Source organism: Diabrotica virgifera, chromosome 9 (assembly GCF_917563875.1).
Source record: "Diabrotica virgifera virgifera chromosome 9, PGI_DIABVI_V3a".
Classification (NCBI taxonomy): Eukaryota; Metazoa; Arthropoda; class Insecta; order Coleoptera; family Chrysomelidae; genus Diabrotica; species Diabrotica virgifera.
The window spans coordinates 157,582,878-157,727,056 of record NC_065451.1 but is presented as its reverse complement, the minus strand read 5'-3'; the positions used below and the strand labels follow the sequence as shown (position 1 = coordinate 157,727,056).

Genomic DNA, 144,179 nt, shown 5'->3' with positions numbered 1-144,179 from the left:
AATAGTTTGCGTACTGTCAGAAATAGTAACGTGTGGCCTTACTTTTACGCACTTACTTAGGTATGGCAAATGTATTTTTTTTTCAAAATTTTGGACTCCCTTTAAATCGTAGAACAATTTTAACTTTTGGTTTTAATACAGATTTTAATCCTCTACAAATAGTTTCTCATGACTTTTGATGTAAAATAATTAGGGAAGCAGGAATTCAACAATTTAGAATTTTACATTGAGTTTCCTATGGCCCGTTTTCCAATTCACCACCCGGTATAAGCTCTATAGACCAAAAGAGAGAGATTGGGATCTGCTCCCCATGTGGAATGTGAAACTGCTCGTAAGATATTTACTCCTTTTTCTGTTTTCCTAATTATATTTTCTATTTGTTCTTTCCATAGAAGTTTTTGATCCAAAATGACACCGAGGTGTTTTACAGATTTTTGTATCGGAAAATTTATATTATTTAATTTTATTTCTACTGGGACATTTTTCCTTTGTCTAGTAAATAGACAGGCTTGAGTTTAATCTTTAGATAATGTAAGTCCATTTTTAAATGTCCAGTTACTAATTGTTATGTAGTTATCATTGATATTTTTGATTCCTTGATTAATTTCAGTTTGATCTTGATAAATTACCACATCGTCTGCAAATTGTATAATTTTTGAAAATTTTGCTGTTTTTTCTAAATCATGTGTATATATAAGGTACAATACTGGACTTAATATGCCTCCTTGTGGTAATCCATCTCTAGCAATTTGAGGTCCTAACAGGTTATTGTTGATGTTTAGGAATATTTTTCTGTTGGAATACATCTTAATTATTTTTTTATTAAAACTTTCCGGAAGACCAATTAGTGACATTTTGTTATATAGAATACTAAGATTGACATTATCGTATGCTCCTTCTATGTCCATAAATAAAGCTGTAACAGACTTATTTTCAGTAAAACTAAGATTAATATCTGTTACTAGATGACCTATGTTTTCTGTGGTAGAATATCCTCTTCTAAATCCGAATTGTGAAGCCGGTATCTTTTCATTAGATTTTAACCATTTCTCCAATCTCCACTTTACCATTCTTTCAAATGTTTTACTAATACAAGATCCTAACGAGATTCCTCGATATGATTCTTGCAATTCTGGATTTTTGTATGGTTTTAGAAAGGGTAAAACTATAAACTCTCTCCAACTTGATGGATAACATTCGGTATTCCATATTTTATTGTAAATTGCCAGTAGCATATTCTTAGCCCCTTCTCCCAATTTACTTATCATGATATATTGAACATCATCAAGTCCTGGAGCTGTGTTTTTGTTTATTTTTATACTCGCTTCTAATTCATTCATAGTAAATGATTTTACTAAATAATATTCTTCTACATTAGTCGAGTATATGATATTTTGAGCAGGACCCGGTTGACAAATTTTATTAAAAAAATTTATTATCCAATCTCCTTCCATAACTGAACTTATGGGTGGTTTATAGGCATTATTTAACATTCGTATTTGACTCCAAATGGTTTTAATATTTGTGTTTCTATTTAAAGAGACACAAAATTCTCTCCACGCTTTTCTTTTACTTTGTTTTATTATTTTTTTAGTAATAGCTGTGCATTTGTTGTAGTTAATGTAATTTTCAATTGTTCCTTGTTTTTTATACTGTTTAAGTGCTAATTGTTGTTGCTTTATTACTCTACTACACTCTGGATTCCACCAATTCTTATTAAATTTTGCGTGAAACGATTTTTTCTTCTCTGGAACAGTAATTTTAATACATTTTTTAAATTCTTCAATAAAGGTATGGTAGTCATTATTATTTTTATTAATTTCAGCATATTGTTCCATAAGAGAAGAAAAAAGCGTCCAATCTGCATTCTCTATATTCCATTTTTTTTTCTAGTATAATTAATATTATTAACGTTATAATTCAAATTTATCTTCATTAAAATTACATAATGATTTGAACCTAATGTCGTATCATCCACGTCCCAGTCAAATAAATGAGCAACATCGGCTGTAGAAATAGTAATATCTATTGCCGACTTATTAATACTTCCCGGTCTAGACAAAATAGTTTCTTTACCATTATTTAAATATATTAAATTGCATTCATCAATGGCCTCTAATAAATTTTCCCCCAAACGATCCGTAGTACTACAACCCCAAGCAACGTTATGACAATTAAAATCACCACCTACCAAAAATGGTTTTTTCAAACTACCAAAAAATGTTTTCCAATCATTCTGTGAAATACTTAATCCAGGTTTAACATATATTGAGTATAAGTTTATTGTTTTTCCTGAAGGTAATCGGACAGATATGCTAATAGTCATTACATTATTTATTTTATGATATAATGGAGTTGGAGAAACAGCCAAACCGCTTTTAAGCAGCAAGGCCACTCCTCCATATCCATCATGTCTGTCTTCTCTATATATATTATATCCTGAAAAATGAATATTCATATTTCTTTTAAACCAAGTTTCCGATAAAAAACAAATAGAAATATTTTTATCAAAAAGATACCTTTCTAAAGTACCTTTGTTTGCTAAAACAGACCTACCGTTCCATTGCAACATATTAATATTAGCCATTAGTGTTATTTATTACTTTCTCTATATTATTTTTTAAAGCTGCTAATGTTTCTATGTCCATAGTATAACTTAATTGATATAATTTAGTTTTTATAAAATGTAATATATTTTCACAAAAATTTTTACTGTCCATTTGTAAATTATCACTATTATTGTGATAATCAGGTATATTATGGTAGTTTGAAAAAACCGGTTGTGACTGTACATTGGGATTACGTAATATTTGTTTATGTTGCTCCATTGTTGCCGTATCTTTCGTATTTGAACTAATACTTCCAGTCCTCTTCCGTTTTGCTATTGTATAATAACTCGAGGTAGTTGCTGGATTGCTTTTAACCACTGTAGAAAAGTTTTTTTTGTATTTGACGTTGGCTTCATAATAAGATAGTTTTTCTGAGTTCATTATATTTTTAATATCTTTTTGCTTTTCCCTTTCTGGACAACGTGCCGTCATATCTGTTGCCATATGATTACCGCTACAAAGTGCACATTTTATATCTTTTTTGTCGGTATAAAAATTACTTTCATGTTCTTCACTACAATATTTGCATCTATCTTTTCCTCTACACTGGGAACTTACGTGTCCAAATCTCAAACATTTCAAACACTGAACTAATCTGGGGTTATATGCTTCGACTTCATATATCATTTTTTCTATAATTACCTGCTGAGGTATCGTTTGACCCTTAAAAGATACTATTATGGTAGATGTAGGGATATACTCTATATTTCCATCTGAATTCTTAACTCTTCTGTTAATTCTTTTTACATTAACTACCTCAAATTTATATCCATATCTAGGTTGAATTATATTAATTAATTCTTTCTCATCCAGGTCTTTATCAACTAACTTAATTACTCCCCTTTTTTGTATAAGGAATGTTGGTAAGTAAACATTATACTCCTTTGCTGCTAACTTTTCGGAAATTATTAATTTATTTGCACTTTCAAAAGAATTAAGTTCGACTTTTACTTTATTCCTACCAATTACTGTTATTAATGTAATATTATTTTGTACCTCCGGCACTGTCTTTAATATTATTCTGGCTGTCCCGATTCGGTGCAATTTTCCAAAATTACCGTTTTTATTTTCGATATATACGTAAAAAGGTCCGCTATCATTATTTGTGTACAGATTTTTTATGACCTTATCATTTTCATTTGTTGACATCTTAGAATTTTTTCCCCTGTCAGGTGGTTCTGGCGGAATATTGACTTCCATTTTAGTTTTATCAGCTATTATTTTATTATTATACCGTAAGGAGTAACGCCCACCTCTACAGTTCCAAAATGCTTACTCCTATCTCTAGCCAAATATTTTTATTTGACAGTTGTTAAATATTATGTTGTCAGTTTTAAAATAATTTAATTTTCAAAATTTTTTACTTACAGCCTCTTCCGCTTGTAATTTTTGATTCTTATTTTCACTTGATACTATAATTTACACTAATATCACACTTTAAGTTCAAAAGGCAGTTTATACAAAACTAAAATTGAAATATAACACTGAGCTACTTTCAAACGTCTGTACTAATTGACAGTTGATCTTATAATGATGGGTTAACACTTATTCCAGCGCACTGTATAATCTAGCTGAACCTAACACAATGCACGCCAATAAAAACGACAGTTTTCAAGCCATACACTTTCGCTTAGCGTCATTTTTTGTAGGTTCCTTAAGGATTTTCCTCAATGTGTGTTTGCAAAATGTACTTTTAAATGCGATGTTGTATTAAATTGTTTTAAACAAATTTCACACTCCTAAAGTTTTACTCCAGTGTCCGTGTGCAATTTCAAATGATTTTTCAAACCACTTGCATGACCAAACTGTTTAAAACAAATTTCACATTTGAGTGGTTTTTCTCCAGTGTGCACTCTTAAGTGTACTTTCAAATTATTTTTTGCAGTAAATTGCTTTAAACAAATAGTGCACTGGTAAGGTTTATCTCCACTGTGCATTCTCAAATGTATTTTTAAACTACCTGATTCACTAAATTGTTTAAAACAAATTTCACACTTGTAAGGTTTTTCTCCAGTGTGCACTCTCAAGTGTTTTTTCAAAGCATCTGCTCGACCAAACTGTTTAAAGCAAGTTTCACACTTGTAGGGTGTTTGTCCAGTGTGCACTCTCAAATGTATTTTCAAAGCACCTGCTCGACCAAACTGTTTAAAACAAGTTTCACACTTGTACGGTTTTTCTCCAGTGTGCACTCTTAAGTGTTTCTTCTTATCACTTGTTGTAATAAATTGCTTTAAACAAATTTCACACTTGAACGGTTTTTCTCCAGTGTGCACTCGCAAATGTGTTTTTAAACTACCTGATTCACTAAACTGTTTAAAACAAGTTTCACACTTGTACGGTTTTTCTGCAGTGTGCACTCTCAAGTGTTTTTTCAAAGCACCTGCTTGACTAAACTGTTTTAAACAAATTTCACACCTGAACGGTTTTTCTCCAGTGTGCAGTCTGAAATGGTTTCTGAAATTACTTGCTTTACTAAACTGTCTTAAACAAGTTTCACACTTGTATGGTTTTTCTCCAGTGTGCACTCTCAAATGAGCTTTTAAACTACTTTTTGCAGTAAATCGCTTGAAACAAATTTCACATTTGTAAGATCTATGTCCAGCAGTCTCAACGTTCACATTTTTTTTTTTGGATTTTTCCTTTAATGTGATGACTTGTACATGTTCCTTTATGATATGAATGTGGCGTCTCCATAATTTTCATTTGGTTTTCCTCCTGGGAACAACCTAAAATACAAACCAACTATAAACATTTTATTGGAAACGAAAACCAAAGAATATAATTGTTAGGTTAGGAATATATTGTTACGATAGCCTTGCTACGCCCATGACAGAAAATGTTTGACTGTTCAAGTATGTAAAATATTTGCCCTACAATGGTTCGAGATAATTCCAAGTAGCAGCAAGTGAAATTAAATTTTAGAAGGCACTTTTATCTATCAAATCCTAATTCTACTGTACATATTTATGTATCTATATGTATTTATATGCAGTTTCCCATTACGGCACCCGCATATTGCAGACTTTTTATCGGCCGATAGTTTAATCGGGGTTTGTGATTGTAGTCTTACAAAACAGACCATGCACAATTGTGTTGATGTTTTCGCGCCAAACCATCAAGCTTAGAACCGATAAAGGGTAATCTTCCGAAATTTAGGTCCCGTCCTGCTCCCCCTTTTCATATTACCGGTGTAGATTACGCAGGTCCTATTAAAATGAAAGACAGGCTCGGTAATGATGCAAAAATCACTAAAGCTTATATATGCCTTTTCGTATGTTTTACCACTAAATGTATGCATATTGAAGTAGTTAATAATCTAACTACCGAAGCATTTATTGCGGCCTTCCGACGATTTGTGTTTAGGCGCGGAAACTGTACGAAATGTATTCCGACAAAGGTACCAATTTCGTAGGGGGCCGTTTCAGAATTAAACGAATTAGCGCAGTTTCTAATGACAAATGAAAAAATGTTAAAGGAAACAATTTGCAATAAAGGTGTTAGTTGGAAATTCATTCCAGCTTATAGTCCGCATATGGGTAGTTATTGGGAAGCTGGGATAAAGTCTGCAAAATTTCATTTCACACGAATTGCTGTTGATTTTAATTTAACGCTTGAGGACTTCTCGACAGTTTTAGCAGAGATTAAGTGCATTCTGAATTCTAGACCAATCTTCCCAATGTCAAGTGATCCTAATGAGCTGACTGCTCTCACTCTTTCTCATTTTCTCATCGGCCGATCTCTTACATCATTGCCAGACCCAGATGTAACAAATTTACCAGTTAACCGATTATCACGATTTCAATTGGTACAACAAATACAACATTTTTGGAAATGCTGGTCAAGAGAATATCTCTCAGAAATGTAACAAAGAAGCAAATGGAAAACTATCAAGTCCAAACTTATCGACATCGATTCCTTAGTTCTTATCCGAGATGACAATGCCTCACCTCTGAATGAATTGGTTACTTGGACGAGTTCAAAAATTATTTCCAGGACCTGATGGTGTTTCTAGAGAGGCTGAAGTAGAAACTAGGTGGTGTAACTCGTCGTGCTATTACGAGACTTTGCAGATTATCCATAGAAGACAAGGTGCTTACAGACATTACGAGTTTACAATGGTGAAAATGATCTTGTGTCTATTTTGAAAATGACAGTTCATTTAATATTTTGCCTTCCTCTTTTCAGCAATTTAACATAATCTTTCAATATTCTATGTTCAGACCAGGGGCGTTCGGTCCATGGAAGCAAGGGATGCTTCCCTTGGTTTCCGTAGGTAATACCGTACCAACAAACACATAAGCAGAAGCAGGATTTTAAGTTGCATACGAAATATTTAATTATGTAATACAAACAGTAAGTAATAAGAAAAGACAAACGTATTTTACTCTATTTTTGTCATACAGTAAATAACAAAGCAATATAATACTCTAACTAAAAGCAGCGCTGCATGCTGCATTTCTAGCTTTCGATCCGTACGCGGACCCATAGGCCATGATCGTATTTCTACGTTGGTATTCGGAGTCATGTCGGCAGATAATCTGATTTCAAATTTGCTTCTCCTCAGCCTATGTAAAAATCACCGGGGTTATACACGCAGAGTGGCGAGTTCAAATTTCGGGCATATCTTCGCTTATAAGCAATTTTGTCAACTGCATACAAGGAGCTGTTTTCGTGAATTTAAATGTGATTTACCAGCATTTGACAATGACGGGCTTCGTCGACTGATTTTGTGGAATTATGAAGATTGATTTTATTTAATTATTTATATAAATAAACATAATAGAATTATTTATATTATAAATACTAAAACATTTATATAAATATATGTATGTATTTTGGAGAATGGCGAAAATGTGAAAAGTGGGATATAGAAACCATAAATAGCTCAAGAGGATTTTTGGAGTTTTTTAACTTCGCTTTTTTCAGAAATATTTACATGCTCAGATAATTTATTTAATGTATTGCAATGCAAGATAAACGAGATTGGTTTCTGTGTAAAAAAATTAGCGAATTTAAAGATGTTATTAACAAAAAGAGAGAGATGACTTTGAAAAATGTTGGAATAACATGATGGCAAGAAGTTTTGAGCGTAAAAGGAAACGCATACGCACTGATAATGTTGGAGATGTCCAATAGTGCTACCGCCGACTATTATAGTCTATAATACTATCAGATATAACCGTCGGTCTTGACGGTCCAGTTAGCTGAGGCGCAGTCGACCGACAAGTTTAGTGGATTTGCGATCGCTGCTGGTTCGAGCCTCAGATAGGTGATGAAATTAATAAAAGGACAACGCTGTAGTATAAAACTCAATAGAGTCTACGACTTGGTCTGGAATAAACTGGCGTCTGATCGGCCTATGGAGGAGCGGTACGGCAAGGGATAAAGGCTTGGGGCTTGGTGATACTCCTTCATAGATCCCTACCGAAGGGCAATGACGCCTAAGAACGGTGTATATTATATCGATGGTTAAGAGCGCAGATATAGTATGTCCAAATATCTTAATTGTTGAGGAGAACGTTTTGAAGTTTTCGCGTTACTTTTTGTTTGATACTGCTGATATACCGATATATCATAATGTTTGGGTAATAAGTTCGGGTATCATTATTAGCTTAATGTAGATATTTTTTAAAATATAATGTATTATTGGGTTAAAAAATATTTTTTTTGAAAATGTGTATGGACATACAACATAAGGGTTGTTACCGCATGCTACTGCATGTCCGGTCAAATAATATTTACAGCCATGATAAGTTTGATCGCGTGAGCACTAATATTGTATGTCCCAAAACATACTATGTTTGTGCACTTCCAAACGGACATAAAATATCTGTGCAAGTCGGTTTTTAGTACAAATGGGAAATACTATATTTTGGCAAGGCCGTTTAACCCATTTACAATCATTCTGGACTTACAATAATTATGCAGAACATTCATATGACCCTACTGAATATTTTTATAATGTTATCTTAAAATCAGCAAAAAGTGGACATACTATATCTGTGCTCTTAACCATCGATATACTATCAGATTTTAGATCAAATATTCCAACGAATGGAAAATAGGTTTAAGAATTTTGATGACCGAGACTTTCGTTCAGGTAGAAGAATTGAATTACATTATAAATAGGTGTTTTTACAATTTTTGTATAAACTGCTTCCCCTGTTTCAAATTTCACCGCACGCCCCTGGTTCAAACCCTAGCTTAATTCTAGTGTCAAGTCTTAATTCAACTAGAAAACAGTGTCAAGTGTGAAGCGTGGCAACGAGAGTTTATTAAAAGTTTTAATAAGATACACACGTATTTTTTATTGCTCTTGGCGAAAGTATAATAAGTAATATTTTGCAAATAAAGGTACACATCAAAAAGTTCAATTATAAATGCTAATCACACACACACACACACACTTCAGATTTACTATAATAAAATTCAAGTGCGTATCGAACACGTTCAACAGATACAGTGCGCTGGAATAAGTGTTACAACCCCTTATTAACTTATTTATTTTTAGCACATAAGCAAAACGCTCGGACAGGTCGATTTCTAAAATAATCATAGTATATTATAGCATCAATGTTTAGAACTTTACGCGATCCCTCTTCAGGTGACAGGCATAACTTTGATTTTTTAAATGGGAAAGTACATTATGTGATACCTCATTAAAAAGCTTTTGAAATACTGATTACAAAAATGTATAATACTTTAATCCTATTTGAGACCGTATGCGTAAAATTTAGGTCAAATAATTTTTAAATGCATTCATTTTTTTCGACTCTTAAGAAAACTAATAAGTATTTTTGAAAAATTTAAACGTAGAATGAGATATTACAGTATTATCGAGGGTCAAGAGTCCCTAAAAACTTCTATAATGTTTATTTTAATAAGTCACAGGGTTGAAAAAAGAGAAAATTTAGTCTGATTTTTAATTTTAAATATATCATTTAAGGAAACCTTTCTGTTTAGTCTTAGGGACTTTTAGCCCTCCGTAATGTAATCTTTCATTCTGCGTTTAAATTTTTCAAAAATACTTATTAGTTTTCTCAGAATTCGAAAAAAATGAATGCGTTTAAAAAGAATTTGACCGCAATTTTGCGCCTGCGCTCTCAAATATGAGTAAAGTATTATACATTTTTGTAATTAGCATTTCAAAAGCTTTTAAATGAGGTGTCGGGTGATGTACTTTCCCATTTAAAAAAGTCAAAGTTATGCCTGTCACCTGAAGAGGGATCGCGTTAAGTTCGAAACATTGATGCTATAATATACTATGATTATTTTAAAAATCGACCTGTCCGAGCGTTTTGCTTATGTGCTACAAATAAATAAGTTAATAAGGGGGTTAACACTTATTCCAGCGCACTGTATAATCTAGCTGAACCTACCACAGTGCACGCCAACAAAAACGGCAGTTTTCAGGCCATACACTTTCGCTTTGCGTCATTTTTTGTAGGTGCAGTGTCAGTGTGCAATTTCAAATGATTTTTCAAACTACTTGCATGACCAAATTGTTTAAAACAAATTTCACATTTGAGTGGTTTTTCTCCAGTGTGCACTCTTAAGTGTACTTTCAAATTATTTTTTGCAGTAAATTGCTTTAAACAAATAGTGCACTGGTAAGGTTTATCTCCACTGTGCATTCTCAAATGTATTTTCAAACTACCTGATTCACTAAAATGTTTAAAACAAATTTCACACTTGAAAGGTTTTTCTCCAGTGTGCACTCTCAAGTGTTTTTTCAAAACATCTGCTTGACGAAACTGTTTAAAACAAGTTTCACACTTGTAGGGTGTTTCTCCAGTGTGCACACTCAAGTGTTTTTTCAAAGCATCTGCTTGACGAAACTGTTTAAAACAAGTTTCACACTTGTACGGTTTTTCTCCAGTGTGCACTCTCAAGTGTTTCTTCTTATCACTTGTTGTAATAAATTGCTTTAAACAAATTTCACACTTGAACGGTTTTTCTCCAGTGTGCACTCGCAAATGTGTTTTTAAACTACCTGATTCACGAAACTGTTTAAAACAAGTTTCACACTTGTACGGTTTTTCTGCAGTGTGCACTCTCAAGTGTTTTTTCAAAGCACCTGCTTGACTAAACTGTTTTAAACAAATTTCACACTTAAACGGTTTTTCTCCAGTGTGCACTCTCAAATGGATTCTGAAATAACTTGCTTTACTAAACTGTCTTAAACAAGTTTCACACTTGTATGGTTTTTCTCCAGTGTGCACTCTCAAATGGGCTTTCAAACTACTTTTTGCAGTAAATCGCTTGAAACAAATTTCACATTTGTAAGATCTATGTCCAGCAGTCTCAACGTTCACATTTTTTTTTAGTATTTTTCCTTTAATGTGATGACCTGTACATGTTTCTTTATGATATGAATGTGGCGTCTCCATAATTTTCATTTGGTTTTCCTCCTGGGAACAACCTAAAATACAAACCAACTATAAACATTTTATTGGAATAGAAAACCAAGGAATATAATTTTTAGCTTAGGAATTAGGAATATATTGTTAGGATAGCCTTGCTACGCCCTTGATAGAAAATATTTGACTGTTTAAGTATGTATTTGCCGTACAATGGTTCGAGATAATTCTAAAGTAGCAGCAAGTGAAATTAAATTTTAGAAGGCTTCCACTTCTATCTATCAAACCCTAATTCTACTGTATGTATCTCTGTGTAGTTTCCCATTACGGCCCCCGCATACTGCAGACTTCTTATGGGCCGATAGTTTAGTCAGGTTGGGCTGTTAGTACGCATATCGAGCCAACTAAACAGTCGGGTTGGTGAAGAGGGCGCACACTAGCAACAGCCGACCGACTATTCTCGAACAATTTAGTACTAAAGTAGTAAGGTTGGGCTGTTAGTACGCATATCGAGCCAACTAAACAGTCGGGATGAGAATGAGGAACAAGTTCCTGTTCCTTCAAATCAATCTTTTGTGTGGTCCAAAAACGACCCCAATCTTCTTTTCGAATCATTTGATTTTACTGTCTTCAAGCGTCAAGCTTGACATTAATTCGACTAAGCCAGTCGACAAAGAATCGAACCTCTATGCTACCCAGAAGAATTCAATACCACTGATGCAGAAACTACTGGAAAATAAAACTTTTGCTTATGGCACTGTAAGGCAAACAAGAAAATATTTTCCAAAACAAATATTAAGTGTTGATAAAGAGCTTTACCAAAATCAGTCAGATTCGGTTAGTTCTGGGGAAATATCTGTTTAAAAGTGGAAGGCGTAAAATGTGTTAGTGTTGTCAGCAATCTACATAATTTTCAACAAAAAACTCAGGTTTTGAGAACAAACAAAACCGGAAATAGAGATTACGTACCATGTCCTTAGGCAATAGCGGACTATAACAAATACATGGGTGGAGTAGATCTATTCGATCAATATAATGCTAACTACTCCATCGCATGGTAATCAAGACGTTCGTGGGTAAAAATATTTTACTACCTTTTAGACGCAGCAATAGTAAACAGCTATATTTTATATAAGGAGACTCTGAAAAAAAAAAACTCAAGTGCTAAGCCTATGACTGCATTACAGTTCCTAGTTTTACATTGAACTAGCTGATAATTTGATTAGCACTTTTACTTTCAGAAAAAGTCTGGACCTCTATCAGACTCAACTTTGAATGCTGGTTCACACTTACCCACCAAAGGAACTTATAGGCGCTGTGCCCTTTGTGCTTCATCTAAAAAGAAACAAACGCGCAGCAATTTGATTTGTCAAGTTTTTAACGTTGCTCTATACAAAGACTGCTTTGCACCCTACCATAGTAGATAGAAAGTTCTTAGATAATAAATTTAAAATATTCCTGTATTTAGTTTTTTTTTATATTTTCAAAATAAAGTATTTTTTTATAAATTTTTGTAATTGTTTTTACCGGTCATTATATATACCATTGCCCACTAAGTATTAGTTGTTTGTCAAAATGCACACTGGTAGCTATATATACCCCTCTTTCCAGAAAAAAATTTTTAAACATTTTTTGTCTTACTAATGATGCATAATGAACTACTTTTACTATTCAAAAGTATAGTTTTACAAAAACAATAGTTCTGCCCGTTAAAGGGTTAAAAAATGAACCATAGATATTTGTAGGTATACCTTTAGTAACAATCTGAATTTTATTATCTGAACATTGCAAGTTGATAAACTCTTTCTCATAAGAATCTTTCAGTACATCACAGCTTTTCGATTTCTTTCTAACGCATTAAGTTGTAAGTGACAGAAAAAAAGGCACGCCCGTGATTACAGACATTTATAACATTTATTCTAGTTGTCGAGAGATGGCGGTATAATTGAAAAACAATTATTTACGAATTATATAATATATCTAGAAATATAATCTGTACAATTTATAAGACCATACAAATCAAAGAAAATACCATTTTATCAATGCAATAAACACAGTTGATTTGTTTTTATGCCAAATTGCAAATAAAATGAGACATCTGTCAGATTTAACTAAAATGTCATGTTAGAGTAAATGTTATAAATGCAACGAACTGTCAATACTGATGGAATGGCCCCGTCCCATTCAAACAGTGCAGCGAGATTGTGGCCAACATACAAGAGAGAGGTCCTAGAGAGAGACAGAAAAGGATCAGGTAAAATACCACCAGAGTTGCCAGATGTGATTTTATAAAACCCCCACTTAGAAACTGAAATTTCCTCAAATCACCAAAATTGAAATTTTTGACACATTTTAATAAATTAGTAGTCAAATGTACAGAACAGTAAACCAAAATTATACTACTTATCAACAGAGAGCCCTGGAAATAATTCATAGGTCCCAGTGGCGTACTGAGCATGGTACCGCAGGTTCCGTGGAACCAGGGCCCGGGCCCCACAGGGGCCCGCTCTAGCGCCCTTTTTGCTACTTTTGTTTCTAACTTGACATGGACATTTTGAACCACACAAGTACACAGTACACACTAGGAAATCTAACTGCTTAATAAATTTTAATTCTTGTGTAGGTACTTACTTATAAATAAAAATGAAGAATACCTACCAATATCAAAATCAAAAAATTTAAAAACAATATTTATTAAGAAACATATGAACTGGATAAGTCCGCAATTGGATAAACTAACTAATTCTAAGCAACTTTTTTTCTATACCGTTTTTTCAGGAATTCAATACTTTTTGTGTTATTTGTGAGTGAAAATGTTTATTTTTCAACAAAAAACCACGTTGCAGGCGGTTTTTCGCAAGTAAGTATTTTATCAAAAAAATATTATTAGCAAAAATATAGCTTATAAAAAAGTGAAAAAAATATAACCAAAAAATCAAGCACTTTTCGGGGAAACTCAAATTTTTTAAAGTATTTGAAAAAACTTTTTGTTTTTTAAAAAAGTTTCTAACATCAAAAGTAAGTAAGTTACGATCAAAAGAATGTTGGTCCATTTTTTTTTGTTGGTAAAAAAAATCGGGAAATTGGCATCCAAAATTAAATTAATCGTTACCACTTCAGAAATTACTTTGCTTTATATTGTTTATAACATCTGATAGATTCGTTGGTTTAAAGTGCTTATTTTTAAAAAGGCTGAAGTTAAATGGGCTTAAACGGGTCACTAATCACGAGTGTATGCAAATTTGGAACAGCCATATCTTAACCAATGTTTGTCTTCAGGAAAATAAAAAGTCCAAAATACAATAGCAAAACCTATAATATAATTATTTAAAAAATATTATTTTTTTACTACTTGAGATTTTTGGTATCACCAATAACTTACAAGAGACCAAATTTATTTTGAGCGCTACATACTTAATTTTGATGCTAGAAACTTTCATAAAAAAAAACAAAAATAAAGCGTTTTTAAACACTGCGTTGAGTTTTTTCCTAAAAGTGCTTTATTTTTTGATTATTTCAAGTTGAAATATCCGATTTGGGATTTGACGAATAAGAACCTACTTTTTATTACCTACAACTCTGCTCCTACTGGGTCTACAGACTTCGTATATACACCATTTTTTCTTTTTTATAAGCTATATTTCTACCAAAAAAATTTTTTTCGATCAAATACTTACTTTTTGAGTTATTTGAGAAAAACGTGTTTTTTTTTGTTGAAAAATAACCATATTCACCCGCAAATAACTCAAAAAGAATTGACTTATAGTGAAAAAACACTACAGAACTCAAGTTGAAGAAGAATTATTAGTCAGTTTATTCAATTCTGGACATATCTTAAACGTATGTTTTTTAACCCCTGATAAGAGGTGAAACTCACCCCCAGGGCAAAAGTACCCATCGGCACAATATCACTTTTTTCTTTGACATGTTAGCCATGTTTACGCCAAATTTCATGTCAAGCTAAGCGGTTTTTTAAAAATTACAGCAAAAGTTCTGAGTAAATTAGCTTGAGTTTTTATAAATATGTATATGATATATATTTTATAATATATGCTGATTTATATGTTTATATTTAATGTTTATTAAAAACTTCGATATATTTTGTGTGTTTTTATTGGGCGAGCGGGCCCGTATCCCAACTGGAACCAGGGCCCGCTGATCTATCAGTACGCCACTGATAGGTCCTATCTTCTTGGATTATATGAGTATAATAATTATACAGTTCTATTCGCGGTGTGCAAGTACTTGGAAAAGGAAACGAGAAACGACCCTGCGCGAGTCGCGGAGAAATATTGCAATTATCTTAAATAATTCATATTGTCAATTGAAATTGTCAAATTGATGTATATTTCATACCTTCTGTCAATGAAGCAGAAAAATTATATATTGCTCCACAATATTGATATGATATGCAATTATTATATAAAGGTAAATTTAATTAATTGTATTTTGCTTGCAGTACTGCATTTTAATAACTAATTTTATTTACTACATACAATTGTTGATGTTTTCATAACATAACCTGAATCTTATTTTTTCTTCTTATTATTTTTTTTTGGACTATGGCCTTGACAATTATCCAGTAACCAGGACTAATATAATTGGCCAATATAATTAAAAGTGCGAATAATAGTACAGAGCGTAGAAATAGGGGTCGCTCTGCCGAACTTGCACGGTCCCAATACTAAATTTACATTCAAGATGCAGTAGAAATAAACAAACCAAGACACGTTAAATGCTACTAGGAGCACTCCCGAATCATAATTTACAATGTATAAACTTTGGAAATCATGATTTGGGACTTAAATGTTTATACATTGTAAATTATGATTCGGAAGTGCTCCTAGTAGCATTTAACGTGTTTTGGTTTGTTTACTTCCACTGCATCTTGATTGTAAATTTAGTATATGTGTACACACTCAAATTTAATTTCCCATTACCCCTTAAAATCCTCCATAATTTTCCCCCCAAAAAACTATCCCAACAATTTCTGCTTAGAGAAGTTCCCCTATACGCGTTCAAATTACCCCAAAATTGTGGGAAAATACCCCAATCTGGTAACACTGACATCCCTGACTAGCACTATCAATTTGTTTACGAAAGATGGCGAATTTCTTCTGTCCTTTACCTGATTATCTTCTATCTCTGTGGTACTAAGGCAAAACCGGATGTATAAAAAATTATCGATTTTTCGTTTTTAATGCCAATATGTACAATGAGTGATGAAGAATATGATGACAAAACCCTACATGGCCAAACGCGTCCATGTAGCCAGTAAATGATAAAATTATATTCCGATATGTCAACTATTACAACAACACTGCGAACTTTTAGATCACGTATTTTGACATATCGGGTTTTGCCTTAGCACCACAGATCTCATCCTGGCCGCATTACATTCGCTTCATGGCGATTCCATCAGTATTGACAGTTCGCTGTATAAATGTGTATTATCACCGACTTACCTTTTTTCTATCATTTGTGACGCACTGAAAAATGCCCCTGAGAAGGACCAAAGCACCTTCATCAATTCATGTCTTCAATTAATTTGTTTTCATGTTATTGTAATTAGTTATATTTACTTACTTTCTTCATCTGTTGTTTGCTTTTCTTCAAATGGTGTAAATTTATATTCATCTTGTTCTACTTCAGTTTTTACCGGAAATTCATTGGACTCTAAATAACCAAATGCCTTGTATGCCGGTTCTCTCTTGGGTTCTTCCGTAATTTCAATTTTGAAAGCATCCAAGGAACCAACACAGGTGTCTTCGTTTTCAACTTTTATTTTACAAGTTTTCTCACTAGCTTCCTGACTTATTTCCATATTTGATTTAAAAAAAAATAATGTACAAATATTTTTGTAGAGGTATTTCAGTTTTACGTTTACATCCAACAAGTCTGTCTACAGTAAACTACAGAGAGAAAAAAATAATTTAATTATGTATTTTAATTTCTCTGGCAAACTACTCCTTGTTTTTAGAAATTTTAAACAAACAAGTATAAAAAAAATAAAAAATATAAACAAGTAAATAGAAACCGTCACGCCATGCACGGCACGTCATACGTCAATTGCGTCATAAGTCATACCAAGTCGTCGGTCTGTTCCTTTTTAAAATCGTTAGCCAAGTCCACTGGAACAGTGCGACGCGCGACGGTAGAGACAAGTTAAATAGTTTTAAAAAAATACTTTACAAAAAATCTTATTCCAATTCATAATAGAGAGTTATTGCCACCGGCAAATAAAGGATCCTTTGTTACAGGATACTTTAATAAAGGACAAATACAGGACGGGTCTAATTGCAAACGCAGTTAAAGAATCTTTTATTTTGACAAATGACATGAAATATTTTTGTAAATATAAAAATAACCTATAAAATTCCATTTGTCGATATAAATTAAAATAAGATAATTGAAGAGTAAAACGTTAAATTTAATTATTTTGTCATTTAAAGATGTTTAGAGAACAACATAATATATCCCATAATACTCATCGTTCAATAATATGGAAGTGCAATAAATTGGAAATACTATTTTAGGAGTTTTTAAATACTTTTGCATTATGGGTATATGTAATGGGGAATTTCTGGAGAATATATTATTAGGGAATAGTGGATATCCATTCCTCAACTACAACTACCGAATGACACCATTCCAGAATTTTCAGACAGAAGTTGTGTTTTTATAATCCATCACAAATCCCTTCAAGAATTGTTATTGAAAGAACATTTGGTATTGTGAAGAGATTTCCCATTTTACCATATGTAATGAGATGCAAGTTACCTTTTATTCAAAGAATAATATCAGCTTGTTCAGTTTTACATATTGCAGTAGTACATAATAGAGAAAACGTTGAAATACTGGCAAATGAGTGTGCTGTTGATATTGATATAGAAGCTGTGGCAGTACATTTTTAACCAGGAGCTAATCTAATGTGACTAAATTGTGTGTGTTTGTTTAAAATTATTGTTCGACATTTAAAGCTAGCGCTTAAACTAATTTTATTTTTATTGGACTGCAGTTTGTTAATAAATTTATAAATAAATATAAATATTATATTGGTGACTGATTTTAAGTATTTTATGATCATTAGCAGGTTTTAAATAATAAATTTATAAATATATACATACATGCTATTGGCGTTTGATCTTTTATCCATTATGGCCCTCTCTTTCTTTCTTTTCACCTCTGGATAACTAGTTATCAGGAAGTTTATCTGACAGATTAGATACTAATAGATATCTGACAGAGAAAAACTTCCCGTTAACTAGTTATCCGGTGCTCAAAAGACAGATACTAAGGATACTGTTATATAAACTTCCCAATAATTAGTTATCTGAAAATGAAAAGACCTCTAATCTGTCAGATAAACTTCCCGATATGCAAAAAGATAATAGAAGAATTAAGCTTTATGCTGGTTTTTATTAATTTTTTTGGCAATGTTTAAATAAACAAATACTGATGGCATGAAATGGATCACGAACAAGGAGGAATGAAGAAGGAATTGGAGATTGTGTTTACCATTAAACGCATAAAACTGCAGTATCTGGGACACATATGATAAATCAGCACCGTTACTCCCTGCTGCAGTACATATTGCAAGGTACAGTCAAAGGTAAGCGAAGACCTGGTAGAGGGAGAATATCAATGGAACTGTTTCGAATCGCAGCTAGCAAGGTTACGATTGCTATATGATTTCCAACATTCGAAACGGATAAGAACCAAAAGAAGAAGATGGCATGAAAATGAAAGTGTATTAATACTTTTGATTAAAAACTTTATAGATACTAATCTATAAAAGATTAAATTTTCAAAAATAAATACTTGAACCTTTGTTTTATTTTGTTAACCTGTTGTTATATATCTGTTGAATAGAACTCCATTTTGAATCTAGAATTTTAACAAATCCTAATTGCATTAAAATTTATTGATCTTATATCTTCAATCTCTTATATCTTCAATAAATATTTATTTCTATAGAAAAATGTAAAATATATTGAGTTTAATAAATGAGTTACTGATATTTTAAGTCTGATCATTGTAATTAGTAACAATTTAAAATTATTTACCTAATATTCCTTTTTACAACTTCTTGTAATAACTCAAGCTTCAATAAAATGTTCTTTTCTATATTCGTTTGGGTCAAAACATCAATAATCTATATCTCAGAATATTACTTAGAGTTGTTTTTAATAAAAAAAACCCAACATACAACTTTAATGATGAAAGTTTAATCAAACATCAATCCCACAATACATAAATTATCAATCCAAAGAAGCGACAAGATAAATTCAAAATACAAGTGAAGTTAGACCTTTCTTCACATTTTTGACACGTGATGTCAAAATAAAGGAACTTTTATTAAAATAAAGGTGTCCTCTAATTTTCCTTAACCCTGCTGTCCCGTTCGAGTCAACTACACAAATGTACTGTTCGGGTCAATATGACCCAACTATGGTTTACGCTCCTTAATCGAAATAAAATAAGCTAATGGTGATAAATAAAACTTTACTAACAATAAATTATGGTTAATTAAACAAAAATTATGTTGTTAATGTAAATTAAACCTTCTTAACAAAAACAAAAGACATTTTTTCTTTCAAAAAAGCCTAGTAACAAATATCTACAAAAATTTAATTCAGTTTACAACTGGGACATTAATATAAAGAATGGATTTTACAAATATGTTTGTGATGTAATCCAATATAATAATTTGTCTTGTCATCGTTTTTACGGCAAGTTTACAGCATGTTCGTTTAGCAGGCGGAGTTAGATTTAATAGACGGTTCACTAGCATTTCCATCTTGTCTACTTGTTCCTGCTCGTGTCATTTTTGCCAGTTCGTAAGAGCCTTTAGTTATTGGTATATTTTTTCTGGAAATGATGACTAGATTCATTAGTTTTTTCCCAATTCCTCAAGAAAAATTCGCCGTTTTCCCAATTGATTGGTATTGCATTGGATATTTATTGATGCCCATAATACGAACGCGTTGTAGGCAGAAATGTCCAGTAGATTATAAAAAACAATCATTGGCCAGCGATTTATCTCTTCTCACATATATACGTGCCAACAAGCTAATCTAGAGTATCCATTGCTCCCTTATTGGAATTGTAATCTAAAATAATTTGGGGCTTTTTCATTTGATGAAAATGATGCATGATGCCTCGATTCATGATGCAAAGTACTCATAAGAACAACATTTTTATTATTTTTGGGAATATTGTCAAATCTTGCATGAAGCAAAAAAGACGAGCTATGAACTTCTCTATTCGCGATTTTTGCTGAAAGCTCCGGATTATTTTACTTATAATCCCAGGCATTGTATCTACTTTGTTTTAGAAGAAATTTTCCTAAATTTTACGATGCAAAAAAGTTATTATACACGTAATATTGTGGCATTTCAAATCACTACTCAAGTCACACATCACACGCATTTCTGTATAGATCTTCAATTTTAGAGCATAAGAAGTTTTACTGTTCATAATTACATAAACCCTAAAGTTTTGTGCCATATTTCGCTGGCTTGCTTGGAATGTACTATTTGAAGGGAGAGCGGCCTCTAAAGGCAACTAGTTGCTTATCAACGGTAACATTTTCATCAGGGTTAAAAGTTCTGTTTACATTTTCTACCCATGTTTCATAAATTTCACGTATTGCCGCAAGTTTATCAAAACGTCTTCTATCCTGTCTAGTAGTTTTGTTATCAAAACGTATTACTTGCAAACTTTCTGTAAATATATCAAGCGACATTGTTGATCTAAATATAGTACGACCCGTTTCTTCATTCCATAAACTTTTAGTTGATTCACCATGGGACTTATAAACTCGAGCTAAAAATAAAAAACCAATGTATGCTTGGAAACCAACTTTATTCATGTCTTTCCAGTTGGTTCCAAATACATGCTGTATCACAAATGTACATGCTGGTCTGTCCATGTTGGTCATATTTATAATTTGGTTTGCAACATCGTCCAGCTACACTACAGTTGATTTTACAAGTTTTAGCTTGCAGAAACCTGTTTTTGTTTACAGACGTATGCGGCTGACAAACACACAGGTACTGCTAATATAGAATACTGCCAACTAAACACACATACACAAGTAATTTTTAACGGTTTAAATACTCGGGTCACATTGACCCGAACGTACCCTAGGTAACAATTTCATTTTTATCAAAAAAATCAGGAAGTTGATTGTTTATCTCATATGCAATTGAAAGACCTCATATTAGGTAATAAAGTCACGAAACACCAAATCGTTACGCCGCGTAATAATTTGTAAAATAAGAAATAAATTATTTTTTGGGTCAAATAGACCCGAACAGGACAGCAGGGTTAAATACAGGCGGCCTGTATTTTATTAAAAGACAAAAATAAAAGACGCAATACTGCGCATGCTTATATGTCAAAATAAAGGATCTTTTATTACAGGCCGACTTAAAAGACGTTGGCAATAACCAAGGTTCATAAATAGACAGGTTGCATGGTAACTTTCCACCAATCAGCGCCGAGAATCTAATGGCGGGAGTGACGTCACCCAGAATGCTGCATTCAAATTCATTCACTTCACTCATTGAAATGAACTCGGAAAGTAGGAATGTATTGAAAATGTGTATATTTAAAAAAAATACGTTTGGATTTTTAATGACTATTTATTTCATATATTCTTTAAAAAATGTGGTAGATACCTGTAGAGTTACAAAAATCATAGAATATAATTGCAATTAAATATATGCAGTAGATATAGTAGAAATATATGCAGTAGATATTAGATGTATGCAGTAGTATAAAAATATTACTACTTAATTAAAGCAGAAGGAGATTCTTTCTTGTGTATATATGGGACTAAATCTTTCAAATATCCTAGGTATATTAATAATGGGTTGAATACAATTTACTTTTTTAAATGATTTTGAGTAGGTATATAATAATTTTGAATTGGGGATAATGCATGTAGTATATTATTATAAATTCCTCTTAACATGTAAACCATGGTAAAAAAGAGATTCAACTAAAGATTTATGTATCAAAATTAGTAGTTTTTCCCTTAAGTTTAACATAAGAGCATCTGATTACGTTAGGTACTGGATTATAATATCTAAAACTATTAAAACATTATGATTCCATTCAATAGGTACCTGTAAAGTTTTACATTAACAGTAAATTATAAAAAAAATACAATTTCAGTGCAATAAAGGGAATTTTCCCCATTTTATATATTCATTTAGTTTATAATTGTTTATTCAAACTATCTTCAGATGGCTGCAATATTGGTTATAATTTTATATGAAACAATTACATATAATAGATCTATTATCTATAGACTTAATTAGATATATCGTTCAATAAGTCTAAGCAGATTGTAACCTACACAGATGATGTAAACTTGATGTGAAGAACCACAAGAGACATTACAGAACTGTAATGTCTCTATACAAGAATGTCCTTTACTATACAATACAGCAGAAAGAAAATCCAGTAAGTAAGTAGGTACTTAATACAACCACATTAAAATGTATCTTAACACTTGTAAAAGAGTTTTGGGTTTAAGTTATTATACTAAAAACACTTAAGAGGAAACAGTAGCGATCAACAGGTAGCGAAAACGCGTTCCAAGATTGCGGCTGTATTTTGAATATTTTTCGAGATATTTGGCACACGTATTCGTAATATAATAAAGAATGGCGGTACAGAGCCCAATTTGAAAAATATATTCATATGTGGAAATTACTCTGTAATTAAATACATACAATATTAAAAAAACGAGCCTGTACCGCCATTAAGAAGAACAAAAAAATACACTTTTTTCAAATAAACTTTTTTATCCGATGCCTAGATTTTGTGTCATTTTGGAACTACTAAAATGTTTTATTTCATTAGTAGTTCCAAAATGACACAAAATCTAGGCATCTGATAAAAAAGTTTATTTGAAGAAAGTGTATTTTTTTGTTCTTCTTAATGGCGGTACAGGCTCGTTTTTTTAATATTGTATTTAATTACAGAGTAATTTCCACATATTAATATATTTTTCAAATTGGGCTCTGTACCGCCATTCTTTATTATATTACAAATACGTGTGCCAAATATCTCGAAAAAATATTCAAAATTGCAGCCGCAATCTTGGAACGCGTTTTGGCTACCTGTTGATCGCTACTGTATCACCTTAATGATATCTATAGATACATTATATCTCAAGATATAAACACAAATTAAAACACTAACGATATTTAATAACAAAATATAGCCTCCAGACCACGTATCCTATTATGTTTACAAACAATTCGTAAAATTGATCGTCTGGGTGACGTCACGATGACAATATTTCATTTGTCAATGTCAAAGTTACCATACAACCTATGGTATAGGGACCTTGGGCAATAACTCTCTATTATAATAAAAAAGAAAAAAGGAAGCCACACAACTCTTCCATAATATCACTGGATTGAATTTAATTTGGGTTTAAAAATACGCTGTGTCTAGGTACACGCTAACGTGTACGCAAATAAAAAAGTTAGGTACACGCGAAACGTCATTAAGTCAGTGATGTCACTATTTAGCGTGCACTGTTACTGATTTTTTGCATACACCCAACTTGAGCCGCGTGTATGATGCGGTAAGATACCGCGAGTACCAGAGAGTCAGAGTGTTAGACTTTGTTGAATTGTGTTTACACTTTAATATTGATTAGTAAAGAGATTTCTTATTTTTTATTTGTTTAGTGTTTGTTTTTAAATTAATTATGGAGGGTGGACAATTATTTAGATATTTTAATGAGTTTAACAACATTTTAAAACAGTATGAAAAAGATAAGAGACTATAAATTAATATATAGGTATTTTTTTAGTTGTAAGTAAAATAGTAGTACCGTCCAAAATTAAAATAAAAGAAAGACCTAAAACTTTCACATTAATAATTAACTTGTTCTCAAGCTATTTCCTTGTGGCATTTATTGTAATCAACCATTCTAAATGGGAAATAAGCCACAATTTAACTAACAAAATGGTTTTATTAACATTTTGACGGCCAAATCGGATGTCGTTTTCAAAATACAAAATATTAATAAATTAAACAAAAATGTTGTGGCTTAGTAAAAAATTTCTTCTAATAAGTTATTTAATCTAATTTTTTTATTTTGACAACGACATCCGATTTGGACGTCGAAACGTTAATAAAATAATTTTTTTAGTTAAATTGTGGCTTATTTTCCATTTAGAATAGTTGATTATAATAATTAACTTACGTATAAAAATTATATTAACAATATTTTGTACATAATGTGATGTCAACTAAATACATATTTATTTTGCTAACCTGAATATATACTTTTATACAGTCGGAAAAATGAAAGAGTACCCATGAACGAACATATAAAACAGGCTGTATTTTCCTGTCACCGTGTCACAAAGAAAATTGCCCAGCGCAAGTACATGTAATAATAATTATTACATGTACTTGCGCTGGCCAATTTTTTGTATGACACGGTGACAGGAAAATACAGCGTGTTTTATATGTTCGTTCATGGGTATTCTTTCATTTTTCCTACTGTATATACATTGATTTATTACAATTAAGTTTGAAACATCTGAATAGTTCTGCTTCCCTTCACTTAAAACAAATATTTTTCTATCAAACACTAAACATATCAAAATAGCGTGTACCAAAGTATACAGACACTGTGCACGCTAAATAATGACGTCATTGGCTTGATGAAGTTTAATTCGCGTGTACCTAACTTTTTTTATTTGCGTACACGTTAGCGTGTACCTAGACACAGCGTTAAAAATAATGTACAAATATTTTTGTAGAGGTATTTCAGTTTTACGTTTACATCCAACAAGTCTGTCTACAGTAAACTACAGAGAGAAAAAAATAATTTAATTATGTATTTTAATTTCTCTGGCAAACTACTCCTTGTTTTTAGAAATTTTAAACAAACAAGTATAAAAAAATAAAAAATATAAACAAGAAAATAGAAACCGTCACGCCATGCACGGCACGTCATACGTCAACTGCGTCATAAGTCATACCAAGTTGTCGGTCTGTTCCTTTTTAAAATCGTTAGCCAAGTCCACTGGAACAGTGCGACGCGCGACGGTAGAGACAAGTTAAATAGTTTAAAAAAAATACTTTACAAAAAATCTTATTCCAATTCATAATATAATAAAAAAGAAAAAAGGAAGCCACACAACTCTTCCATAATATCACTGGATTGAATTTAATTTTGGTTGACTAAACCAATTTATAACCACCTTTTGCTTTTGTAAAAGAAGAAAAGTAGGTTAAATTAGGTTATGTATAGATAAACATAAAATTAAAATAAAAATTAATATAAGTTTAAAATGGAACCTGATTGGTAAGTCCAATTATAACAAATAGAATACAAACCAACTATATTTTATTCTATTATTGCAGTGTCGGTTCTCCTCAATCATGTTCCCGAAAAGTACCAGAAAGTTGCAATATTACATCCAGATTTCAAGAAGCAGTTAAAGGCAAGTTTAAATTATATCATTTGTATTCTTTTTATTATGTTTATTTACCAACAACTCCTCAGGAATATAACACAGAATCTTCATTAATAATTTTATACTTTACAGAATCAATAAACAAGATAATCCCTTCTCCTTTATAAGCAGTTCTGCTTATTGCTTATTTATTGACAGGTTGATACCTCTATAGAAGGTTGTCACTCCATCTTTTGCGTGGTCAGCTGAAACTTCTTCTACCATTCAGTGACATATCTCTCGCGATTTTGACCACAACTGGCTCCTGCATTCTGCTTATGAGGTTATTCCATTCTTTTTTTCTATTTAGTGTCCATTCATTTATAAACTGTAAGTATGTTACATTGTCTTCTAATGTTTTCACTCCTCTTTCAATCTCTTAGTGTACATATTTCCTGTAATTCTTCTAAGTACTCTCATCCCTGCCGTTTCTAGTAGTCCCTGTGTTGTAGCTGTATCGGATCTTGTGTCTGATGCATATGATGTCATTATTGGTCTTACACTGGCTTTATAAATTCTTGACTTCATCTCAGTAGGTTCTGCCATATAGTGTTATTAAGAGTAGAGTCCTTTTCGTGAGCATTTTCAGTTTCACAGTTTTTCAATTTCTTTATAAAGCATTAAATTGTATGTGACAGATAAAAGGCACGTCTGTTATTACAGACATTTATAACATTTATTCTAGTTGTCGATAGATGGCGCTATAATCGAAAAAAAAATTATTTACGAATTATATAATATATCTACGAATATAATCTGTACAATTTATAAGACTATACAAATCAAAGAAAATACCATTTTATAAATGCAATAAACACAGTTCAGGAGCTTGGAAGAGTAAGGGCGAACCCGAAAAATGGTCATTTCAAAAACAGTATCATCTTGCTCACATACTTTTAAAGAATGCGTCTGTATATTATAACAGCATGTTTCGCCCTTCATACTCCTAAAATTTCGTAAGAAATAATATACCAATCCATTCACGTCAGAAACTGAACTGCATCATCATCTAGAAGAGTAAGGGCGAACCCACAGTCTTTCGTTGCGTTTCCATTCAAGGTTCGCCCCTTCTCCTCTGTTAACGTGCCAGTGTTTCTGTAAATCTGTAGCTTAGTAGCTTTAATTGGCGAGATACAGTGAAATACTGAAAACGAAGAAATCATAGACTATGAAAATCAAATTGAATTCAATTCAAGCTTTATTTGTGAATTTTATTAAAAACACTAGGGATATGTTTATTTCTATAGAATAAAAAGTATTAGACCTTTTTTTTATTTCATAAAAATCTTGCAAAATCCTCTTAGTTTTTAAGATCTACCTGAAGAATTTCCATACCGTAGGAAAAGATTAGGGTGTAATTTGCATAATAGTAGAGAAACTAAATTTACATAAAGTTTATTGTATATTGTAATTTTTATTAGTACTTGGCGATAAACTTTCCGCTTAAAAAGGTGCCTTTTATTATTCTGTTCAACGTTTCTGAGAAAAGATTGTAGTGGTGAGCCCATGTACTGATAGAACGGGACACCCACAAAATCCATATTTACAAAGTGAATATAAGGCATAAATAAGAAGCCATAAAATTAAAATAATAATTCCTAAGATTTACACGTTCGGGCCATTTTTTTTTCAGAAGACGATGATCAAAATACAGTAACGAAAAAACTAAATCGTTTTAGTTTTTGTAGAACTATAATACCACGGTATAAAATGCATGCGTTTTGGATGTGGTATTGGTATTAGTAGTACACTCTAGAAATTGTCGATTTTTTTCGTCCCACCAATTCAATTTGATGTGAATTCTTAGAAGAAGAACGTATTCAAAATTTAAAAATAGAATAGGCCCGGAAGCCTTGTCCGGGACGCCGGGACACGACTTCGTGATTCGGGCCATGTCCCGGATTTTTCGGACTAGTTGGTCACACTATACAGGGTGAGTCACCACTAACGCGACGGAAGATTACAGCGAAATGGTAAAAGATTTGAAAATAATTTAAATTGAATAGTTTGTAAGTTGATAAAAGCTACATTTTAAAATTATTTTGAAATATACAGGGTGTCCCAATAAATTACGGCGTATCAAAGTTATATTTTTTCTTATGGAACACCCTGTATTTTATTGAATTTTTTAATTGTCCGCAAAAAATAAGGTAAAGTTTCATAAGGCTTCCCTATACCTATGTACAGAGTGTTCTGAGTTAAGTTGACTTTTCTTAAAATGTAAAGTTTTAAAAGAAGGCTTATTCCCAAGTTATTTACGAAATTATAAAAACATATTAACTTACAAACTATTCAATTTAAATTTTTTTCAAATCTTTTACCATTTCGCTGTAATCTTCCGTCGCGTTAGTGGTGACTCACCCTGTATATAAATAATAAACGATCAAATTACCCAATCTGCACATCTGCGGATGCATCCACAGATGCCGTCCTCGGACGCGTCTGCCGATGTGTAGAGGAGCCATATAAGAGGTTAAAGTATCATTTTCTTTATATTTGGTTTGTTTCGCAGATTTAAAACTGGGAGAACTGCTTCATGATGATCTGTTTGGCCTTTTTGAAGCTATGTCTGCCATTGAAATGATGGATCCAAAAATGGATGCTGGCATGCTATGTAATAGAGGATCAAGAAAAATTATAACATTTGACCAAGCTGTACAAGTAAGTGGTATAAGCGTATAATTAGTTGCGAAATAAAATTTTGGAATTTTTGAAGTTATACTTCTTTAGGCGCGATTGAGGGTGATTATTTATTATTAATCTGCGCGCATGCGCACACCGACAGTATGGTAATAGTCGTTATACGGGCTCTGATTGGGTGTTGAAATGATCTATCAATAATAATTGTTCAATATGGAGGTAAACAAATGTATAATATATTTTATTGTTGTGAGGACAGAAACAAAAAAGTTTATAATTGTAGTGACTTTTTAAATAGTTTTTAAATGCAACAGGTACGTAGTAATTGTAAATGTTTCAGTATCGCAATAAAAAATTACATAACCTATTTGGAAAATGTAAAATAAACCTACCTAGTATGTATGTTAAATAAACCTACCTACCTAACCAACAAAATTTCTAAAAATATTCATCTAATATTGTTTTATTGCTTTGTTTTGTTGTAATATTTGAATTCCGTAGACATCAAACTAATGTGGTTAAATTCGGAAGTGTCAAGTTGTTCAGTTGCTCTATCTTCCAGTATAATGCATATGTCCCCGCAGCCGATATCCAAAGGTGCTGGAACTTGAACACAATGCACGTGGGTTCAATCCCCAATACAAACTTTTATTTTTTTTATACGTTTTATATGATTGTAAGTATATTATTATATAATTTTTTTTAAGAAAATACGCATTTAATTAAAATTTTTCCAACAATTATTGTTCAGAAATCATTTGTGGCATTATTCAATGTGTTTGTGTGTGTTTTATTCTGTTATAAGTGTAACTTCTTACGTGCGTACAAAGTACACACACATTCTTTTTTTGGAAGCGGATACAACATGCTTTAAACAAAAGGGGTTATTGCAAATACATATAGGCTATTGATTATATTCAAAATAAGATAGGTAAAAGGAACTACAACGTTAACGGGGTTTTATTATTTCATATGGTCAATGGACATCTATGTATGAAAAAACCGCAGAGTGCTACCATTTAAAGGGGTGCGTTTTTGAGAAATGGGTGAATTAGTCCCTGGGCACAGGTTACATTAGGGTGAGTTCTATGCACTTTTGGTACAGACATATCTACATAAAAATTGTTCCTGGTTAAATTTCCTATCTAAATATGACTTTTTAAGTCTACCGGACTTCATAGAAAAACCTGGCGAATTTGAGCGTCCCCGTAAGATTTGGACAGCCCTTAATCGAATTCGAACAAACTGTGGAAGATGCTCCGACTCCCTCTACAGATGGGGTAAACTTCCCTCGCCTTCTTGTGACTGTGGCGCTGCAAGACAGACGATCAGACACATTGTTCAGGACTGCCCACGCAGAGCATACACAGGCGACCCTATAGACTTTGTAATGGCAACCGAAGGGTCAATCGAATATATAAAATAACTGGACATCTGTTTGTGATGCATTGTATAATGCATAAATCTAAATAATATTCTGTGATGTACTTAAGCCATACGCTAAATAAAATAATGCGGATGATGTTGCCATAATAAGCCGCAACAAAACGATATTAAGCGAAAAAGCTATAGAGCTGAAACAGGAAGCTGCTACGTTTGGTCTATATGTTATAGTCAAAGCCCGAATTGCAGGCACTCCTAGGTTTGACTAGGCAATCCTCAGGTCTGACTGACGGTCTTAGTCAAAGCCCGAAATAAATTACAGTTTCGGCCTTTGACTAGTCAAATCTAGGAGAGACAACGTTGGTCAGGCAAAGGTCGAAATTTAATTTTATGAAATCGGGGTTTGACTAGTCAAACACCGATCAGCTATTAAAATGTAATTTGTTAGATTAGGTTTAATAAAACGTAATTTTTTAATTTGAATATTGTAACAAAAGAGAAATCTTGGCCGACCGCCGTATAACAGTAAACACCTCGAGAATGACGTCATCGAATAATCTAGGCCTCGGCGGAAAGGAGGAGGAACTTCTCGAACGTACGACTCGTAGGCGGAACACGCTGATAGCTAGAGATGGGCGTCGATTGTTCCAGAATAACAACTGCGTATAAATACGGGCCTATTTGTAAATAGTTTTTAGTCTTAAGCTAAAGTTTGTAAAGTAAACTTGTATAAATAAATAATAAAGTCGTAAATAAATACCCGAACGCTCGTTTTTGTTACAGTTGGTGTCGGTGTTCGGTAAAGTTAGTGCGATATAAATAAGTGAATTACAGAGAGACTTTAAAAGACTTTTGAACTTTATTCGTCGGGAATAACCGGAGTGCGTTAATTGTTCGGTATTCGGAAAGACTTTAAAAGACTTTTGGACTCTATTCGTCGGGAATAGTTAAAGTGAGTTGATTGTTCGGTATTCGGAAAGACTTTTAAAAGACATTTTGGAAAGTACGTGTGTGTCCACCAAAGATGTTGCTACAAGAACTTACAGTAAAACAGCTCCGTGAACAGCTAGAGGAACGGGATCTGGACAGCAGTGGGCTGAAGATAGTCCTACAAGCACGACTCGAGGATGTCCTCACGAAGAACGGAGAAGACCCAAAGACGTTCCACTTCCAGTCAGCAGAACAAGCAATCTTATCGAAATTAAAAACTGTTTCTGAAACGATCGATGATACTTCTAAGATAAATATTGAGAAATTCGAAACCATTTCTCAAAAGATCGACGAGACTTCTCAAGTAATTAAAGAAGTTTGTAGACAGAACGACGAGAAATTTGAAGAGGTTTCTAGAACATTCGATAAGATACAAAAAAGCGTAGACGACAGTAAAGAAATGTTAGAAGAGAAGATCAAACAACTAGAGACTATGGTAACCAATACGAAAGTCCTACCTTCAGTTAATGCAGTAGTTTTGGCCGTAGAAGAGAAGATCAAAGAATTAGAGAGCATGATAACCGATACAAAAGTGCAACCGTCAGTTCATGCAGTATGTTTAGATCCTGTAGTGAAAGATGAACTACCGAGAGACGAAATGTCGCATAATATGAGATTCAAATTACCACCATTTGATGGAAAGTCCTCTTGGTCCATATACCTTAGACAATTCGAAGCTATTGCGACCGCCAATCATTGGACCGAACAAGAAAAGGCTGTTTCATTGACTGCTGCTTTACGAGGTGATGCTGCAGATATCTTAAGGTCAATTCCGAAGGGTCAAGAAAAATGTTACCAGACCTTGTTCACTCATCTAGAAAAACGCTATGGAGATGCTCATCTACAACAAGTATACAAAGCACAACTGCGAAGTAGAAGTCAACGAACAAGTGAGAATCTGCAAGAATTTGAAGCAGATGTTGCTCGTGTGGTGCGGTTGGCTTATCCGGAGGCGCCAGACAGTATTTTAGAAGAAATTGCCGTAGATACCTTCATCAATGGGTTGAAAGAGAGTGAACTACAGAAAGCCTTACGACTAGCAAGACCGAAAGTTTTAGATGAAGCACTTGCTATTGCATTGGAGCACGAAACGGCTAGTCAAACTTCACGAAGCCATAGAGTAAGAACCATTGAAGAAAGTGACGAACACAACGATGAACCTCTGGAGGAAATGATACGGAGAGTAGTTCGTACCGAGATGCCAAAGAGACGCGAGCCTAGATGTTGGAATTGCGGCGACGTAGGCCACATTCGTCGTAATTGCAAGAACATCGTACGGCCGTCGGAAAACTAGAGCGGGTCGACACCAAGGGGCAACTGCCGACCTCGAGAACTAAAGCCCCCATAGTAACTGTCAACCTTACGTCCTCCGGTGCAATCCACAACCTATACATCGAAGGTCGTATCAATAATAGATGTAGATCGTTTTTGGTGGATACAGGTGCAACGAGAACTATCGCACGTCCAGACGTAGTACGAGGCCACCATAAGTTATCACCTGCAACAGTAAAGCTTAGAACGGCGACTGGTGAGCTAATTAATACATATGGCGAGGCTAATATGTCAATATCCATTGGCCAGACCACAGCTGAACATCAAGTATTAATTGCCGAGATCTCCGACGAGTTCATATTGGGGATGGACGTACTAAGAAAAGTGGGGGCAATATTGGATGTTCAAAATGGAGTTCTCAGGATCAATGGTGAAGAGTTGCCCTTTCACGACGACAAAGAAGATGTCATCCGCTTACTAACTACATGCGACGTAACCATACCCGGTAATAGTGAGAAAATTCTGATGACCATGCTTGATGGACACTCCCGAGAGGGAAGTTTAAGGATGGTCGAAGATGTGGATAATGTCGGGTTCCTAACGGCGAAAACTTTGGTAAAAGTTCGAGATGTCATCCCTGTAAGAGTTATGAATTTAAGGGAAACTGCTATCAAGTTAAGTAGAGGAGCTTTGATCGGACAGTGTGTCCCCGTGGCTTCAATTTGCTCTATGAATACCAATAAGAAATCATCGAAGTCAAAGTATCCAAAAGACCTTGTTGAGATGATCATTGAAAGATGCCAAGATCTTGATCATAAACGAACGGAAAAAGTGAGGTCTATGCTGATAGAGTATCAAGATGTTTTTGCTATTGATAAGAAGGATAAAGGCAAAACAAGCATAGTAACGCATAAAATAAATACTGGAGACGCTCAGCCAATCAGACAACGGCCTAGACGACTTCCATTTGCGAAAAGAGATGAAGCCGAAGAGATTATCAAGGATATGGACAAACAAGGGGTAATTGAACCATCGAACATGGACATCACCAGTAGTTCTGGTAAAGAAGAAAGATGGTTCAACACGTTTTTGTATCGACTACCGCCAGCTCAATGCGGTAACAAAAAAAGATAGTTATCCTTTGCCCAGAATAGATGATACATTGGATACTCTCTCCGGTTCTCGTTGGTTTTCCACACTCGATTTAAAAAGTGGATATTGGCAAGTAGACATGGAGCCAGCCGATCGGGAGAAAACCGCATTTTCGATAGGATCAGGGCTTTGGCAGTTTACGGCTATGCCGTTTGGTTTATGTAATGCCCCTGCCACATTTGAAAGATTAATGGAGGCAGTTTTAAGAGGTCTAACATGGAATACATGCCTGGTTTACTTAGATGATGTAATCGTGGTTGGAAGGTCCTTTGATGAACATGCCAAGAATCTAATAGAAGTCTTTCAACGATTGAGGGCAGCGAACTTGAAGTTAAGTCCGAAGAAATGTCACATGTTTCGACGAGAAGTTAAGTACCTAGGACATATTGTATCGAGTAATGGTGTAACAGCTGATCCTGAAAAGATTGAAGCAATTAAAGATTGGCCAGTACCAAAAGATAAACATGAAATTAGAAGTTTCCTTGGTTTATGTACATATTACCGACGATTTGTCAAATGATTTGCCAATATCTCCAAGCCCCTAACAAAGTTGACGGAGGAGGGCAAAGAATATACATGGAGTGAAGAGTGCCAAAAATCTTTCGAACAACTACAAATGGCTCTGATCAGTGCACCGATATTAAGCTACCCGGGACAGGCAGGAAAATTTGTTTTGGATACCGATGCTAGCAACAGTGCTATAGGAGCTGTTCTCTCCCAAATCCAGGATGGACAGGAAAAAGTCATCGCTTATTTCAGCAAAGTCCTGTCGAAACCAGAAAGAAACTATTGCGTTACCAGAAGAGAACTGCTGGGTGTAGTGAAGGCTTGCGAACATTTCCATAAATACTTGTATGGCAGAAAGTTCCTTCTTCGCACCGATCACGCTGCTCTAAAATGGCTCATACAATTCCGTAATCCAGAGGGCCAGATGGCAAGATGGTTAGAACGATTACAAGAATATGATTACGATATAGAACACAGGGCCGGAAGAGTTCATTCAAATGCTGATGCCCTTTCGAGACGACCATGCAGTGCAAATTGTAATCACTGTGCCAAATTAGAGGAACGATTTTGCCCCTTGAGACGAACCACCGTAATTAATGAGCAGTGGCAGCCCCAACAGTTACAAGACGCCCAGGAGGATGATCCATGTATAAAAAGAGTATTGGATTGGATGCGGCAAGGTGAGAGACCTAGTTGGCAGAACATTAGTGCATATAGTCCAGAAGTCAAGGCCTACTGGAGCCAATGGAATTGCCTGGTACTAAAAGATGATCTTCTGTACAGAACCTTTGAGAACGATGATGGTACAGAATCGAAGCTTCAGTTGATTGTACCTAAAAGTAAAGTGTCAGAAGTATTGCGTTAGTTGCATGACGGTACATCAGGTGGACACTTTGGTATTACGAAGACTCTGCAAAAGGTTCGAGAACGGTTCTATTGGGTGAACTGTAAAGATGATGTAAGAAGATGGTGCCAGAAATGTGAACTGTGTGCATCCGGTAATGGTCCAGTTGGTAAAAAGAGAGCACCCATGAGACAGTATAATGTTGGCAGTCCTATGGAAAGAGTAGCAATCGACATTGCAGGTCCATTTCCAGAAACTGATGCAGGAAATAAATACATCCTGGTAGCCATGGATTATTTTACGAAATGGACCGAGGCCTATGCATTACCAAATCAAGAAGCTGCTACCGTTGCAGAGGTACTTGTTAAAGAATTCTTCAGCCGATTTGGTGTTCCCTTGGAGATCCACTCCGACCAAGGGCGAAACTTTGAGTCAGCTCTTTTCCAAAACGTTTGTAAATTGATTGGTGTCAATAAGACCAGAACAACACCCCTGCATCCTCAATCAGATGGGATGGTCGAGAGGATGAACCGAACGATGGGTAAACACTTGTCCAAAGTTGTATCTGAAAATCAGCGAGATTGGGACCAACACATTCATTTATTCCTGATGGCCTACCGCTCGGCCGTAAATGAAACTACAGGTCAAACACCAACCTGCCTGATGTTGGGTCGTGAAGTTCGTTTGCCCTGCGACCTAGAGTTTGGCTGCAGACCTTCCGAGGAACATGTTGCAGGCGAAGAATACGTCGACCGCCTGAAGTTACGAATGAACAACATTCATGAATTTGCCCGACAACACATCCAGATAGCCAGTGACAGAATGAAAGATCAATATGATTCTCGATGCAAGAATGAAAGCTTCGAAGTAGGTGATCTTGTCTGGCTTTATAATCCACAACGTCGTCGCGGCTTGTGTCCTAAACTGCAAAGACAATGGGAAGGTCCGTATGAAGTTAAGAAGAAAATAAATGACGTAATATACAGAATTAAGAAGTTGCCAAACGGTAAACCAAAAGTTATTCACATAAATCGTCTTGCACCATATGCTGGCTCAAATGAAACAGAAGAAGCCCGAGTCCTCCAACAGGAGATGAAAGACGCCGCACAGCCAAGTTTTAATCAATTTATGTCAAATTACGCAGCGAGAAAGAGTGCTAGATTCGGCGTGACCACAGAAGTTCAGCAAGATCTGTTTGGTGTTCCAGAAAACGTCTCTCTAGCCCACTGTGTTGCCCAAGACCTCGAGATGACTAAAGGAATCTCGTTCGTATTCAATAGAAAGTTCGGCCGCCTGGACGAGTTAAGACATCAGCACCCTAAAATTGGAAGAGTACTGCGATTGGAAGATGGTCCTCGATCTTTGCTGTATATGGTGACCAGGAAGTCTTACACGGACACGCCAAGCTACGAGAACATATGGCGTGCTCTAACTAATTTGAAGAAAACCGTGTGTAATTATGACATCAAAGATTTGGCTATACCAAAAATAGGCCATGCAGTAGAAAATCTGGATTGGAAGATTGTGAGAAGCATGCTTGAAGTGATCTTCAGAGAAACTGGCGTACGAATTACTGTGTGTTGCATGAACCCGAAGATGTCATACCCTTCAAAGACAGTAGACTGCTATTTCTTCTTGAAGGGTGTATGCAGAGCTGGAGAGTCGTGTAGATTCCGCCATCCTGGGCCTTCATCTAGAGTTGCTGATCGGGACGCTCAGATCTTAAGAGGGGAGCAGTGTAACAAAAGAGAAATCTTGGCCGACCGCCGTATTACAGTAAACACCTCGAGAATGACGTCATCGAATAATCTAGGCCTCGGCGGAAAGGAGGAGGAACTTCTCGAACGTACGACTCGTAGGCGGAACACGCTGATAGCTAGAGATGGGCGTCGATTGTTCCAGAATAACAACTGGGTATAAATACGGGCATATTTGTAAATAGTTTTTAGTCTTAAGCTAAAGTTTGTAAAGTAAACTTGTATAAATAAATAATAAAGTCGTAAATAAATACCCGAACGCTCGTTTTTGGTACAATATTTATTATTTTTATATTATCGTAATTAGAATAAAAAAAAAAATAGTGTTTATTCTCACATGTTGAGGCATTATGGAATTTGAGTTGCACAATACGTTACACTTTTTACACTTTTGAAGAGCATTTCTTATTGCAGTAGCATTTTATAAAGCCTTGTCTTCAAAATTTAGAATCTTTTGTACTAATTTCTCTTAGAGACAGCTTAACGTCTGGAACATCTTCGAAATTAAGAAAATTTTCTTTGCATTCTCTTATTTGATTTCTTGAAACAAGTTTGTTTATTGTTCCGTATTTCGTACCAACTCTATTATAAACCGTGAATTGTTTTATCTTGTGCGATAATCAAAATATTTCGAGCATCTCCTTTGGCTCTATCAAAGCTGGGGATGGGTATTGCTCAGTGACGACGCGTGACTTTTTCTAAAGTGTTACCAAAACCAGAAGTATTTTATAAATATTTTTATATATACAGTGTTCCCATACATCAAAGTTTGTCCGACTAGACACCGTGACTTTTCAGCTTGCTATTAATCAACTTTTTTTTGGTACGCGCGATCCAGGTCTATTATAAAAATAGATGAAATACAAAAATAAAATTAAAAAATTAAAAATTTAAGAAACTATATAAAGTATCTACAAACTAAAAACATATTTGTTGTTTTTAGGTAAAATATGTATTATATCACCTTTATACTTTATTAAAAAATCCAAATTGTATAATTAGTATACTAATCAGTACATTCATTTGTCATTTTTAGCCTAAAATATTAAATAATTTTTATTTTATTGATTATACACTACAATGTACTGTATAATCAATATTATTATATGTCATATAATAATGTTGTTGTTAATTAATATATTTCGACAAGTAATTAAAATCGATTAATATGATTTATATAGGATAAAAAGGTATAGATATGTTATCTGTATAGTAAGCAAGTACAGTTACAAGTTATAAACTAATAATTAATAATGCATATTATGCAATAATCGAATCCAAAGGGCCGGTACGGTTAACTAACCGGAGTTTAATCGAGAAAATACCGGCCCTAAGAATAACAGACTTCATAAATGGAATTATAATTGTTACCTATAATTGCATTTATTAAGTCTGATATTCTTACGGTCGGTATTTTCTGTCCCGATTAGCTAACCGGGACATAAAGTACCTACCGGCCCTTACCTAACCGTGTCACCAAATTAAAATTTGGTAACACGAATACTAATCCACAGCGGCTTAAGAGCCATCGTGCCCGCAAAATTTTCAGAGACGATCCAGTCCTCTGACCGATACAAAGATCCTGCCATCGTTGCCACTCACAGAAGTGGTAAATATCGGCGCGGCGCACGGTAAGTAAGGGCACAGTATAAAGAGGGAACCTCTATATACTGTGGTAAGGGCGTATTATAATAACGTGCCACCGATTTTACATAAACTCGCTGATATTTTCGTGCTTCTAGTTGGCTATTTTACTGAATTAGGTAGATACTATTAACAAATATTTCTATTTTTAAAAAATATAAATGGAATTATTTCGTAGTAGTCATAAAATATTTATTTGCAAATTTTAACTGTTACCAATGGTAACAATGGTTACATGGACGCTTCGCCAGTGGTATTGTTACAGTTTTTCCGATCGAAATTGGAGGAACATTTTTTTTCGCTTAATTGTTTTTTAGCATTAGCCTGGGCATGAAGACCTTCAATCGCCTTTCCTATATTTATTTTAATCTTTTCTGTCTGTGTAACAATGGGTGCGTTCGGACGACCATAGCGGCTGACTGTGAGCAGAAATCGGCTGAGTGGTTGTGGTTGTATCCAATCCAGCCGTGATAGGGAAAGCTTAGTAAATCTCTCAGCGGCTGACTTCCAGCGGTGACGTCTGACAGCTACAGCTGGCTCAGCTGTCCAGCTGCTGTGGTCGTCCGAACGCACCCATTATCTATCCCCAGCTTTGATATAGCCAAAGGAGATGCTCGAAATATTTTGGGTATCATAAAAGCTAAAACAATTGACGGTTTATATAGAGTTGGTACGAAATACGGAACAATAAACATTATTTTTTCAAGAAATCTAATAGAATGCAAAGAGAATTTTCTTAATTTCGAAGATGTTCCAGACGTTAAGCTGTCTCTAAGAGAAATTAGTACAAAAGATTCTAAATTTGGAGGACAAGGCTTTATAAAATGCTACTGCAATAAGAAATGCTCTTCAAAATTATGTAAGTGTAAAAAAGGTCTAAGGTATTATGAAACTCTAAATGCCATAATGCCTCAACATGTGAGAATAAACACTATTTTTTTATTTTAATCACGACAATATAAAAATAATAAACATTCAAATTAAAAAATGACGTTTTATTAAACCTAATCTAACAAATTACGACATTTTAATAGCTGATCGGGGTTTGACCAGTCAAACCCCGATTTCATAAAATTAAATTTCGACCTTTGCCTGACCAACTTAGTCTCTCCTAGGTTTGACTAGTCAAAGGCCGAAACTGTAACTTTATTTCGGGCTTTGACTAAACCGTCAGTCAGACCTGAGGATTGACTAGTCAAATCTAGGAGTGCCTGAAATTCGGGCTTTGACTATAACATATATATAAATGAAAGCAGAACAAAATATATTATGGAGTGCACAAAGTCCAATCAACATGAGAATCTGAAGGTAGACAACCATACCTACGAATATGCCTCCACTTTTCCCTACCTAGGCTCAATAATAAATGACAACAACAACATCAGTCAAGAAATTCAAGCACGGATTCTAAGCGGTAATAAGTGCTTTTATGCATACAAAGACTTAATGAAGAGTAAATTACTGAACCGTGAGTCTAAGCTTAGAATCTACAAAACAGTAATTATACCAGTGGTCACAGATGGATGTGAAACGTGGACCCACTCAACCAATGATGAAAATCAACTGAAAATATTTGAGCGCAAAATACTAAGGAAGATATTTGGACCAACACATTGCAGCGATGGTTCGTGTAGAATTAAAATGAACCATGAGCTGGATGAACTAATGCAGAGCGCAGATATTGTTAGATTTGTAAAGTCACAAAGACTAAACTGGCAAGGTCACCTAGAAAGAATGCCAGATAGTCGAGCTGTAAAAGTAATGTCATGATGGAAGCCCCAAGGAAACAGAACAAGAGGAAGGCCCCGTAAAAGATGGATAGACAACGTAGAGAGGGATCTTAAAACCATGAACATCAGGCAGTGGCGAAGGAAAGTATCCGACAGGGCAGAATGGAAAAACATTGTTAAGCAGGCCAAGACTCACAAAGGGTTGTAGCGCCATTAGAAGAAGAAGAAGACATGTTTGCAATAGTAATTAATAGTAGGTATAGATAGACACTTTTTTATTTAGTATTAAGTAAATTAGAATATTATGTATGTAGAATTGTAAATAGTTTATCTTAAATTTTAAGTCTCCTGTATATAATTTGTCTGAATTATTATTAAGAGCACAAAATAAGAGTCTCACGCATAAGAACATATAGGCCACGTGTGCGAATCAGATTGGGGATTTGGAATCGGAGTTAAGACAGAAGATAAAACAGTAGCCGCCTTGACTAATTTTAATGGTTTTCGTTTATTGGAAAAGGTCACAAGAATCTACAGGTCGAGCAAGTCTCGTAAATTTCACGATTGCGAGCCACGCTTCACGCAACCGTGTTTGCGTACTTGTGTTTCGAGTTGCGTGGTCGTGCGGAGTTATATTTACCAATTCGCGCAATCGTACTTGAGACGCTGTGTCAGGTGAGGTGTTTGAAAATTTGTGTAACTTGATTCTGTGGTTAAACTTTTGTTTTATTTTTTTTTCGCAGAAAATTTTTAGATGAAGTAATTGTATGATGAAGATAACACAGAAAATACAAGAGGGCAGCATACTTTGCAAAACAACTGTTACAATTTGAAATCAACAAGTTGTTGTCTTGCAGGTAAAAAAAGTGACTTTTTAAAAAAATTATATCTTGGAAACTAAAAATTATTTTTATTTATAATTGAAACATGTAAAAGTCTAGTACTCTCAAAAAAATTTCAGCCAAAAATATTCATTTTTGTAGAGTTGACTGCAATTTTTCGACAACAGCCCTTTTTTGTGGTGAGCAGCATAACAAGTCCAGTCTCATCTGAAATCAAAGTTTCTTGTAGTTTATACCTCTGGCTAGTGAATGAACAAATGATTTTTTATTAGATGAGGTCATTTTTGTTTTATAAAAAAAAACTACTTTAAAAATGAGAAAAATTGGGGTCAAAAATGTGTTTAAACTTATGTAAAATCTTCAAATTTCATTTTGTTAATTCCTTCGTTCATATTCTAGCCAGAGGTATAAACTACAAGAAACTTTTTGATTTCAGATGAGACTGGACTTAGTTATGCTGCCAACGCAAAAAAAAAACTTAAACTCTACAAAAATGAATATTTTTGGCTGAAACTTTTTTTGAGACTACCTTACGTACTATACTTTTACATGTTCCAATTATAAATAAAAATAAATTTTAGTTTTCGAGATATATTTTTTTTAAAAAGTCACTTTTTTTACCCACAAGACCTATGTAACCCCTTAAAAAAATGTTTCAAAGAATATGTTTGATGGCCAAGATGCATACATATATTTAGAAGGAAAGTTCCTGATTTCTGTAGTATAATACATAATACCAAAGAGGAAGTAGCCCTAAGCGCCGGACTCCACTTGCGATTTGTAGTTGTGAAGATTGAACACATTCTTTCAAATAGAAGTCAATCCATGATTATTTAGTCACAAATGGATTGACTTGTATTTGAAACAATGTGTTCAATCTTCCTGATTACAAATCGCAAGTGGAGTGCGGCGGTAATAACACCAAAATATTCCATATAGGTCCATAGAAGGTACACAGACATTGAAAAATTCCTGGAATATCCCCGAAAACATGTTCCCTGAACATCCCAGGAAAATCCTGTGTCAGCATTTTAAACATTACCTGAATGTCTTATTGGAAGATTCCATGAATGTCCACGAATGTTCTCTGGACATTCAAAATATATTTTGTAGACATTCCCTGGATATACCAGAAATACAGTGATGAGCGCTCTAATAACCGGCAAAATAGCACAAAAGATGTATTAAGTAGTGAGATAAAAAGACATGAAACTAGTCGAGCTGGGAAATTTAGCGATATTAACTTATACATTTAGATTGTATTGATTGTGTACCACCTTCAGACATATCAGACGAGTTTGGAAACTACCACTGTCACAGTGACAGTTTTAGTTGACATACTCCTCCGATATGTGTAAAGGTGGGATCAATATAACGTAAATTTAAAGGTTAATTTCGCTAAATTTCCCAGCTCGACTAGTTTCATTTCTTTTTATCTCACAACTAAATATGTTGCCCATATTTTGCCGGTTATTAGGGCACTCATCACTGTACATCCTTGCTGATGTGACAATACCTCCTATCTGTTTTTTCATGAGTTTTGTATGAGAGATGGAAAAACATGTTTTAAGGTCACCTCCTGTGTTCATATGTAAGTTTTGACTTGTTTTGTAGTTCATAGATAGTTTAATTTACTACAAAACAAATATCATATGAAAACAGGAGGTGACCCTAAGACAAGTTTTTAGTCTCTCTTACAAAACTCATGAAAAAAACAGATAGGATGTATTATTACATCACTGACGATATGTGGCCATACCAAATAATACATCCTTGATAAATATAAACATTTTTATTGAACAAAATCTTTTCATACATTTTTTAATGCAATTTACTGATATTCCTAAATATTTCAAAAAAATGTGTCACATTTGCTTTGTAAACCTTTCTTTTGCCTTTCGTAGCCACATATTCCGTTTCCTTCCTGGTTTTTTGTAGACCACTTCTCTCAGCTGATTCTAAAAAAAAATAAAATAAATGGTAATTTTTCTATCCTTTACAATTAACAATCAGAAGAAATATTATTTACAGATAATGATATGCATAATAATAATAGGTTTGTTTTAGCATCAGTTTCAAACAGTTTGAAATCATCAGCGAATAGTGGACCAGCGCGAGTAGAGGGGATCGCACTGGTGACTGTATTATGTTCTTTTACCGACCAACTGTTTGCTGACGGTTTTTGACTAGTTTGACTGTTTGCTAGAATAAACCTAATAATAATGAATATTTTGTATTTTGACAATGACATCTGATGTGGAAGTCAAAACATTAATAAAATTATTTTTTCAAGTTAACTTTCACATGCGCGTCTTAAAATTGTACTTTTAATACTTATATCATAAATAACTATTAAAACTATCTTAAGAGGTAACAGTATCGATCAACAGGTAGCGTAAAGGTGTTCCAAGATTGCGGCTGTAATTTTGAATATTTTTTCGAGATATTTGGCACACATATTCTTAATATAATAAAGAATGGTGGTACAGAGCCCAATTTGAAAAATATATTAATATGTGGAAATTACTTTGTAATTAAATACAATATAAAAAAACGAGCTTGTACCGCCATTAAGAAGAACAAAAAAATACACTTTCTTCAAATACAACTTTTTTATCCGATTTTGTGTTATTTTGGAACTACTAAAATTTTTTATTTCATTAGTAGTTCCAAAATTACACAAAATCTAGGCATCGGATAAAAAAGTTTATTTGAAGAAAGTGTATTTTTTTGTTCTTCTTAATGGCGGTACAGGCTCTTTTTTAAATATTGTATAATTACAGAGTAATTTCCACATATTAATATATTTTTCAAATTGGGCTCTGTACCGCCATTCTTTATTATTTTACGAATACGTGTGCCAAATACCTCGAAAAAATATTCAAAATTACAGTGGTAATCTTGGAACACGTTTTGGCTACCTGTTGATCGCTACTGTATTAACTTAAAACATTGTAATTTGCTAAACCAGTATATTTTACTCTACTACTACTCTACTAGCTACCTCATTTTCCACTGTTTGTAAAGACTTGTTTACATGGGTAGAGTTTTGAGGAGAGTAGAGTAGCGGTAGTACTCTACCAAAAATGGCTTGATACCATTCACATGAGGAGAGTCCAAGTATAGTACTGATGCTAGTATAGTGAAACCGATTTTTGTATTTTTAAACACTCTTGATTATAAGTGCACCTTAAATTCTTAATTTTTTGCTTAAGCTCGTTTACTCCAAAGCCTCCTTTGCCATTCTTTCGACGATTTCATCCTCCGCAGCTTGCTGCAAACTTTTATTTCTGTAGTATACACTACCTAAATTCCATAAACACTGGTATTCGCCGTATTATAGCTCTACAAGTTTTAAAGTTTCATCTTCGGTGAACTTCATTTTCACTATTTACACAAAACACAATTCCAGCCAGAATGACAGCGCCCCCATGTACTCTCCTACCTACTCTATTCTGCCATAATTGAGCGTGTTCCATGGGTAGAGTGTGCAGCCGAGTAGACATTTTGGCAGTAGTGGTGGTCATTAGAGTAGTTACTTTGCCATAGGTTGCTAGTCACTCTACTTTAACTCCAACTATACACTCTACCAGCTATTCTACTGTGCTGAGCATTTTTACAGGTAGAGTTACTCTACTCTATCAAGTACTTGCATCATTACTCTACCCGTGTAAACAAGTCTTAAATCTACTGAATGAAAATCTACTTAATCTTAATCTCCTCTTAATGAAAAATGTCTAAAATCATTTACCCACCTAGTATTATTGTAGAATTTAAGACAGTCCAGTGCCTTATCAATAATTTCAATATGAATATTTTTTCCTTTAATTCTCCTTTGATAGCACTCCATTTTAGATTTTGGGGAACTTATTTCATTGGGTTTATAGCCCATATTTATTGAAGGAACCCAATCTGGAGATTGTTATTATCGATTAAGTCGGCTGGTTTTCCTATTTTCCTATAAGATTAAAATGTTAACATCTTCAAAAATCGTTACTGTTGTAATTGTAACTTACCAGATATAAAATGATTACAGCAGACAGGACAGGAAAATTTTCATTTCGCTAGTAAAACCTGTACATTGTATTGCATTTAACCATTGTTGTCTCTCAGATACCTTATTTAGTTCAGTTTAAAAGTGAACTTTATCTTGACTTTATCACAATTACTTTGCATTTCACACTTCAAAACACAACACCAATGAAGCATATTATCTTTCTAAATTAATACTTCCAGAGAAAATGTTAAATTAATCTTTGTACAACACAAAATTACAAAGAAATACAACTAAAATTATCTAAAACTCATGAAGAACAGATAGAATAAGATTTATCTTTTACACCCAGTAGCCATATTGAGAATAGTATATTATTATCAGTAGAAACGATTACATTTAAATTTGGTAAATATAACTCCGCACGACCACGCAACTCGAAACACAAGTACGCAAACACGGTTGCGTGAAGTGTGGCTCGCAATCGTGAAATTTACGAGACTTGCTCGACCTGTAGATTCTTGTGAAAAGGTCGGTACATACTTTGAACCAATTTTAATAGGTTGGTTCTCAGGGGAAAACAGATTAAACCATGAGAAGAGGGAGATTAGATGTAAGAGATTTTTATTTGGCGTGGGGGTTCGATAGTTAGTCGATTTTGAGATTTGAATGAAAGAGGTTGTATTTGGCGATAATCAAAAGGACGCGAAGTTTAAGACGTAGGTACTTATATATTGACAAGCCGGTCATACATATATTAAGTAGATAAACGCGATTATTTCAAAGACATTTTCTTTTGTGAGAACTAGTAAATTTTTAATCGCAATTACACAATCATTTTACATTTCGTCAAATTATCAGTAATTTATAATTTACTTGTCTATTTTATTAATTAAAACTGTTAAATACCATACGGACTTTTATTGCGAGTGTCTTTAACGAATCCTACTTACATATATTTTAGTAATTTGTATTAGCTTTAATAGTATTTTGTATTAGTATTAATTATTAAAATAGAATAGAATAGAATAGAATAGAAATATGCTTTATTGTCCTGAAAAATTTAACAATTTTATAGACAAAGCTTTCAAGAATCATAAATAAAAACAATAACAAATACAATTTACTAAAATTATATAAATCGTCAATATAAATAAAATATAATGAAGTGAATCAAAAAACAGTAACAATCTATTGCAAAATTTAAAAAAATTGCAAATTGCATAATCTACGTTAAGAAATTTAATAAGTTAAGTTAAGCTGCTGCATATGACACTCAAATATAGATTAAGATTCTACTTATAAATAAGAATACTGTACTTTCTTAGTTATTGGTTAAGAAACTCTGCTATTGAATAATATGGTCTTTCAGATAAATAAGCTTTTGTCATTTTACGGAACTTGGGGAAACATGTTGCAGATTTAGGTTATAGAGGGAGATGGTTGTATAGTTTTTTTGCAGAATATAATATATATTTCTTTACTAACTCACTGGACGGGATCGGTAAATAGATGTCAAAGGTAGAATTTCTGGTGGAATAGTCATGTCTAGGTCTTGCTGGAAAGACATGTCATGTATCTATCAACATGTATATCAACAGGTGCCGCCCAAAATCCCGACAGCCAAAATCCCGACAGCCAAAATCCCGACGGCCAAAACACCGACACGCCAGAATCTCGACAGGCCAAAATCCCGACATGCAACAATCCTCGCATAAGTAAAGATTACAACTTTTGTTTAATACTTTTAATACAAAATATTTTTGTTTAGTAACAAAAAATAAAAAACAGATGGCAATAAACAAAAAACAAGAAATAAATGTAAGTATATGTTAAAAAGAAACTTATCAAACCTGTCGGGATTCTGGCCTGTCGGGATTTTGGCCTGTCGGGATTCTGGCGTGTCGGGATTTTGGCTGTCGGGATTGTGGCTGCCGGGATTTTGGCTGTCGGGATTTTGGGGTAGACCCATATCAACATATATCAGACTATCAACATGTATCTGGCTAAATAGATAATTGCTAAAGCCACAAAATAAAAAAAATATTATGAATGAACGTTTATTATTATTAATGTTTACTTCCTCACCATTATAGTATGATACAATTGATTTAAAAGATTGCATAACCCAGACATCCAAAGTGAAAGTCATCCTCCAACACCAGATTGTTCTATATGGTCCACATAATGTTCAGAAAAAGTCACACCATTTTGAGCGTCGGGTTTGGGGGGAGAGAGGGGAGAAATCGGTAAATTCGTAGTTTTTTACGTTTTTCGTCAATATTTCTAAAACTATGCGGTTTCGCATGAACAACCTTCTATACAAAAATGTTCTACCTACATTAAATTTGAAATAAAAAATGCCCTATGCATAATCCTTCTAAAATGAACGGTTCCAAAGTTACGGAGGTAATAGTATATATAGTATAATTTGCCTAACCCAAACATCCAAAGTAAAAGTTTTTCTCCAACACCAAATTGTTCTATATGGTCGACATATTGTTCAGTAAAAAGTTACACCATTTTGAGCGTCCGGTTTGGGGGGGGGGGGGGGGGAGATGGCGGAGAAGTCGGTAAATTAGTAGTTTTTTTGTTTTTCGTCAATATTTCTAAAACTGTGCTTTAGCGTAAACAGTGTTCTATACAAAAATGTTCTACATAAAATTTAAAACAAAAAAGATTGTTTACATAATTGTTACAAAATCAACGGTTACAGAGTTACGGAGGGTGAAAAGTGGAGGTTTTCGATACTTTTTATATTTTTTGGGCAATTGATGATGATTTTGGGTGGTGAGGTTGACGTTTCTTCAAGGGCTTATCACTAACATACCATGGGCCACTGGAATAGCAAATTTTATGTACAAAACACAATCCTGTTAAAGAAAATTTGTTTTATCAGTATTGCCGTTTTAATATTATAAATTGCCGAAAAAATATAAAAAGTGTCGAATATCTCCACTCTTCACCCTCCGTAAATCTGAAACTGATTTTATAACAATTATGTATGGACCTTTTTTGTTTTAAAATTTATGTAGAACAATTTTGTATAGAACATTGTTTAGGCTAAAGTATAGTTTTAGAAATACTGACGAGAAACGTAAAAGAACTACTAATTTTTCGACTTCTCCCCCATCTCCCCCCCAAACCGGACGCTCAAAGTGGTGTAACTTTTTACTGAACAACATGTGGACCATATAGAACAATTTGGTGTTGGAGGAAAACTTTTACTTTGGATGTTTGGGTTAGGCCTTTTTTTGGACCAGTATACTATACTACCTCCGTAACTTTGGAACCGTTCATTTTAGAAGGATTATGCATAGGGCATTTTTTATTTCAAATTTAATGTAGAGCATTTTTGTATAGAATGTTGTTCATGCTAAACCGCATAGTTTACCGAAAAACTACGAATTTACCGATTTCTCCCCCCTCTCCCCCACAAACCCGACGCTCAAAATGGTGTGACTTTTTCTGAACATTATGTGGACCATATAGAACAATTTTGTGTTGGAGGATAACTTTCACTTTGGATGTCTTGGTTTGGGTCTAGTTATACCATACTAATATACACTGACAAGATTTAAAAGAAAAACATACAAAATGCAAATGTTCGGAATTTTTTAACCAGGAGTGTATAACACAGGATTACTTACTACCATTATTTTTTAGGACAAGATTCTAAAATTAGATGGATTTAGCAATGCAGAATTAATTGGGATAATAGATAGTACCTTTGCTTGTCTAGTTTCTTGGCTAGAAGGGCATTCACTAGCACAAACGGTATTTATTAATCTATATCTACATAAGCCTTACATAATAGAAGACAGAGTTCTAAGAGTATTTTGTTTAGCCATTTACAAACTACTGGATGAGATCAAAGAACTTGTTCATAAGTAAGTTTATATTATATTGATAATATTATTTAACAATTTTTATAAAATAGAACTATGAAAAAATTATACAGGAGTGGACAGTGTTCCCAACCCTAGAGAGTAAGATTATTGTGCTAGGGTCATAAAATAAACCAGGACACTCGCGTCTACAAGCGGTCAAAACAAAATTATGAGTTTCTTTCGGCTGAGTCGGACTAGTTCATAGTCATCATCATCATCATCATCATCATCCTCCTCCTCCTCCTCCTCCTCCTCCTCCTCCTCCAGCCCTTTGCGTCCTCTGCTGGACATAGGCCTCCCTCATTTTTGCCCATTTGTGCTCTATTTTGAGCACTTTGCATCCAATTTCTAAACATTTTCTTGAGATCGTCAGTCCAACGAGTAGGTGGTCTTCCTCTACTTCTTTTGTCTAATCTCGGCCTCCACTCAAGTAATCTCTTCGTCCATCTCCCGTCACTGATTCGGGCGACGTGTCCGGCCCAGTTCCATTTCAGGGTGGCAATTCGGGAAATTACATCGGTAACTCCTGTTCTTCGTCTTAAGTCTTCATTTCTAACTCGGTCACGAAGCGTTATACTCAGCATTGACCTTTCCATTTTCCTCTGGGCTATTTGCAGCATTTTAGAAGTTGTAGCTGTCAATGTCAAAGTTTCGGCACCATAAGTCATCACAGGTAACACACATTGGTCAAATGTTTTACGTTTTAAAGAAATTGGTATATCGCTTTTAAAGATGTTTTTGAGTTTTCCATAGGCTGCCCATGCTAGGTTTATTCGTATTCGTAGTTCGCATGTTTGGTTGTCTCTTGTGATCTTTATTTCATGTCCAAGGTATATGTATTTTTCCACTAGCTCTACTTCATTGTCTCCAATATTGATATTTCCGCTAGGTACTAGGTTTGTCATGAATTTTGTTTTGGAGATGTTTATTTTAAGACCTACACTGGCACACACTACACTAACTGAAGTTCATGTACATACATTGTACATATCTCCTTAAGGTTGTCAGAGAATAAAACTATGTCGTCTGCGAATTTCAAATTTGTTAATCTTCTACCGTCAATATTCAGTCCTCGCTCTTTCCAGTTAAGTTTTTTACAAGCATATTCTAGTACTGCGGTAAACAGTTTAGGCGATAAGGTATCGCCCTGTCGGACTCCTCTGCCGATTGGGATATGGTCCGTGTTTAGTGTAGTTCGTAGTAAAATGCGTAAAGTATAGTTCGTAGTGTACTTCGTAGTAAAATTTCTTAAACATCAAAATCATATAGGCCTGGATCCCGCGTACCAAAAAAAGTTTATTGATAGCAAGCTGAACATTTGTTAATAGCCTAACGGAGTCTAATCGGACAAACTTTGATGAACGGGAACACTGGAACAGGGGAAGTTTTAACTGTGGAACAGGTTACAAGTTTCGAACGTCAGACTACCAAAATGTCCCATGTATTTTGACGGACAGAATTTCCAGTTGATTTGTTATCAACAAACTCTCAATACTGATGGAATGGCCCCGTCCCATTCAAACAGTGAAGCGAGATTGCGGCCAACATACAAGAGAGAGGTCCTAGAGAGAGAGAGAGAGAGAGAGAATTTGTCATGGAAAATTTGCATTTTAATTGCATTTTAATAAATTGGTAGTCAAATGTAGAGAACAGTAAACCAAAATTATACTACTTATCAACAGAGGGCCCTGGGAATCATGCATAGGTCCTATGGTCTTTGATTATATAAGAGTATAATATTACTCTGGGCTAATTAGCAAAATGCATGGAAAAGTTATTTACCAACAATTTTATTGCTGGAATCGAATTATAAGATCCTATATATTAATAATATAGACATGCAAAGTCCGCAGATAGTGTGCTACTTTTTTTATAAACAAAATGGCGCCGACAAATCGGGTTTTTACAATTATTGCTCTATAACTCCGAAGATTTTAACTTTATAACAAAAACACCCAACTAAAAATTCACCGCAATTAAATTCTGCATAGAGGTATGTTTTTCTCGATTTGCTCCGATGAAAATTTTCCTCGGAAAATGTGGGTTTTCGTAACAAAATCTCTAATTTTCAAATAAAGTTTAGGTAAGTAATTATTTATAAATAATTAGATAACTTTACATATCGTCGCCTTAGTACTATAACTTGATAACTCCAAAATTGACGTTTTTGAGATAACTAGTTAACAAGATGTATTTTATTTGCCTCCATATTGTGTAAAAACTTGATAGCTCACTTCAAACGGGTTAAGTATTTATTTATGATTGACGAAAGTTGATAAAACCAAAATTCCACTAATATTCAGTGCTAAAACTTGACAAGATAAGTTATCAAGCTATTATTTAATCGAAATAATGGTGAATACGACATACACTGAATGCTATAGCTAGATAACTCGAGTTATCTAGTTTTAGCACGTGTTTCTCTGAAACCATTGAACTTACCACATAATTGCTATCTGTTTATTCGGTTCATTTTAATGCAAGAATTCGAGAATTGTTAGCAGATCTGGCAACCCTCATAACAGAGAGCTAATTTTCAACAAAATAATCTTTAAAATATCAGTTGTGTTAAAAAGTTCACTTATATGCGACTTAGCACAACATGCGACATTACCAAATGTTAACATTATGGTAGTGCTAAAAGTTGATAACTTTAATTTTTCATGTTTTTTTCCATATTGGAAAACAAATTTACACCATATTCCTAAATAGATCAGTTGCCAAAAAGTTAAGGAACAGTATTTTAGAGCCGCAGAGTGAATTCCGTATTTACCAACATCATGGTAGCAGCACAAATATCTTTAAAATCTTTAAACTCGTTTATCTCAAAACTACTAATTTCGAGTTATCAAGTTATAGTATTAAGGCGACGATATATAACTTTACTTTACTTTAGTGACATAAAATCTTTCTTGCTATAGATTGTAATTCCAGAAGCCAGTGAAAATTAAACGAATATTTTAGCAACAATTCAATTATTAATTAAGAATTTACGATCGCAATAATAACCAAAATAATCATGATACATTGATCAAACTTATAACGATTATAAAGATGAGATGCTTATTTAATATTTTATTGACAAATTATAAATTTTTCGTTTTTTGTATAATCTATAAATTTTGAAAAAAAAATAGTTATAATACTCTGGTCTAATTAGCAAAGTACAAGGAAAGGTTATTTACCAGCAATTTTATAAGAACCTGGAATTGCTGGAATCGAATACTATGATCCTATATATTAATAATATAGGTATGCCAAGTCCGCAGATAGTGTGCTACTTTTTTTATTAACAAAATGACGCCCCCAAATCGTGTTTTTTTTTTAATTATTGCTCTATAATACTATAACTCCGAAGATTGTAACTTTACACCAAAAATACTCAAATAAAAATTCACCGCAATTTAATTCTACATAGAGGCATGTCTTTTCCGACTTGCTCGGACGAAAATTTTCCTGGGAAAATGTGGGTTTTCCCAAAAAAATCTCGAATTTTCAAATTAATTTTTTGGGCAAGTAATTATCAATAATTAAATGCCTTGGTGAAATAAAAGCTTTCTTGGTATATATTATAATTGCAGAAGCCGATAAAAATTAAACAAATATTTTAGCAACAATTCAATTGTTAATTAACAATTTACAGTCGCAATAACAACCAAAATAATCATGAGACGTTAATCAAACTTAGAAAGATTGTAAAGATGAGATGCCGATTTAATATGTTGTCGACAAAATATAAATTTTTCTTTTTTTGCATAACCTTTAAATGTTAAAAAAATAGTTATAAACAAATTAACATTTCTCAGAAATTCTTCATTATATTCTAATTTTCTTCTTCTTTGAGTGCCTATCCTATCGGAGATTGGATATCATTATGGCGATTCTAATTTTATTTACTGCTGTTTTGAACAATTCGTTAGTGGTACAGCCAAACCACTCTCTCAAATTTCTCATCCAGGACATTCTTCTACGGCCTGGATTTCTTCGTCTTTGGATTTTTCCTTGCATTATATTTAAAAAATTCTAATTTTAAAAAATACCTAAAATGCGTATTCCAAAGGTCTTGAAAATGAATGCTTTAAAACTTTTTTGCAAAACCATTTGCAAAAAAGTTATGAAACAGCAAAGTAAATATACGATTGCTCCGTTGTTTATAATTTGTTTAATTGTTTCAAAGCTTAAAAGTGAGTCTGTGGTACCATCTAATTACTCACAAAAAATATCAAATATTAGTTCAATGGTTATATTTTAATCAAAGATTAAAAATATTTTTTTTTGTAATTTTTAGCGCGAAAGTAGGCTTGATACAGAGCCGGAGCTAAAATGTTCACTCGAAGCGACTGTAACGCTGCATACATAATAATATAATTTTATTTATTAACTCTACGTCGCGCGGCGGTCGTCGCTTCGAGTGAAAATTTTAGCTACAGTACTGTATTAGTCTACTTTCGCGCGTGTAAATTACAAAAAAATATATTTATAATCTTTAATTAAAATATAACCATTAAACTAATAATCGATATTTTTGTAAATAATTAGCTTGTACTTTAAACTAACTTTTACGCTTTGAAAGAATTAAAAAAAAATTATAAACAACGTAGTCATCGTATGTTAACTTTGCTGTTTCATAACTTTTTTGCAAATGGTTGCAAAAAAGTTATAAAGCATTCATTTTCAAGATCTTTGAAATACGCATTTTAACTATTTTTTAAAATTAGAATATAATTAAAACTTTCTGAGAAACGTTAATTTGTTTATAACTATTTTTTAAACATTTAAAGATTATACAAAAAAATAAAAAAAAAATAATATTTTGTCGACAAAATATTAAATAGGCATCTCATCTTTATAAGATTTCAAAGTTTGATCAGTGTATCATAATTATTTTGGTTATTATTGCGACCGTAAATTATTAATTAAGAATTGAATTGTTGCTAAAATATTCGTTCAATTTTCACCAGCTTCTGGAACTATAATCTAAACCAAGAAGGCTTTTAAGTCACCAAATTATTTAATTATTGGTAGATAATTTAAAGATGATACTGGACCTGACATTATACGAGAAGAAGTCGAATATGCAATGAAACAAGCTAAAAGTGGTAAATCTCCCGGGCCTGATGAAGTTCCTATCGAATTACTCAAAATTGTGGATACTGAATATATTGACCTTCTTTTGGATTTATTTAACACCATATATATATAACAGGTATAATACCTAAAGAATGGCTCCAATCGACATTTATACTGCTACCCAAAAAAATCAATGCAAAGGAGTGCAGTGAACATCGCACCATAGCCTTAATGAGTCATGTCTTGAAATTGTTTTTAAAAGCGATTCACAATAGAACACATAAGAAATTAGACGAAGGCATAAGTGATACACAAATGGGATTTAGGAAAGGTCTGGGAATACGGGACGCACTGTTTGCAGTAAATGTTCTTTCGCAGAGATGCCTAGATATGAATCAGGAAGTATATGCCTGTTTCATTGATTTTGAGAAGGCATTTGACAAAGTGCAGCATAATCGTCTTAAAGAAATTTTGTTAAATAAAAACATAGACAGTAGAGACATTAGAATTATATGTAACCTCTATTGGAATCAGACAGCAAAAGTGAAAGTTGAAAATGAACTGACTGAGGATATCCAGATTCGTCGTGGGGTGCGCCAAGGGTGTATTTTATCACCATTGTTATTTAATTTATATAGTGAAGCCATCTCAGAATTAGCGTTGGCCGAAGTCAATGAGGGCCTAATAATAAACGGTGAGCCACTTAATAATATAAGATATGCTGACGATACCGTACTTTTAGCGGGAACACTAGAAGAATTGCAACACCTTGCTCAACAACTAAATATACATTGCAGTGATTATGGACTAAAAATAAATTTGAAGAAAACCAAGTTCATGGTATTTACAAAAGCACAAAACATCAGAGTTAGACTAGTACTGGATAATACAGAAATTGAGCAAATATCTTCGTACAAATACCTTGGAGCATGGATCACAGAAGATACTGATCAGACAAAAGAAATAAGATGCCGCATTGAAATTACGATCCATTTTTAACAGAATGAGGAAACTTTTCTGTAATCGCAATATCAATATAACGCTCCGGATAAGAATGCTTCGTTGTTATATTTTCTCCACCCTTTTGTATGGGGTTGAGGCATGGACACTAAAACAATCCCACATTAAAAACCTGGAAGCATTCGAAATGTGGTGTTATAGACGTATTCTGAAAATATCATGGACAGATCGTAAAACAAACGCAGAAATGCTCGAACAACTAGGAAAACAATGCGAAGTTTTAAATTCCATAAAAATCAGGAAGTTGGAGTACTTGGGGCACATCATGAGAGGTGAAAAATACGAACTATTAAGGAATATAATGCAGGGCAAAATCAAAGGCAGAAGAAGCGTAGGAAGACGTAAAATCTCGTGGCTACGCAATCTCCGTGAATGGTTTGGATGCAGGTCAATTGAATTGTTCCGGCGCGTAACCAACAAAATTATAATTGCCAGAATGATTTCCAATCTCCGATAGGAGCGGAGCTTTAAGAAGAAGATAATTACTTATCTAAAACTTTATTTGAAAATTAAAGATTTTGTTGGGAAAACTCTAGTCCACATGGTGAGACCACTCCCGTCTGAAAAAATTTCTGATTCCGTTTCTTTGTGGATTCTTATTAAAAAATGTCCCCTTTAAACAAATCTGAAGGGTGCCGGGCGGAATTTTTGGGCACAAATTGTTTAAACAATTTTTTTAAACAAATACAAAAGATCATATTTTTTGCTCTGGAACATATATTTTTAGATTTTTTGGGTCAATCTAGCAAGAAAGGTATCTTGTAATTTTTCTCAGAAATTGATAGTTTTGGAGTTATAGGCGATTTAAAATCTGAAAAATGCGAAAATACGCATTTTCGAGGCTTAAAAACTCATATTTAAATCAGTATTTTTGAGGTTGCCAGATACTTAGATTGAAGACTGAACATTCAGCTTCAATATTGTGAAGAGTGATCGCGTCTAACTTTAATTTATACTGTTGTTTTTGTAATTGTTAAATATGCGTGTTTATCCGATTTTTTTGCCGGTCTGTAATTTTCCTCTAAAGTTAATCGTTTCCGAGTTGTAAACAATTTAAAACTGAAAAAAATCGAAAAATGACGATTTTCTAGGTTCAAAAACACAAGTAAAAAATATTATTTTTGGAACCACGAAGTACCTAAATTCGAGCTCAAACCTTCTTTTATGAGCTTCCTCTAAGAATTTTTGGCACGTTTTATTCTAAAACATTGTTTTATTTTTAATTATTATTGAAGCGCATATGAAAGGATCCCATTAACAACTAAAATATAAAATATAAATATATAAAAATAATATATAAAATATTTTAATTTATAAATATTTTATAAATGTATAAAATATTTTAATATGAAATAAGACCAAATTACTTATCGGTAACTGATAAAATAAGGTTTAAACTTGAATTTAGGCACTTCGTAGTTCCAAAAATAATATTTTTTACTCGTGTTTTTGAACATAGAAAATCGTCATTTTTCGATTTTTGTCAGTTTTAAATTGTTTATAACTCGGAAACGATTAACTTCAGAGGAAAATTACACAAGGACATTTTTTCCTAATGATCCAACGAACCTAAAATAATGTCTACCCGAGCCGAAAAAAATTGATTTTTATAATTTGTCTGAGTTTTTTTTTTAATAAATGTAGCAATAACTTATTATGGCATTTAGGTATAGGGAATATAAAATAAAAAATAATCAGTATTTCTTAAGGACTTCAAAATGCAAAAAATATACAGGGTGTTCTATTGGAAACAAGAAAGTTCATTAGATTTTCAGAAACACGGAAGACTTAGACCAAAGAAAACTAAGACCCTTACCCACCAAAATCTATAAAAATCGTCTCCGAGAAATTACCGTTTTTCCCAACTCTGTATATGCTATAGGTGTATTCGCGGAACATGCCCCGAACGTATCCTAAACCCAGAGGGACAACGCCTGCGCATTAGGTGTTCAGTGGGAAAAATTTAATCTTATCGAACGCCCAATTTTGAAGTGCGCAGGCGTTCTCCCTCAGGGTAAGGTTAGGATTTGCTCCATGAATAGATCTTATAACGACGTTCGGAAACCACTCAGTACGTTTTGGCGCATGGCACCTACAACTGTCAATATTGTTTATATTCCCACATACCGTATGTTAGCGACTTTCAGGGCCCCCGCTACCATATGTGCAAAGTGTGCAATGCACACGGACGCCATCCTTTAGGGGCGTCAAAACCCGAGGTAAAAATTAAAAAAAAAATGCAAAAAAAGACAAACTAAAAAACAAAAGTTAATTTTAAAATAAAAGTTGAGAAATTAAATAGGATTAGGTGTAAATAGGAGAAAAAGAGGAGACAAACAGAATACTTCGGCCTTATAATTAGAGGGCCTAAATACCATCTACTTCGCCGAATACAAGGAAAAATGAAGGAAAAGAGATGGATTGGTAGAAGGAAACTTTCATTGTTGCGTAATATTAGGCAATGGTAAGGAACCACGGTAGAAGAATTATTTCGCGCAGCAGCCGATAGAGAAAGGTTTCAGGAACTTGTGAACATGATGACGGTCAACGTCTGAACACGGACACGCACCTAAAGAAGAAGGTATAAATACACACGAAATTTTATTAGTATATCATCTAGTTATTCTGATTACTATTTGCGAGAATATTTCAGAAGTCAGGCATTTTGATTTATTTTGTTATGATTTTATTCTGTTTGTTTCATTTTGATATTTTAGTCTACAAATAATAATAGTCCATTAACTCACCGTTTTTGCTGTGAATTTTAAAGAACCGCTTGAATTGTCATGAAATTTGGTGTACACATAGCTAACATGCCAAAGAAAAAAGTGATATTGTGCCGATGTGTGCTATGCCCTGGAAATGACTAATTCTAAGCAACTTTTGTTCTATAGACTTTTTCGCTATGTCAATACCTTTCGAGTTATTGGCGAGTGAATAAGTATGTTAATTTTTAACAAAAAACCCCGTTTTTAGACGGTTTTTCGCAAATAACTCAAAAAGTAAGTATTTTCTCGAAAAAATATAGCTTACAACAAAGTAAAAAAAATGGATTATACAGGAAGTCTGTCAATCCAGTAGAAGCAGAGAATGAAAAGTAGGTTCTGGTTCGTCAAATTCCAAATTTAATACTTCAACGTGAAATACCAAAAAATTAAGCACTTTTCAGTGAAAACGATTACAACTTCTTTAAAGTGTTTAAAAAGAGCTTTATTTTTGTTTTTTAAAAAAGTTTTTAACACCAAAAGTAAGTTCCGCTCAAAATAAAGTTGTCCCTTTTTATTTGGTAAAAAAAGATCGTAAAAATCACCCCCTAATTAGCATCCTAAATGGAATTAATCGCCACCGCTTTACCATTTACTTTATATGTATTGTTTATATATTTTGTAAGTTTCATTGGTTCACAGTGCTCATTTTTGAAAAAATTTCGTTTTAAAGTAAAATGTTTGTTAATCTTGAAAAAAATTCATTAAAAAAATTATTAGACTAAAAATCTAAAGCAGTAAAAAAATGTAGGTCTTGCATTTCTGAATATTTTGGATGTTTTGTTTTGCTGTAAGATATGGCTGTTCAAGAGTTGCGTACACTCGTGATTAGTGACTCGTTCAAGTCCTTTTAACTTTTCAAAAATAAACACTTTGAACTGATAAAACTTAAGATCATAAAACAAAACATAATATAAGAAAAGTAACTTGTGGTGAATCGATAACGATTAATTTCATTTGGGATGCTAATTAAGGGGTGATTTTCACGATTTTTTCACCAAAAAAAGGTGTACCAAAAAAAAGATGTAGGTACCAACATTATTTTGAGCGTAACTTACTTAATTTATATCTTACAAACTAAAAAAAAAAAAAACAAAAATAAAGCTTCTTTAAACACTTTAATAAAATTTATAGTGAGTGTTCTCCGATAAGTGCTTGATTTTTGGTTATTTCATATTGGTTGAAATATTGGATTTGGAACTTGACGAATCAGATCTTACTTTTCATTAGCTGCAACTCTGATTCCACTGGGTCTACAGACTTCATATACAGGGTGTAACAAAAATACAGGTCATAACTTAAATCACATATTCTGGGACCAAAAATAGTTCGAATGAACCTAACTTACCTTAGTACAAATATGCACATAAAAAAAGTTATAGCCCTTTGAAGTTACAAAATGAAAATCGATTTTTTCGAATATATCGAAAACTATTAGAGATTTTTTATCGAAAATGGATATGCGGCATTCTTATGGCAGGAGCATCTTAAAGAAAAATTATAGTGAAATTTGTGCTCCCCATAAAAATTTTATGGGGGTTTTGTTCCCTTAAACCCCCCAAACTTTTCTGTACGTTCCAATTAAATTATTATTGTGGTACCATTAGTTAAATTCAATATTTGTAAAACTTTTTTGGCTCTTAGTATTTTTTCGATAAGGCAGTTTTTATCGAGTTGCGGCTTCTTTTTTAATATGTTTACATAAAAATTGTATGGGGCTTTTGTTCCTTTAAACCCCCCAAATGTTTGTGTACGCTCTAATTAAACTATTACTGCGATACCATTAGTTAAACAAAATGTTTTTAAAACTTTTTTGCCTCTTTGTATTTTTTCGAGAAGGCAACTTTTATGGAGATATGGCTTCTTTTTTAATACGGTTAAAAATATACCTAAAAATGTAAATCATACAAAAATTTTCATATTACATATTACCAAGTCTCCATAATCGTACTTAACCATATACAAAATATGTGGTGGATTTGACAAATATTCAAAATATCTCGATAAAAACTGACTTTTCGAAAAAGTACTAAGAGTTTTAAAAATATTGTGTTTAAGTAATGGTACTACAATAATAATTTAATTGGAAAGTACACAAAAGTTTGGGGGGTTTAAAGGAACTAAACCCCCATAAAATTTTTATAGGGTGTCCAAATTTCACTATAATTTTTTCTTAAGATGCTACTGTCATAAGAATGCCATATGTCCATTTTCAATAAAAAATCTTTAATAGTTTTCGATACATTGGCAAAAATCGATTTTCATTTTGTAACTTCAAAGGGTTGTAACTTTTTTTATATGCACATTTGTACTAAGGTGAGTTAGGTTCAATCAAACTATTTTTGGTCCCACAATATGTGATTAAATTTATGACCTGTATTTTCGTTACACCCTGTATATACACAATTTTTTTTCACTTCTTTATAAGCTATATATTTGCTAAGAATATTTATTCGATAAAATACTTACTTTAAGTTATTTGTGAAAAACCGTCCAAAAACGTGTAACGTAACTCGAAAAGCATTGGTGAAAAAACTCTATAGATCAAAAGTTGCTTAAAATTAGTCGTTTTATCCAATTACGGACTTTTTTGAACGTATGTTTTTCATCCCGGAGAAGGGGTGAAATTCACATCCAGGGCAAAAGCACACATCGGCACAATATCACTTTTTTCGTTCATATGTTAGCTATTTGTATGCCAAATTTCATGCCAATCCAAGCGGTTCTTTAAAATTCGGAGGTTTTGCAATATTTTAACTTGAGTGAATGGTCTATAAATTTCGGTTTTTTGCTTATGTTTTAAAAAACATGATCCAAATTGCCTTAAGGGGCGCCAAAATTCTTTTTTGCACACAGCCGCCAGTAACCCTTACGGGGACCCTGGCGACTTTATCGGTTCTTTTGTCAAATTTGGTATTAATTGCATGGTATTTTGTAGTGGAATGGTCTACGAGGAAGAGGATTTTCAACCGATGCAATATGGTTACCACTTAAATCCAGATGTTTCTCAACAGCGCATGATTGGAATGCTACGGGAAGTTGAGGAAGATCTGCATAAGAAAAATAGGATTAATCCGGATGAAGAAACTCACGCTTTGTTTGCCAGAATCAAATTTTTGAGACTCTTTTTGCAAGTACTGATTTCCATGTTTAAAAAAGACGAACAACCTGTGATATCCGAATGCACGAGACTTTTAGTTAATTGTTTGGATATGTTACATATTATACAGAAGAGCGTCGATAAGGGTGTAACTAGTGAAGATGGTGAGTATTGGATATGTCACGACTTTATTATACACTTACTTTTTTTATTATTTAATTCAAATACAATCTACAATCTACTCCACGCAACGAGCAAAGTAAATAGCTTATATGTAGTATGCATGGCCGGGTACCATTCAGTAATGGCTCTCCGTGTAGTTATAGTCCAAACTGTGGGTGAAAAATAGGTCGACTTCAGGATATCATTCTGGAATTTTTGAATTCTACCAGGTGTTGTAAAGGACGATGGCAGGAATAACTTCTACTAAAATGTAACCAAAAATTTTGTGCGGTTTTTTATTTATGACGTTTTTCATTTGTTAAATTTGCAATTTTTAAAGATTTTTAATTTTGCAGCTTAGGATATTCATTTTAGAGAAAAACTTTTAAATAGAAAATTGTAGTAAATTAATTAACCTACAATTTGAGCTACGGCAAGTTTAATTTTGTTAATAAGTTATTGCAAAACAGCCGGCGAAAGGTCCAAAATGGCCGTTTTTTGCAATTGCATTATTTATTGTAAAAATAACTTTTATGTATTTTTAATGCTTTAAAATGAAGATCTATACCAAACATAAAAAAAAATTGTAGAGCCCGATTGGTGAACTTAATGCTTAGATATTATAACTTGTTTATCCCAAGGGGTCACATGTAAAAGGCTATAACTTTAAAAAAAATCGTAGAGTTAATCCAAGATCCACTCTCCTTCTAAAGACTTACATTTTCATATTCTGATGTAAAGAAATGCGTATAACATTCTTCAACCTCTTATTTCGGGTTTGAAAATAAGGGGGTAAATTTCGTTATAAACATTTAGAAATGAAGCCACTCCTGTACATCCTAAGGGTTTCTAACTTGCAGGTTATTGTTGCTGAAGACAAAATAAAGATTCAAAACAAAATAAAAATTTTCTACGACTAACTGAATCCGAGATAATTGTTTTTGTTTTCTTAAATCGTAGTGACTTTATAACAATTAAGAAATTATTTCACAGTTATTGACTAAAGAAAGAAAATTACATTTAATTATTAAAAATGATTTTTAAAGTGCAGTGGAGATTTATTTTTCGTTACGAATGTGATTTATTGTACAGAACCGCTGGATTGACATGAAATTGGGCAAACACATAGATAACATGTCAAAGAATAAAAATTATATTGGGCCTCTGTGTGCTTTTGTCCCGGGGGTGAGTTTCACCCCTAATAAGGGGTGAGTTTCACCCCTAATAAGGGGTGAAAACATATATGTTCAAAATAAGTTTGGAAATGGATAATACGTCTAATTCTAAGCACCTTTTGTTCTGTAGCATTTTTTCACACATAAATCAAAAAGTAAGTATTTTATTGAAAAAACCGTTTTTATCAAAAATTAGCAAATTAAAAATTGAAAAAAATGATGTATGCATGAACTCTCTAGACCCAGTAGAAACAAAGTTCTAGCTAATGAAAAATAGGTTCATTTCCGTCAAATTTCAAAGTAAATTATTTCAACTTGAAATAACCAAAAAATCATGCACTTTTTGGAGAAAAATTATTACAACTTTTTTAAAATGTTTAAAAAAATATGTATATCTGTTTTTTAAAAATGTTTATAGCATCAAAAGTAAGCAAGTTACGCTGAAAATAAAGTTGATCTCTTTTTTTTTAGTAAAAAAAACTCGAGAAAGTCCTCCCCTAATTACCCTTTTAAATCAATTTAATCATTACCGCTTAACAAGTTACTGTGCTCATGTATTATTTATATGATCTGTATCAGCGGTTCAAAGAACTTTAAAAAAAATTAGTTTTAAAGTAAATCTGCTTTAATTTTTAATTTTGAAAAAAAATCTTTTTTTTCAAAATAACTTAAAATTTATTAGTGTGACCAAAAATCACAAAGAGTAAAAAAATGTAGTTTTTGCTTTTCTGAATATTTTGGATTTTTTGCTTTTTTTGGAAGGCAAAAATTGGTTAAGACATGGCTGTTCTAAATTTGCATACACTCGTGATTATTGACTATACCTCGTCCAATTTACTTACCGTTGCACGTCATCCGCGCCATAGCCTGTGACACGATACCAACACGAAATATTTAGGCGGTGGGTGTGTTCTTTTTTAGACTCAAAATGATTCTAAAGGAGAACACACCTACCGCCTAGATATTTCGTGTTGGTATCGTGTCACAGGCTATGGCGCGGATGACGTGCAACGGTAAGTAAATTGGACGAGGTATAGTTCAAGTCCTTTTAACTACAGCCCCTTCAAAATAAGCACTTTGAACCGATGAAACTTACAAACATAAACGACACATACACGAGTAAAACATTGAAGTAAAATGGATTAATTTCATTTTTAATGCTAATTAGGGGGAGACTTTCCTGAGTTTTTCGACAAAAAAAAAAGAGAATAACTTTATTTTCAGCGTAACTTGTTTACTTTTGATGCTATAAACTTTTTAAAAAACAGATATACATATTTTTTAAACACTTTAAAAAAGTTGTAATGATTTTTCTCCAAAAAGTGCATGATTTTTTGGTTATTTCACGTTGAAATAATTCACTTTGAAATTTGACGGATATGAACCTATTATTTATTAACTAGAACTTTGTTTCTACTGGGTCTAGAGGGTTCATGTATACATCATTTTTTCAAATTTTTAATTTGCTAAATTTTTGATAAAAATGTTTTTTTCAATAAAATATTTACTTTTTGAGTTATTTGTCAAAAACCGCCTAAAAACGTGTTTTTTTTTGTTGAAAAATGAAGGTATTTACTCGAAAATAACTCGAATAGTATTAACTTGGTGAAAAAATGCTATAGAACAAAAGGTGCCAAAAAGACGTTTTATCCATTTTCGAACTTATTTTGAACATCTATTTTTTCACCCCTTATAAGGGCTGAAACTCACCCCCGGGACAAAAGCACACATAGGCCCATTATCATTTTTATTCTTTGACATGTTATCTATGTGTTTGCCAAATTTCATGTTAATCCAAGCGGTGCTTTAACATTTAAAGCAAAAACCGTGATTCAATGGATATAAGTTGCTAACCGTTGCTAAGGGCAACCGACACAATAAATCACATTCGTAACGAAAAATAAATCTCCACTAAACTTTAAAAATAATTTTTAATAATTGAATGTAATTTTCGGTTAAAATAATTTTTATTTTAAGATAATACAAGTCTTTCTTTAGTCAATGACTGAAATAATTTCTTAATTTTTATAAATAAAGTCACTACGATTTAAGAAAACAAAAACAATTATCTCGGCTTCAGTTTTTTTTTATTAACACCGTTTTTTTACAATCTGTTTTACAATGAAAACAATAAGTAAAATGGTTTGTCTTTACAATGGCAGAGAGATGTAAGGTCCAGTGACCAAAGCATCACGACAAAGCATCGGCTTCAGTTAGACGTAGAAAATTTTTATTTTGTTTTGAATCTTTAGGTACTTTGTCTTCAGCAGCAATAACCTGCAAGTTAGAAACTCATAGGATGTACAGGGTCGGCTTCAGTTCTAAATGTTTATAACGAAATTTGCACCCTTATTTTCAAACCCGAAATAAGAGGTTGAAAAATCCTATACGCATTTATTTACATCACAATATGAAAATATAAGTCTTTAGACGGAGAGTGGATCGTGGATTAACCCTCTACGATTTTTTTTGAAAAAGTTATAGTTTTCGACATTTGACCCCTTGGGATAAACAAATTATAATATCTAAGCAACAAGTTCACCTATTGAGCCCTACAATTTTTTTTAGGTTTGGTTTTGAAAGATCTTCATTTTAAAGCCTTAAAAATACATAAAAGTTATTTTTACAATAAATAATGCAATTGCAAAAAACGGCCATTTTGGACCTTTTGCAGGCTGTTTTGCAATAACGTATTAACGAAATTAAACTTACCTAGCTCAAATTGTAAGTTTATTAATTTACTACAATTTTCTATTTAAAAGTTTTGCTCTAAAATGAATATCCTAAACTGCAAAATTAAAAATCTTTAATAATTGCAAATTTAACAAATGAAAAACGTCATAAATAAAAAACCGCACAAAATTTTTGGTTACATTTTAGTCGAAGTTATTCCTGTCATGGTCCTTTACAACACCTGGTAGGTTTCAAAAATTCCTGAATTATATCACGTTTTTTCGCCCACAGCCTGGGGTATTACTCAAGTAGGTCTTCTGGCCAGATTCGTTTCAATCTTCTATCTTCTAAGGGCTGATCGAATAGGTTTCTTATGAACAGATTGTCATGATCTGATCTTCGTTCTTTGTATTTATTCAGTCTAAGATATAGATGTTATTTCACATTCTATTAATGGGCATTTTAGATCGCTATGTAAGATTAGAATTGTTACATGCCAAGGCGCTCCAGATATCATACGAAGTGTCTTGGACTGAAATGACTGTAATATTTTGGTATTTGATGGCTTGGTACATCCCCAGAGCTCAATCCCATATGTCCAAATTGGCTTTAGTAGGTATATATTTGTAGATGGCCAGTTTGTTTTCAAGTGATAGTTTGGACTTTATATTGAGTAGCCAGTTCATATTTTTCATTTTTAGATTAATTTGGCTTCTTTTTGCTTTTATGTGTGTCTTCCATGTCAGTTTGTCAACCAAGGGGGTCCAAGATATTTTACCACAGTTTTTACGGGGATAGGGCTGTTATTTATGGTAACTTGAGGTGTTCTGCTTCTTCTTGTAGTAAATGTAATTTGGGCGGATTTATCGGTATTAACATTCATTTTCCATTTATGTAGCCATCTAGAAAAAATATCCAGTGGTATTGTAGCTTCTCAGATGCTCCCGTCGGGTCCACGTCTGAGGTTATTATTGCAGTATCATCTGCAAATGTAGTTCTGTAGGTGCTATAATATTGTCGGTTTGTGGGAGGCCTGCAGTAAAAATTAGATAAAGAAAGGGCTACCCAGTTGTTGGACGATGGTACTGAAAACAAATGTTAGGTATTCAGCGAAAAGTTCAGGTTTTTCAGGGTTAGATTGTGCCCATGTTCCATCAGTTTTTCTTATAGGAGGAATGCTTATGATTGGTCGGTTAAATTTTTTTGTTGCTTTCCATAATGAGTGGTTTTTGCCATGACAGGCACTTTTCTAAAATTCATTTCGCGTAGAAATGCATTGGTAATGATGGTAGATGGTAAAGCTTTGTATGTCATTTATTAGCTGTTACTGAGGATAGTAAATATCATAGAATTTATATAGGCTAACCTAATTCGATATTTGTCACTTTTATATACTCACTATTTTTGTTTCTTTTTAGCCAATTCTGAATATATTTTGGGATTTGAACCTTCGATCAACCAAAGACTGCTACCTCCTACATTTCCTAGATACACTAAAATTAAATCACGGTCCGAAGCTATTGCTTACTTCATTGATGTGACTGAGAAATTTAAAATCGCCACTAAAATTACATCAATTACGTCACTGCATCAGGCTATGGTAAGTATTTCTAATCGTGATGTGCTTACATTGATACAATAGGGAATTTGCACATTTTTTTTATTACATAATAATGTTCAGTTTTGTTTAAAAATGAGATTTCCAAAATTTCATGCTTCAAAAACTTATAATAACTTAGAAATACAGATTTAAAATCTTCTGCGATATTGAAATAGTTCAAACGACCTGTGACGTCACATAGTTTTACTATATGGTTATATTTATGGTTATATTTAGGTATATTCTTCTTCCCCTTCTTATAGGGAATCAGGGAAAAATATTTATATTCTAATGACATTTATCATATGTCATTGTAATAATACAGTGTGTCCAGGGTTGGGGTGCCCAAGAGGAAAAACTTTTATTTTCAATTTTAGCGAAAAATGTCATTCTTGATAAAAAGTTTTCGAAGAATGTGAAAAAAGTATATTAAAGTATGTAAATATATTTAATATCCTTAGCTAAGCGCTTTCGACATATCACACCCTCAGTGCAAGACTGCAGTAACTCAAAATTTTATGAAAATGAAGTAATCATGGAATTCGATTGTAAACATGCATATATCTATCCCCTGTAAAACTTTAGTAACTTTCAAATGCTTAATGGGCTAAATATTACAACAACAACAGTTTAACTATTTTGCGTTTTTGAACATAAGTTCCGTGAAAAACTGTTGTAACTCTAATGTAACAGAGTTACAACAGTTTTGCACGGAACATTGCAACGGATTCGATAGCAAGCAATGAAAAAAGTAAGATATTTGTTATTTTAATATCTATATCTGTGTTGTTTAATTTTAATATACAGCGCGTCTACGTAATCCATTAACGGCTGAGACAATAAAAAAAGATTTTCGAGACCAATCTATTCATGTAAATTTTATGTCCTTTGTGTGATATTATATTTATTTTTCATAAGATGTGTGCGATGTCGATTTACCATTTATTTGTTAGATTGGATTAAAACCACATAAATTAAGACTAATTATTTATAATATTTATTATTATATTTATACTAATTATTTATACCAAAAAGTATTTTTTCTCATGAAAGGAAAAACAGTTATCTTAAAACTTGTGTATTGCCAATACTGAGACGTCAAAAATATCTATTCTCAGAAAACTTGCCAAAGAACAGCCAAAAATTCAAAGGGCCAAAAAGGAAGATTTCGTATACTTATGCCATTCGGGTATGATACCAGAAGCCCACCATAGTTTTTATAAAAAAAGAAGAGGACAACAACTACGGTAAAACCTGTCAGCAACGGCCACTAAAAATGAAAGAACTATTGGCCGATATAGAAAGGTGGCCGGTATTGCCAGTTTTTGTAGTCTAGATATACATAATTGGTTTGGGGAATTTTTAAACTGGCCGTTAATACAGGTGGCCGATGTTGGCAGGTGGCCGGTAACACAGGTTTAACTGTAAAAGTAAATGTGTCTACACTTTTTACAATTTTCTCCGTGCAAAACTGTTGTAACTTTGAAATTCTAATACTAAATGTGTAGTGATTAACAATTTTTTCCGTGCAAAAGTGTTCCTAATTTTTTTTGCATTAATATTATTTTATTTAAATTTCTATTTTTGGTTAATGTAATATAGGCTGAAAAGCATGCAAAATCATAATTAAATGTTAATTTTTCTTAAATCTTTTGTCTTATTTCACCGATATTAGCACGAAAATAAACAAAATCGTCTTTATCTCGAAACTTACTTATTTTGACTTACTGCAGTCTTGCACTGAGGGTGCGATATGTGTCATCATCAGAGCTAATGGTCAAAGTATATAAAAAAAGTACCGGCTACTTCGGGTTGTAGGTGTTTGCATATTAAGAACATTGGTCAGCTGTGCAACTCCGGACGATGAAAGATTACTTTTCTTGGATTACTGGATTTTAATAATTAAAGATAATAAAACAGTAAGAACAACCACTTAGACGTTACAAACATATAAATTTTGGTCATGGTTCGGTGATACAGTGTGTACTTTTCTCACTTTCTTCGTTCATTCAAGTGTGTACAAAACTTATCAGTCTTTCAACTATAAAAAGTTTTGCTTGTTCTAAAACCGCATAAAACGAAATAAAATTCAAAATTGTAACAATAATAACTAGGGAGAATAACCCTTTCGCTTCTTTGGATTATGAAACCCAACTTTGTCTTTCTCCTTGAAACATCCAATTATTTAATAATTCAATAATTATTAATCCAATAATTTTAACAATAAAATGTATCATGGTTCTTTTATGAACGCTTAACATTGTCGAAAAAAATGACAATTCGCAAATTATTTATCGGAGTTGACAGTTACTAAGTTACATTTGGGCTTGACAACACTAGATTATTGTTACGATTTCGAACTTAGTGCAACAATTTATAGTGATTTACATAAAATTGACTACAAAATTAAACAGGGTTTGTAAATCTTGAATTTTATTTCGTTTTATGGGGTTTTAGAACAAGCAAAACTTTTTATCAAGAATGACATTTTTCGTTAAAATTGAAAATAAAAAAGTTTTTCCTCTTGAGCACCCCAATCATGGACACAGTGTATATACCAGTTTGTTGAGATTGGAGTTTGATATAGTTTTTGAAGAAAAGGAAAGACGGTTTACTATGGATAATAAAACCATTTTGTAAAAGTACAAGTTTTCTGTGAATAGTTCAAACGATCCAAAACACTTGTGACGACATAACTGTATTTTCTACTGACGTTTATAATGTCTAGTTTAAAATTATATACAATTTTGTTTACTTTGTTGGTGCAGAATGTAAACATTAACTAGATGACATCACGACGCGTTTTTGGCTAACTGCTTTAATTTGAATTTAGAATCGTCTTTAGGAGCCAAACGGAACACAAAAACAACTTTTTTATCTTTGATACATGTTTTAAATTATATTCTGTTGTGATTTATAACCATTTTTTTCGAATTTAAAATTTTATTATTTAAGTTTCCTATTATTCATCACATACATTTCCTTCACTATTATAATAGTCCTTGGCCCACACATAAAATTATTATTTATGACCACACCGTTGAAACTTTTTGTACTTGTTATTGGGGTGGAGACGGACAAATTTGGAGCTTGGCGCATTATGGTAGTGGGGCGTTTGTCTGTCAAGCTGCCACGAAATTGTCAATTTTATGCAAGAAAAAAATTTATAACCACATTGGTCATTTTATTTTAATCAATGTTTTTTATCATATAAACAGCGGAAACAACTTTGTCGGACAAAAATATTGGGCCATATGACGCGTCGGACACGCTAAATATATCAAATTTATGAAAATAATAAATTTATTACCACATGGCTAATTTTAACAGAATCTACCATAAAACATTTTTACAATATTGTGGTAACCTTGTCGGACAATTTTCACGGGGCATATGCGCAGTCGGATGAGCCGAAGATGTCAATTTTCTGGAATTTTTTTATTTAGTACCACATATGTCATTTTTATTTTGTACTGTTTTTTACATGTGTAATTGGATCACTTGTCGGACAAAAATAATGGGTCCAAAATTTTCAAAAAAATTTTTCAAAAAAACTACAGAACGATGTTTGTTATTGTTCAAGGAGTATGCACACAAATTTTCAGATCAAAATTTTCCAAAATTTTCCCTCTTGTCGGAATTTTTTTTGGAAAATTTTGGGTACAACTCTACGTCACGCCCTTTTAAATGTTGTACTTAGTATGTGTACCAATTTTCAGCTAAATTGATTCAAAAGTAACCGAGAAAAACTGTTTTAATTTTTTTGACAATGCCTCCTCTTAAGGGCGTCGATAACCTAAAAGAATGAAGTTTTCCCTTCGTTCGCCCCAACATTTTTGTCAGACAATTACATTTTTTGTTTAAGAATATAATTATTTGTAACCTACTAATTTTGTCGGAAAAATGGTTGTGAAGATAAGGGATGCACGAACCCAGAATAGTTTAAAAGTATAGTTTACCTATTAATAAAAATAAAATTTTTTGTCCGACTGACGATTTGCCCCAATATTTTTGTCGGACACGTAGATTTTTTTATTTAGAATATAATTACTTATAACCTCCTATTTTTGTCGGAAAAATGGTTATAAATAAAAAAATTCCAGGAAATTGATATCTTCGGCGCATCCGACTGCGCATATGCCCCATGAAAATTTTCCGACAAGGTTACCACATTATTGTAAAAATTTTTTATGGTAGATTCTGTTAAAATTAACCATGTGGTAATAAATTTATTATTTTCATAACTTTGACATATTTAGCGTGTCCGACGCGTCATATGGCCCAATATTTTTGTCCGACAAAATTGTTTTCGCTGTTTATATGATAAAAACCTTTGATTAAAATAAAATGACCAATGTGGTTATAAACTTTTTTCTTGAATAAAATTGACAACTTCGTGACAGCTTGACAGACCAACGCCCCACTACCATAATGCGCCAAGCTCCAAATTTGTCCGACTCCTCCCAAATAACAAGTACAAAAAGGTTCGACGGTGTGGTCATAAATAATAATTTTATATATGGGCCCAATGACTATAATGCTGTATTGTGTAAGGCTGCTTTTATTTTCTAAATAAAAATTAACGGTTTTTGTTTTTCAAGTAAAAACATTCCTTAGTATCATAGAAATACTGTTCTAAACTTTTATTAACCCTGTGTTAGTGCGATGGGTAAATATTACACAGTTAGTGCGGTGCGTTCTGTAGAACCCCAATAAAATTAATCAAGAGTACAAAGAAAAATTTGAAAAAATCAAAAAAGTCGCAGAAATAAGATAACCGTAATCTGCACTAAATGCGTTTATTGCGTTTTTTTTTATTTATGCCTCAACCTCAAAGGGTCATTGGCGCAATACAATTAAAAGGTTTACAATTTATTTAGTACATTTATAGAATACAAGTATGATGTCAAATTGTTCATATCAGTTCCGTCACTTAATATTGCTTGTAAGGTGTCTTGTAGTTTATATTGAAGTCTCTCCACGCAATAGAGAGGACACTCCAGTAAAATGTGGCGAACACTGAGCACAATATCACATACGTAGCACTGTGGTTTTACTTCACTCTCCAGCAGATGTTTATGCGTGATGGCGGTGTGGCCTATTTTCAGACGAGAGAGAATGGTTTGATGTAATCGCTTATTTGGGGTTGATTTCCAATGCAGTATTGAATGTTTTACTTCTCGCAGTTTGGATGTTGATTGATTCCACTTGGTTTGCCAAGCATTGATTACCAAGTTCTTGATTACAGGTTTTCCATCTAGATGTGGAATGCTTCTGATTTCTACAGCTTCCGTGCTTAATACTGCTAGTTTTGCCAATGAATCTACTTCTTCATTACCAGCAATTCCGATATGTGATGGAATCCATACAAAGTTGACATTGATAGTCATAGTTTGCAATTGGTGTAATGCTGATTAAATAAGTAGTAGACTTGGATGAAGAGGATATAGGTCATTTAATCATTTAAGACAGTTACAGAACATAGGGAATCCGTAATAATGACAGGATTTTTCATGTTATTTTCTACCACAAAATTTATTGCGTTGAGGATAGCGGTTAACTCTGCTGTATAAATGGAAGTTAATTTCGGGGGTTTAATTAATATTTTAGTTTTATTGAACATAAATGCTGCTCCCACTCCTTCCATGGTTTTAGAGGCATCGGTATATATAAGATTATGATTACTGTATGTCTTGAGTTCTTGGAGGGCACATTGCGTAGGTTCTACTGGATAATCGAGAAAGCCATTATTTATCTTTTTCAAATTCATTCTCGAATTCGGTGTTTGTGTCTGGTTGTATGAATTTAAGTATTTTGTTTCGAAGTCTGGTGCATCTAGCTTTTGATTTCTTATTTGGTAAATTTTCGTGTAGTTGACTTAAAAGATTCAATAGGCTTTCGAGTTCGTTTGTATAAGTTTTTATTAAGCTTATTGGGTCAGGGGTACCATGAACATTTTCCAATATATCTACGAATGTTTCATAAGATATTGAATGTGTTACTTAAGTATCGTCATACATTAGTCTAGCTGAATTTTTTATATCTTCCATTACTTGAATTGATCTTGTATCTGTGATTGAAGACTTTGGCTTTTTTAATTTTGGAACTGGAAAGGAGCTGTGTTCTGGAGTATCATTTGGGGGAGGGCTTATAATTTCAGAAATAGTTCGTTTGTTTGAAGGAGGATCGTGTGATATTTGTTGGGTGTCAGTACTTTGTGTAGCATGAGTAGCGGGTAAAGAGGCAAGGGTAAGTATTAGATTTAGTCGATAGTGTAGGAGTAAACGAAGATATAATTTGCATCCAGTTGGAATGTTTTCATTGTTTATTGGATCAGTTGAAGTAGTTGGAGCAGCATTTTGTACTTGAGATGTTTGGGTTTCCGAAACAGTTGGACAATTTTCAGCCGAATGTCCCGCATGTCTGCAAATAGTACATAAATCTTTCTCCATTACAAGAAATATACGGTATGATATCATTTCGTAAGTTACAAGTATTGGGTCAGGTATTGATGAGACAGGGGGAGAAATAAAAATATGCCTTCTGAAACTGTAAATGTGTTTGTAATCAGGATTTGATGTACCAATTTTTAAAAAAATTATTGAAGTTACCAAATTTAAGCCCAAATTGGAAAGTTCATTTTCAATAATTGAATGAGGGATTGAAGGACAAACATTTGATATTAATAATCTTTCATTTGATGATATTAATCTACGACCCTGAATTTTTTGGTGGTTTACAGTTATTATTCCTCTATTAATTTGTAGAAAATTGTTAACTAAAATTTCGCTTGCTAGGTAAATACAAATTCGACCATTTCACATTTTAGAGGAGAAAAGAATATTTTTGGGATGCATTAAATCACCAATTGCAAACAAATATTCTTCCAACCTTGTATTTTCCAACGCAGGAAAAACTACTGCTTGTGATTTTAACGGGAATTTGGTAAATTTTGATTTGTGACAGTGGCAAAAGATTATTTCATAGTTGTATTTGGTAAATTATGCTCCACTTCTTGATCAGGAGCCCCAAGAGGCGGAAAACTAACCATTTTCAATTATTATTGTCATCGATAAATTTTAAAAGTACGGTCCTGTTCCTTTGATACCAGAACTGATAGCAGGTAGGTATAAAAAGTTGTTGCTTTATATCCAAAATTGATTACTGTCTACGTGGATTTAGCGTAAATGTTAATTATTTGGAATTAAATAATAATTTGTACTCACAGTTTTTGTACTTGCCGTAAGAACAATCACTTAGATTCACTCTTTACGTAAAACTAGAATTACTTTGTTGCTTTTTAACACTTAAAAACTAGTTTTATTGTGAAGCTTGTTTTAAGCGTACGACTCGTTCGATTTCTTATTACAAAGTCCGCGTTTATTGCTTTGATATAAAAATAACAGTAAGTTGCAAACATTCAAATAATATTCTGAATATATCAACAAAGAACACCACAATATTTCTGGCTGGGGTGTACCACATCCCACTGCATTAACGCAGGGTTAAGAAATTCGAAATACAAGCGAAGTTGTGGCTGTATAACAGCACCTACCTGAGCTAAAACTCGTTTGTATAGAAAAAGGCGCGCGACGCCTGACCTGTGCAGCTGCAACTTGCATGATAAAGTAATTATATACACATACTTTTACACATATACATATACATACCCTTTTTAGGATTTCTTCATCGATTTCAGTAAAAGTAGTCCTTGCATATTGTCCCGGTCAGCTCTACAGATGATGTATCCTGGTTCAACTGGAAATTTAAAGGACATACTAAAGGATGCTGTTAAATCATTTATTTCTCCTCCTGCACTAATATCCAAAGCTCTATTAAATAATTCACAGGTAATAATTTTTGCTTTATACTACTCAAAAAGTTCATATTCATGTTTAGCTGCGGTAAGAAATATAGTAGATTGGTCAGATTTGTAGGTCTTGATAGTTCTGCTTTAAGATATATAGTGCGGTGGCTGGTTGTTCTGATAATTAAATATGTAATTAAAATATTTATTATTTATCTTATTATATACCGCTAAAGCAGTACATATCGTATGTGCTAAAATTCATTTTGACCATTTTTATTTACATTTATCCTTTCAGAATCCCTCTCTCTCTCTCACCTTTAAGAAAACTTTAAAAGTTTTTTTTTTAATTTTAGGCTAAACATTACGTTGATACATTTTTGTCTCACTGTACAAGACCATTTACACTTTTTCTCCAATTATGTGGACATAACAGAGCGAGACAAAGAGATAAATTGGCCCATATTTTAGAAGACTTTACTTCTTTACAGGACGAGGTAATAATAAATGTAATAAACTACAAGGCGTGTTCAATTGAAACCCATCTTTGATCCACAAAAAAATTATTGATTAATATATCTACAAATAATTGTTATCACTACATAAAATATCACTTAACAATAAAGGCACATATCCCATTGCTTCACCAACCGATGTATACCGTGCTTAAATAATTTTTGTGGCTGATTCTGAAAGAATTGTTTCACAGCATTTAGCGTCTTTTTCAATGGTTCAAGATTGTGAAAATCAGAAGGCAATAAATCATGACTATAGGGTGGATGCTCTAATATCCTTCATCTCGTTCATTGTAGATTCTCTTTAACTACTTTCGCAATGTGAGCCTAACTTGACCAAAGATGTGTTTCAGTTGAGCAAGCGTATATTTTCATGTAATTCACACTCACCGGCAAAATTAACCACCCACATTATATTTCTTTCAATTTGGAGGAATTATCAATTTTGGACCACGTTTAATGAAAGATGTGGTGAAAACCACCTTTGAGGAAAACAAAACAGTAAATTTTTTGAAAAAAAGTCGTTTATCAAGGGTGCTTAGCAAAATTTTCGAAGAAAATTCAAACAAACATAATTATCAAAATCATAGTCTAATTAAAAAATATGTGTGTTTTATTTTAATTTTAATGTGAATTTACTTATTTATTGACGAATTTTAAACACAATGTAGGTGTACCCAAAAAAAATATTTTTTATTATTATTCTTTTCTTCTATCTGATTCAATAGATTATTAAATTTTTTCACTACCTATATCATTAAAACAGGCCCAATAATTGAATCTCAATAATAAATCATTTACAATCAATTACTTTCAACTGAATTTTAATTCTTTTCTTTCCTTTTCTATTCTAATTTCCCTCCCTTTAATTTATATCTCAGTTTCATGTAACTACATTGTTGTCTATCAATTCACATTTATTATTGTTTTATTATATGACTGCTAATACAATCTTTTAGCTACATTTTTTTAAGCTTTCCGACTTTTCATCCCTTATGCGACCACTACTCCTCTCATTAGAACATCAAGGAGTATTGACCTTAACAACTTAGGTTACATCTGCACGTCCACATCTAACATACATATTAGATATCGACCCCTTTTTGATCCAAACGTTTTCAGTCTTACACTAACACATACATTAATAAATAGAAGTCTTTTAATAAATATAAATAAATATCTTTAAAACTATCACATATTAAAATTGTATATATGACATTCACTTTAGTCTACTTCACAAACAAAATAACAGGCACAGATTTGTTGGTTGTCTTTCACTAACTATGTCTTCACCCTCAAGAATTTCCAATTTCCATAAACTTGTTAACCTTTACAACATTCTCCGTCTATTCCACCATATCCCGTTAGCATAACTTAAGCAAAATATCATGTTAATGAATACTCAGGAAGTAACTCCTTGTAACCGAATGTAAGTACGACACGTTATCATTGCATGATTACATACGGCATACATCTGCATGTGTTTGTGAGCTTGGGGAGGTTTGTTACCGCCCCCGATTGTACATGCATATGTATTTGTCTGCTATCTTAACTACTTTTATGTATGTTGTTCAATATTGGCTTGATCTTATGGATCTTTAGCATCTTTTACAACCAGACATTGTTCTAACTCTGGTTTTTTATTTGTAGCATTTAGTGACTTGTAACCGTTGACCTGAAGATGCTCTGCATACTTTAGAGAGCGAAACCGGTCGTCGGAAGTTACAATAAATTATTGAGAGTACGTCTCTCTTTTACTTCATTTAAAAAAATATGAGTATTAATAATGGGTATTGCCGCTTCTGGCCTTTAGGACTTCTTGGAGACGGTTTGGCAATCCATTCATGATATCCTGGATATCCGATTGGGGGATATTGTGCCGCTCCTCAACCGCAGCCGTCTTGAGCTCTCCGAAGGATGTACGGGCTGGTACTCTTGCTCTTACCCATTTTTTGAGGTTGTTCCAAGTGTTCAATCGAGTTAAGAGGATCGGTACGTATTTTCGGCTGCAATGCTATTCAAATGGGGATTCATTTTTTTCGAATCATGAGAAAACTAACAAGTATTTTTGAAAAATTTAAACGCAGAATGAAAGATTACGTTATTAGCGAGGGCCGAAAGTCCCTGAGAACTTCTATAATGTTTATTTTAATAAGTTACAGGGGTGAAAAACTAAGAGAAAATTTAGTGTGATTTTTAATTTCAAATATCTCATTCGAAAGAAACTTCTTATATATTCTAAGGGACTTTCGGCCCTCGATAATAATTTAGTCTTTCATTTTGTGTTTAAATTTTTTAAAAATATTTATTAGTTTTATCAGCATTTGAAAAAAATGGACACCATGTCCGTGGAAATCGAACATTCGCTATCTTTGTCATACAACGCACTCAGTCGAATATAATGTTATGACAAGACTCAAGACAGTGACAAGTAGAAATGTGTCCGACCCGCTATTTTGATATAGCAGTTCATTCTGCTACTGCTTTTTAACGCTTTTACGATAGTAACAAAATCAATCAAAGAGTTGTTCATTAAATAGTATGGATAGTGAATTTGAAAAATAATAATTGATTTAAGGCGTACAATTAATAAAAAGTTATTTATTTTTTATATATTATTTATGGAAAATCCAAGTATTTTAAGTCATTAAAGTTCAAATAAAAGTATTATTTTATAAGAGTTTGTTCCGATAACCGTAAATAGGTACGAGTTTAGCTATAAAGTAAAGTGCCCATTGTGGCATAAAATGTAGTAAATGCTAATGCTTCAAGTACGTACTACATTTTTGAAGATTTCATTACACTTAAAAAGCATTTGCTTTTCTCCGTAGTATTTGCTACTATTTACTAGCCTACATAGAAGAATGTACTAAGCTTTTGAAGTATGTGCTTGTTTTGTAGTATTTTGCTTCAGTTTAAGTGAAGTTGGTGGGTGGACGTCTTCGGCGTAGGTATTTTTTGTTACAATATGGCAGCATTTATGAATGTGTCTCATAGAAAAATTTACAAACTAAGAAGAAGATTCTTAATTTTTGGGGTCATTCTTTTATCAAATAAAAGTTAATAATTGTGAAGAAGATTAACAAATAACAATTGTTCATTTTTATCCTCGCGTAACTCGTTTGTCACTTCGGAATCTGAGTCACTCGTTTTTACTCATGTACAATTCTAATAATTTGGTATGAAAACGTCATACGTAAAAATGTGAACTCACAAATCACAAGCACATGGAAAACTAATTCCATCACGATTGGTGTAATGCAGACACGGCTGGCGCTACGCTTTGTAGTAGATACTTCTGGTCAGTAGTAGGTACTTCTGTTGTGTAGTAAGTTCTTCTCAACAAAAGCACATACTTTTATGTAAAAGAAAATGCTACAAGGTAGTGACTATTTGCTGAAGCAATAGCATCTACTACGTTTTATGCATTCCACCCATTTTCTTGAGTGAATTATTAAATGTTGACTTCATATTTTAATAAAGATGATTTTAAGATTTTATAATTAAAGGCTTCGCTTTTACGGAGAGTTTTAACGCTTTTTTTTTCTCGGAGAAAAATAATAACATGATATTTTGGACTCCTTTTCCTAAGTGACTTCTCTATTGAGGTTGGCGGTCAATATGACAAATTTCTCTCTATTCTGGGCTTGATGAATTAAGTCATTTCCTGTTGTGTGGGTCCAATCTCTGATGTTTCGGAGCCAAGATTTTTTCTTTCTTCTTTAACCCCTTTTACCTTCGATCTTGCTATCTAATATTACCTGGAGCTGCTCAAATTCCCTATGGCGCATTATGTGTCCTAGATATGACGTCTATCTAATTTTTGGCTGGCCCAGCTTATTCTTAACATTCGGCGGTTCATCCACATTTCGAATAAATTCAATTTGTTAGCATCATACTGTTTTAATGTTCAGGCCTCGCAACCATATAGTAATAGAGACCACACATTCACACATAACACTTTAGTGTTCTCAATCTTATTGTGACTGATAGTTTGGGGTTACAGAGCATTTTACGCATGTTCATGAAACCAGACCTTGCTATTTCAATGCGTCTTATGATTTCTTTTCAGTGGTCTAGTTGAGTATTTAGCTCTCTCCCCAGGTATATGAAGCTTTGCGAACTCTGAAGAATGACTTTAACAGCCTGTGACTTTCTTCTGATAATATGTTCATCCATATCTTAAGTTGGTCTTCTGTTTCCACTAATAATACAGTGCCATCGGCATATCTTACATTGTTAACGATGATTCCATTAACTCTGGCACCTTCAGGGCAATCTTCAAGAGAAGCTCTGATTATAAAATATGTTCGGCATTTACATTAAATAATAGGAGGGACAAAATGCATCCTTGACGCACTCCTCGTTCTATATTTATGTAATTGGTGTTTCCGTTCTCTGTTCGAACGCATTCTGTGTGGTTCCAGTATGTATTACTTATGACAGCTATGTCGTGTCTATCCATCCCTACTTCTTTTAGCACCTCAATCAATGTTTTGTGTTTTATGCGATCGAAGGCCTTTCAAAAATCAACAAAGCATATATACAGCCGTTTTTGAACCTCAAGATACCTTTCTGTCATCAGTGTCAATACCATACTTGCTTCTCTGGTGCCTGTACCTTTTCGGCTACACATCTACATATTTTTTGTTTATTTTTTAGATTGTAAGGAATAAAACACTGAGGTAAATGTACGTTCATTATTTATTTACAATATTTATCTTGGACTATATCAATGATACATTTAAGACTTAAAACAATGCATTCGCATTGTGGTGCTAAATCCTAAAGATTGTGGATCCTAAAGATATCGTGGGCTTCGCACACTTCCAATGAAGATGTTCTTCAAATGATGAATTCAGAACGTCTGCTCATAAGCATCATAAAGAGGAAAAAACAGAATACTTCGGCCATATAATTCGAGGACCTAAATACCATCTGCTTCGCCTTATAATACAAGGAAAAGTGGAGGGAAAGAGATGGATTTTTCGAAAGAAACTTTCATGGCTGCGTAATATTAGACAATGGTGTGGCTGCACAGTAGAAGAACTATTTCGCGCAGCAGCCGATAGAGAGAGGTTTCAGGAAATTGTAAACATGATGACGGCCAACGTCTGAATACAGACACGGCACCTAAAGAAGAAGAACAGTTAACTGCACTTTAAATATATTATAAATTTGTAAAAAAAACTTACCTAGTAGCTGAATATTTCTGTATTATGTTCTCCTCGCCAGATTCTTTGAAATTACGGGATTGACTGTTATAGAAAAATCGTATTAATTTAATGTTAAAAAATTTAAAGGATGGCTTACATAGTAATTGTCTCTGATACTTCTTCAGCTGCCTCTCCAGAATACCGGGCTCGTCTATAAAATTCAGAATTAAATATTAAAAAAAAAAATTAATGTGTTACTTAGTTAATACCTATTATTGGTTTTCTTATTATATAGATTATGATACACTCATAAAGAAAAACAATACAATACGCTTCTACATTTCAATTTGAATTGTAACGTAGAAAATTACGAAAATGGCGGGAAGAAAATGACAGAGGCTCTCAGTAAGAGAGAGTAGATTTGTAATTGGTGGACTTTGTTCAGTCCAGTTTTATTATCGAGGTACTTTAGTTGACATTTGTGGCAAATGTAATAAATCATTTGATGTGATCATTCATTTGATATGACCACAAACATAATTATCTACAATCGGCAAAAACTTCCAACAATCCAACAAATAGTTTACTCCTTTAAACGAGAATAAAATTTAATTCGAAAATTATTGGTTTACCGATAGATTTTATAGATCATATTTTCACTATAAATTTAAAATTAATTTGAAAAATACAAAAGTAATTAATTTGATTTATGTAAAAAAATACTTACTTCAATTGAGCTAACCGTCTATTTCTTCGCTTTTCAGTAACACATTTCTTGTAACAACGTCCCATATTTTAATTTGCGCAAATAAAGAAATACATAAAGTCTTTATAAATTAATTGAGTAATACTACATTTATACAACGCAGTTCTTCACATGTTCATACCTTATCTAAGCTTTCCATGGTAACAGTACATTATTAAAATAATTTTACAACTTTTTTTCTTTTTCGACTATTTGTATAGTATATAAATAATGGTAACCACTGAATACATAATTAGTGAAAAAATAATCCTATCATTTATACAAGTCAAGGTTATCCAAGAACATTCAAAAACTGAACGAAACCGAAATAGCCATCTCTACCTTTCTAATGACAATGTCCATGTCAACCTAATGTTTACGTCTGCAGTTTCCATACCAGTGAGAATTTTACTACACGTAAATTGCCGTGTAAAGACAGAAAAAGTAGGGATAGCCGTCAAATATTTGCGAATTATGTACCTATAGCCTTAAGATCGGGAGTGTGTGCAGGCCATGGTAAAACTTAAATTCCGACCTCATTAAGGTACATACTCACGGTTGAATCTTGCTGTATGGCAACGGCATTGTCATGCACTAATCTAAAGTTTTCACCAATGAACGGTGCGAAAGGCATGATATGGTCTTGGAGAAATTCTTCCACCTATCATTGAACGTTCACATTGCCTCTATCGAGCCTAGCAAGATTCGTACGAGTTTCGTAAGATATATCTCCTCAAATCATTATTGACCCTCCTCGGTAAGCCACTGTTTCGGTTATAGTGCATGGAGCAAACCTTTCATTTTGACGATTGTAGACAAGCTGACGTCCATTTGAACTTCTTAGGTCTGTTCTGCTCTGATCTGAGAACAGTGTTCTTCCATTCAGCCACGGACCAGTTAACATATTCTCGCGCAGAGTCCCTGTCTCCCGCGCAGGAAGACAGATTAAAACTGTTTGTAGAAGAAGAAGAATTTTCAATACTAAACACATTTTTCAAACTACCACCAAGACGCTTGTACACCTGGGTCTCCCCGCAAGATCAACCAGGAAACGTAATACGGAATCAAATTGACTACATAATGGTGAACAAGGATTCCATAATGGATGCCTATCTGTTAAGGGTTACCCCGGTGCTGACGTATCATCAGATCATGTTCCTGTTGTTGGTAAATTTAGGTTTAGATTCAAGAAGGTTGCAAAAAAGAACAGCAACAAAAAGTGCGATATGAGAATACTAAAAGATAAGAAAACAAAAGAGACAGTCGCACAGATTCTTTCAAAGAAGCTAATTAATATGGAGCAAACATATAATGCCGAAGAATCACTCCAAAATATATGTGAAACCTTTAACAGCATCAGAGAAAAACATCTAATAGAAAAGAAAGAGATGAGAAAAAGTTGGATGAACGACAATATACTACAACTTACGGAAGAAAGAAGAAAATAAAAAAACAACAAAATAATGTACAACACGGTTCAGAGACAAATAAGAACTGAAATAAGAAAGGCCAAAGAAAATTGGTTAAAATCACAGTGTGAAGAGATAGAGTCGTTAGAGAAAAAACATGATACGTTTAACATGCATAAAAAGGTTAAACAAGCAGCTGGTCTTCAGAAATCCAACACAGCTAGCAAATTGCGAGACCAACAGGGGAATATCATCACAGACATAAATCAAGAAATCTGCATATGGACAAAATACATACAGGAACTCTTTGATGATACTAGATCCGAACAACCTCCATCCTACATTGTGATGACCACTTACCAATCACATCAGATGAAGTGGAAAGAGCAATATCACAACTAAAAGATGGCAAGGCTCCTGGACCTGACAATGCATATGCTGAACTCATAAAACTATTTAACACCGACGGTACTCAACGCCTAACCAAAATATTTAACGACATATATTTAAGCTGAGTAATACCAAAAACATGGTTGAAGTCGACGTTTGTTGCTTTAACAAAGAAAACAAAGTTTGTATCCTACAGTGATTTCCGAACCATCAGCTTAATGAGCCATATTTTAAAACTATTTCTAAAAATTATACATCAAAGGATATATAGACTGTGCGAAGAAAAATCAGCCGAATCAGTTTGGTTTTCGAAATGCAGTGGGTACAAGAGAGTCTCTATTTAGTATACAAGTGCTATTTCAACGATGTAGAGACGTAAATTGCGATATTTATGCATGTTTCATTGATTACCATAAAGCGTTCGATACAGTAAAGCACAACAAGCTGATGGATATATTAACCAATATTGGAATTAACACCTGTGATTTAAGGATTATCAGCAATCTGTACTGGAATCAAACATCCTCTATCCGGACAAAGACAAGAGAATCCGACGATATCAAAATCAAACGTGGGGTCCGTCAGGGATGTATACTATCCCCACTGCTGTTTAACATCTTCTCTGAGGAAATCTTTCAAGAAGCAGTGGATGATGTTAAAGTCGGAATTCGAATTAACGAAGAATGTATCAATAACATAAGATACGCAGACGACACTGTGGTATTCGCTGACAGTTCTGAAGCCCTATAGGAGTTAATGAACAGAATCGCAGAGGTCAGTCAGAGATACGGACTTTCACTAAACACTAAGAAAACAAAATGTATCTCTAAGAACAAACAGCAATTTGGACGAATCACTGTGAATGGTCAACAAATCGAAAGAGTAAAAACATACACCTACCTTGGTACGAACGTCAATGAAAATTGGGACCATTCTATAGAAATCAAATGTAGGATAGAGAAAGCAAGATCTGCATTTCAAAAAATGGCAAAGTTGTTCAAATGTCATGATTTGTCGATATCCATAAAAGTCAGATTACTACGATGTTATATCTTCCCTATACTGTTGTACGGAGTTGAGTCGTGGACTCTCACAGACGCCACTTGCAAGAAAATTAAGGCTTTTGAGATGTGGCTTTATCATCGAATCCTAAAGATATCTTATACCGACCACATTACTAATGAGGGTGTTTTGCTGAGAATGCAAAAAGAAAAAGAGCTGTTAATCAAAATAAAAACAGTCAAAATCGAATACCTCGGTCACATCATGAGGAACAGTGAAAGATATGGACTACTGCAACTGGTCTTACAGGGAAAAGTAGAGGGAAAGCGTGGACCAGGTAGGCGAAGGATTTCGTGGCTGAAAAATCTACGTACGTGGTTCAACACAACCACTACAAATCTTTTCAGAGCAGCAGTGTGCAAAGTACAGATTGCCATGATGGTCGCCAACATCCGAAACGGATAGGCACTACAACAAGAAGAAGAAGAGTCTAAGACGGCTGCGGTAAAGGAGTGGCACAATATCCCCCAATGTGATATCCAAGATTACACCCATTCCAAGACATACTCATACTTTTTTAATTAGACTATGATTTTCAAAATTATGTTTGTTTGAGTTTTCTTCCAAGATTTTTAAACATTGGATTTATGCTAAGCATTGATAAACGACTTTTTTTTTCAAAAATTTTACCGTTTTGTTTTCCTCAAAGGTGGTTTTCACAGTATCTTTTATAAAATGTGGTGCAAGATTGATAATTTTTGCACATTGAAAGAAATACAAGGTGGGCCGTTAATTTTGCCGGTGAGTGTATTAATTGAAACAATTATTTTCAGGCAGAAAGAGTAGACGCTTATTTGCACACCCTTTCCGTAAATTCTTCACATATAGCCTGTTTTGGAACCTGGATTTTATATCATACTTTAAGAATAATGATTATGTATCTCTTAACTGGGTTTGAGTTAGAGCTATATAGCGTGCACGAGTTTTACTATATTTATTGGTATGATATTAATATTTTTCATGTACATTCCGTCCAATATACTCACCGTTGCACGTCATCCGCGTCATAGCCGGTGACGTCACATGATACCAACACGAAATATTTAGACGGTAGGTATGTTCCTTTTTAGAATCATTTAGCCGAGTACACTGGAATTACGGCCACTAGACATATTTTCTTATATACGCGTAGATATAATATTGGAAAATTTCTATTAATGTACATTTAAAGAAACATACCCTAACTTGTTTCATTTAATTTGTATAAGTGGAATATAAAGCGTTCTGATAAAGCATACTTGTTCAGATTACACTCTAACTGCTATCGAACAAAGCTGACATTTTGGCATAAATTGGTAACAAATATTTGACAGTTGCGGTGATGATACTTCAAATTTGTTTTTATTCTTTACTATAAGTATTTGTTTTATTATGCTTCCGCAAAAATTATGTGATATATTTGATTTAAAATGAATTCAAGAATTTTTTGTAATTGGGCAACAACGTCAACTTAGATCTCTGACGTAGATAATGACGTGTAACGGTAAGTATATTGGACGGACTGTAGTATCGTTTTTGTTCTTCGGATCACTATGATAATACAGGTCGACAAAATTTGACCAAATATACTTTTTTTGAGCTCCAAATTGCCAACTTGGCTCTGGTTTATCAGATATTTCAACCTAAAAGTGCAAAAATAGTGGTTTTTGATAATTTTGAGGATACGTAGCATTTTAATAATATAATTTTTTCACAGAAACTGTTATAATCATCAATTATAAGTCTCAGTATTTTAAATGGCATCCAGTTTACTGATATATCTGCTTTTTCGCTCAGATATCAAATTTAAAAGTTTGTTAGTTTTAAAAAACCTATAAGCCATATACAGGGTGATTGATTAGTGTGATAAATCTCAATAGATCCACTATAGTAATAGATAGCAATAAAAGTTAATAACAAAAATTGTAGCCAACTTTGATCTTCATATTACAAAATTAGTTAGAACATTACAGAGTGTTCTATAACATAGTGACTGACCAAACTTACGTTTTTTTTTTAAATGGAACACCCTGTATTTTATATTCGAAATCTTCTTGACTTTGCTATTGCAAAAATATAAAGGTTTGTTATATTATACTGGATATTTACAAAGGTACAACCAATTTTCTGTGAAAACCAAGTTCAACAAGCTGTATAGAGATAAAAATATGCTCAACAGAAATGGTGTATTGATGCCATATTTTTTTATTGATTGTCAATATTTTTAAAAATAGGTAACATTGGTAATTTTCTTTATGTGGAATACAGGATGAGTCAAAACGCAAGTACATCATTTTCTCAGTAATTTTAAAGAGAACACCCTGTATTTTATGCCACTATCGAAAAGTACCATTACCGTACTTTAATTTTTATATAACATTCCCTATGTCTAAATCTATTAGTTTTTCATATATTTTCATTTTTCAGAGCAAATTATAATTGTATCCAAATTGTCATGACAAATACCGATTATCAGGTAATCAATGTAAAAATGTAGCGAGTAAAGAAAGAAAAATAATTTATCAGTAATAAATTTTACAAAAAAACACACAAACACAAAATGCAACATTTGTGAAAAAATCAGTTACTTTTAATAAAATATTTTAAATATTTAATTACATAAGACGTTCAAAATGACCTAACAATGCCCGCCTGAACACAATCCTTAAATGAGTTAGGTATACCTCGTCCAATTTACTTACCGTTGCACGTCATCTGCGCCATAGCCTGTGACACGATACCAACACGAAATATTTAGGCGGTGGGTGTGTTCTTTTTTAGAATCAAAATGATTCTAAAGGGGAACACACCTACCGCCTAGATATTTCGTGTTGGTATAGTGTCACAGGCTATGGCGCGGATGACGTGCAACGGTAAGTAAATTGGACGAGGTACACACTACGAAGCATTAGTACATTAAAACTTCAAAATACAATCTAACATCTTAACTATTTATTAACAAAATACACAAACAATTTAATTACGGTGAACTGTCCGTTTTAGACGATTCAGTCATGGCTTAAGGCTTACTTAGCAAACATTTAGACATCTACATAATTAATAATTTGCTCAGAAAAATGAAAATATCTCGAAAACTAATAAATTTAGACAGGGAATATTGTATACAAATTAAAGTAGGGTAATAATAATTTTCGATAGTGACCTAAAATTCAGGATGTTGCATTTAAAATTACTGAGAATATAATGTACTTGCGTTTTGACTTACCCTGTATTCGATAAAAAGAAAATTAGCAATATTAATCATTTTTGCAAATTTTGAGAATAAATAAAAAATATGGCATCAATAAACCATTGTTGTTTTGCTTATTTTTATTTATACAGGGAGTTGAACTTGTTACGATTTTCATATAAAATTGGTTATAACTTTGTTAGTACCCTGTATAACATAACAAGCTTCTCTATTTTTGTTAAGGGAAGTTAAGAAGATTTCGAATATAAAATAAAAAAGAGGGTGTTCTATTTAAAAAAAAACATAAGTTTGTTCTGCCAGTACGTTATCAAACTTTCTAACTAATTTTGTAATGTGAAGCTTAAAGTTTGCTACAATTTTTGTTATCAAATTTTATTGCTATATATTACTATAGTAGATCTACCGAGCTTTATCACACTAATCAAACACCCTGTATAGTATAACGGAAAATCGAAATTCAGAAATTCCAAACTCATAAAACCTTATTCCAACAACCTCAAACCTGACTACCCAAATCAAATAACCCCAAATCCAACAATCGTAAACCTACACCCCAAAGCCAACCAGTCCCTAGAAACAGGGTTGAATCAAATACAGTAATTGTGTTTTCTGATCGAAACAAAACACCTCGAATCCTATCAATCCCTATAAACCACCCCTTTTAGCAAACTCGACTGCATTTGAAAGAGAAAGACTTATACTTTAAGAGGCTACATCAGCGCGTCATCAAGAGGAAATCGCGTTCCAAGATTGCGGCTTTAATTTTGAATAATTTGTAGTTATTTGGCATACATATACGTAAAGAATGGCGGTACAGAGAACAATTTGAGAAATATGTTAGTACGTGAAAATTACTCTATAAGATTAAATAAAACATTACAAAGACGAGTCTGTACCGCCATTAAGAGCACAATAATACACCTTCTTTAAAAAAACTTTTTTATCCCATACCTAGATTTGGTGTCACATTCGAACTCCTAAAATTGATTATCTATAACAAGAAATCAAACCTAACTGACAGATTCGTCGACATAGAGAAATAGTCACCGTCATAACAATGTGTACCGGGTGTCCCAATAAGAATGGCTCTCGGCCATATCTCAGGAACCGTTTATAGTAGAGCTTTGAAATAAAAAATTTTATAACAAAAGTTACCTCAGGAAAAGCCTGGAAATTATTTTCATAATTGTGGGTCCACCGCTAGAGGGCGTAATTGAATATCAAAAATTAAAATATCTAAATTTTATAAAATTTTCCCAATGAAGGGGTACTGGAAATCCGATCGTCGTATTCTTCATAAAATTCTGCTAATATTTGATCTCACAAGTTTAAGTCTACATTTGCAAATAAGAGGTGGGGGTGAGTGGGAACCTTGTTATGAAAAAAGGGCTGTAAATCCGGTCTTGCTAAATCAAATTTTGCAAACTGGGTCTTGTTGAAGACAGATCTTTTTCGTTAATGTAAATGATATAATATACACAATGTATAATAATGTATACATTTACAATGTTATAATTTCGAACCAGCCTAATAAGTAATAAGTCGGCTGGGAGGCGTTATTTAATTTTTTTCAGAAATCTAGCTTTCTTTGGAAAATATTAAATACAACTATGTCTTTTTAATCCTACATTATAAAGTTAGATTAAATTAGCAATAGAATAGCGAAAACCGCATGTCGATACCTTTTTCTATCTCAAGATATCTTAAGAAACGTGTAAATTTTAAACATAACTGTTGCTGTCACCGGTAAACTAAGTTAATGAAAACTAGTGTGCTATGGAAAACACAAAGAAATATTTTCCAGATGTCAATGTATAAAAATATAATTAATTAAAACAACAATATAAAGACAAACAACACTATAAAATATAACAAAGAAATAAGAACAACTACTTAGTGACGACCTAAATATTCAAATTATTGCCCATCATTTTTGAAGCAAGCATTTACAATACTAATACACTACTCGAGAAAACATTATCCAGAGAATACGAAAGCATTTCAAGAGCAGAAATTGAAACCGCTGTTCAATCTGAAGAGAGTAAATGCTTGCAACGAAAATGATTTGCAAAAATTTGAACATTTATGACGTCACTAACACTAAATAGTTGTTTTTATTTTTTTGTTGTTTTAATTAATAGGGCTTTTCAACGGTTCTCATTTGTTTCGAGCCTCTGTCATATGTCGTATAATCCGTGATAATATTAATAGGTATACGAGATATGACCGAGGCTCGAAACAAATGAGAAGCGTTGAAAAGCCCTATTATATACGTTGACATCTGGAAAATGTTTCTTTGTTTTTATCATAGCACACTACTTTTCATTAACTTCGTTTACCGGTGACAGTAGTTATGTTTTTAAATTTACACGTTTCGTATGATATCTCGAGATAGAAAAAGGTATCGACATGCGGTTTTCGCTATTTCATTGCTAATTTAATCTAATTTTATAATGTAGGATTAAAAATGCATACTTGTATTTAATCTTTTCCAAAGAAAACTAGATTCCTGAAAAAAATTAAATAACGCCTTATAGCTGGCGTATTACTTAGTAGGTTGGTTCGAAATCATAACTTTTACATTGACGAAAAAGATGTGTTTTCAACAAGGTCAAATTTGCAAGATTTGATTTTACAGAACCGGACTTACAGCCATTTTTTCATAACAAGGTTCCCACTCACCCCCACCTCTTACTTGCAAAGGTAGACCTAAACTTGCGAAATCAAATATGCGCAGAATTATATGAAAAATACGATGACCGGATTTTCAATGCCCCTTCATTAGGAAAATTTTGTAAAATTTTGATTTTTTAATTTTTGATATTCAATTATGCCCTCTAGCGGTGGACCCACAATTATGAAAATAATTTCCAGGCTTTTCCTGAGGTAACTTTTGCTATAAAATTTTTTATTTCAAAGCTCTACTATAAACGGTTCCTGAGATATGGCCGAGAGCCATTCTTATTGGGACACCCGGTACATTATCACAATACAGGGTGATTGATTAGTGGGGTAAAGCTCAATAGATCCGCTATAGTAATAGATAGCAATAAAAGCTAATAACAAAAATTGTAGACAACTTTGAGCTTCATATTACAAAATTAGTTAGAATGTTACAGGGTGTTCGATAACACAGTGGCAGACCAAACTTGTGTTTTTTTAAATGGAACACACTATATTTTATTTTATATTCGAAATCCTTTTAACTTTTCCATCACAAAAATATAAAAGTTTGTTATGTTATACAGGGTATTTACAAAGTTATAACCCATTTTATGTGAAAATCGTAACAAGTTCAACTCCCTGTATAAATAAAAATAAGCACAACAGCAATGGCTTATTAATGCCATGTCTTTTTATTTATTGTCAAAATTTTCAAAAATTATTGACATTGCTAATTTTTTTTTATATCAAATAAATGGGTTAGTCAAAACGCAGGTACATTATTTTCTTAGTAATTTTAAATGGAACACCCTATATTTTATATCACTATTGAAAAGTATCATTATCGTACTTTAATTTTTATATAACATTCCCTATATCCAAATTTATTAGTTTTCGAGATATTTTCATTTTTCAGAGCAAATTATTTTAGGTGTCTAAACTTTTCCATATTTTAAGTAAGCCATGACTGAATTGACAATTGACGTATTACTGATTATCAATCCGGTAATTAATGTAACAATGTAGCAAATAAAGAAATAAAAATAATTTATTAGTAATACATTTTACAAAAAAACACAACCACAACATGCAACATTTTTGAAACAATTAAAAACTACTTTTGTATGTAAATGTAACAATGTTACAAATAAAGAACGAAAAATAATTTACCAGTAATACATTTTGCAAAAAAACATGTTTGAAACAATTAAAAGCTACTTTTAATAAAATATTTTTAATATTTAATTGCATAAGGTGTTCAAAATTACCTCCTAACACATTTATGCACGCGTAAAAACGACCATTGAATGAGCTACTTACACTACGAAGCATTTGTAAGTTAACACATCGAAATACACTTTGTATTTTATTTTTTATCTCATCAAATGTTGTTGGAGGTGTGTAGGACGCTTCACCTGTGGTAAAAGGATCTGGTGAATATCTCCTGTCCTTCACACAAGAGGGGAACCAGCTTCTATAGTGGTTGATATAATTAGACTCTGATATTCTTTGTCGAGTCGAAGCAAGGTGTAAATCGGTGTTGAAATGATTAAAATACGTGTGAGATAATTAGTTTATTTAACACAAACACTAATATTTACAAGTATCGTACAAAATGATTATTATTGTTTTTACTACAACAAAAAAACATACATAAATTTGCTATGTACAATTGACAGTAAAGTGAACCGCGATTTAAGAGTGAAACATGTGATTAATAACAAGTGAGAGAAGATTCGCGTGAAAAACCGTGTAATGTGATAGGAAAATACGAGACGTGAATACTTTCAGAGTTGAGCGAGAGACGCGACCGATTAGCTCGGTAGTTGACGAATAAGTGATTGAGAGACGAGAGACTAAAAACGACTTAGGCATAAGGATTCCTTTTTCCTTTGGGTCCCCAAAAAGAAGTGGAACTCATTCATCAATGTCCTATGCGTGTCTAATTTACGTTCAGAAATAAACAGAAGATTTAATTTAGTCCAGTAACGACAAAGGCCTTTATTGGTTTAAGGATACATAAATCCGACAGCAAGACAGCTTCACACATTGTCAAGTTGAAAGAATTGTTCTTAATTTCGATCCAAACCCTGGGAACCGGATATATCTTAACCTCGAATGTTTTCGTAGTGCACGGGTCCTTGTATCGCCGACTGAAATGGGAGGCCACGGGACAAGCAAATGTTTTCTCGGAATTGGTTAATTTTGGAAGCTACAAAGGGCAGATGTGTTCGTTTGAAATTATCAATGATTCGACGAATTTTATTAAGATTCTTATATAAGTAGAAATGATAATTAGCTTTATGTTAGAAAATCTAACAGGAGGTATTCTATAAACTTCATTATTAAGAGGATGGGTACGTATTTTCGGCTACAATGCTATTCAAATGGGGATTCATTTTTTCGAATCCTGAAAAAACTAATAAGTATTTTTGAAAAATTTAAACTCAGAATGAAAGATTACGTTATTAGTGAGGGCCGAAAGTCCCTGAGAACTTCTATAATGTTTATTTTAATAAGTTACAGAAGTGAAAAACTAAGAGAAAATTTAGTGTGATTTTTAATTTCAAATATCTCATTCAAAATAAACTTTTTATTTATTCTAAGGGACTTTCGGCTCTCGGTAATAATTTAGTCTTTCATTCTGCGTTTAAATTTTTTAAAAGTATATTATAGTTTTTTCAGGATTCGAAAAAAATGGACACCATGTCCGTGGTGATATTTTCCAAATCTATCTTTGTCTTACAACGCACTCAGTCGAATATAATATTGTCAGCATAATATTGTCAGTCAGACATTGACAATCAGTGACAATTTTAAATATTTGACATGGCATCGGGAATATTTTGAGTTGTTGATTAAATAATATTGATATATAGTGTATTTGATAAATAATTGATTTAAGACGTGAACTTAATAAAAAGTTATTTATTGTGTATTATTTGTGGAAGATCCAAGCAGAGAATACATCACGATAATATATTCTGTGATCCAAGTATTTTGTTCTTAAAGATGTTCAAAATTGTAAGCGTTCCATAGTAACAATATATTATTAAAAAATCACTTTAACACTTTTCCTCTTTTCTCGATTGAGTATTAGTTTTTGTTGTACATATAAATTATTACAATCACTGAATATATAGTTAGTGAAAAAATTATTACATTTATTAACTGAATTAATAATTTGCAATTATACAAAGATAGCAGTTATCCAAGAACATTCAAAAGCCATCTCTTTAAGTTAATGATGACATTTTCAAGTAGAATGACATTCTAGTAATGTTTACATATCCATACCAGTGTGAATTTTACTACACGAAATTTGCCGTGTAAAGACAGAAAAAGTAGGGATAGCCGTAAAATATTTGCGAATTATGTACCCATAGCCTTAATGTAACCCCAAAAAATTCAGTCCAGTTTATTAAATTCTGGTGATCTGGGTGGCGACGCTACCGGTCCATTGAAAAATGAAAATGTCTCGAAAACTAATAAATTTAGACATAGGGAATGTTATCTAAAAATTAAAGTACGGTAATGGTACTTTTCAATAGTGATATAAAATACAGGGTGTTCCATTTAAAATTACTGAGAAAATAATGTACTTGCGTTTTGACTCGCCCTGTATTTGATATAAATAAAATTAGCAATATCAATCATTTTTGAAAATTTTGACAATACATAAAAAATATGGTATCAATAAAACATTGCAGTTGTGCGCATTCTTATTTATACAGGTAGTCGAACTTGTTACGATTTTCATATAAAATTGGTTATAACTTTGTAAATACCCTGTATAACATAAAAAACTTTTATATTTTTGTGATAGAGAAGTTAACAGGTTTTCGAATATAAAATAAAATATAGAGTGTTCCATTTAAAAAAACACAAGTTTGGTCTGCCACTGTGTTATCGAACACCCTGTAACATTCTAACTAATTTTGTAATGTGAAGCTCAAAGTTGACTACAATTTTTGTTAATAACTTTTATTGGTATCTATTACTATAGACAGATGACACGCTGATGTTACCTGATGTACCCTCTTAATGTTTATTATTTTAGCATAGAAAAAAATGAATGGATTTACATTACCACAAAAATTGCCAAAAACCGTTAGTTTGCACTTTTAGGTTAGGGAATCTCAGAAACCAGAGCCATTTCGGCAATTTGGAGCTCAGATTCGTATACAACGCAGCAAAAAACTGCTGTTTGTGAGAGGATACTGTGGTTTCTGGGTCTCAGATTTGTCGGCCTGTGTAATTGTATCCTTAGGATTACTATGATAATAATTATTTTAGGTATTTGTACGAATTTTTGTATGGTTGGCTCATATCAGCTTTATCTAGGGCGGATAGCTTTTTAGCGGAAAATGAGCTTCTGTACGATCCCCATAAGGGCAAGGGAGCAACTAAAAAAAAGCAGAAGAATAAGAAGAAATCTAGGCAGCATAATAAAGATATTGTATATCTTCAAGCTCTTCAAAACATGTGTGGAGGTTATTATAAGGTAATTTTAGAAATATATTACTTAACCGTCACACCAGGTATATAGGGTGATCCAGATAAAGGGCCTATTAGAAATATCTCGTGAACTAAAGGCAGCAGAATCGTGAAAATTGTAATGAAGGGGTTTTTAAGAGTGATCTATTTAATGAAAATATTTTTATCTATTTCCAACTTCCGGTTATACCGGAATAACTTCGTTTTTTTTAATGGGACACCCTGTATATTTTTACATTTTTGGATTCTCCTCGATGTCTTCTTTCTTAAAATATGAGATTTGTAATGCTATATAGGGTGGTTTAAAATATAATTAAGTACGTTTTTTTATTAATTTCGTAGCAACTTTCACACCCTGTAGAATTGTAGTAGTTTGACATCAAAAACTCTATTTATGTTCAAATGATTTTTAATATAGTCTACTATTGTTAGAAATTACGAGTGTAGGTAAATGTTGAATTTTAGTATACAGGGTTAGTCGAAACTCGGAATGAGTATTTTCTGAATTTTCTTAAATGGAACAGCCTGTATTTTAGTATTGTAATGAAATGATATTTTATGGTACTTTTTTATTTCTTAAACATTCCCTATACCTAACTGCTTTAATTTGCGCTTAATTATTAATCGCACAAACAATCTTAACTTTGGACGACAAATCTTAATTGGCTTAATCTTTTAGGACGACAGACTCAGTAAAACACAGGTTAAAAACAAAGTAAATATATTTAAGATATTTATATACAATTCAAAATAAATAAAATAAAATATAATTCTATCTTCTGCAAAGGAAAAATAATATTAAACTTTGTTAAGGCCTATTCTCACCACCAAATAATTTGATCAAACTGGTTTGAGCAAACTGAAAGTGACAGTTAGTGACGTCACATCCTGAGTTTGTTCAAATTCTCTAATTAAAGGTCAATTTGCTCAAACTGCAATTTTGATTGGTCGAAAAATATGTAAATGTAAGGACAAATGACAATCAGCTGTTAGACATAACATGATGGAATTTTAATTTTTATGTAAATAAATTATTAATATTCAAACAAATGAGAAGCGTTGAAAAGTCCTATTTTATGAACAATAATATTATTATTACTGATTCTGATTACAACACCTAGAGTGACTCTCAGCTTAAATTCTGAAATGATGCAGTCGCTACTTGTGTCACTAGCTCAATATTGATTAGAAAATAATTACATACTGATACTGAAAGTAAATTACTATACGTCTTCTAAAATAGCACAAGCTATGTTTTGGGTTTTAAATATACCATACTTCTTCTTCATGTGCCATCTCCGCGACGGAGGTTGGCAATCATCATGGCTATTCTGATCTTACATGCTGCTGCTCTGAATAGTTCGGTTGATGTGTATCCGTACCATTCCCTCAAGTTACGCAACCACGAGATTCGTCTCCATTCGATACCATACTTAAATACTTAAATAACAGTAAACCTTGAATTATTTTATGTATGATTTTGATGTCGGCTAAAATGATAAAGCAAACTTAAATAAGAAAATAAACACAAGGCAGTGAACTATGATTGCTAATATTTTATAGGTCCTTCTTTATTATCAGTTATAGTTGGGGTACTATTTACTTTATTTTTTAATGTCACAAATTTTCAATAACATTCAAATCTGGTGACTGCGCTGGTGTTTTAATGACATTTCAGCACTTATAAAGTAACCAAATATGAACCCGTTATAACATATATGTTTTGGATCAATGTCATGATATAACTGGTAATTATCATCGATTCCTAATTTTTGAGCACTAGCACTGAGATGCTGTGTTAGTATATCCAAAAATACATGTATTGGTTCATATTTATGGTATAAATACATACCCTGACCAGTGGTCAGATCCCTGTGTTAATTTTTAATAGTAGAATGTGTTTGTTCAAAGTTTTCTCTTCATTTGAGGTAGTTACACTTATAAGATGATAGCTCTGATGATGGCATTAAAAATGATGAAAGGACTTAGCTGATTTTAATAAATTTATTTACACACTATCAGTCTTTGAAAACATACACCAGTTCCCGTTTTGATTTATATAGAATTGAGTACATACAAGTCAAACAGTCTGTTTCTATTAATATATATTTATTTACTAAAGAAGTAAAAATCTTCCCTTGTAGATGGTATAAAATTTATTTAAAATTGTTTTCTAAAATAGATCCAAGTTGGAGTCAAAGTGGGTACATTACTAGTACATTACAAACAAACGTTTTCGGACTAATCAGTTCATCATCAGGTTAAAGCTTCAGATCCAAAGCAGTTGAAACTAGCTACTGAGGTAGGTCGAATGACCCACCAATAGCCATTTAGGCTATATCGAGAGCGACAATAAGTCGATGTTAAAGGAATAAGGTATATTTAAACCATCATGGAGTCTTCATCTTGGCTTCAAACTACAAGGTTATGTTGAAGACAGTAAGAAACAGGGTCTACAAGGGAAGATTTTTACTTCTTTAGTAATTTTTATTATGGTATACAGCCAATGAGAGGGATTCATTCCTTTATATATATATATATATATATATATATATATATATATATATATATATATATATATATATACATATATATATATATATATATATATATATATATATATATATATATATATATATATATATATATATATATATATATATATATATATATATATATATACATCCCGCTATTAAATTGGCATCTTTTCACGTTGCAGTCATTTGGCATCACCTAGAAATGCTATCATTTTCTAGGTATAATCCGTGAATGTTCGCTTAGTACACTTCTTTAAGCTTGGCACCGTTGTCGGATTTTCAGTAATCCGATTTATTTATATATTTTATTCCTTACACTATAACGACAATTTGACCCCCGTAGGTCAAAAACATTGCTTAAACATCACTTTGGCAACAACAGGATGTTGCCAAGATATACATTTTTACGGAAAAGACAGTACCTAGTTAGATACATAATATCGATCGCTTCACGTTACAAGTCTTCCACTCGCACTCAGGTAAAAACCAGTTGTAGGCTCTTTTGTCTGAACGGGTCCCTGAATGAGTTTAATAATTCACTTTTATTGTGTATTTTGTTTCGTTTAGTTGAAATATCAGATTTTGTTTGTAACGAATTTCATAATAGATATTTAAATTATTTTTTTGTTAACAAAAAAAAATTTTAAAGTTTGACATTTGAAAAATTAATTTTATATTGCCATTTTCATGACATGGTCAATGGTTAATTGCATTTATAATAATTTAATGGGTCATTGCGAAACAATATACAGTGCGTCCATAAAGTAACGCATAAATTCATTATTTCACAAACCGGACACTTTCAGGAAAAATACCGAAACAGGTCGATTTTTATTTTTAAATTACAATTTATTGGCATACATATCATACTAGTGACGTTATCCATCTGGGCGTGATGACGTAATCGTTGATTTTTTTAAATAAGAATAAAGGGCATGTAATAGCTCATTTGAAAGGGTATGTAATTCTCTATTCAATAATATAATTGTTAATATAATTATTTATACAGGGTGTCCAAAAAATGTTATTTAAATTAAATTAATTGGTATAAAAAGATGAATGTATGTAATTTGTTTAATTCTAAATATATTTTATTGGTGCCAGCAAACATAAAAATGTTTTATTTAAAACCTAAATATTGATTTTCGCTTAAGCGTAATCTTAAACTTCCAAGAGGCAGGTGGATGGCAGCTCTAACATTTAATTTTCTGACAAAAGTAAAACGAATTTTGAATTAAATAAGTTACATACATTTTTCTTTTTGTCTCAATTAATTTAATTAAAGAATTCTTTTTGGACACCCTGTATATATAATTATGTTATTGTTTGTATTAGTAAATAGAGAATTAAATACCCTTTCAAATGAGCTATCACATGACCCCTATTCTCATTTAAAAAATTCATCGATTACGTTATCAAGCCCAGATGGATGACATCACTAGTATGATATGTAATATGCCAAAAAATTGTAATTTAAAAATAAAAATCGACCTGTTTCGAAAATTTTCCTTAAAGTCGCCGGTTTACGAAATAATGAAATTATGCGTTACTTTATGGAAGCACTGTATGTTACAATGTGTAAATTTTTCAGGAAACGTAAAAATCTTTCCATTAGTAGTTAGAGATTCTGATAGTAATACTATATTTTATATAAGTATTATGGGTTATAAATGCATCTATTAGGTCTGGATCCCGCGTATGAAAAAAAAGTTGATTAATAGCAAGCTGAAAATTTGTTAATAGCTTAAGGGTGTTTAGTCGGATAAACTTTTATATATGGGAACACTGGAACAGGGGCAGTTTTAATTGTGAAACAGGTTGAAAATTTGGAACGGTCACACCACGAAAACGGCACATTTATTTTGTCCGACATAACAGACTTAAACTCTCCGAATAAAGATTAAACTCTCATGCAAAAATTAGACTGCTATTTATCACCTGTCATAATTCCTGTCTTTTGACATATTCTACATGCTCTACTCATTAAAAGGCCCATTTGGTGATAAATAGCAGTCTAATTTTTGCATGAGAGTTTAATCTCTGTTCGAAGAGTTTAAGTCTGTTCTGTCGGACAAAATACATGTGCCGTTTTCGTGGTGTGACCGTTTCAAATTTTTAACCTGTTCCAAAATTAAAACTGCCCCTGTTCCAGTGTTCCCATATATCAAAGTTTATCCGACTAGACACCCTTAAGCTATTAACAAATTTTCAGCTTGCTATTAATCAACTTTTTTTTCATACGCGGGATCCAGACCTATATCTGAAAGACCAAAAAAGTTTAAATGTTGCTTATTTTTTTGATATTATGTTTTAAAGTTTGTGGACTTATGTTGTTTTCGAAATGAAACCATAATTGGTAAAGTTTTTTCTTTATTCTCAACAAGAAACAGTCATAATACGGACAACGCACACATCTTATGGAAAATATAATGTCACTCAAATTCAATAAAATTTATACGAATAGATCCGTTTTAATTTACCGATCAAATCTTATCATTGCGCCAACTCTTAATTATGATTAATTACGGCGCAAATTGCAATTAAAGTTTATCGAAATCACATTTTTGGAGTCCATAAAGTGTTAAAAGTGTTAAAGTTACAATCATTATTGCTCCGAGTGCTATTCATAAGAGCTTAAATCCCGCTGGGCCTAAGCGGATTAGTGAAACTAATCCGCTGATTTATGGAGTACCGAAAATCTGGGTAGTTTAAAATATTTTTTCTCTCTCTAACTTATGTACCTACCCATTTGATTTCAGATTTATTTGTATCAATTTCTGCTCTTATTTTTGAAAATAGAGAGTTGGCGCAATGATAAGATTTGATCGGTAAATTAAAACGGATCTATTCGTATAAATTTTATTGAATTTGAGTGACATTATATTTTCCATAAGATGTGTGCGTTGTTTTCGAAATGAAACCATAATTGGTGAAGTTTTTTCTTTATTCTCAACAAGAAACAGTCATAATACGTAGAAATTTATACTAAATTTAAAATCCAGATTCAGTAGAAATAAACAAACCAAGACACGTTAAATGCTACTAGGAGCACTCCCGAATCATAATTATTTACAATGTATTGTTATATTTCTATTTGATATGAAAATTAAATTTTGATGGTTGTAAACAGGATTCAATTTAATATAAAATATTTTCAATTTTCTCAACCACGGGCATATAAATTTATAAACACCCTGTATACAACAAATTGTTATATTTAATTTTAAGAAGTGATTAGACGGAACTCGGGACAGTGCGCTTAAAATAAACAAAGTGAATGACGCGTACCATTATCGTTCTTCTCGGAAGGTCGATCATTAGCCTATGCTAAATAAAACTCAGTGAAATAGATGATAGTTCATTATCGTTTTTCGCGGAAGGTTTCGATCATTAGCCTATGCTAAATAAGACTCATTTGAAAGAGAGAATAGGTCATTAAAATTTGTAAATAGTAGAAAGTGATTTTAGAATGGGAATTAAATATTTTCTTTTGAAATCCATTAAGCATATTTAGAAAGATTAAAAATTGGTTTTTGAGGAATACTGAGAATGAGAGTTGGTGGTGGAAGGTTGATTTGTGAATCTGGAAGGGATATTGAGAAAGTAGGTGAATGAATGACAAAGTGGGATCAGAATGTTTTGAGCTGTCGAGAAGTGAAGTCGAGTAGTAGACGGTAGTGTTCGAGGAGTGAGAAAGCCGGTAGTTCCGTAAGTGTGGAGTATCTATCGTGGAACGAGAAGTAGGCCAGGTCGAGAGTAAAAGAACCTCCTTGAGCCCAGAGTGTCCCGGTAGCTGATAGCAGTTTCGAAAAAGGTAGAACACAGCATCACGACAAAAGCAGGAACGAGAGCTATTCGAGCTAGTTTTTCAAAGGAGAACATCACTGGAAGCCAGGACGAGGTTTGATCGCAGCCAAGGATAGCAGGAAAGGGTTTTGTGTGAGGACATTTTCAGTTCACCAGGAAAAGGTCAGTCTCATTTGTTTGGACATGAATGTATGGGTTTTTCGTATTAAATTCCACATAAAAAATTGAATAACATAATCAATAATATCAGAAAAGCTTCATCAAACTTAAATAGAGTTGTCCCTAATAACTCCTAATAGTTAAATGTTAATAAAAACTTTCAATAGAAAACCAAAAGGAAATAAAATTCCCAGTTGTAAATGTTATGTTTAAGAATAATAAGAAATAGCAAATATTAAGCATTGATTGCCTTTTGAATAAAATAAAAAATATTTTGATTATAATTGTAACCCATATTTGTATTTTTTTTTACTCTTTTCTTTTCTATCCCGATTAGGAACCATTAAGAAATATTCAGAAGCCACGAAAGTAAGTAATTAATTTATAATTCGCCCTGAGATTGAAAACATATTGATATGTGATCTGGTTAATTAATTAGATTAGTATTAATACATTGATTAAATTAAGTGACATATAAGAATATTATCTCATATCAATAATCAAGATCACATCAGTATATACATTGTAAATTCCAAGTCATGATTTCCAAAGTTTACACATTGTAAATTATGATTCGGGAGTGCTCCTAGTATCATTTAACGTGTCTTGGTTTGTTTATTTCTACTGCATCTTTACTGTTTCTGTTAACTAATCTAAACGTAGAGATATTTTTTGAGATTCTTTAACTCTTTCAATGCTGGGGTTTGTCACATCCCACCTGTCTGTTAGTGGCAAAAAAGTTCACCTGTCGGATGCCGGGTTAAAACATGACAAATTAGATGTGGAATGAAAGCTTATAACCCAAAGATGGTACTAAAGGTGAGAAATTTGGCCTCCGACTTCAGGATAAAGAGTTGCAACCCGAAGTATTGTTCTAAATTCGCAGAAATAGTACAAACTATGTATTACTCGACGCGCCTTAGAAAGACGAGAACAAATATTTATGCCTGTCCGGTTTTATGCCTGTCTGTCCGTCCGTCTGTCAGATATAATCACAGAGGTTGAATGAAAGATTATAACCCATAGATGTTACTAGCGATTAGAAATTTGACGCGCATTAGAAAAATGAGAACAAAGAAATACTTTTTTTAGTTTTACACCACTTCCGGTTAAAATGGTGTACCCGGAAGTGACACACATAGTCACAGAAAAATATACTTGATCAATTTACGTGTATTAAGAGGTCGAAACCGAATTTTTTTAATTCTGGTTTTGATGTCATATGCGGTTAAAAAATTGTCTGGAAGTGGAAGAAACCAGTTTAATAGTTGTCCCCTTCGAGTAGCGAAAAATAAACAATACTTTGTAAAAACATTCAACATTGGTTGATATTCCGCTGTTTTCATATTATTTATTGACCTAAGTTTTTGTAAAATGCACTAGTCTTTTTTAAAGATATCATTGGACAATTTACTCACTGTTTTTGGATTTTACAAAATCGCTTGGATTGGCATGAAATTTGACATAAGCATAGCTAACATGTCAAAGAAAAAAGTGATATTGTGCCAGTGTGTGCTTTTTTCTGGGGATGAGTACCACCCCCTTCTCGAGTGTGAAAAAATATAGGTAAAAATATGTCCGTAAGTGGATAAACTAATTAAATTCCTTGTATTTTTTGTTTTTAGATGGTTTTTCGTAAATAAATCAAAAAGTAAGTATTTGATCGAAAAAACTATTCTTAGCAAATATAAAGCTTATAAAACAGTAAAAAAAATTATGTATGTATGAAGTCTGGACACACAATAAAAACAGAGTTGGAGCTGAACAACAGTTGGTTCTTATTCGTCGAATTCCAAATCGACTAGTTCAACGTAAAATATCCAAAAAATAACGCACTTTTCGGGGAAAACTCGCCACAAATTTTTTAAAGTGTTTAAAAAAGTTTTATTTTTGTTATTTAAAAAGTATCTATTCTATCACCATCAGCATCAAAAGTAAGTTACGCTTTAAATAAAATATGTCCCTTTTTTTGCTAAAAGAAATCGTGAAAATCACCACCTAATTAGCATTCCATATGAAATTAATAGTTACCGCCCTAGTTAATTTACTTATATTATACTGTTTATATGATCTATAAGATTTATTGGCAAGAAATGCTTATTAAAAAAAATTGGTTTTAAAATAAAAAAATTTTAATTTTGAAAAAAAATGCCTTGGTTTAAAATAACTTAAACATTAGTGATACTAAATATCTCAAAGAGTAAAAAATGTACATATCACATAAACAATACATAAGTAAATTAGGCGGTGATTTTTACATTTTTTTAACAAAAAAGAGACTTCATTTTGATGCTAACTAACTTTTGATGCTAGAAACGTTTATAAAAATACAAATAAAACTTTTTAGACATTTTATAACAGTTGTAAGTCATGAGTTTTTCCCGAAAAGTGCTTCGTTTTATGGTTATTTCATGTTAAAATATTCGATTTGTATTTTGACGAAGTAGAACCTGCTTTTCATTAAGGTGATACAGTAGCGATCAACAGGTAGCCAAAACGCGTTCCAAGATTGCGGCTGTAATTTTGAATATTTTTTCGAGATATTTGGCACACGTATTCGTAATATAATAAAGAATGGCGGTACAGAGCCGAATTTGAAAAATATATTAATATGTGGAAATTACTCTGTAATTAAATATAATATTAAAAAAACGAGCCTGTACCGCCATTAAGAAGAACAAAAAAATACACTTTCTTCAAATAAACTTTTTATCCGATGCCTAGATTTTGTGTCATTTTGGAACTACTAATGAAATACAAAATTTTAGTAGTTCCAAAATGACACAAAATCTAGGCATCGGATAAAAAAGTTCATTTGAAGAAAGTGTATTTTTTTGTTCTTCTTAATGGCGGTACAGGCTCGTTTTTTAAATATTGTATTTAATTACAGAGTAATTTCCACATATTCATATATTTTTCAAATTGGGCTCTGTACCGCCATTCTTTATTATATTACGAATACGTGTGCCAAATATCTCGAAAAAATATTCAAAATTACAGCCGCAATCTTGGAACGCGTTTTCGCTACCTGTTGATCGCTACTGTTTCCTCTTAACTACAACTCTACTTTTACAGGGTCTACAGACTTCATACATACACCATTGTTTTCACTTTTTTATACGCTATATTTTTGCTAAGAATATTTTTCGTTAAAATACTTTTTGAGTTTTTTTCTAAAACCGTCTAAAAACGTGACTTTTTTGTTGAAAAACGAACATAATATATTCACTTGCAAATAACTCAAACAGTATGTTAAGAAAAAATCTATAGAACAAAAACTAGCTTAGAATTACTCAGTTTATCCACTTTAGGACTTATTTTGAATGTATGTCTTTTCACATTATAAAAGTGGTTGTACTAACTCCCAAGGCAAAAGCACACGTCGGCACAATATCACTTTTTCTTTGACCTGTCAGCTATGTGCATACCCAATTTCATGTCAATCCAAGCGGTTGTTTAAAATTCGGAGGTTTTGCAATATTTACCGTGAGTGGATGGACTTTTTTTATTTATTTATTTATTTATTTATTATTTATACATATGACCTGGCCTCTAGTGACTAATCCAGGTCGTTTTTTTCCTGATGGGATTACAGATATTTTTTTTTTTATATTTTTACATTTTTTACTCAACTATTAAATCTATTTTTACAATAACAATTTGCCATAATCTCTTAATTACGTATAACAAACAAATTTAAATAAACAATTTAAAATATTTTTGGTACTATCAACCCCCTTCTAAGTTATAAAGACAGTCCCTCTATTTTCAGAAGAGAGTTGGTAGTTTTTTTTTTTTATTTTTTTTTTATTTTTATGAATTATGTATTGAATTATTATTTTTATTTATTTATTTTATATTGAATTATTATTATTATAATTGTAAATATCTATTTTTGAATTTATATTTTATTTTATTTATTTTAACTTTATCTTACTCAACTTCATCAGGGTTGGATTATTGGTTGTCTTCTTCTATTATTATAGATTTCTTGTTGTTTTTTAGATATTATTTGTGCGAGATTGTTTAATATTTCAAAATATTCTTCATTTTGTAATATATCTCTTATTTCAATTCTTTCTAATCTTCTTCTCATTTCTCTGTGTTCTTCATTTTCTATAGTATTTTCACCAGTGGCGTAGCTAGCCCCACAGGGGCCCCATATCAAAGTTTATCGCGGGGCCCTTTTCCATCACTAATATGGCATAGCTCTAAAAAAATGTTCAACAAAAGAAGCAAAAACGCTTGTGTAGAATAGAATAGAAATATGCTTTATCGTCACTGAAAATTTTACAATTTTTTTGGACAAAGCTTACAAAGAGTAGAAAAAAAAACAATAACAAATACAATTTACTGAAATTACATAAATCGTCAATATTACAAAATAAAAGATAGTGAAATAAAACAAAACAATACAAGGTGTTTCATTAATAATTGAAAATATTTTAACTGAAGATTCCTGGGCTCAAAATATTAAGGTTTAATCCAACTCACCTACTCCAAAAATGCTTCCTAAGGGAGCTGGAGTTTTTTTTAAATACCTCTAGAACACATCTATTTAGAAAAACGAAAACTGGTACGTCTGTTTATCTTCCATAGATAAACCGATTTCATAAATTGCGAATTTCTAGTACTGGTCATATGCGTTCTCTTTGGGTAGGGCAGCAGGTATTTTATCGCATAACTTTTTGCTCTTTAACTTTTAAGCATTTTTGACACTGAATTATTAAATTGTGAGGTATTATAGTACCAAAAGTTACTCTTACTTTAAGTCGATAGAATACACCATTTTCTAGAAAAATCGATTTGAAAATTTTTCGTTTCTTGAATTTGAACAAAATTAAAAAAGAAACGGTGTATTTTACCGTTATTACCGACCTAAAGTAAGAGTAACTTTAAGTACTAGAAGATTTCGTATCTAGTGTCAAAAATGAGATTAAATAACCGTTGACCTATTCAAAAGGGACGCATATGACCGGTACTAGAAATTCGCAATTGATGAAAACGATTCCTCTCTGGCATAAACGTACCAGTTTTCGTTTTTTTTTTAATTTTTTTTTAATTTTTTTTTCAAATTAAAAAAACATAAAATTTTCAAATTGACATTTCTAGAAAACGGTGTATTCTACCGGCTTAAAGCAAGAGTACCTTTTACTACTGGAATACCTCAAAATTTACTAATCCACTATCAAAAAGGCTTAAAAGTTAAAAAAAGTTATCCTATAAAATAATCGTTGCCCTACCCAAAACGGACCCCTATGACCGATACTAGTAATTCGCAATTCATGGAGTCGATTTACCTCTGGAAGATAAATAAGCGTGTCAGTTTTCGTTTCTCTAAATAGAAGCGTTCTGGATGTATTTAAAAAAACTAATTAAAAGACCCCTTCTTCAAAGAGCTCTAGCTCCTTTAGGAAGCATTTTCGGACTAGATTATTTGGGTTAAATCTCAATATTTTGAGCCCAGGAATCTAGTTAAATTATTTCCAATTATTAATGAAACACCCTGTATATTGGAAAATTTAAATAAATTGCAAAATGCATAATACAACCTTAGAACTAATAAGTTCTAAGATTTGAACTAACTTATAGATTTGAATTGTTGAGTTGTTTTAAAACAAATTCAGTTTTTTCAAGCCAAGGGTGAGTGGACATTGAACATGAGCGTAAATAAAGGAACTCTGTTCTTTAACGGCGAGCGACCGATATATACCTAATAAATATAATTTATAGTTAAAGAACATAAAATATTACACGAAAATATACGCAAACAATACATAGCGTTTCAATGTTTCAAATATTCAAAGGTAAAGCGATTACAAATATTGTTATTTGGCAATACATTATACAATATCTCAGACACAGCCAACTATTCAACTGTGAATAGACAATAAAAAGTAGCTTAAAAACAAAAAAGCTCTGCTGTTATATAATGACGAGAGGTAGAAAATAAACAGGTACCTACCTGTACATAAATATAGTTTATATGGATAAAGAATTCATTAGACGAAAATGTCGATATCCAAACAGCATACACTATTTCAAAGCGTTTTAATAGTGAAATAATTGTAGAATATTTTGTTCAATTTTTTTAATGGAATTTTGTTTTGACGTGCCGCGTTGGGGCCCCTGAATGTTGGGGGCCCCATATAATTGATACGGCTGATACGGCGGTAGCTACGCCCCTGATTTTCACAATGTAACACTATATGTTCTGGTGTACCTAGTTCTCCACATTCACAATATGCATCATCTTTTAAGTTAAATCTTTCCAAATATGTTGGGTACGGTCCATGTCCTGTTAAAAAGTGTATTAAACCTTGTTTTGGATTAAAATAATTTGGAATGTTTTCTAATATTGGTATAAAATTGTATAAACGTCTAGATTTTGTTGAATTTTCCCATTCATTTTGTCTTTTTCTATTTATTATTTCTTTTAATTCTCTTTTATTTCTTATATCTAATCCTATTATTTGTATTATTTTTTCATGTTTTTCGTTTTTTAGCCAATAATTACATGCTCTTTTTTGTGTTTCTAAATGCATTGGCATTACTCCAGTTAAAACTGTGAGTGCCTGTGTTGCAGTTGTTCCAAATGCTCCCGTCATTCTTACAAGAAATCCTCTCTGAGCTCTATTTAATTTTTCTGCGTTTTTTTTATTTATTAATCTATGTGCCCATACACTTGAACCGTACCCTACAATTGATGCAAGTATTGTACTTAGGTATATTCTCATCTGTCGGAACGAAATTCTATATTCCTTCTGTGCTAGACTAGCAATGCTATGCATGATCTTTGTTGCCTTTTCATAGACACAATTCATGTGTTTTGTAAATAATTTTTGTTCGTCTATTATAATACCTAAATATCTTGTTTCCATTTTTCTTTTTATTGTTTTCCCTCTAATTTTTATAATTGGATCTCTTTCTAAATTTCCTTTTATTAAACTATATGTTGTTTTTGAATCTGATATTGTTAATTTTACTTTATTCATCCAATCATTTACTCTTATTAATACTTCATTTGATTTATTTTCTAATTCTCTTCTTGAGTTTGCATCTATGATCAACAACAAATCATCTGCATATGCTATGCTTCCAAGCACTTCAGGATCTATAGTCAATTGTTCCAGCAGTTCCTCTAGCATTACATCCCAGAACATAGGTCCACAAACTGATCCTTGTGGACATCCTTTTGTGATATGTTTTGTCTTTTTTCCTGTTGGACAGCTTAGGCTTGCATATCGGTCTTGACAGTAGTTTCTGAGACTTCCGTACAGATTCTTTGGACATCTCATTCTTCGAAGTCTTTCAAAGAATGACGGCCACCAAAGATTGTCAAAAGCCCCAGACACGTCTATAAAGATCATTAAAACATACTTTTTTATGTTTTCGTTTACTATTTCAAATACTTTATTTATTGCATCTTCTGTTGATCTACCTTTCCTAAAACCATACTGACCAGGATGTAATCCAATTTCTGTTCTTATTTGATTTAATTTTTTACATAGTAATTTTTCTTGTAATTTTCCCATTGTATTCAATAAACATACCGGTCTATATGATTTCGGTAAGGCAGGATCTTTATCTTCCCCTTTATGTATTATTATAACTTCTGCTTGTTTAAAATTATTGGGAAACCTTCTTTGTCTAAGACATTCATTATATAATGATGTTAGTACTGGAATTATTTGTTCCGACAATGCTTGAAGTATTTCAACATGAATATTATCCGGTCCAGGTGCCTTCTTTCTTTTCATTTCTCTCATACTTTCATATACTTCTTCTTCTGTGAATTCCTCTATTTCTCTTTCTTCTTCTATTTGGTATTCTTGTATCATTTCTTCTCTTATATTTCTTTGTTCTACTGTTTCTCCTTCTAATTTATCTGGAGGTAATAATACATTAAGTAATGTTTCGGCCGATTCTTCCCAACTTTCTGTAAATGTTCCATCTTCTTTTTTTAAAGTAGAAAGCATTGTCGGACGTCTAATTTTTTTAGAAACTATTTTATATGGTATTCCCCACATATCTAATTCTAAGTGTCTTGATACGAAGGTTTCCCAACTTTTAGCTTTTGTTATTTTTATTTCTTGTTTATATTCTTGTTTTAGTCTTCTATATTCACCTAGAAGGATTTGCCTCTCAAGATAGATACCACATCGTTGATATCGCTTTCGCGCATATCTAACTCTGCTTCTCATTCTTGTGAGGTTTTCCTTCCAGGCTGAGTTTTTTACTTTACTATTTTCTTTTATTTTTGGTATTGCTATATCCATTGCTTTTTTAATTTGTTTGGTTAATTCTTTTGTTGCAATATTTATATTAGATCCCCTTTGTACCAGACAAGGTGGTCGAAACTCAGACTTTAATAGTTCATAATTTGCTTTACCTATATTGTATCTTACCGAAGATATTTCCGTATTACGTGGATTTAGGTTATTAAGATTGAAAGTTATAAGGTTGTGATCACTTATTGTTGCATGTTCCATCACTTTCCAATCCTTAACTAGGTGTGCTACTGCAACATTTGATATTGTTATATCTATATTGCTAGCCGCACCAGCTCTGTTTTGAAAAGTTGGTGGGTTTCCTGGTTTATTGTGTACTATCAACTCTAGTTCATTAATCATATCTTCTACTAATAATCCTTTTTGATCTGTTTGAGTTGAATTCCACAATATTGATTTTGCATTTACGTCTGCTACAACTATATCTTTTTCCTCTCTATACGTTATAAATATAGCTCTTATCTTTTCCACGTATTCATCAATATCTTCACAGAACTGACAATATAGGTTAGCTATGATAAATTTACCTGCTTTTGTTAGCAATTCTACACAGATACAGTGTCGATCACTAAATTGTTTTAGAATTAGAAGTCTCATATTTTTATTGAATAATACGGTTACCGCCATTGGATTTTCTCCTATGCTTGCACATTGTGCATTAATTGGCATGTGTTGAATTTTTCCTAGTCTTGTGTATGGTTCTTGAATGCAAACCATATCAAGACTATTTTCTTCTGCTGTTTTTCTTATTTTATGTAGTACTGTGATACTTCTCATACCATTTATTTGTCCTATTTTTATATTGAATGTTTTGTTTGTCATTAATTAATTTGGTTTGTTTTTTTTTTTTTTTATTAATTTCATTTTGGTTTCCGTGTTTATTAGAATCGAATAAATTTTCATTTTTAGTATTTTATCACCATATCTGTGTATTTTATTATTTTTAATTATTTTATCTGAGTTTATTCCCTCTTCTCTGATACAATAATTTTTATTATTTTTAAAGTATTTTTGTTTTATATTATGATTTATATTTTTTGTATTTTTAGCATTTAAAGTATGATTTTTTGTTCTCATGACTCTGTTTTTAACCATTGCATCACATTGGTTTTTATGTTTTTGAAATTTTTTAATTTTTATTATATTAATTTTTAATGTTATAAAATTTAATTTTAATTTAATTTTAATTTCAAATTTAATTTTAATTTTCATTTTAATTTTAATTTTAATTAAATTTTAAATAATATTTATGTACCATAGTCTGTTTTTTGAATTAGACGATTTAAAAGTAGAGCATAAGTTGTACAATTTTTATTTACTTTATTACATTGTTTTCCTCTGTGTTTGCAAGGTATGCATACCTTTGGCTGTCCTGTTTTATTACAATTTTTTCTTTCGTGATTTTCACCACAATGGTTACATGTTGTTTCTTTATTACAGTGTTTGCTTACGTGTCCTAGATCATTACATTTATTACATTTTGCTACCACTATGTAATCTTTTGTGTTTACACTTGTAAAACCAACATATGTTTTATTTATTATTAACTGTTTTCTTATATCAGGTGACACTTCTAATACATAATGGACCGTAGATTTCTCTCTTGGTCCTGTCTTAAATTTTAATTTACAATTGTTTGTAAAGTCTTCTTTTGTTATATTTTCAAAATTTTGAGTATATATTTTATTTAATATAATTTCTTCTTTTTCGTTGCTTGGTAAATCATACATTATTACTAGTGGTTTTCTTTTTTTTGGAAGTTCACATTTAAATTTTTCTTTTATTTTTTCATTATTTTTTATTTTTTCAATGTCTTCTAGTGTTGGAGTTTCAATTATTAATACTCTTCCTGATGTTCTCATTTTGTTTATTTTTAATTTATTTTTTTCTGGATCTAGAACTTTCGTAAGTTCTTCTTGTACTTTTCTTCCAGTTTGTGCTGTTTCACTTGTTATAAAAAGAGTGTTTATTTGTTTTTGTGTCTCTATTAGTTTTTGATTTTCAGTTTTATTATTTATTGGTTTTGATGTTATTGCAGCATATGTTTGTTTCGTTTCTTGTGTTTGTGTTATTTTTCTTAATTTTTCATATTCTATTCTTTGTCTATTATTTTCTTCTTTTAATATTTTTATTTGTCCTTCCATATTTCCATATTCCATTGCTAATAACATTATTCTATTTTTTAAATCATCTTTTCCTATTTTACTTAATCTTTTACCTATTTCCATTTCACCTTCAATGAAGTCAAGTAAGTCTTTAATTTTTGTTTTAGTATTATCAATATTTTCATTCAAATTTATATTTAATTCAGTATTATTTATATTATTATCTACAATACTATTATCTAATATTTCATTATTATTATTATGAGATAAGGTATTAATACTAATTCTAAAACTATTTTCAATTATGTCATCTATTTGAGATGAATTACCTCCAAAAGAAGTAATTTTCTTTTTATCTCCCATTTTTTCCACTTTTTTACCTACAATTTCTTCAGTGTGCTCTTAGCCCTACCACTGAGCTTATTGTGGGAGGACCCCGACTTATGGCAGTGGAGTGGTTGCCCGCCCCCTAACCACGTGGAGGTGGCAGGAGTACTAACTACTAACACTAAAGAAATACAGGATACATACACAGATACATGTATATTAGATAAAAATTAAATTAAATTAAACAAGTGGATGGACTACAGATATATGTATATTAGATAAAAATTATAGTCTCAGCGAATCTTTGAAATATCTCCATTCCTTTGAAATGTTACATTTTTTAAGCCTTGAGGGAGTAGGCGCAAAATTATGACCAATGCTATTTAAATGCATTCAGTTTATTCGAATCCTGAGAAAACTAATAAGAATTTTGGAAAAATTTAAACGCAGAATGAAAGATTACATTATAACCGAGGGCGAAACTCTCTAAAAACTTTTATGTTTATATTGATAAGTGAAAGGGTGAAAAAAAAAGAAAATTTAGTGTGATTTTTTATTTCAAATATTTAATTCAAAAGAAATTTTTGTTTATTCTATTCTTTTTGACATGAGGCTGTATTTGATTTCTCTATGTCATTGTATGCTATTGGTTAGTTCCTATCATTTCAGCCGACGTACGTCACGATTGGATCAATAGGGCCGAACATACATAACTAAGGCCCTTTTGGCATGATGCTGTATTATTTTGAAGTCGATACAGCCTGAATATTTTTTTTTATTTTTTTACGTTCTATGTGATTAAAAAAATTAAGAATCACCGCAATTTTAGCCCACCACCCCCTTCCCCTTTCCCCACATCAAAAAATGTCAATTTTTCGATTTTATTTTTTTTTAAGTTGGTTTGCAATTAAATTATAAATTACAAAAAATTCACACGCACAGCTGAGGCTTTTACAAAACATATATTTTTATGGACCCGAAGGTCGAGTGTACATAACCTCAATGTTTTTTGTTTTTTTAATAGGTACGTATAACTTTTTTTGGCGATGGCTGCATGTCTAATTTTTTTGCGTTTTGTGAATTTTATCAAAATCTGTATTTCTGACTTTTTTCAGATTTATTCGTAAGGTGCGCCATCTTCAAAAATCCGGAAAACTGGTTTTTTCGGTAGTTTTTTGGGATTTTCTCCATTTTATATACTTCAAAATAGACTAACTCAAGGTTTTTTATAGGTTACGTATATATAATTTGAAATAACTGAGTTTTTAGGGATATTCAAAAATTGTGTAAAACACCTAAACCCCCCAAAAACTATGTTTTTTCAAATTCTTAAAAGTTTCTTAATTCTTTCGTACCCCATGAAGTTAAATTACAAAGCCATTAAAATATAACTAGAGGTGATTCATACCTACTTACCATCTCAATTGAATGCAATCATCGGCAAAGCCATCTTTTAGTGTCATTGTGTCATCCCCAAAAATCTACCTGGGTCTTAAAATGCAGGTATGCATACTTGTTCCGTTATAACTCTTATCTTTTAAAATTTTGTAGTAAAAGCATTTCTATAGCTATAGTGAGTTTATTGCCCTACCTCTTTATGTGGCTTAATGATTTGGATTGTAAACACAGATAAGAAAGGGTGTGATAGACCAGAGAAATTAGCAAATAAATGGCCTCTTTCGTGACATCCGTTGATACAGGTATCTAAGAACTGCTTATGGCATTAGGGTAAATTTAGTTACAACAGTATCCAATATAAAAATTATGCAAAAAATCAAACGTACTTTTTAACTTATAAACAATATATAAACAATTAAAGATCGCTATTTGATTGTAAATATTAAAGGTGGAGACCGGTATGCTGTATGGAAAGGTGATACAATTTTACTGAAGAGCATAGAAAATTCTTTAAAATGAGTGTTTGGAAAGTTCTTTTTGTTAATTTGTTGCTTAGTTATTGGGAAAATAGCTTCAAAAGTCGATTTTTTGAAAATAATTAATAACTTTTCTAAAAATACACTAAAAGCTTTATTTTCGCGTAAGTAAAGGAACAATATTAGAAGTATTCAGCCGTTAAAATTTCAAGAAGTTTTACCTAATAGTTATTGCAAAATTGAAATTGTTTATCCCAAAAAGCTTCTATCTACAGCGTTATTATGCATAAACTATTAGGTCAACATAAATTCTAAAGACATCAAACCAAAGAGAAAGGTTCAATTTATCAAATTAGATCAAGTCTTGAATAAAAAGTTTATAATAAATATTATAAATAATTATAAAATAATTTTGAAAAAGTAGTGTTATTTTAAGCTTATTCGCGAACTCAAGCGAGGGTGCTGCCGCTTATTTTGAACTAGAGGAATTGGGATGAAGATTTAAACAAAACATCCGTTAACCTATATATCAATGTCGATTGAATGCTTGTCTGGTGTGTTCATTTAATGAATGATTTATTTATATTAATTAATTACATCAATAAAAATATTAATTATATCAAAATGCATTATCCCAATTACATCGGCCATTTTCATGCAACTGCACTGCCACCTATAGTCGATTGAGTTCGCGAATAAACAATTAAAATAACAACCGCATTAACATGTGGGAATTAACTAATTTTGATGGGAAATAAGCCACAATTTTACTAAAAAAAATGGTTTTATTTTGACAACGACACCCGATTTGAGCGTCGAAACGTTAATAAAATCAGTTTTTTTAGTAAAATTGTGGCTTATTTCCCATCAAAACTAGTTAATTCCAAAAATGCCACAAGAAAATAGCTTCAGAACAACAACACGTAGGAAGTTAATTTTTTTATTCGACATGTTGGTATTCTTATAGAAACTGAAACAAAAATTTAATGCCCTACAACCCTTAAAACCCGAGTTAGCCACTTTTTTCAAAAATTCACCGGGGCTTTGTTTATAAATATTAGAAAATTTGAAAAGCAACATTTAAACGAATGAAAGAGCATGTTTATACAAAAAAAAATTAAAACGATTCTTTTAAAAACGAGCCGTCCATGATGCGCCAAAAGTGAAGAGTTTAAAAGTAAAGCGATTCTTACCCTCTTGATTTTATTATCAAAAACTTAATTCACAACTACACATTTATAAAAGGCGCAATACCTCCGGTAAGATTTAGGTACAAAATTAACAAAACCCAAAAAAAAATATATAATACAATATTCCAGTTACCCGTCGTTTGTCACCATTAATCCCTTTATCCTAAAGATAAATAACAGTTTGTCGACGAAAATTCCATTCGATCAAATGTTCGTCGATGAATTGTCCATTCGATGAATTGTGCATTCGACCAACTGTTTGTCGACCAACTGTTGTCGACCAATTTTCCGTCGACGAAGTGTTCTCGACCAGCTTTCCGACACCGGATTTGGGTGTCATTGTATTCTGTTGGTTAATTCCTACCATTTTAGCCACCGTACGTCATGATTGGAAAAATAGCAGCGAATATACGTAACTAAGGCCCTTTCAATATTTTACTGTAATTGATTTTTCTGTGTCATTGTATTCTGTTGACTGATTCCTATCATTTGAGCCGCCGTACGACACGTTTGGACCAATGGGAGTGAAGATACGTAACTAATACCTAACAAGAGGTTTACTCAAACTTCTTTTTTGTACTTATACCACTCGGTAAAAGTACAAAAAAAAGTTTGGGTAAACTTTTGCACAACTGTGTAAATACTAACGAAAAATCTAAAATATTAAAAAAAATTAGTGGAATCCGTTAATCTGTTCTCGAAAAAATTAGCTATGAAAATGAGCATAATTTTCTATATCCCTAACTTTTGACGAGCAGTTTAGCTTAAATGGGGAAAAGCGGTAAGCTTAGACCAAACACCAGTAGGAGGCATTCAATTAATTGAGGAAAAAAATTAAATGGATAACAATATTTATTTCAGTTACACAAAAGGCATTGTCCCGCTAGAATGTTTGAAATCACAATTAATAGTCCTACAAAAAAGACAGGCGTTTAAAAGTGATAAGACCATTGAACAATAAGCCTGTGAGCTACCTTTTAAACACATTCTTAAAAATAATCCATAACACAATTAAAAAAAGGTTTGTTAAGAAATTCTTTTATAGACTTCAGAAATTCAACAACTTCTCCTGATTATGTTTAAAAAACGTACGGAATGCACTAAATGAAAAAAAAAAAAGAAAAAGATTTATCATACCGTTATACTATAATATATCCTTACGTTGAATATTTGATGCTTCCCTGTGGAGTATAAAACGGACAGTTGTGTTTTTCCCGTGATCTGCCTTGTTTAGTCTTCTTTGTCGTTTTATTCGTTAAATCCTATCCTCTTAAGTCACAGCGTCAGAAAGCAGTGGGTATATGCAGTGAACGGGAGGCCTATGTCGAACAGTGAACGTTGGGGCCCTTTCGCGTTTATCATATGTAGAGAAGTCGCTTGTCAAAAACTGGACGTATGTAATCGTATTCTATTTGTTAAATACTCTCACATAATATGTCATACCATGTGCGTTAATCCATTTTATTTCTACAATTTTAAAGTGTTATTACATGCCGTCATTTTCATTTGTCTACACCATCGTATTCTGCCAGTTAAATCCCATCGTTTCAGGCGCTGTACGTCACGATTGAACCAATAGGACCGAAGATACATAACTAAGGCCCTTTTGACCTGCTGCTTGTTTGATTTTTCTGTGTCATTGTCTTCTATGATGCCTAAGGCATATTTATGACATGTCTTATTTTTAAAGAAAACAAGTAATTGGACTTCGTAAGTCCTAGGTTTTCACCCAAAGTAATCGAAAGTAGAATTGGAAGTCGATATTTGAATTCTTCGTGTAACTTTGCGTGGATTGATATACAAATTTACTAATTTTGAGTCATTTTTACTAAACTGTTTACACAGAAATAACTCTAAAGATTCAAACCTTTCAATACGCTTCGATTTATGTGTTCGTATACTATTTCTGAGTCTATTGGGACCGTGCAAGTTCGGCAAAACGACACCTGGTTTCTACGCTCTGCAACTTTATTCGCACTTTTAATTATATTGGCCAATTATATTAGTCCTGGTTACTGGATAATTGTCAAGGCCATAATCCAAAAAAATAATAAGAAGAAAAAATAAGATTCAGGTTATGTTATTAAAACGTAAACAATTGTATGTAGTAAATAAAATTAGTTATTAAAATGCAGTACTGCAAGCAAAATACAATTAATTTAATTTGCCTTCATATAATAATTGCATATAATATCAATATTGCAGAGCAACATATAATTTTTCTTCTTCAATGACAGTAGGTATGAAATGTACGTCAATTTGACAATTTCAATGGACAATATGAATTATTTAAGAAAGTTGCAATATTTCTCCGCTATTCGCGCACGATCGTTTCTCGTATCCGTTCCAAGTACTTGCACACCGCGAATAATGGCATTTCCGGTTATAACTTTTTAAGCGGAAATTACGTAAAAACCAAAATTTTACATTTGTTCTCATCTTGCTAAGCCACGTTGAATAATATATCACTTATTCTCTTTCGGCAACTTTAAAATAGTAAATACTTACGGTTGCAACTCTAAAACCGGAACTCCGACGTCAAATTTCTCATCTTTAATAATACCATCCTTAAGTTAAAAGCTTTCATTCGACACCCGATTTGTCATTCTATCTGTATTAATAACGGAGGAGTTGTATTCGCGGATGGACAGACATACGGACAGACAGCCTAGGTAAAATTTTTCATCTTTAATACCATGCTTGAACTATAAGCTATCATTTGGCACCTCATTTGCCATTATACCTGGTATAATGACGGAGGATTTATACTCGCGGTCGGAGGGATCGACGGACAGACAGCCTAGGTCAAATTTTTCACCTTTAGTATCATCCTTGGATTATAAGCTTTCATTTGACACCTCATTTGTCATTCTACCTGGTATATTGACGGAGGAGCTATATTCGCGGTCGGACGGACCGACGGTCAGACAGCGTAAGTCAAATTTCTCACCTTTAGTACCATCCTTGGATTATAAGCTTTCATTTGACACCTCTTTTGTCATTCTACCTGGTATAGTAGAGGAGTTATATTCGCGGTCGGACGGACCGACGGACAGACAGCCCAAGTCAAATTTCTCACCTTTAATACCATCCTTGGATTATAAGCTTTCATTTGACATCTCATTTGTCATTCTACCTGGTATAATGACGGAGGAGCTATATTCGCGGTCGGACGGACAAACGGACAGACAGCCTAAGTCAAATTTCTCACTTTTAGTACCATCCTTGGATTATAAGCTTTCTTTTGACACCTCATTTTTCATTCTACCTGGTATAATGACGGAGGAGTTATATTCGCGGTCGGACGGACCGACGTCTCACCTTTAGTACCATACTTCGATTATAAGCTTTCATTTGACATCTCATTTGTCATTCTACCTGGTATAATGACGGAGGAGCTATATTCGGGGTCGGACTGACCGACGCGACGGACAGACAGCCTAAGTCAAATTTCTCACCTTTAGTACCATCTTTGGATTATAAGCTTTCATTTGACACCTCATTTGTCATTCTACCTGGTATATTGACGGAGGAGCTATATTCGCGGTCGGACGGACCGACGGTCAGACAGCGTAAGTCAAATTTCTCACCTTTAGTACCATCCTTGGATTATAAGCTTTCATTTGACACCTCTTTTGTCATTCTACCTGGTATAGTAGAGGAGTTATATTCGCGGTCGGACGGACCGACGGACAGACAGCCCAAGTTAAATTTCTCACCTTTAATACCATCCTTGGATTATAAGCTTTCATTTGACATCTCATTTGTCATTCTACCTGGTATAATGACGGAGGAGCTATATTCGCGGTCGGACGGACAGACGGACAGACAGCCTAAGTCAAATTTCTCACTTTTAGTACCATTCTTGGATTATAAGCTTTCTTTTGACACCTCATTTTTCATTCTACCTGGTATAATGACGGAGGAGTTATATTCGCGGTCGGACGGACCGACGTCTCACCTTTAGTACCATACTTCGATTATAAGCTTTCATTTGACATCTCATTTGTCATTCTACCTGGTATAATGACGGAGGAGCTATATTCGGGGTCGGACTGACCGACGCGACGGACAGACAGCCTAAGTCAAATTTCTCACCTTTAGTACCATCTTTGGTTATAAGCTTTCATTTGACACCTCATTTGTCATTCTACCTGGTATAATGACGGAGGAGTTATATTCGCGGTCGGACGGACCGACAGCCTAAGTCAAATGTCTCACCTTTAGTACCATCCTTGGATTATAAGCTTCTATTTGACACCTCATTTGTCATTCTACCTGGTATAATGACGGAGGAGCTATATTCGCGGTCGGTCGGACCGACGGACAGACAGCCTAAGTCAAATTTCTCACCTTTAGTACCATCCTTGGATTATAAGCTTTCATTTGACACCTCATTTGTCATTCTACCTGGTATAATGACGGAGGAGTTATATTTGCGGTCGGACAGACCGAAGGACAGAAAATTTAAGTCAAATATCTCACCTTTAGTACCATCCTTGGATTATACGCTTTCATTTGACACCTCATTTGTCATTCTACCTGGTATAATGACGTAAGAGTTATATTCGCGGTCGGACAGACCGACGGACAGATAGTTTAGGTCAAATTTCTCACCTTTAGTACCATCCTTGGATTATAAGCTTTCACATTTTTTCAAAATTGGGTGAAAACAACTTGATGCCAGAATGATTTGTTGATGAAAATAATATATACATTCTCAAATTGCCTATTTTTCGTTGTGGATAATATTGTATTCAACAGTGATGCCAAATTTCTGATGCCAAAATGATTGATAATGAAAGTGGGATATACGTTTTCATGTATATAGCGGCAGCGACAAAACGGTAAAACACTGAACTAAATGTATATAATATTTTCACTGTGCCATCATTTTGAACTCAAACATTTTATGGAATAAACTTATATAAGTCAGTAAGGAATAAACAAAGAAAGCTGATATATTAAAGTAACATCAAGGAATCAAATCTCTAACTACAGAGTTGATTAGACTTCTGCTAACAAGTACAGGAAAAAAGTTATTAAGGTAGTGTAAAGTGGCATCGATATACAGATGCCACTTTGCAAGACGATGCCAAATTGATGGTAAATGCATAATGTATCGATGCCAAATTGATAGTAGGATTTATATATATATATATATATATATGAAAAACAAAATATGCACAAGATGGAATGCAACCATAGACACGTGTTTCTGACTTATTAGTCGTCATCAGTATGATATAGCTAAACAGGAGCAATGCAACCAATTTGTGGCTGTAATGTTAGAAGACCCTCAGGATTCGAGAGCAACAACTAACAAATCCACGGAGGAAGCTACAGCTACCTGAGGCAAGGAATGCCAAACGTTTAGAACGTTTTAAACAATCAAACAAGGAGAGGTTAGCGCGAGTTAATAGATATCGGCATGGCTCGCTTGTTTGATTGTTTAAAACGTTCTAAACGTTTGGCATTCCTTGCCTCAGGTAGCTGTAGCTTCCTCCGTGGATTTGTTAGTTGTTGCTCTCGAATCCTGAGGGTCTTCTAACATTACAGCCACAAATTGGTTGCATTGCTCCTGTTTAGCTATATCATACTGATGACGACTAATAAGTCAGAAACACGTGTCTATGGTTGCATTCCATCTTGTGCATATTTTGTTTTTCATACTTATTGCGAGCCATGCCGATATCTATTAACTCGCGCTAACCTCTCCTTGTTATATATATATATATATATATATATATATATATATATATATATATATATATTTATTTCCGAAAAATTATTTGTGATTGAATATTTTCACGGCCAACCTAATAAAATTTCACGGATTTTTTGTTGCAATTAATGTTTGGCTTGAATCACCAATAACTTACAAATTAAAGCAGTTAGGTAAGGGAATGCTTAAGAAATAAAAAAGTACCATAATAGTTATTTATGATTTTAACTATTTATAATGGGAAATAAGCCACAATATTATTAAAAAATGATTTTTATTAACGTTTCGACGCCCAAATCGGGTGCCGTTATTTATATTATTTATATTTATCAATAGTTATTTATATTAGTTATATTTATTAATAGTTATTTATGACACAGTTCGTGAAGTATGCTTTTTGCGAACGCACGCGATACATCGCGTAAGTTCGCAAAAAGTACTTCTTGCACAGTTTAATACAATATTTTAAGTACGATAAACAAACAAAAAAACTGTAACTCTTCATCCCTTGAATTCATTTCTATTCTACAATTTTTAGAACTTTGATATTTAAAAATTCTAACTTCTTTCAAACCACAAAACTGTCAAAACTTTTGTTGTAATTTATTGTTTATAATATCGCACACCTAGATCTAAAGGGAGTTAAGTCAAAAAAGCACTTTTTTCAGAAAACACGAAAAACTGTTTTCTGTGTCCATGTGGACTGCGGGAGTGTTTTGTTTTTACGGTTTGCTTTATTTATACACCAGAATATTATCTTGAAGTACTTTACTGTTTAATACACGTTTTACGGCTAAAAATCGATATTTTTGAATTATTTCCCTTTTGCTTATTAATATATTTATATTTGTTATACTAACTTGAGTTGAGCCTGTGTTGGTGAATTAAGTTTGTAGTTGCGTCTCTTTTGAAGAGACATTATTCATTTAGAACGAAATGACTTTTTGGTTAGATGATGATTATTGTTTTCTTCTTAAATCGGCTTAAATAATACCTAATTCTGTTTTCTTCGAAGGTGCTGTTTTAATCGCTTTATTGCTCAAATCAAGAGTGTATTTGAAAAATGTCTTGCATATTTGTATTTTGGATCCATTAATCTCAAAGTAAAAGGGATTGTTGAGAGCTCTAAAATTGTGTGTACTTAAGTACCGATATTTAGACTTTATTTGTTGCGAGTGGCGTACTAAGAATTCTCTTTACTTTTCAAGATCACCGAGTGCCCAATATTCATCAAAGTCCTGTTAGTTGTCTTGACATCTTGACCACTTTATCTTTGCATTTTAGGCGACATTTGTCTCCACAGGGTGGTCCAACCATTCTTGCTAGAATTAGTTTTTTAGATTTTGACAGGGTAGTTTATCTATCTCAATCTTAGTACCAGTTTCAGGAACCATAACACCTTGTGGGCCTACTTTGTCACTATCATCTTCGGTATCTGATACACTGGAGCTGCTGCTGCTGCTGAATCAAGTTACCGATGATGATGAAGGTACGAACTTAGGTGGGTTTTGTTTAACAATTGAAAATTTGGATATTTATCTTAGTCGTCATTATCACTTTCATCGCTCCAAATAGGTGAAATATAACAGTCCGGGGCTGTTGTTTGAACGTGCTAGGGATAAATGTATTAACCGGTATTAAAACAGCATGAGTTTATATGGATGGAACTTTATCACTTGATGCCATCTTCAAGTTATCTTCCACGGTTGCATGTTGACTAGAAGTTATAGGAGTGATATTTTATTTATACTGTTCTTCTAACATACTTACTAACAATCGGCCGCGATTCAGTGTTTTCCTGAAATATACAATCTTTATTTTACTAACTTACAGAGTTATGTGCCACAAATCAATTTAGAAAGCCCACAAAAACATTTTTAATCTTTTTAGCTATGTTGTTAAGATAAATTTGTCAGAAACCATCTAAAGGGATCCAACTTAAAAAATTGGCAGTAAAAGAGGAACCAATATTGTTAATGGTAAAATAAACATTAAACTGTACTACGACCTACAAACTCGAATCGTCAATAACGAAATAAGTGCAATTTTGATAATATTTTACAGAAAAAAGGAAGTATAAAATATGACTTAGCAATAGAGACACAACTACAATATCGAAAATGTTTCAAGAGTAGGGTAACAACTAAAAATAAAAATAAAAACTTATTTTACCTTGCCAACGATACAGGTTTAACTCAAATTGTTGTGTCCTTGTAATTAGCACTAACCATTTAAAAGGTGACAACTCAAAATAATACTGCTTCAAATTTCAACTAAACAGGTACAACTCAAAATAACTCCAAACTTTTTACGGAGGACACTTGCACTCCGATTTTAATTCTGATTGCATCTAGCGTTGTTCCCGTTTATGCGCGGGGAGATCGGGCTCGCTCGTTCAACAAAAGAGACTCTAGGTGCCATCTAGCGTTGAATTTTGCACATATTTTTAAATCTCTTTTATTGATCGATAAGTGTCCGTACAGGGAATTAAATGGTGAGCTTAACCCAATTTCACATATTTTTGACTTAACTCTCTTTAGATCTAGGTGTGCGATATGATAACGCGAAAGTTAAGGATATTTGATTATATGAAAGTGTGCCAAAAAACAGTGCGAAAAATAAATCCCATTTAATAGTTATTTATGATATAAGTGTTAAAAGTACACGTTTAAGGCACGCATGTGAAAGTTTGCAGAATGAGCGAAGCGAGTTCTGCAATTTACATGAGTGCCTTAGGAAGCTCTCAGACCAAATGCAACACATAAAATAAAATTCATACGTAAAATGTTGCACAGTTCATAATTAATAGCGTACATCTGTTTACACTCAACAGAGATAACGTCGCATCACACATTTTATAATATATTATGTAGAATACAGGAGCGTGCCAATTTTGGAACTTCAGTAAACTGCAACTTTAAGCTTTTTGACTTAAACTGGAACAGAAAACAAGTGTCAGTAGGAGATTCGAAGCTCGGGTTAAATGATGCCATAAAAAATGATGCCATAAACTTTTGTCTGTCAAGAGGAGGCAGTTCAAAATAAGAAACATTTGGAATCAATACTTTTTCTTTTATTAAAAAGGGCCTACCTACCTATCTTCCAAGGACCAATGGCCCAGTCAAAAAAATAACAACATACGGTGTCAGAGTGTCGCTAGAAAACAGAACAATACAAATAAATATACTATTTACGAAGTAAAAAATATAAAGGGCTCAATACACGAAAAAAAAATAATATTAGAGGAATTAGAGAATACCAAAAAAGTACAAAAAAAAACAGTATACAAGAAAGTCTAAGCAAAATATTGAAAAGCCTTAATGATAAAATTAAGCAATTGGAGAATGAAAAGCTCTGGGCAGTATGCAAATAAGAATAAGTTGTAAAAGAATCATATTATATTAGTAGGATTAATTTCACTGGGGATGCTGATTAGGTGGTGATTTTCACGATTTCTTTTTACGAAAAAAGGAAGGGACCAACGTTATTTTAAGCGTAACTTGCTTACTTTTGCTACTAAAACAAAATTAAAGTTTTTTAAACAATTTAAAAAAGTGGTAATTAGTTTTTCCCAAAAAGTGCTTTATTTTTTGGTTATTCCACGTTGATATATTCAATTTGAGATTTGGCGAGTATCAATGTGTTTTTCATTACTTATAACTCTTCTTTTACTAGGTAATCTCATACTTAAACCATGTTTTTCACTTTTTTATGGGATATATTCTTGCTAAGAATGTTATTTTTTCGATAAAATACTTACTTTTTAAGTTAGTTGCAAGAAACCGTCTGAAAATGTGTTTTTTTATGAACATACTTACTCGCAAATAACTCGAAAAGTTTTAACTTAATGAAAAAATGCTATGAAACAAAAGTTGCTTAGAATTAGTTAGTTTATCCATTTCCGGTCTTATTTTGAACGTATATTTTTTCACCCTCGAGAAGGGATGAAACTCGCCCCCATGCTACCTATATATGTATATGCCAAATTTCATGTCAATCTAAGCGGATCTTTAAAATTTATAGGTTTTGCATTATTTTACCGTCAGCGAACAAACTATCAATTGCCCATAAACTTTAAAAATATCACTTAACTTAATTTGTATAAAAAAATATTTTTTTGTATTATTAGGGAAAGAAATATGAAAATAAACATGGAGAAAACAAAGATAATGATCATGGGAAATGAGAATAATCAAGTAAATATAGAGATAAATAACCAAAAACTAGAACAAGTAACAACATATACATAAATACCTGTGAAAATAGAAAATGGAGGAAGATCAGAAGAATAAGTCAACGAAAGGATAACCATGACTTCCAGAATGTACCACAGCTTAAACAGAGCATTCATTGGAAAGAAAGAAGTAAGCAATAGGACGAAGATGGGGGTGTATAAAATGATCTTCAGGCCGATCCCCACCTATGGTAGTGAGATCTGGGTGCTAACACAATCATCGAAAAATAGAATAAACTCAATGGACATTAAGTACTCATGAAAAGTAAAAGGAATTACAAGACGCGATAGAATAAGAAACACCATTGTAAGAGAAGAACTACAAGTCGAACAAAACACAAATACTAGATAAGAACAAGCTTAAATCTTTTTGGGTTTTGTGTAGAATGAACGACAATAGACAAGTAAAACGCTTATGGGAGGCATCAGTACAAAACAAGGGAGAAAAAGGGAGACCAAAGAAAACCTGGAACGATGAAGTGGTAAGAATTCTGAAGAAAAATACAACTTGGACTGAAGCGAAACGAAGGTCCAAGAATAAGCAAGAGTGGAGACGATTTGTATATGATATAGATGCATGAAATGTATTTTTCAAACACCTTAAGAAAGGTTTAGATATAAATTATATATTTATATAAAATTATTTACTACTTGGAGTAAATAAAAAAGGGATTTGTGTACCAATTTAACAAATTTAAATTATACTAGAAAAAAATGATTTGTCAAAAAACTGTAAATATTAATCTGTAAACATTAGATAGATAAGTCAACAAGCATGTTTATTCTTTTAAGACTTTTTTAAGTTTATTATGTAAGTAAACAAATTATTGTAAAAAATTGATTTCAATAAACCTATTATCTAAAAAATTATAATGCCCTAGGATCCCTCTCGTTCTACGCTTTCAATCCCAAATATGTATACACATCTGGGCATATGCAATGGCACACTCTGCCCTTTTTTTGAGAATCCCACCCCGGACGACGTTTCAAAGAATTCTTGGTAAAGGTCGCCTCATATTATAATGCACGTCGCGTTTTCGTTTGCGAAAAATATAATTTAATGGTTTTTAAATTGAACCATTCATATTGTGCGTATAAGACACGTAACGTAGCGTATAAGACACGTTACGCCTGCGTTCGGTTCATTCGAAAACAATATTTTTCGGATGTTGACAGCTACGGGTCGTTTTCCCCTCGTTGTTTATTTAGGTATTTCTTTGAATTTGATACAGAGTATTTAGACCGGTCAGTATCGTCGCCCTCGCTAGCGAAATTATTCCTATTCGATTTTTTGCACAAATTTATTCAAAGAGAGGTTCTTATAACATATCCACAGGGTGCCAGACGGTGCCGTGGTCGAAAAATTGTTTAAACAATCTTTTTTAAACAAATTCACAAAAATATTTTTTCATTCGAGCAATATTTTTTTTAGATAATTTGGGTAATTCTGAGCAAAAAAGGTTTCTTGTCATTTTTCTCTAAAATTGCGAAAATGGCTATTTTCAAGGCTTAATAACTCGATTAAAAATTATTATTATGAATTTCAATAAGTGACCAAATCAAGCTTCAAACAACTTCTTCAAGGTCCTGAAGAGATTTTTGTCATTATTTTATTACAAAGCTGTTATTTTTAACTATTAACAATTACCGCTATAGTCCAACTGTATCGTCGCCCTCGTTAGCGAAATTAGATTTTTTTGCACAAACTTACTCAAAAAGAGGTCCTTATAACACATCAACTGGGTTCCGGGCGGTGCCGTGGTCTAAAAATTGTTTAAACAATTTTTGTTAAACAAATTCACAAAAATAATTTTTTATTAATAATTTAATTAAACCCAAATTAATAATAATTTGAGTTATTCTGGGCAAAAAATGTCTCTTGTGATTTTTCTCTAAAATTGATTGTTGTCGAGTTATATGGCCATTTTCGCATTTTTGCAAAATACTTTTTTTGCTAAGAATAACCCAAATTATCTAAAAAAAATCGTTCGTAATGAAAAAATTATTTTTGTGAATTTGTTTAATAAGAATTGTTAATACTACAAGTATGTAGTTACCTACAAGTTGTTGTTACACAACAAGTTGTTGTTACTACAACAAGTTGTTGTTAACTAAACAATTTTTTGACAAGGGCACCGCCCGGCACCCTGTGGATGTGTTTGTTATAAGGACTCTTTTTGAGTAAGTTTGTGCAAAAAAATCTAATCGAAATAGTTTCGCTAACGGGGGCGACGATACAGTTGGACTATAGCGCTAATTGTTAATAACTAAAAATAACAGCTTTGTAGTAAAATAATGACAAAAATCTCTTTGGGACCTTGAAGAAGGGGTTTGAAACTTGATTTGGTCACTTATTGAAATTCATAATAATACTTTTAATCGAGTTATTAAGTCTTGAAAATGGCCTTTTCGCTTTTTTCAAATTTTTAATCGCATGTAACTCGACAACAATCAATTTTAGAGAAAAATGACAAGAGATCTTTTTGCCCAGAATGACCCAGTTTATCTAAAAAAATATTGTTCGAAATGAAAAAAATATTTTTGTGAATTTGTTTAAAAAAATGTTTAAACAATTTTTCGACCACGGCACCGCCCGGCACCCTGTGGATATGTTATAAGGACTTCTTTTTGAGTAAGTTTGTTTAAAAATATCGAATCGGAATAATTTCGCTAGCCGGGGCGACGATACTGCCCGGTCTAATTTAAAAAGTAGTTTTCGAGGCAATTTGTCATGTAAACATGTGTTGTGACAATAAACACATCTGCACCGCACCAAACTGAAACCAACGTAAACGTTCTAAGTATGATAATGTGAATGGGCAGTCCGATTGCCGGTCTGCAAACGCTACGTGCCGAAAACGCGACGTGCATTATAATATGACGCGACCTTAATAGTTTAAGTGCATTGAATACATATATTAACGGGTGATATTTATTAGACCATGCTGTATCGTTGCCCCCGTTAGGTAAATTATTCGGATTCGTTTTCTTTGCACAAACTTACTGAAAAAGAGGTCCTCATAATAAATCCACAGGGTGCCGGGAGGTGCCGCGATTGGAAAATAGTTTAAACATTTTTTTTAAACAAATTCAAAAAATCAATTTTCTAACTTTGTACAATTTTTTTTAGATTCTTTGGGTCATTATGGGCAAAAAAGGTTTCTTGTAATTTTCCTCTAAAATTGATTTTTTTTTGAGTTATACGCGGTTTAAAATTTGAAAAACGCTGAATCCTCTTTTCAAAGGGTCTGGATTTTCCATATTCCCTTCGTTAAATTCATTGTATTATGATTGTCAAATAACTATTTTATATTTTAATTTTAAATATTATTATAAATTGATTGATCGTTCTTAAGATTTGGTCATTAATATTATGTAGACGATTTTATATTGAAATGGGGGTTGGACTTCCTATATTAACAAGTTCCTGATACAGGTCAAATTGATTTATTTTGTAATTGGGCATTCAAATAACATATGAGTTATACTTCCTATTTGTCAACATTCACAAAAAGGAGTATCACTATAATTGATTTTAAACAAATAATGATCTGGTGTGAGGCATTGACTCGTTCGCATCCTAATAATTGATGCCAAGTGCCTTCGATCCACAAATGTGAATTTGCGGAACCAAGGGTTTGTAGAAAAATCACTTTGGTATTGTTGATACCATTTCCCTTTAGTTTTAAACTGTTTTGTCCATTCAACTTTAAACTCAATTACAACTCAAACTACAATTTTGTGTTTAATGAAAGGTAAAAAGTCAAATTTATATATTTCAATGTCTGCAGAAACGTTTAAAGTCTTGCCTATATTTGCCAATTTATCAGCCTCTTATTCCCCTTTACTTCAGTATGGCCTGGAATCCAAGCCAAGATTATATATAACACCAAAATGATCATTTTCAAGGCTTAATAACTCAGTTAAAATTATTATTATGAAAGACAAAAAGTGACTAAATAAAAGTTTAAAGCCCCCCCCCTACGTGATCTTGTAGAAATTTGTGTCATTAATGTATTACTAAGCTGTTATTTTTAATTATTATCAATGAGCGCTAACAATGTATTGAGGCGGCCGTCAATGTGAGTGCGAAAGAGATGCACCATTCCGGCAACCAATGGTGCATCTTACTCGCACTCACATTGACGGCCGCCTCAATACGCTGTTAGTGCTAATGGTTAAAAACAGTTTAGTAATAAATTAATGACAAAAATTTCTTCAGGATCACGTAGGGGGGCTTTAAACTTTGATTTAGTCACTTTCTGACTTTCATAATAAAATTTTTTAACAGAGTTAAAGCCTTGGGTTTTCAAATTTTAAATCGCGTATAACTCGACAACAATTAATTTTCGAGAAAAATCATGAGACCTTTTTTGCTCATAATGTCCCAAAGAATCTAAAAAAATTGGTACGAAGTGAAAAAATTGATTTTTTAAATTTGTTTAAAAAAATTGTTTAAACAATTATCCGACTGCGGCACCTCCCGGCACCGTGTATTTGTTATTAGGACCTTTTTTTAAGTAAAAACGTTTGTGCAAAAAAGACGGATCGAAATAATTTACCTAACGGGGACGACGATACAGTCTGGACTATATGGGATGTTGCGTGTTACATATATCGATCGGATATCGCTTTTGGTATGAGAGCTTCCTTAAAAATGTAGTTTTTATCATACAATATTTTTTCTACAAACGTAATTACAGGACAATATCTACAAAAACTTTTACGTGAACTTGACTGGCATTCCATTTTTATTTTTTTTGACATTATATCAAAATTGCCTATACGGTCAATACGAACTGCACTGCCTTAAAATTTTTAAAGCACTAGTGCCTTAAAGTTGCATTTTTAACGCTCGTATGGAGTGCTAAAATAGTTATTTATGAAACAGTTCGTGAAGTAGGCTTTTTGCGAACGCACGCGATTTTTAAAGCACGAGCGACAACGGAGCGAGTGCTATAAATCGCGTAAGTTCGCAAAAAGTACTTCATGCACAGTTTCATACAATATTTTATCTACGATAAACATATAAAAAAAGCTGTAACTCTTCGTCACTGGAATTCAGTTCTATTCTACAATTTTTAGAATTTTGACATTTAAAAATTCTAACTACTTTCAAACCACAAAACTGTCAAAACTTTTGTTGTAATTCATTGCTCATACATATTGTCATCACCATGACAACGCGAACGTTAAGGATTGTCACCATGACAACGCGAAACTTAAAAACAGTGCGAAAAATGCTATCTATAATGGTGGAAACACTGCTATCTATGTATAATGGCAGTTTTTACAAACTAAAAACTTATATATAATATGAGATAGAGTAGATAAAAGTTTTTATGATAACTGATTGTTTGATAATTTATAACTTCTATCCTTTTGTTTCACTATGTCAACCATATACCTTACCCTTTTCGACATTTTAACAAGTACTGCTCACACTTCAATTAACTACATATAATAAACTAAAACTGAATATACAGAACGTTTAGTTTTTGATTAGAAATAGGCGTCTGTAGGAAACGCTAAAATCGGCAACATTGCTTATGAGAATGAGTTGCATTGCCACTGTAGAATCGACGAATGACTGAATAAATCTGCGTGACTCGGGTGCGTGAAGCGGGGAAGCAATGTTGCCATGTATTGGGTGTACTCTATCTAATTTAAAAGTAAACACAAGGTATACAGCGACAGACATAGACAAATTGAAACGAATGACACATGCCTCCCGGGTTCTGTGACGCATGGTAACAATAATTTTTTGTTTATGTGCGGCACCTGTCTCTGGGGGCATGTCTCATATTACGGATATCATTAGCGAGAACTAAAACTTTGTTATCGATGGCTATTTGTTACACTTAAAACGATATAAAAATACCATTTTTATCGCTACCCCAAGGTGCGACATTTTGACCAATTTTGCTACTACTCCAGGGTAATAAGCTAGAAATAGACTATGTTCGGGACACTCAAAGATCCAGGTAGCTGACTACTTTTTTGGTTATTGTAAACCTCTAGGAAGAAAACCTACCTGTTTCCTGCCTAGAGTTAACGTCGGTTTTTTAATTATTAACACATTAGTGCAAAAATCGCGATTTTCTAGATTTTTTGCACCCCATTCAAAAGCTAAAGCTAGTTGACACAAAAGTACAAAATTTCATTTTTTAGAACATTAAGAAACCTTCAAAATTCCGATTTTTGAAATTTAAAAAGTTAATTTGTTGCTCCGCAAACTGCAAAATAAGTGAAAATCGTTATTTGTTAATAACTTTTACTAAAACTACCTTAGAACTTTAGTGTTTCACCCAAAGTTGGGTATTGGGGTACTTAATAAACCCTCAAAATTTGAGACCGATCCATTAATTAGTTTAAGAGTTATTCGAATTGTTTATCCCAGAGACCTTTATTTTGCAATAACATAAGACAAAAAAAAAATGAAGATAGGGCAATTCTGCGTAAGCCAAATGAAAGTAGAAAACTGATGCTATCAAAATGTACTAAAAAAAGATAAAAAAATTGTCTAATATAGTCAAAAATCCTAATGCCAAATTTGTGAAATTTTGTAGTTTATAAACATTTAGAATAACTTTAAAAATATTGTCCGTAGAAAAAATCATTTTACATATTAGAAAAGCTGGTATTTTACACGATTTTTTAAAAATGTAGTTCAATTGGTGACTAGTCGTGGTAAGTGAAGGGGGAGCTGGGATCCGACAAATGCACGAGTTCAAAAACTAAAAAATTCAACTTAAAACTACTATCATTTTCTATATCTCGGGATCTACTGAATATATTTTAATCGTTATTTTTAAATTTGTATGTAATTTTTCTGTACATTACAAATATGCAATTTGTCTAGACATTTATTAATTAAAAAACAGTCTAATTTGTTTAAACAATTTTTGAAAAAAATAATTTTTCTCAAAAATCCATGATTTTAATCATACTATCGTTATTAATCATAGAAAAAGTTAAGGTATACTTTAATAAATAAATTATCTTCAATAAATAATTATCTAATAAAAATTATTTATTTATTAAAGTGTACAATAACGGTTTCTATGATCATTAATGACACTATGATTAAAAAAATTGATTTTTGTTAAAAAAAATATTTTTTCAAGAATTGTTTAAACAAATTTGACTGTTTATGAATTAATAAATTTATAAACAAATTGCATATTTGTAATGTACGTAGAAATTACATACAAATTAAAAAAGAAATATCAAAATCCATTGAGTTGATTAGGAGATACAGAAAATTATATTCGTTTGAAATTTGTTTTTCGCTATTTTAACTCGGCGGATTTGTAGGTTCCCCCTAGTAATCGTTTGAACTACATTTTTGAAAAATCGTAGAAGATGCTTTGAAGGTACAATGTTTGTGCAAATTTTTAAAGAAAAAATACAAATCCCATTCTTTAAAATGGCATTAATGAGATTCCTTAATTATTATAAACAAATTAGCTGTGAATTACAAAAAAAAACATATGGCTAATTTTGTCCCAAATGAACTCAGACTAATTTTTTTTATTTGAAAATTCGTGTTAAAATACTATCTTTTCGAATATATAAAAATATTGTTTCTACGGACAACATTTTTAAAGTTATTTTAAATGTTTATAAACTATAAAATTTAAAAAATTTGGCATTAGGATTTTTTAAATTGAAACAGACTGTATGACTTGTACACACTTCTAAAAAGGTCAGACCGGCAAACAGGTGTATGTTCTCAAAGAAATTGAAAGTGTGTAAAAATTTTTTAATAATCAGCTAAGTACTTTCAACACATAACGTGCCATCATCAGAGCTTCGTCCTCTTATAAATCCTTCATAGAAGAGTAATTGTTAAAATTCACATGATCCATGATTTATCATGTGAATTTTAACAATTACTCTTCTATGAAGGATTTATAATAATATACGTTTATTCAAATCAATAGTAATTACAATAATATACAATTTCGGTTTACTTACACTAAAATAAACGTAAAAAAAAGTCTTAAAAGCATAAACATGCTTGTTGACTTAATCTGTCTAATATTGACAAGTTTATGTTTATTGTTTTTTTTTACAAATCATTATTTTATTTTACAGTTTCTAATCTAATTTCTATGTTTTTTTTATCTAGTATAATTTAAATTTATTAAATTGTTACACAACTCCCTGTTTTCTTTTACCCAAGCAGTAACTAATTTTTTATACAAACAAAAATTTTTTATATTTTTAAAATTTATGGGCAATTGATTGTAAATTCTTGGAGCAAAATATTTAATTGACCGTTGCGTGATTGTTTTTAAAGTGTGAAGACATTCGACATTCAATTTTCTTCTTGTTTCATAATTTGACACTTTTACTTTAAGAGGAATTTTATCTTTATGAATATTTTTAAGTAACTCTAAGCAGTACAATTGCCGAACATCAAGAACCTGAGTTTCATGAAAAAGTTGGTCTGAGGGATATGTTTTTCGTTTTCCATATATTAGTTTAAGAAACCATTTCTGAGTATTTTGAAGGGTCACCAGATGGCAATCAGCTACTCCACCCCATCCTAAAATCCCATATACAAGATGAGATTGTACCAGAGACAGGTAAAGCATTTTAAGCTGTTCAACATCCAAAAACTCTTTTAAATAACGGAATTTTGGTAGCAGTCCTCGAATTTTTCTTATAATATTTTTTTATTTGTAAGTCCCATTTAAGGTGCCTGTCAATTAAAACTCCTAAATATTTTATGTGCTCTGCTTTAGATATTTGTTGTTTTTTATTTATTTTTAATGAATTAAAAGTTGGCAGAGAATTTTTATATATTGCAAAAGGTATATATTTAGTTTTTTCATAGTTTAATGTGAGTTTGTTTATTTGCAACCATGTTTTTATAATTTTAAAGTCTTGTTCTGCTATAATTTTAAGATCTTCCCAATTATCTGCCTTATAAAAAATTGCAGTGTCATCAGCAAAACTAATTATGTTTCCAACAGTTTTTAGTTTGAGCATGTCATTAACATATAGTGTAAAAAGTAGAGGGCCTAAAACGGTCCCTTGCGGTACGCCATAATTAATTACTTCAGGATCACTTTTGACACCATCAATTTCTACAAATTGTTTTCTGTCAGTTAAGTAACTTTTTAGTAATGTCAAAACCCTTCCTCTCAGACCATACTTCTCAAGTTTTTTTCAACAAGATCTCGTGAGATATCGTGTCAAGCGCCTTAGAGAGATCGACGAATATGCATAAACTACGTTTATTAGACTCAAAAGCTTCTGATATTTGTGATGTTAGTTTACAAATCGCATCTTGTGTCGATTTTCTTTCTTTAAAACCGTATTGGCAATCCGATATTATACTAAACCTATCAAAAAAACTTACTAATCTATTTTTTAAAATTTTTTCAAATATTTTGGAAAAAACAGACAACAAAGAGACTGGTCTGTAGTTAATCACGTCTTCTTTATTTCCTTTTTTAAACAGAGGTTTGATTGTGCCTATTTTAAGACATTCTGGAAAGCAACCATCCTGAAAACATGCATTAATGAGAAAAGTTAAAGGAGTAATAATTTCTTCCTTAATTTGTTTGATGGTTTCTGTCTTGATCTCATCCCAGCCGGGAGATTTTTTGTTTTTTAAAGATTGTATTGCATTTACCAATTCTTTTTGGTCAACGAGATACAAGTACATGCTGCTTTCTATCCTATCTATCTCCTCAGTCTGGTCATTACAAACGGGTATTTTTTGTGCATATTTTTGTCCTAATGTGCTGTAATGTGTGTTAAATTCATTTGCAATTTCTTTTCTGTCTGTTATTATTTCTCCTGTTTTGGTTTTAACCGATTCAATTTTTGTATTTCCTTTTATTTTTCCGCACAATGAATTTATTACATTCCAAAGTGATGAAGAAGAGGTCTTATTTTTTTCAATTCGTTGTTTTGTATAATTTCTTTTTGCAGTTTTAACTAAAAGTCTTAATTTATTTTTGTAGTCTGTATATCGTTGTTTTTTTAAGTTATCTGAGGGATCTTGGATCAGCTGATCATACAATCTATGTTTTTCATGTACAGACTTTAAAAGTCCCTCTGTCATCCAATCTTTTTTAAAAGTGGTTTTTAGATCGTTTCTTTTTAAAATAATTGTATTTTTGTTTATTTAATTTAAAATTTTGTCGATGAAAAGTTTAACCGCTTCATTTTTATTTGTTTTATTGTAAATATCCAACCACCTTTCCTGCTTCAAATTGTTTTTTAGATTTTTGTAGTTGATGTACTTCTTTATTATTATTTTGTTTTCTTTGGTTTTGGTTAGACTAGGGATGGAAACTGCGATTGGATAATGATCTGAAGTGGTATTATTTTCAAATACAAATGAAGTTATGTTAGTGTAATCAGCAGGTCTTTTTATAAAGAAATGGTCTATACAAGTTTGACTTCTAGGTCTAGTTGTTTTATTTATATAAGACAAGAAATTTTGTGAAGCTAGAATATTTTGGTATTCTTCAGTGTGATCTAGATCCTCAAACAAATTAATATTAATATCACCAACTAATATATGAAAGCACATTCGTTTTTTACTTATGAGGTATTGATGCAAATCCTGATTAAAACTATTTATGTTTACTGTCGGTGATTTATAGATAGCGCTCAAACAGATTTTTGTTTTATTATAATTTAAAATGACTTCAAGTAACTTGATGTTCCCCAATGGTACAACAGAATATTCATATTTTATAGAGGATTTAATGTAAATAATAACTCCATCATTTTTGTTTAAATCACCATAATTGTATAATAAATCGTAATTTTTTAACAAAAATGGGGTTTTATCAATATCATCTTGAATAAGAGGACACGAAGCTCTGATGATGGCACGTTATGTGTTGAAAGTACTTAGCTGATTATTAAAAAATTTTTTACACACTTTCAATTTCTTTGAGAACATACACCTGTTTGCCGGTTTGACCATTAGGATTTTTGACTATATTAATTTTTTTTTGTATCTTTTTTTTAATACATTTTGATATTATCACTCTTCTTTTTTTCATTTAACATACTTAGAATTACCCTATCTTCATTATTTTCTGTCTTATCTTATTGCAAAATAAAGGTCTCTGGGATAAACAAATAGAATAACTCTTAAACTAATCAATGGATCGGTCTCAAATTTTGAAGGTTTGTTAAGTACGCCAATACCCAACTTTGGGTGAAAGACTAAAGTTCTAAGGTAGTTTTCGTAAAAGTTATTAACAAATAACGATTTTCACTTATTTTGCAGTTTGCGTAGCAACAAATTAACTTTTTAACTTTCAAAAATCGGCATTTTGAAGGTTTTTTAATGTTCTAAAAAACTGAATTTTGTAATTTTATGTCAACCATTTAGCGTTTGAATGGAGTGCAAAAAATCGAAAAAATCGTGATTTTTGCACTAAATTGTTAATAATTAAAAAACGGACGCGAACTTCAGGCAGGAAACAGGTAGGTTTTCTTCCTATAGGTCTACAATAACTAAAAATGTAGTCGGCTACCTGGATCTTTGAGTGTCCCGAGAAAATCCTTATTATTCTGGACTATACAGCACAGTTGAAAAATTACGCACATGCCACTGGGAATACGTGACGCAGTCAAGGTGTTAATGATATACAGCCAGCTACAGGAAATTTTTCCTAGTTGATTTTATTCATTTTTTGTTACAGGCGTTAATGGGTTTCCGACTAGAAATGAAACTGATTATCCCTAACCCACGATTCGACAGCGAACAAGTAAGATACGAACATCGATTCGCGCCATTTCAGAACCTGCTAACTCCGCCCCCTGTGGTCTACTCAGAATTTAAAGAGATGACTTCATTCGAAAGATTCCAACAGCAACCGATTGACAGCTCTTTTCTGTATATAGCCGGATACAAACACTTTTACCAAGCTCGGAAGTTACTCGAAACCATAGCTCCGGATAGCGAAATTACAGATCTATTGACAATTTGTAAAACTAATTTCGTTGTTTTAAAATTACTAGCTGGTGGGCATAAAAAAGATTCCATAAGGCCTCCCGAATTTGACTTTTCTAAAAATAAATATTTTGCTACTATGAAGATCACGTAAGTTCGACCTCGGTCTCTCTCTTCAGTCCTGACCCCCGAAGGGAGTGTCCATTTACTATCGGTTTTTGCTCCAAATTTTAAAGAACCTGGGATTGACATGACATTTTTCATACACATAGCTAACATGTCAAAGAAAAAAGTGATATTGTACCGATGTGTGCTTTTTTCTTGGGTGAGTCTCACCCCTTCTCGGGGATGAAAAAATATAAATATGTTCAAAATAAATCCAGAAATAGATAAACTTTTGTTCATTTTTTAATAAAATAAAACACGTTTTTAGATGGTTTTTCGCAAATAACTCAAAAATAAAGGATTTTATCGAAAAAATATAGCAGTATGTATAATAAATATTTTTTCTTTTAATACCTGTTCATATTGAAAACGGGTCATGTCTTTTTTAAAAAATTGTGGTTTCTAGGTCTTTAAAAAAACATTTTTAAAACATTCATTAGTTTCTATAGTCAATTACAAAATTAAAAAATATATAAGGAAAGTAATTTTCCGAATAGTCTTAAAGAGAAAAAGTTTTTTACCTCTCCTATAAAATTTAAAAAAGTGGAGGTGTCCTCTTTTCAAAATGACCGATTCAATTACAATTGGGTCTTACAAATAATTTCTCTCTGGCATTGTGAGAATGTTATTAAATTCAACTACAGTCGGAAAAATGAGAGAATACCCATGCGTCATCGATGATATGCATACGAATCAAATCAAACATTTCTAGTCAAAACAAAGTCTAAACTAAGTTAATACTGAAAATAAACGGATGTGACTACTACCCCACAGTACGATTTTTCGATACGTAAGAATGTGTCAAAAAATGTTTGTAATGTTATTCTTTTTCTGATAATATATATTTATTGGTGATAAATGTTACTATTAAGTACTACCGTAATTAATTATTTGATATATATTAATAATACAAAAATAATGAGTAAGCAAATATAGTATTATGAATTTTTCCATGTTAAAGTTGCCGGACGTAAATAGTAACAGGAATTTAAAAAGTGTCGTTTATGTCAGCTGCATTAAGTGATTAAAATGAAAGTAAACTTAATGAATTCAGATCATTAGGTATCCAGATCATTTTCCAGACATTATCTGCAAATAAATGTACATTCGTAAAAATATACTAATCTGTAATTTCATACACTACATATGATTGAAAAGTCAGAGTAATATGTACACGTTTGGCGAACTCATAGACAGAAGTTAAACATATTGACAGATGATTATTTACAAATTTTATTGACGTATTTAATCGTTTAAAACCAAAAATACAATATAATATCAAAATAGCTCTTAAAAGAACTGAATTTATTCAAGTAAATACGACTGATTATATTAAAATTTATAAACTCTACTGGTAGGGGAGCCCAAGCGGGGATTTTTGCAGTTACTCGAGCGCGTCAGATTATCATATGGAGAGAAACCTGGTACCCTGCAGATGTACCTCTACCATATATTGGCTCTCAACACAGGGGAGTTCGTTAAGGGGGGCCCGAAAAAAACAATCTCTCCTTAAAAAAACTCGAAATTGTCAGATTAAGATAAGGTAAGTTAAGTACATGCAAAAGAGTGTATATTTCAAAAATCTGACGATTTGAACCAGGCGTAAGGAAATGGGTGAGTCCCAAAGTTTCACAAGAAAAAAGTGAATATTTCGCGAAATGAATAACAGATCGAAAAACTAAAAAACATGTGCTCAATATTTTTTAAAAATCTATCGAATGATATCAAACACGACTTCCCACAGAGAGGGGGGGGGGGGTAAATTAAATATTTTAAATACGAATCCCGCGATATTTCGCGAAATGAACATCAGATCGAAAAACTGTAAAATACACTTATTTAATATTTTTAAAAAATCTATCGAATGACACCAAACAATATCCCCCACGGAGGTGGGGTGGGGGTTACTTTAAAATCTTAAATAGGAGCCCCCATTTTTTATTGCAGATTTGGATTCCTTACGAAAAAATAAGTAACTTTTATTCGAAACATTTTTTCAAATTATGCATAGATGGCGTTATAATCGGACAAAACGATTGTTGGAAATGGAAAGTTAAATTAAAAAATGGCAAGCGCCCACTAAAATGGAAAATGTTACTTAACTTTTTTTGGTTTTAGGACCTACTCATCACAACCCAATAGGTCTCCAAAGCGCTCGAGTGACTGCACATTTAGCATACTTTGCTCCCCTACCATACCGAACCTACCAGTTTCACTTTCAAAGTGACAGAAATCGAATCAGTCAGATTCTAGTTGACCAGCACGATTAATCGAATAGTAGTTTATACAATCATTATCTCTACTCATGTTGAATGTTTTTCTAAGAATGACATTAGAAGTACAGAAATAGTCAAGTGTGAGTTTAAATTTTCTACTAAATTAATATAACTACGTTGAATAATTGTATCGGCGTCTCACTCTGTCAATTATAAATATGTGACTGCGTATGTTTTGGAAAACGTTTTTGCTTTGTAGACAACACTTAATAATCTATCTCTCTCGTTTGTTATTTATAGAAAAAGGCAGCAAATCCAAAATATGTGCTTGATATGATGGTTCATGGGTATTCTTTCATTTTTCCGACTGTATTTACCTTTATATATCTTGATAAAATGGGAAATTAAACAGGAAACAAAATAACTGTATATCTTTGTATTTTTTTATCTATGTTTTATCAAATAATTTGTTTGGAATTTATGTATATTATTACAGAAATAAATTATACTTGTTGTAAATTAGTTTTTCATTTTTACACTGTATGACTTCTAATATAAAACCTAACCTAACCTAAAACTTTTTTAATCCTCATCATCATCCAGCCTATACTTGTCCACTACTGAACGTAGGCCTCCTATAGTTCACCCCACAAATTCCTGTCTTGAGCCGCTTGCATCCAATTTTGACATATCCGCTTCAGGTCATCTGTCCATCTTGTTGGTGGTCGTCTTCTGCTTCGAAAGGCGTCCTGTCTGGGTCTCCACTCGCGAATACGTTTCGTCCATCTGCCGTCATTCGTTCGCGCGTTATACCCTGCCTAGTTCCATTTCAAGGTCGATATTTTTGAAGTGAAAACTTCTTTAGGGACGTTGTGCGATTTTTGGATAGGAGAAAAAGCATTGAATTCGCTATTGTCATCGCGACCGTCATCGCTTATGCTATATTATGTGTATGTATACAGGGTGAGGCAAATAAAGGGCCTATTAGAAATATCTCGAGAACTAAAGGCAACAGAATCATGAAAATTGGAATAAAGGGGTTTTGAAGGATGATCTATTAAATGAAAATATTTCCATCTCTTTGCAACTTCCGGTTATACCGGAAGTTGCTTATAACTTCGTTTTTTTAATGGGACACCCTGTATATTTTTACATTTTTGGATTCTCTTAGATGTCTTCTTTCTTAAAATATGAGGTTTTGTAATATTATACAGGGTATTTTAAAAGATAATTACGTTTTTTTATTAATTTCGTAGCAAAATTAACACCCTGTAGAATTGTAGTAGTTTGACATATAAATTTCTACTTACGTTAAAATGATTTTTAATATACTCTACTATTGTTAAGAATCATTAGTATAGCTAAATTTTTAATTTTAGTATACAGAGTTGGTCGAAACTCGGAATGAGTATTTTCTGAGTTTTCTTAAATGGAACACCCTGTATTTTAGTATTGTAATGAATTTAAATTTTATGGTACTTTTTTATTTCTTAAGCATTCCCTATACCTAACTGCTTTAATTTGTGCTTAATTGTTAATCGCACCAACAATTTTAACTACGTAGCTATTTTGATAGCTAAACCATTATTGGTAATTTTAAGGACCAGTCTGGATTAATATGTATTTATTTCTGAAAAATTATTTGGGATTGAGTATTTTCACGGCCAACCTAATAAAATTTTACGTATTTTTTGTTGCAATTAATGTTTAGATTGAATCACCAATAACTCACAAATTAAAGTAGTTAGGTATAGGGAATGCTTAAGAAATAAAAAAGTACTATAAAATATCATTTCACTACAATACAAAAATACAGGGTGTTCCATTTAAGAAAACTCAGAAAATACTCATTACTATTTTCGACCAACCCTGTATAATAAAATTAAAAATTTAGCTATACTAATGATTTTTAACAATAGTAGAGTATATTAAAAATCATTTGAACGTAAGTAGAGTTTTAGATGTCAAACTACTACAATTCTACAGGGTGTGAATTTTGCTACGAAATTAATAAAAAAACGTAATTATATTTTAAAATACCCTGTATAATATTACAAAACCACATATTTTAAGAAAGAAGACATCGAAGAGAATCCAAAAATGTAAAAATATACAGGGTGTCCCATTTAAAAAAACGAAATTATAACGGTATAACCGGAAGTTGCAAAGAGATGAAAATATTTTCATTTAATAGATCATCCTTCAAAACCTCTTTGTTCCAATTTTCATGATTCTGTTGCCTTTAGTTCTCGAGATATTTCTAATAGGCGAGTTATCTGCCTCACCCTATATATAAATTGTATAGAAGTATTTAAATTTAAAATAAATGTAAAACTTATTTTAGGATGAGAAAAAAGGATTTATTTCGCGACCGTCATCTCTTCGGCGAAATAAATTTTGTACGTACTATATTATGTGTATGCATATACACGGTGTCCAGAAACTCTACCGACAAACGAAGACAGGAGATTCCTCAGGTAATTTTAAGACAATTTAACCAAATTCACCTAGTCCGAAAATGCTTCCTAAGAGAGCTAGCAATCTTTGAAAATGGCTTCTTGTAATTAGATTTTCTTAAATACCTCCAGAACGCTTCTAGTTAAAAAAACAAAAATTGGTATATACGTATATTTATCTTCCAGAGATAAATCGATTCCATCCATTGCGAATTTATAGTACCGGTCATAGGCGTCCGTTTTTGGTGGGGTAACAGTTATTTTATCGCATAACTTTTTTGTCTTTAAATTTTAAGCATTTTTCACTTTGGATTATTAAATTGTGAGGTATGCTAGTACTAATAGGTACTCTTTATTTAAGTCGGTAGGACACACCGTTTTGTAGAAAAATCGATTTGAAAATTTTTCGCCTCTTGAATTTGAAAAAAAAAAATGAAAAAATGTTAAAAAAACGGTGTACTTTACCAACTTAAAGCAAGAGTAACTTTTACTACTAGAATACCTCATAATTTAATAATCTAGTGTCAAAAATGTTTAAAAATTAAAGACAAAAAAGTTATGCGATAAATTAACCGTTGACCTACCCAAAACCGACGCATATGACCGATACTAGAAATTCACAATTAATGAAATCGGTTCATCTCCGGAATATAATTAAACGTACATGTTTTCGTTTTTCTAAATAGTTTTTTTTTTAATTTTTTTTTGAAACTTAAAAAACAAAAAAATTTCAAATCGATTTTCCTAGAAAACGGTCTATCCTATCGACTTAAAACAAGAGTACCTTTTAGTACAAGAAAACCTTACAATTTAATAATCCAGAGTCAAAAATGCTTAAATGTTAAAGAAACAAAAGTTATGAGATAAAGTAACCGTTGCACTACCCAAAACGGATGCCTATGACCAGTACTAAAAATTTACAATAGATGGAATCGATTTATCCCTGGAAGATAAATACGCATACGAATTTTTGTTTTTCTAAATAGAAGCGTTCCGGAGGTATTTAAGAAAAACTCATTACCAGACGCCATCTTCAAATAGCTCTAGCTCCCTTACGAAGCGTTTTTGGACTAAGTGAATTGGGTTAAATTATCTGAAAATTATCTGAGGAATCTCCTGTAGTCGTTTGTCGGTAGAGTTTCTGGACACCTTGTATAAATTATATAGAAATATTTAAATTTAAAATAAATGTAAAACCTATTTTTGGATGGGAAAAAAGGATTTATTCCGCGGCCGTTATCTCTTCGGCAAAATAAATTTTGTACCTATATTTAATATGTGTATGTATATATTATAACTTGTGTAGAATTATTTAAATTTAAAATAAATTTAATGTGAAATATATTTTGGGATGGGGAAAAAGGATTGATCTCGCCACCGTCATCGCTTCGACGAAATAAATTTTGTACGTATTTTATTATATAATATACGTATAATAATAGTAATAATTATTAAGTAGTTATTAATTAGTTATTAAAGTGAAAACTTCTTTAGGGACGTGCACTTTTTATATGGGGAAAATGTATTAAATTAGCGACCGTCATTGCTTTGACGAAATACATTTTTGAAGTTAAAACTAAAGTAGGGACGTTGTGTCCTTTTTAGATGGGGAAAAAGTATTGAATTAGCGACCGTCATTGCTTTGACGAAATAAATTTTTGAAGTGAAAACTTCTTTATAGGGACGTTGTGCCTGTGTCCTTTTTAGATGAAAAAAAAGTATTGAATTAGCGACCGTCATCACTTCAACGAAATAAATTTTTGAAGTGAAACATCTTTAGGGATGTTTTGCACTATTTCGATGGGGAAAAAGTATTGAATTGGGAACCGTCATTGCTTCGACGAAATAAATTTTTGAAGTAAAAACTTCTTTAGAAACGTTGTGCCCTTTTTGATGGAGAAAAAGTATTGAATTAGCGACCGTCATTGCTTCGACGAAATAAATTTTTGAAGCAAAACCTTTTTTAGGGACGTTTTACACTTTTTAGATGGGGACAAAGGGTTAAATTAGCGACCTTCATCGCTTCGGCGAAATAAATTTTTGAAGTGAATACTTCTTTAGGGACGTTGTGCACTTTTTGGATGGAGAAGAAGTATTGAATTGGCGACCGTCATCACGACCGTCATTGCTTCGAAATGAATTTTTGAAGGGAAAAATTCTTTAGGGACGTTGTGCACTTTTTAGATGGGGAAAAAGTATTAAATTAGCGACCGTCATGCGTCATTGCTTCGACGAAATAAATTTTTGAAGTGAAAACTTCTTTAGGGACGTTGTGCACTTTTAAGATAGGGAAAAGTATTGAGTTTGCGACCGTCATCACTTTGCCGAACAAAATTTCGTACGTATTGTTATGATCTGCTTTCTTATTACTTTTATATTAATTATTATTTACTTGATCAATTATTTAATTAACGCAAATCATACATAAAAATTAAGAAAGAATCTCAGGGTGCCTTTTATAATATAAAAAAATGTCTAAATTATCTTATGTTATACTTATCTTCTCTCGTGGTTTCAGTATCTCTTAGTTGATCCTTATCGGGATAAAATAGGAAAAGGAAGTAGATAGAAAAATCATAAATAAAAACATACAATTACCTTTATTATCAAAAGCAATGTTCTGTAAATTTATCAATTAAATTCTGTCGGCATAACTGTCCAAAAGAAACTTTTACCATATAAATTAATCTAATTCAAAACAAATATTTATCGCTTTGTTCTTGATACCATTAATAAAAAACAAGCTAAACAAACAAATTTGGTATTCGCAAATTACTTATACTTCCTATTAAATTTTTGAAATGTTGGAACCTTTTAAATTCATATGCTTTTACAAAAAAATTAACTTCTGATTATAAAAAAAATCTATCACATAGGTTATTGACTGACCTTTTTGATTCACACAATGATGTCTCCTCTTGACCCAAACAGCTCCTCCTTGATTATGTTAGGCTACCAATCAAAGCCCTCTCCGTTCTCAGCAAACAATCTAGCAGTATACCAGCAACTATTTCTTCAAAACACAAGCCAGGCTTCCTTTGACCAGGACTCGTTCAATAAACTCCAAATCTCTCTCCTCTCTTTCTCTCAACAATAATCTCCTGAGTCCCAAGTATCTTTTTTACTTGGTGTCACAAATAATTTTAATAACGATAATTCTTAAAACTTACTCTCTTGGACTTTACAGAATCAAAGAGGCATTTCTCCTCGATTTGATTTGTCTCTGGTTCCACTTTTCAGCTACTCTCACTTATCAAACACAACCACTAGTACTTGCTTCTGAACTACTCACGAAAACTTTTGACTTCTCCTCTCGGCTGCCCGTAACACAATAATCCCTCTTTCCAAAACTATCTGCACATTCGAACAAAACTTTCCCCATTCCAAATTTCCTAGCCAATCAGAAACATTTCTCTCTCCACTCTTCCTCTATTTCATTTGAAAAAATCCAGTCATTACTTTCAAAAATATTCCTACATCATAATAAATTACTTTCGGGAAATTCTACAAAATTTACTCGGGGTTGAACAAAAAGAGATTAAAATTCCAAACTTTCTTTACCTTAATTTTCTAAGAACTAATAATTACATCTACCTGTGGTTTTACATTTCCCGTAAACAATCTGTTTAAAATAATACTAAATATCTTTCACTTCACTTTTATTTACAAATGTTTTTAATATTCTTCATGGAAAGATTCATTAAGGAGAAACCACCTTGCGTGATAGCTAACTTCTAATAAATATTGTTTGCGCCAATATGAATATATATTTCATTTATTTTAATTCGGGAACGTCTTGGCAACACAGTTCTAAGTAAGCATAATCTTCTGTCCTTTATGTTAAGTCAGTCAGTCGTTAACAGACATACGGTCGGAACGTATAGTACACTTTGACAATTTTAATTTGATTTTGTGTGTGTTTTCCGTGAGACAAATTGACGATACCAGACAACATATTTTCGGTAAGTTCCCTTCTTTTATCCCATCCTTCATTTTCCTTAATGCCACCGAAAATAGTGCTTCAACATTTAACAACACGA

The 144,179-nt window shown here is 32.4% G+C and overlaps 2 protein-coding genes and 1 long non-coding RNA gene across 4 annotated transcripts in view; 1 reads left to right on the top strand and 2 right to left on the bottom strand.

Moving 5' to 3' along the window:
* LOC126891745 (zinc finger protein 271-like) overlaps positions 1–17,019 on the bottom strand; it is a 93,322-nt gene extending 76,303 nt beyond the window's left edge. For both annotated transcript variants that reach the window (XR_007700534.1, XM_050661024.1), the window contains exon 1: positions 16,556–17,019. Coding sequence is in view for 1 of the 2 variants with exons in the window: in XM_050661024.1 (XP_050516981.1) it covers positions 16,556–16,793 (238 nt within the window). In the remaining variant the exon portion in view is untranslated. The remainder of the gene's footprint in view (positions 1–16,555) is intronic.
* An 8,035-nt stretch (positions 17,020–25,054) lies between these two features.
* LOC126891740 (N-alpha-acetyltransferase 35, NatC auxiliary subunit-like) lies at positions 25,055–138,202 on the top strand. The gene is made up of 11 exons (XM_050661015.1): positions 25,055–25,319; positions 25,379–25,458; positions 27,983–28,131; positions 47,892–48,115; positions 59,909–60,234; positions 65,499–65,680; positions 73,360–73,530; positions 73,844–73,984; positions 83,538–83,704; positions 92,915–93,122; positions 135,052–138,202. Exons 1-11 carry the CDS (start codon positions 25,306–25,308, stop codon positions 135,454–135,456), a joined length of 2,067 nt encoding a protein of 688 aa, XP_050516972.1. The 5' UTR covers positions 25,055–25,305; the 3' UTR covers positions 135,457–138,202.
* Positions 42,009–44,748, bottom strand: LOC126891742 (uncharacterized). The gene is made up of 2 exons (XR_007700531.1): positions 43,987–44,748; positions 42,009–42,189 (listed from the first exon to the last, which is right to left on the bottom strand). It is a non-coding gene; the product is annotated as an uncharacterized LOC126891742 (long non-coding RNA).
* Positions 138,203–144,179: the final 5,977 nt, after the last annotated feature.

What these genes read in the sequence shown, in the direction of transcription:
- LOC126891740 (XM_050661015.1), top strand. An exon ending in CATTTGACCAAGCTGTACAA is followed by an intron (nt 28,132 to 47,891) that starts GTAAGTGGTATA and finishes ATTATTTTTTAG; the next exon opens with GACAAGATTCTAAAATTAGA. An exon ending in TTACTTCTTTACAGGACGAG is followed by an intron (nt 73,985 to 83,537) that starts GTAATAATAAAT and finishes AATTATTTTCAG; the next exon opens with GCAGAAAGAGTAGACGCTTA.